Source organism: Gopherus flavomarginatus, chromosome 9 (assembly GCF_025201925.1).
Source record: "Gopherus flavomarginatus isolate rGopFla2 chromosome 9, rGopFla2.mat.asm, whole genome shotgun sequence".
NCBI classification, from domain to species: Eukaryota; Metazoa; Chordata; order Testudines; family Testudinidae; genus Gopherus; species Gopherus flavomarginatus.
The window spans coordinates 32,917,397-33,057,346 of NC_066625.1; the positions used below are offsets into that span (position 1 = coordinate 32,917,397).

Below are 139,950 nucleotides of genomic sequence, written 5' to 3' on the forward strand. Positions count from 1 at the left end.
CTGAAAACATCAAACAACAAAAGTGCCATAGCCGGGGAGTCGGAGAGCTGGGCGCCAGGCCCGATCCAGCCCCACCGCTGTACCTAGGGGCCGCAGGCCAACGCACATTCTGCCAAGTTGGAGTTTTAATAAAAATCAAGTTTCTAGCCCTCGTGGTTGTGATGAACTCTTCCGGGGCCCAAGTGAAGCCAATGCAGTGCTGTCGGCCCACCTGCACTGACAGCTCAGAGTGGGGGCCTGCCCCCTTAATGTCACTGGGGTGTTGCTAGTAGAGAGATTGTGCAAGTTTACATGTTGGCCTTAATTATCGCCTTGCAGATCCTGTTCTCCTTTCCAGACAGCCATCGAAGGCGGCAGCGTGAAGGCAGCTGGACAGGAAATGCCAAGGTAGGGAAAGCTAGGGAAGGGAGAGAAGCAATAGGAGCCCGCATGGGAGCGGCCAGCTTCACAGTGTTTAGGGAGAATAAATCTATCCTCACATTTATTATGGCAGTGACTAGGGACCCGGGCCGTGGTGCTAGGCCCTGTACATGCAGTAGCAGATGGCCATAGCCCTGCAGAGCTTCCAGTCTAACTAGAGCAGAGAGAAGCAGGGTAGGGGTAGGGCCAGGGCCAGACCATAGCTGCAGTGTGAACACTGGGCTGGGACCTGGTGTAGGAGGTGCGGGTTAGGTTGGAGGGGATTAGCTGGCAGGAAAGGAACAAGGAGGAGGGTAAGGTGGCAGCAGGAGTGATATGAAGGTGAAGGGGGGCACTAGAACAGAGGCCAGCAGGGTGGTGGTGAGGCTCCCAGTCAGCACTATGCAGGGAAAGCCCTAAGCACCCTGCGTTAGCTGTCTCTGCAGCGGCTCCTTGTGCCTTGCTGAGTCTCTGGCAGGCTCCTCCTGCAGTTCACATGCCAGGGGAAAGGAGGGGGGGTGTCGCACGGATCCTGCTGGCACATCTTAGGTGGTGGAGGGTGCCGGTCCTGGCACCCTGGGTATGGGGTTGTCCTGGCCAGCGTTCCACAGGGAAGACTGGGCTGAGCCTGGCACCACTGACAACGCCAACCAGATCACCAGCCCCCTAACTACACTGTGCGCAAGGCACAAAGGGCAGCGTTGAGCCAGGGGGGCTGAAATTTGACCCCTTGTAGGATTCCTCTCTAATCACCAGGGAGGCAAACGGGAAGGATGGGACATTGTTTCCCATCGGTTCCAGTTGTACAGTCCAGGTTTGTTTCTCTAGTAGTTAAATGGGCAGTGTTGACAGGGCACTGTCCTTCCTGACCACCAGGGATGGGTGATGCTGTGCCTGGCACAAAGCAAGGACCCTGCAGATTGGCCACAGCCCTTGGCATCACCCAATTGGTTTCCTTGAGGGGGTATCACCAGGATGGGGGGCTCGCTCTACCCAGTGCTCTCCCACTGCCAGCCAGGCCCCAGCAGCTCTGCATGTCCAACTCCCTGGTGCATGTGGCAGTAACAACCTCAGCGCCCATTGACGTGGGACCCGAGGGGCAGCATGATGCTCACCAGCCAGACGCTAGCCCATGTGCGCCCTTCTGGACCCTCTCCACTGGACTCCTCCCTCTTCCTTCCCAGAGACAGGACCATCACTGGCTGCCTTGGCTGGGGCAGGAGGGCTCAGGACAAACAGGTTCCCAGCAGACACGCTTTCAACTCAGCCCCATTGGTCTGGGAGCAGAACTCCAAAGCTGCTTCTCTGCCCTCACCCTCCACCTGTGCGCCCACCTTGCCCAACTGTCTGGACAAGCCCCTGTACACACTAGCGAATGCTGCTCAGCCTGCGTGGCCTTGGCCTTTCGCCCCAACCAATGCTGTAGGGCAAGAGAAAGGAGCTGATGCTGGGATAAAAGTATAAACAGCCTTTATTTCAGCACAAAAATATCTCCAGTGGGTCATCTCCCTATAGAAAATCTCAAGGCTTCCAAAACAGACACTTGGGGTTTGCAACTGCTCCTTTTACAAATTCAGTTACCAAGGTGAGAGGAGAGGCAGAGAATAATCTCTCAGAGCAGGCCACCATCTTATTTGGGTCCCAGAGGGAGGGCATCCATTGCCCTGCGTGCCCCCCTTCAGAGCCCGATCCTGCCCCCGAGATACAGGAACACACTTGCTGGAGCAGCACTAGCTGACTGTGCGAGATCTGCATCTACAACGCGAGCGGGCTTGAGCACTGGGTGTTTAAAGCAGCTCTCCAAGGAGACACTGGAATCCACTCGGCCTGGAGGGGCCAAGTTCTCTTGGTTGGAAAGACTCTGTTTCCAAGGGCTCTGGGGAGGCTGATCTCAGCCCTCTGGTAGACACAAGTGTGTAAAATCTCTAGCCCCAGCCCCCTACACCTGGTGATGACCGAGCCCTTGGCTGTGACCCGCAAGCTACTCATGAACAAACTGCTCCACCCCCGAGTAACTGGGACACTGAGATGCGCACTGGGGCTGGTATTTCAGACTCCAGCGGGAGACACTGGCTGATGAACAGTCTGTACACTACCGGTGATGCACAGCCTGCTGCCAGGGGAGCCCAGCTTTACAACGGCTGCAAGGGGCTGGTCACTACTGCTTGTTTCTAGCAGTGGGTGAAGTCCTAGCTCCAGGACTGTGCCCACAGGGGAGTGGGGCCCATGGAAGCGGACGCAGGAACAAGGCTTGCACTGACCAGAGGCCTCCTCTCCCAAGGCTGCTCTAGGAACCCGTGGGCTGGAGCAATGGCTGACCTGCAGCAGGCAGCCTCTGCCACCTCCAAGCCGGCCAAGATGGGTCCTGGCTGTCCTGTTGTCTCCTCACCTGCAGCCGGCTCTCAGGGCAGTATGATGAGCTGGTGCCCCGGACCTTTCAGCTGTCACGGTCCCTGCCCCTTCTGGGAACTGTCACCAGCAGCATCTTTCACTTACCGCTTGGCTCTGAGCGCAGCTGTGAGTTCAGGCCAGACTTTCACACCCCAACTTGTAAAGGCTTTGCATGAGGCTGAGACCACCATGCGGCAAGCTCAGGTGTGCCGACTGGCCAGCCCCGGCTCCACACGCACCGGCCTGGCCTTTCCCCTCAGCCACGGGGCATCCCTGCTGGGCAGGATCTGAGCTCTGCGAGGTGGAGGTGGGGATGACTTCACTCTAAGCCCCAGTCGTGCAGAGCTGTTTCTTCCTTCCTGAGTCTATCCCCTGGAACCGGACACTGCTCCCTGCCCCGGCCTGACCTCGTTAGATCTCACCAGGCTGCCCAGGAGCGGTGCGACCGGGACGGGGCGCAGATGGAAAAGCAGATCCAGCAGCAGCTGTTTGGTTCCAGTGATTTTATTTCTTACGGTCTCTGTGCATTTCGGCCCCACCCACCTCTCGCCAGGAGCATGAGCTGCACCTCAGGCCTGTGCTGCCAGCACTCAGTGGAGCCCAGGAGAGTGGGCAGAACGGACAGGCACTAGGGACAGAGGCTGCCTGCCTGGGGCGAACCCCCCTCCGGGAGCAGGGGATCGTTTGTAAATGCTCCACTTCAGCGTCCCACATGGCATCACTTCATCCCATAAATATTCACTAGGCAGGTCCCTCTTCCTTTCAGCCCCCTGCCCCATCCCCTAGAGCCCCTCGCCTAAGGGAAGCCAGGCTCAGGATGCCCAGCAACCGGGGAAGGCGGCACAGACTGGACAGAGGGGGCAGCCCTGCTCTGCTGAGACGGCTGCTCTCCAGGAACAGGCCAAGGGGGCCCAGATGCTGCACTTCCCATTACCAGTCGCATGGGTGCCTGGGACTGGCTGCAGCTGAAGGCCACGGCCGTCATTGTATAAGGCCTTTGATAAGCACTGTGCTCTACAGAGAGAAACCTCCTGTCCCCAGCATGGGGTCCAACCCTGCCCAGCCCCACAGCTGGGCAGCACTCGGCACCGGGTACCTTCCTGTGGCGCCAACACCCACTCGGCACATACGCCCCAGGAAGACTTCTTCACCAATCGCCTGCATCCAAACAAGCCCTGGCCCCAGGCCATTCAGCCTCCCCAGGAGTGGCCCAGGGTGATCCCCGCCTGGGAGAGACAAGAGGTCGTGAGGAGGGCGGGGGCTGCGTCGTGTCTGACACACACAGCACAGGCAGTGCCAGGAGGGGCCGTGCCCACAGGCTGGCCCAGGGTCTCAGACAGGCCCAGATATGTCACAGCCAAATAGGGCCTGGCTGCAGCACATGGCAGAGCCAGTCGCACCCAGTCCCTGGCAGCTCGGTCATCTGTGCGTGTCTGTGTCATCGGAGCCCCGCCGAGCTGCAGGGCTGGGGCTGTGGAACTAGGGTATGCTGCTCCCTTCGCAGGCAGGTTTAAAAGCCACCTCAGCTGTGGGCAGCATTAAAGACACTGGTCCCCAGTTGGTGGCCCGTGGATCCAGGGAGGCTTTGCGTGGCAAGGTCCCTGCTAGAAGATACTGGACCAGGCCCTGCCAGCTCCCAGGCCTGTGTCCCAGGTGAAGGCTTTGGTACAGAGGAGGCCCAGGCAGGATGGACATTGGTCAATGGCGGCTGCAGACTGGGTCAGATCCACATGATTCTGGTTCCTGAAGTCTGGAGCACATATTCCAGGAGGCGGTGTGGGGTGCGGAGGCGGCTCTGGCTTGTTATGCGCCGGCCGGGGATTAGCCGGGGTATGTCTGCTGCCCAGCTTTGTAGCATGCTCTCGCTCCCCCAGGGCACTGGGCTCGGCTTCCCCAACCCAGTGCTCTCTAGCCTCAAAGCTGCTCCAAGGGCCCAGCGTGCAGAGGAGGGAAACCAGGAACCTGCCCAGCACCTGGTCCCGCGGGTGACAGGAGAGGAGGCTGCAGCGACGCCCAGCCAACACAGGGACAGGCAGCCAGTAAAAAACGGGAACACGGCGACGGACAAGATGCACAATCAGGGGCTGGGCATTCGTGCTGAATGCACCGGGTGGCGCAGTAGCCTGTGGGGACCAGCTCCCTACCGACGCCTCCAGGGGAACGGGGCTCAACACAGCAAAGCAACCGCCCCAGGAGCGTCATGTCTGCGCCAGGGACAGTTCCTCCAGCCCTTCCTTTCCTAGTCGGTATCTTGCCAGATCCTTCCTGGTCACCAGCCCGACCACCTGCAGGGAGGGAGGCAGAGAGACCAATGAGCGCCCCGCACAGCTCAGCCCAGCATGTGTGTCTGTGGTGACGGGGCTCTGCCACAGATGGCTGCCCCATATGGAACCAGAGGAACTCACCAGGGCGCTACGTTGCCCCAGAGCCACCAGCCACTCACCTCATTGTGATTATCCACCACCACCAAGTGCCGCAGGCCCAGCGCCCGGAACAACTTGAAGACCCTCGGCAGAGATGCCTCCTGCAATCCAGAGCGAGGCCAAGTGGTCAGAGAGCCCTGGAAGCTGCAAGCCGCTGCCCATCATGGGGCCAAGCAGGGAGCACTGCCCTTGTGGTGCCAGCCCCCCAAGAGGGCCTAGGGGACTGAGCAGCCCCTTTGTAACAGGCACTTGTCCCCCCCTTTCGCGGGGTAGGGAGCCCCACTGGACTGAGCCCCACTCGCCCCGGGGGATGGGTGTTTTCTTCCCATTTAGAGTGGGCCCGACTCAGCCCGCCCTCCCCCTGCTGGCTCACTCCCAAAGGCAGATCTGCAGCACCACGCCCTGCCCCCAGCGAGCCATACCTGGGGCACCGTGTAGGGCGACGGGTTCATGAACTCAGTCAGGTCCATCATGCATTCGCGCTCGTCCTGGGAGACGTGAATGGACTGGATGGGGGGGAAGCGGGGGTAGGCATCCCGGAAATCCTTCAGCTTCAGCCGCCTCTGAACAAGGGTCAGGTTGGCTCTTTCCACGAAGACCTAGGAGAGGGGAGACCTTTGGTACCAGTGCCGTGGCTCCAAGCTGGCCAGGAGTCCTGATCTGGCAGATCAGCTGCCTCGCACCCCGACAGATCACACTCTGCTCCTGCAGGCCCACTGGCAGCAGCCAGCAACTGTCCACGGGCAGCAGGAATCCTAGCACTGCGCAGATCCAGTTAGTCTGGGGTAAAACCAGGCAGCTGCCACTTGACAGGGTGAGAACGTAATGGAGCAAACAGAGAAACGTCCTTCGCCCCAGAACATCCCATAGGGCCTGCCCACTTCACTGCATCGCAGCACTCAGCTCTTCTGCCTTGGGGCGCGGCAGGCAGGCCGACAGCCCCTGCGACGGAGGACAGAGGGACTTGCCCCAGAGCTGGCAGAGCCAGGGACAGAGCCCCGATCTCCAGGCTCCCAGTTTGTTTGGCCAGCGGATTGTCTCCCTTGGTGCCCACAAGCACCAGAATGGTGCCCACAAGCATTTCCTAGCGGATGGTGGGTCCACCACATGGCACTGACATGCCCAGCTCACCCTTGGGCAGCGAGTCAGGGGGACCCTTCACCACTTGTAGGAAGAGTAGGCCCCCCCGGCAGACAGCTGGTGACCCACCTAGCTACAGCCTGGCCTGCTCGACAGCAGAGGGGTAGAGGAGCCAGGAGCTGCCGCGGAAGTGGTGGGCATCACGCCCAGTAGTACCTGGGCAGCAAGGACAGTTTAGCCCCTGCAATACGACAGGGAAGGGGAGTCCGGTTCCTGGTTCACTGAACCAGGCTGATGCCACCTCCCTGAGCTAGCCCTGGGCAAAGGACGGGAGAGGGGCTGGGCCGGACGCACCCCACCAGAGGGACAGAGGGGTCACATCCAACGGTGCCCGTCCAGGCCGTTACAGCGAGTTCCCTGGGAGGAGAAAGGCTCCTGATCAACTCATTTACCTTGTGCTTCAGGAGAACAATCAGCTGGGAGCGCAGGATCAGGCCTCGCAGTCCCGCCACCTGCAAGAGAGAATGCTGGGTATGGGCAGGGGCTGAGGAGAGCTCAGCAATCAGCCCAACGGGCCAGAGACAGGCCCTGGCTCCTCATCGCCCTGTGGTTACAAGCAGGCAGGCCTACGGGGATGCAGAGCCGAGAGCCCCAGGGTGGACTGTCGGCCTGCACACGCCACGCAGGGTCCAGCCCCGGGGATGGCAAGAGGCCACCACACAGCAGCAATTCAGCACAAGCAGGGTGGAGGACTTGGTTCGCTGTCCCCAGGGGCTGCACAAAGAGCGTCTGGGTGCCCCAGGAAAGGGCAAAGGGGGAGGTTGGGGAAACCGGGGGCTGGGATCAGCGGGGAATGCTGGTTTCTGATGGAGAGTCAGGGTTTGTTCCCCAATACCAGCTGGTGCAAGATGCTAGCACGCAGGGCCATGCATCACCAAGGCTTTGGCAATGGGACACATGTTGCTGCGCGCACCATGAGGCTAGCTGGGGAGCGGGTTGTTCTCCTGGTGTCTGCCCCACAAGACACATGTGCCGGCCACAGCACCTTTGAACAGTGCTGGCACTTTGGGTCACCCCCATACCACCCCATCGGCTCCTGGCTGCCAGCCAGCAGGTCACACGGCCCATCAGCACAGGAGGCACTGGAGAGTCCTAGCTAGAGATGGAGGAAGTCGTGACCATCCCCCTGGAGACCGCACCAAGCCCCAGCCAGCTCAGCAAGGTCCTGCAGCCCCAGGGAACGGAGCAGCCTCTCCCCCATCACTGCTCACGCTGGGTCGGCTTCACCGGTGGCAGCAGCAATGCTGGGAGCTGCAGGGCAGAGAAGCCTCCAGCCTGAGAGCACCTAGGTGCAGAGAACCATGCCAGGAGCAGCCAGTGCCCATGAACCCAGGGCTTCTAGGGTACCCTGGAGGCTGGGCTGGTGTGCACATGGGATGAGGCTTGGTGAAGGCCCCCTAGTGCCCACAAGGATCAGGGAGACGTCACTGTAGCTGCCAGGTCTCCAGTCGGCTGGGGCCCTGCACTGGCAGCCAAACGTTGGCCCGATTCAGTGGTTCAGGCTGCACCCCAAGCGCTGCAGAGTGCCCCAAACCCCACTCCCATTGTGGGTGTTACTTCAGCTGCCCATGGTCCTGGGGCAGGGCCGGCGGCTGGCCAGCCAGTGGTCTGCCCCACCTGCGTGGGGTCCGGGTTGCTCTCTACCACGGGAAAGCCGTTGTGGTTGGACGATGTGTCGCTGAGGATGTCCACGACCGTCCCCACCTTCTCAATCCTCCTGAGGCAGGTCACGGGCGCGCTCATCACCTCCCTGCAGGGGACAGAGCACCAGGTGACGGCGGGCTGGGACTAACCTCTTCCCCACCGGTGTGGGGGAGTGCGCTGCCCGGCCCAGACAGAGGGCAGTGCCCACCACACCAGCCAAAAGTCAACTCCCCACCCTACCCCAGGCAGGGCCCTGGTCCCCACATTATCACGAGGGCCTTACTTAAACTTGCTAGGCGGGCCAGGTTCTGCCTTTGGGTCTGCAGCTTCTTTCAAGTTCCCGACGTTCTCCCCATGCTACGGCCCAGGACAGCCACTTAGCAGCAGCCTTCCAGAGTGTCCCAGAGTTTAAAGGCCAGACGGGGAATCTAGTCTGCTCTCCTGCACAGCCTGGGCCAGATGCAGGTACCCCTGCGCTGAGCCCAAACACCCTAGCTAGACTGAAGACTAAACTGTCATGTGCACAGGCAGAAAACAGGAGCACCTGAGGTGCCACCAGTGCCCGGGACCCCTGCCAAGGCAGGGAATTTGGTTGGGGAGACATGCCCAGATCCCAACTGGTGCCCCATTCCCCATGCTGCAGAAAAAGATCGCAGCCCATCTGACCACAGCCACAAATAACCCCCAAACAAACACTACGTTAGCTAGCATAACAGGACAAACAGGACAGTGGCCAGAGGGGTCCGTGGCACAGCTGCCATCGCTGTGATCTGCCCTCCCCAGGGCCTGGCAGGCTCTGTGCACAAACCCGTCTCTATGGGTTTGCCTCTGGATGAGAGCAGCTCCAGACGGCTACTTTCCTTTGCCTGTCACTAGGGGGCAGCCTCTAGGACCAGACACTGTCCAGTGAGCGGATGCAGTTCCGGGACCCCTTCTGGAACAGCCCAGGCATCCAATGGGCAGCAGTGACTGAGAACCCAGCTCCACAGAGCACTGTGCGGGCTCTCCCTTTGGGGAGTTTGCCCAGCCCCGGCACCACCTCTCCTCCCCCCGGAGCTTTCTACCCACAGGAACCTCCCAGATCCCATGCAGCGAGTACCACGCAGACGGCCCTGCCTCCTGGGAGAGGACCCGCCCCCATGCCGCTCTTACGCCTGCCGCCAGTCTGAGCTGGGCGCTGGGGAGGGCAGGGAGGCAGACCCCCTCCATGGAGAATACAACCTCCTGCACTGGTGGGCTATTAAGCAATCACTCAGCTACTAAGAATGGGCTGACATCCAGACACCATCAGACCGTCGAGAGCTCTGTCTGTGGGGCCCTGGAGCTGGCAGTGGGGGGCTCTGTATCAGTCCCAATCCCAGGACCCCTTGCCACCCCATCCCCTTCCCTTTTAAATCAAACTGCCTAAGAAGTGGTAAAAGAGCTCAGGGTCATCTTGGTGCCCCCACACTGACGTGGGGTGGGAAGGGACAGACCCACCAGACCCGCTGGCAGACATGTTCAAAGCTCTCAGACCCAGCGGCACTGGGAATTTGAACTGGCAGATGCCTCCTGTGCAGTTTGCTCTTGTTAGCAGCCAGTCTTGGGAGCTCTGCAGCCCAGGGCACAGAGTTCCACCTGCTCTCCCCTGCCAGACTGCAGCCCCACTTGCTGTGGTGCCAAGGGCTGTTCTGTCCAATGCACCCACTAGGGCTCCAAGGAAGGTGGCCAGGGGCCTAGCAGCCCTGCAGAACGGCAGCTCGTTTACCTGGCTGTGAGGGAGTGAGATGTCACTGGAGCCTCCCAGTGCAGGAAAGGAACGCTCTGCAGCTGGATGTGCATGTCATACAGACCCTGCAGCAGGAGGAGAGGCAAAGCAATCAGCCACAGGGCAGGCACGACATGGACACAGGCCGCAAGGGCCCTCCAAATTGCTTGAGCCTGGTCTGCTCCCTCGGCTTCCCACACGCAGCGCTGCCAAAGCCCCTCAGTGCTCAGCTGATAGGTCACTAGCCACAGCCCGTTAAGGAGATGGTAACTCTGCTCCACTCAGGCTAATGGAGCTTGGCAAAGACCCCAACATCCCCACCAATCAAGTGGTCTCCCCAGGCAAGCCCAGCCAGGCTGCGTCAATAGGTAGCAGTGCCGAGTCATGACCAGTCAGCAGGCTCCCAAAGCTCCGCCAGCCCCATGTTCACATCCAGCCCCAAACCAGAGAGCAGCCGCTGGCTCCTGCAGCCGTTGCCTCGCCTGCTGGCCCTCATTCAGAACGGAAACAGCCCAGACTGCTCACCTCCACGAAGTAGTCACCCACGATCTTAGCAGTCATCAGTGCCAACATGATGGGGAATCCGTAGGTGACGTTGCCTGTCGCTTCCATCATGATGACGGTCAGGCTCAGGGTCATTCTCACTATCCCACCTGAGGGAGAGGCACACACATTGGTGGAACCCAGGAAGGAGAGCAAGGGGAGGGTCCCACAAAGGCTCTGAGCCCCTATGCTGGGGAGTTAGCTGCCCCCATGGCTGCTGCATGCACCTGAACTCTGCGGACGACCCTGCCTTGGGGTTTGACCTGGAAAGATGGCTCCACAAAGGGTTTATGGGGTGGGGCAGTGCCTGCGTTGTGTGTGGGCGGGGAATGGAGGCACAGAGTCTAGCAGGAGGGCAGGGTGCCAGCTGGCTCATGTCAGCTGTACCCTGCCTAGCTACCTGCAGCCCAGGATGACTCCATGTTTGCTAAGGCTCTTCAGTGCCTGCGTGGAGAGCTCTGCTTTCTGGGCTGCTGCTGGACCCGTGGTTCGTCCATGCCAGGAGTTAATGTTAGCAGCAGCGAGAGGCAGCGCAGAGTAAGGGGGCAGCACAGAGAAAGGGGCAGCACCTGCAGCCGGTGCTGCTCTGCGGGGAGCCACTCATGGGCCGTGAGGGGACGCAAGGGAGCTCTGTGGTTCCACACCGGACACGGTCAGGCAGCGAACAGACAAGCCTGCACTGCAAAGTCTGACGTGTGTAACCAGGTACTTTGTGCCATGCCGCCAGCTGCCCTCTAACAAGACAGCCCCAGGCTAGTCCTGGGAGACTTGCTCTCCATTAACAGCCCCTCCCTTCACAGCACCCCTCTCCCAGTGGCTGCACTTCAGTCTCCAATTCACAGGACAAGCTGAACACCTGACATGCCAGGTGTACGATTCCCTTCAACGTAAAACGAAAGGTTTTCCCCCACAGCAGTCAGCTGCCGACACACTGCCTGAGGCTGGCCAGCAGCTCTCCGAGCACAGAGAGGCTGCATTTTCTACCAGATGTTCCCAGTGGAGACACATCCAGACACAGCCCAGTCTCCATGGAACGCAACGAACGCCTCCTACCGGGTGTTTCCTAATGGCGAGCCGAACTCACCCAGCTGCGCTGCGGCCCCCATCAGAGCGTACTTCCCAGGGTCGGCCCAGATCTGAACAGGAGAGACAGGAATAGCGAGTTACACGGGGTGAGACAGATCCATCCAACTTGTACCCCCACAGTGGCAGAGGCAGCCACCCTACGTGCCAGCCACAGGCCGAACAACAAAAGCCGCAGCCACTCATCTTCTGGAGCATCCAATACACTGCACAGCAGGAAAGGCCCCTTGACAACAGCCTCACCAAGCTCCAGCAAGCACTGCCCCAGGGACGCTCTGCAGGGAGCCTTAGCCACTTGGCAGGACTTGTACTGCGCTTGCTCAGGAGCTGCTGCTGGGTGAAGTGGCGAAGGGCAGCAAGCAGGATCCACTTCCCTTCTAGCTGGGATTTTGCAGTATCTACGCTCGTCTTTCTTCCTTCACCCACTAACCCAGCTAAAACTCCAGCACGACCTCCGCCCCCTCAGCTGACCTCCAGACATGGGGCACTAATAAATCTGCAAGCAAATCGTGGCTTCACTGTCAGTGCTCCATGTCTGGAGGTCAGGGCTCCCTCCCCGCCCAGGGGGTAACTCACCGCTCCACTGGTCAGGTAGGCCAACGATATGCCAAAGAGTCGCCCCCAGGCAGCTCCAATCAGCAGGGAAGGGATGAAGACACCTGCCGACACGGTGAGCCCATAGGTCCAACAGGCCAGAAAGAAATACATCAGGGTGAACATCCCCAGGGTCATGGGATTGTAAGAACCTGGGGGGGAGGGAGGGAAGAAGAGAGGTCCAGGCGGTTGGATTCACCCCTTCCACACCTCAGAGCTCGTTAGCAGCCCCCCCATTACTGCCACGACATGGGTCTGAGAGGATGGGCGCCTGCAAACGCACACCAGCCTGTCAGACCAGAAGAGCAAGGTGCATCCGTCTGTCATCGCACACCCTAGAGAACAGCATCCCCGAGGGGGCTGAGTAGGGGCAGAACCGATTGTACAACCTTCCCCCATCCCCCGGATCCAGTGAAGCTCCTCACCTCCCTGCTCCAATCCCCCTCTATTAATGGTCATGGCAGCAGGATGGACCCACCTAGCCACTGTAGATGTCTCACAAGTAAAGACTGGTATTTCCCCTCAACAAACGAGATCTTTCTCCCTCTCGTCCCTTGGCTGGTTCCGATCGCCAAGCCCTCCGCAGGCAGGTACTTGGAATGCAGCCCCAGCCTGAGACAGTCTGCCCCGATCCCTGCAGCCAGCTCATGCCCTGGAGCTGGATGGTTCACAGCCCTAAAACCTTTAAAAAATCCTGTAACTGCAGCTGTTCTTGTGGGCCACACAAGGGCCAGGCCTTTCCAAACCCTGCTCTGCTCCTGGCCCCAGTGTTCTCTGGCCAGGGACGCCACAGGTTACTTGTGCTTTCCTTGCAGCTATTTTATACCCGTTGCCTTTCAATAGCACCAAATCCCCTTGCTCTGAACAAAGGGCTCCCATGAATGCTCCCCCACCCCATTCGTTAGCCAGCAGGCCTTTCCCAGACCCGATTCACCTCTTCACAAAACACTGCTCTGCAGGAAAGTCTTCATTGTCCCTCCCTGTGCCCGCCTGTCCCTGCTCGCTGCCCCTTCAGACAGGGCTGAGCAGTTCTGGCACGGTTACGTTGGGGGAGCAGCTCACTCATTCAGGGGGTTCGGTCTCATTCCTAAACTGATCTCTGCTCCCGTGAGCAGAGGTTTGCAGTGAGCTGCCAGGGTTAATTCAGACTGAGACACTTGTAGGAGCAGGTCCAATTCCTCTTCCCACCGGGTTACCCACCAGCTGTCAAGCAGTTCATCCACCTGCATGCTGCTCATTCCCCCTCGCAGGGTCAGGCCCTTCTACGTGTCTCTTAATCGTCCTTACTATGACTCGCCCTCACCACTCACCCCTCTATCCGGGTTGTTAATTTCATACTGAACTCCAGGCCTTGTCCAGGATCTGCCCACCCCCATAGCCTTTGGCCACAATTCAAACCGATTGTTTCATTGGCTTTCTGCTTCTCTGTTTCTACTCCAGGACGATACTCTGACCCTCCCCTTGGAGGACGTACTCTCCTTAACAGCCTCTTGCGAGGGACTTCAAAGACTTTGGAAAGCCCAGATAACCTAGCACTGCCAGTTCTGGAGAAGGCCACAGAATTCTAATCCACTGGAGAGGCCTCGTTTTCCTTTGCGGAAGCCAAGGCAATTCAACCCAGTGTATCGTGTTCCCTACAGTGCTGTGCCATGATTGTTTCCAGGCAGAGCCATGAACCTTCCTGCTCTATATTCACCAGGGACACCCCCTGCTGCTTGTGCATGCTACCTCCCACAGAAGTCTTGCCAGCCATACTGCAGCTGCCTCACTGGACATCACCTGTGTAGAGGCTCTTGTGCAGTGCCCTGAAGTCCCCCCGACCCAGCACTCTCTGGATCTGCATCCTCAGGCAACAGCTGTTTAAAGTGTGTCGAGTAGGTGAGCGCCCCCACCCCGTCCCCGCTGAACATTTCCACAACAGCTGTCAACCAAGGTTTGAGACAGGGGCGGGAATGGTCTGGGGCACCACACAGCTCTCTGGGTCCCATCCTATCTCCATAGGAAAGTCACCATCACCGAGTGCAACCAGTGCTGGAGTTGCCATTTCAGTGCACTCAAGGGACAGCCATCTCTGTGCATCAGCTGTCAGTGAAAGACCAGGCATGAGATTCAAGCAGCTGTTACTGAGGTAGAGGCAGAACTTGTGCCTTTTCAATTAAAGTTACCCAGGCATCACGTCAGCCGAGAAACGCAAACCCAGACAGGACTCTCCGGGGCACTGTGAAATGGGATTTCATTTCTAGACAACCCAAAAAGTAAAATCCACATTCCAAACATGACCAGAAGGGAAAGTCATTCAGAGGAGAGAGACGTTAGCAAACAGGAAGCAGCCAAAGAACATTTCCAGAACAGACTCCAGCTTTCGGAGCGAGTACACGAAGGAGAACGGCTGGAACAGAGACCGAAGGCAATGAATGGAAAATGCTTGGCTGATAGTTAACAGGAGTGCTCATGGGACACTGCAGCCTCCTTGTCAAGGTCCCATCTATACACAATCTAACACACCACAACTCTCATCCTGCCTGTCTGAGCGCACGTGCCCACAGACAGGGTGCTTATCACAGGCTAAGGGAGGGGGAATTTTTGTGGGACCATCAATAAAACATTGATACCTCTTTGCAGATCCAAATCCAGACCTTGACTTTTAAAAGCCCCAAATCAGCCATTGACATAAAAGCACAAGTCTTCTGACACAGGTCTCCTACTCAGACCTGACGTAGTCACCTCCGGCTGGAGACTAGTTCGTTTCAATGCATATTCAAGAGCAGATCACCCAATTCACGCTCGTGAATGGCAGGCGCCTCCCAAACAACTGCATTTTATGAATTAGTGAGCACGAACAAAGCAAAGCTCTGTTCCTCCGACGAGGTCAGGCTGAAAGATTTATGATGTCACACAACAGGGTATTTGTAAACGCTATGAAGCGCTCCTGGTGCCTCTGCTCTTAAAGCTTTGCCGAGAGGTATGGAGGGCACGTCATTGCGAGTGTGAATGGCTCTGCATTAGCACCAGCTGGCCCGGGCTGATTGGTGGATTGCTCCCGTTCCCTGAGATGGGGAGTTGTGCAGGCATAGCCAGGACTGTCCTTGTTCTGTTTGTACAGCACCCGGCACAATGGGCCTTGGTCCACACCCTAGGGCTCCTACGTGACACCACCACCATTAATGTGTTACACACTGCAGAGCCCTGGAGCCTGCACACCCAGCAGGCTCTGCGGAGGGTTGCTATTCGCCAGCAGGGAGGATCTTTTTACAGAGGCTCAGGGTAAATGGTGAATTCTCTGTAACTTGAAGTCTTTAAACCATGATTTGAGGAGTTCAGTAACTCAGCCGGAAGTTAAGGGTCCATTACAGGAGCGGCTGGGTGAGGTTTTGTGGCGTGTGATGTGCAGGAGGTCAGACTAGATTATTGCAATGGTCCCTTGAGTCTATGAGCATTACTGAACAGAGCTCACCCGGCAGGGTGGCAGGGCTGGGCTAACACAAGAACGTCTGACCACAAACCGAGCAACGTGACTTGCTTCCTAAAACTGGGTCTGCTGCCCTGGACCTGCCACTAGCCCCAAGCCCCCCGCCCCGTTTTGCCTGCAGCTCAGCGGCCTGTCAGCCGAGCTGGAACCGACCTGGGGGGTTGTGAAAGAGGCTGACGACACTCTTCTCAGGCGTGTTGAAGAAGGCGGTGGCCATCGAGTTATATTCTCCATCTGCACAGAACAGCTGGGGAGAAAAAACAAAGGCTGGCTTGTGAAAACTGGCAGAATCCACACGACGATCGCTGCTAGGACGTGTGGCACATGGAGACAGAGGAGCCGGCAGAGAGCGAGAAGGCAGGAGTGGAAGAGGCTCCTGGTGAAATACACCCCACTAGCAGAGGCGCAGAGTTTCATGGAGCCACATGCTACAGGCATTGCTAGCAGGGTACATTTGCGTTCAACTAGGTAGACTTTTACGCCCAATATTTTAAAGGTATTTAGATAGTTCTGTATGCATCGGTGCAAAGCCTCACTGATTTAGGAGCCCACATATTTTCAAAAGGGATTTAGGCACTTGGGAATAAGAATGCCTTTTGAAAAGATTTACACTCCAAGATCAGTTAGGTGTTGCAATCGTGGGCACACCAGGCCTAGCCTCTCACTTCAGTACCTGTACAGCGTTACCCACCTCAGAAATGTAGAGTGCCATGATCAAGTTGAAATCTAGTTAAATTTAGCTGAGAATTTGGCACATTTTCCTCTTCCCCTTTATTAGCTGAACGACTGTCACAAATGGGGTACACTTCCTGGCTATACAGGGGAGCAGGGAAAGCAGAAAGGGTGGTGAGACATTTCTCTCCCATCTAGCCGTTCTAGTAATTTTAAGTATCGGTGGGTAGCCGTGTTAGTCTGTATCCGCAAAAACAATGAGGAGTCCGGTGCACCTTAAAGACTAACAGATTTCTAGTAGTTTTAGATGTTCCTTAACAGCAGTCGGCAATACGTTATCAGAGACTGGTGATTTTTAAATCCACAATGGCCCCTTTACCAAGATGGTGCAGTGAAGGCTCATGTTATTTTCAAAGCCTTCACTTCTGCTGGTGCACTAGGATGGATCATTAAATCCCAGCTAGATTCCATTAGACACCTGTGCTGAGGCCAATGAGCTCGCATAGACCTTTAGCTCAGCCTCCTGCCCCAGTCTTGTCCAATCAGCTGATCGCACACTATTCCCTCAAGCATACAGCTCTCTCTGCAACCTTAGATACACACATGCCATCCTGTGCTACTCTGGGCATGCCACCGCACAAGGGGCAGAGTTCAGGCTGCACAGGTGACGTTACCTTTGTCATTCCCCAGCTGAGTGCTTGGTTTGCAGATTGCATTTTCCAGCAACAGTTTGGATGAAGTTACCCACTTCTTTATTGTAGTCCCTTAAACTGTGAGTCTCTGGCCAGACCCTGCCAGGCCCCCCTTGCTGGCCAGGCACTCTGTGAACCATGCCCCCCCATGCTCCCCCAGCAGAGCCTCGCCTCATTCAATGTGCGCTGCGTGACCCTGCCCAGCACTGCTAGACTGTCTATAATGCGAGCTCAGGAAGCTCAGGCCCTGCCTGGGGCAGAGTTCCTCTGCCATGTATGGAGCCCTGTCTCATTCACTGCCCATCTCAGGGGACGGTCCTGCCTCCCTTAGTGCTTGCAGCCCCCTGGCTTGTCAAAAAGCTACAGAGACCTCCCCCCTGCCTGGGCCTAGCCTGGACCCTTTGAGGCCAGCTTCCAAAGCAGGCAACAGAGATCCTGCCTGGAAAATCCCTTAGCTCTGAGCACCTGGCTGTGCTGCGACCCGATCCAGCTCTACGGGGCAGTCAGGAACAGACACTGCAGGGGACAGGGGATTCACAGCCACGTTTCCTACCTGCAATGGATAGGCCACGGAATCTCCTTGGAGGGGTTGGCAGTCGCTAGAGCAGTAGATCATCACAAACCCCACGGCTGCCGTCACAGCTGCCACCAGCATGGCCTCGATCACCTGCAGGCACGGGCGGTGGATGTACCTGCAGAGTCAGACACAAGCCGTGTGAACAGGGAGAAACCTCCTGGCTGTTCTCTGCTTCCCAGACGCACCCCCGGGTCAGCTGGTTCTTCAGACTGGTTGCAACCACTGCTGGTGGCGTGGGGGTATGGAAGTGGCTGGTGCAGGCTGCCACCTTCCAGGGGCGGAAACCAGACAAGCAGCAGGATTTCACAGGCCCAAATGAAGGAGCAAATCACAGACAAGGTCCCTCCCAGCCCAACGTGAGAGCTCATCTAGTCCAGCCCCCTGAGCTGAGGCAGGACCCAGTAAACCTAGACCATCCCCAACAGGTGTTTGCCCAACCTGTTCTTAGCAACCTCCAGTGACGGGGATTCCACAACTTCCCTTGGTCACCTGTCCCAGTGCTTAGCTACCCTTAGAGTTAGTTACAACGTTTTCCCTACCACGCTAACCTGAATCTCCTTTGCTGCAGATTAAGCCCATTATTTCTTGTCCTACCTTCAGTGGACAGAGAACAATTAATCACTGTCCTCTTTATAACAGCCCTTAACATGTTTGAAGACTTATCGGCACCCCTCCTCCCCCCATCAGTTGTCTTTTCTCAAGACTAAACACACCTGCTATTTTTAACCTTTACTCATGGCTCAGGTTTTCTAAACCTTTGATCATTTTTGTTGCTCTCTTCTCTCTTGCTCTCTCCCCCCAAGTTGTCCACAGAAGGTAAACAATCCCCTTCCCCAGCTCTGCTCTTGGATGCTGTCCTGCCCCGCGGAAGGCCATCTGAAGGTTACTGGGGCTGTACGAACGAGGAGATGCACGGAAATCGCCCTTATACTTTTAACAGTCCTGCAGACTTCTGGCTCCACGAACACGTGCACAGAACCATCGAACATGGAACGTACCCTCTGCTCTGAATCCCTCAACTCCCGTCTGTTCCATCTGCAAAAGCTACAAGCACTCCCCCATCCTCCCAGCAGTCACGGGAGGTTATTTGTTTGAACTAATTGCTCTTGAAAGCTGAGCTGTGGTGGATAAATGAGAAGCCAGGTCCCAAGAAGGGGGAGGGAGGTATTCCAACACAGAAAGCTTAGCCATTTTAACTGATTTTTGAAGGAAAGTGACTACTGGGACTGTTTCAAAAGCATCTAGTGATTTATGAGCTCACTGGGACTTGAGCTTTTGAAAATGTTCCCCAATGCATTTATATAGCACGTAACCCAAGTACTGAACAGCAAAGGAATGGATAGAGATGAAAATCGCATTGTCCACATAAATATTTGCATCAGAATAAAGAAATCCATCAGATCACCATCACCTGAACTCTGACTCATGGATTTGTTCTAAAGTCTTTTAGTCGATCCTCAGCCTTCAGAATTTATGTGTTTCTTCAAAAAGATACTGTTAGATGGGAGTTGCATCATCTGTTAATATACTTACAGGTTGTCAGTTGAATCTAAAGAAATCCAATGCGTCTCAAGAAACAGTAGTTATACACAGTTCAATAGGAAAGCATGGAAGAGTTATTGAATTTAGATATGGATTTTAGGTGGATTAGTGTACTGTGAATGGGCACATGTAATAGAAGATTGCTTTCTCAGAAGGGTCTCTGCTTTAGGAGATGATGGAAGCAGGGCCGCTCGGGGGGGAGGGGCAGGTGGGGCAATTTGCCCCAGGCCCTGGAAGGACCCCCACGGGAGTTGTTCGGGGCCCCTGGAGCGGGGTCCTTCACTCACTCCAGGGGCCCTGGAAAAAACTCTCGTGGGGCCTGGGCCCCTGGAGCTTCTTCCGCTCTGGGTCTTCGGTGGCAATTCGGCGGCGGGTCCCGGAGTGGAAGGACCCCCCGCCGTCGAATTGCTGCCAAGGTGGGCGGCCCCCCGCTGCCGAGGCCCCCCAGACCTCCTGAATCCTCTGGACAGCCCTGGATGAAAGGGATAGTTACTTTGGGTCAGAGTTACAGTTGTGATGAAATATGGATTTCTCTGCGATAGTAGCTGTCAATTCTAGTGCATTATAAAGTGATGGCATCCTTAGCTAGCACTTCCTTGCTTTTAAGCACTTGAGTTTTGTGAGTGACCACGTGCTAACACCACACATCACTTACCAGATCTGAAGCTGCAGGGCTACAGAAATGAAAGGAATATCCTTTGGTTCAATTAATCGGCCCCAACCTGAACACAACCCATGATAATACTGGGATTTTGTTTTATTTAGCACCTCTTGGGCTCTTACCTGATTCGGAACATGGTTAACCAGTAATTCAAGGCATTGAATATTGCACCAAGAATTCCACCTGCAAGCAGGAAAGAGGGAAAACAGCTGAAAGCCTCCTGAGTGGATTTGAAAGAATCCAATATTCCTTTATGCCACATTCGGGATTTTCCTACATGCAGAATTAAACACATCTTTAAAAAAAAAAAAAAAAAAAAAGAAAGATTTCTCCTGACTCAGTGTGCCTTTGGACAGTTCTCTGGCCTCGTCAGCAACGTGTTATCACTAACACAACGTTTTTAAGCCATTGACAGCAGCAGCTTCCAGGGAAAAGCAGCAATTTCCTACTGTAATACTTAGTGTCAAACTACAAAAGAGAGCAAGCCGAATGTCACAGAAGAAACTGCACAAGCTGCTGCCATTTCTCCCTAAAGGCACAAATCTCCAGTGTACGGAGACTTCAAAATTGGAAGAGTCAAAATTTAACTCTACTGCTTTGGACGGGGAGAGAAGAATGAGAGTGAACACACATCCTTGAGAAAGATCCATCCACACACCTGGCCTCCCCCTTTATTTCTCGTTTTTTCATTAAAGGAAAAGATCAGCGCCTGAGCCCGATCTTATTTCTCCAACATGAAGGTCATAGATCAGCATGATGCATTAATGCAACATTAGGACTGAGAATTTTAACAGCCCATCAGGCTATTCAGAGGCCCAATGTAGACTATAACTGCCACATTTTCCATTGTATACTGGCATGTGCAACGTGGCTGCATCAGGGTTGCTGTGGTAATGGTTGTTTTCATTGTTCCAGCATGTGTGTTTCAATGCTCAGATACAACGTGGCATTAGGAGAGTTTGTCGCCTTACAGCAGCCAGCCAACTGGAGACCACATTACTCCTGTTTTTGTTCTGAGCAGAGAGTAGTGGGCGGAAGGTCAGAGATCCAACCACCATCCAGACCCCAGGGCAGTGAAAGAAGCAGGAGACATCAGCATCCTGGCTGGGGTCCAGTCCAATCCAAAGGGTAAAGCTTCTACGAGGAAAAGTTATCTACAAGGAAAGTCAGCAGCAATTCCTCGCCAACTTCAGCCTGACGTTTCCCTGCATTTCTGGTCATTTTGTAAAATCCAGTGGTGGATTGTTAGCAGCCACCTGATTGTACAGAGAACTGAGGTAGAGGTAGGCAAGGCTGCCACTGAGACAGATTTCTAGATGTGTGCTGTGCCCAGCGCAGCAGGAGAAGGCTGTACGGAAACAGCGATCAGAAAATAATTCTCACACAGTTCACGTTCCAAACACTCTGTCTACAGACTCACAGCGGGCAGGGAGTTTTGCCTTAAAACACCAGTTTCCTTCCCCCAGCTGCTCAGGGGGCCAGACCTCAGACCAATGTCACCCTGACAGGCTCTGCCACACCCCAACCCTACCCGACAAGGGGGAAGAACAAAGATCAAGATTGGCCAGAGAATCTAGCTGTGGCCCTTGAAAGCATCAAGCAGCAGCAGGCTCCCCGAGGGCCCTCTTTTTTGTGCTTTTTAATGGCTTTCCTGTTCTCCCCAGGAAGTGGGCTAAGGCAGCTTTTCAGGACGGGATTATTCAGAGATGTTAACGATTGAACGAGCAGACTGAGCTTACCAACCACTCCCATAACAATGAAGATCGGAATTTCCTGGAACGTGTAGCCCAGTTTCTGTAAACAAGGAGAAATGGATTTGAAGACCTTTCGGCACAGCAGTTTGCTTGGTGCCAAGTTGCTGCCTCTGCTCAAGGTCTTTACAGCTGGCAGCTGCCTAGAGCAATGGCTGCAGCAGGGCTGCTCACTCCCAGGCCCCACAAAACCCCCGCTCGCAGAACCAGAGCCCAGCAACAGCTGGACAAATGCTTCCAACTGAGGGCTGGACAAATGCTTCCAAGAGGTTGCTCGGCAGGAAGTTTGGATCTAGGTGCATCAGACCTTTGCAGAGTCCCCTGCCCCAGCATGCCACCCTCAGCCTGAGGTGCCTCATACTGTCAAAATATTCAGATGAAGGGCATAAAGGGAACGAATGGCCCCATCTGCTGCCTCCAGGTCCTGCCACTACTTGCGAGGCTGCAGAGCATGCCTGGTACGGGACATGTGCCTGCCCAGTGACGGCACAAACTCAAAGCCGGCAATTTTACCTCGCTGTCGAACCTTCCAAAGTTGATGAGACCTGGGCTGGAGAGGTCCCAGGGGTTCCCGTGGTAAAAGCTCAGGATGGAGTTCAGTGTGAATGTAGAGATCATGGAGGCAAAAAACTGCAGAGAGAAGCAAAAGAGCATCACGGCACGAGACAACCTGCTGCCTCGGCTGCCTGCCGTCACATCCCTCCAAACCCCACTCCATCCACCAGGGGCCTACTTCAGCCCCCACTCATTCCCCGAAGTGTTCTTACAGCAGGGAGGGGCAGGATTTAGTTCACACCCTCAACCAGTGCCTGTGGCCCAAATCGGCATGTCTATTACGCTGCGAGCTCCACAGGCAGGAGCCATAGCTTCCTGGGGGTCATGCAGCACCTTGCGCTCTGTGCTTATACACAAGTGCCTCGCGCCTCTTCTGTGCTGTTCCCTTTACGTCCCATCTCCCTCTTGCCACCTCTCCGGCACAGGCCACTGCAGGACTCCAAGCAGCTTCTTTGGGAGGGGAACCATCAGCATCCTCCATCTTGGCCTCAGACTCTTACATCAGTCAAGACCTAGATTCACTCGACAGTCTCCTTCTGACGGGGGCGTCTCTACCCAGTGCAGGCCCCTCGCTCGTAAAGGCATCCTGCCCTTCCCCGGCCCAAGTCAAACCCCAAGTCAAAGCCCCAGCTGGCAGCTGAGTTTTTCAGAAGCTGGTGCCCAGCCAATTGCCCAGCCTCTGCCTCAGGCTGCTAACACTTACGATTCTCCACGTCAGGAACTGATTCCAGAAGGAAGCACCTTCTTCCAAGCTGAAAAGAACTCCCCCTAAGGACACAAGAGGCCATGGGGCCATTGTAATGGATCAGCTCGGGTAGCTACCACCTCTCTGCCGAGGAGTGGCTGGGCCTTTCAGGGCGAGTTCTGCTCTCCCAGTTACATGGTCTGGAAGGAACCTGCCCCTTGGGTGTGCAGAGACAAGGGACACAGCTTCACAGGGCTGGAGACCTCACACCCACACTAGGGATCGATACCTGGCTGTGGCTGATGACACAGTAGACCCCCACCCCACAGCCTGAGTCCTGGAAGCAGGCCAGCGGCTGGCCAAGCCTTGGGGAGGGTCACAGCTGCAGATGCACGTCTATGCTAGCAGCCCTTGGTCATGCCACCACTGCACTTGGAGCCAGGAGGCTTTGGGGGAGCATCTCACACGGCCACTTTCGGCGAAGAGACAGAAATGCTGGGCGTTCTGACACCTGTCTCCATGGCAGCGGGAAGGCTTTGCTGTGGGGACGAAGCCTGGTGCCCTTTGGTGACCGCGCTCAGCCTACATCCTGCCACTTTCCCAGTCACTCAGAGGAGAGGAACAGCAATGCTGGGCATCGGTTCACCCTGGATATGGGCTGCTGGGGGGGGGGGGGGGGGGCAGGGACGGCTCTCTGGGGGACTAACTCATTCCTTAACACGCAACTTTACGCCTAGATTTCAGGCTTGCATTGGAGGAGGGAACACGCACCGATATCGACACCCCTCCTGGGAGGGCTCCGCAGTCCCTGGGTGGGGCTAACAGCTCTCCCAGCCCTACCCAGCCATGCACGACCCCCTCCGCTTCACTGGCGCTGTCCAGGCTTCTCTTGGCTGGCTCACGGACTCAGCAGTAACAGGGCCAAGTGGTAACCAGGCATTTCTGGCTGTATCTGCATGTCAGGACCCAGTTCCCTCTCTCTGTTCTCCAGGGGCTCCTCCCGGCATCAGAGAAGCCCAGCAGAGCCAGGCAGCCTGTATGCTGCTTGTTTTGTTTGCCACCAAGCTCAATGGGCAGGAGCAGAGGGACAGACGGATGGAGCCGCCGTTGTTCTCTAGTTTGGCCGCGCTACATGGGAACACGGCTCTGAAAGCAGCAGTTTCAAGCACTGCCCGAGAACAAACATGCAGAGCATCCAAAGCTGCCGCTCCAAGCTCTATCCAGCACAGATCACTTCCTCTTTGAGCGTGATTAACTAACCCACCCATCACAAGAGGGCTGGGAAAGTCAAGAGTCTGGGTGACTCATATCTGCCAGCTGCCCCTAGCTGGGGGGTGAGCATCCCACCTGGGGCAGGGTCTGGCCTACAGGGGTACACACAGCATCAGAAGACATCTTACCAACTGGGGCGCCAAAAGCGGCTGAGACGCCAGCAGCCGCTCCAGCCGAGACAAAGTCCCTTTTCTCTGTGTCTCTGCGGAAGTACTCAAAGATCTGAAACAACACGAACACAGCGGCTTTACCGGCTGCCAGCAGCCCGAGAGTGCCCCCGTAATGTCAGCATGATGAAGAAAACAGGCTGACATTGCCTGCTCTCCTCCCATGCAGAGAACGCTGCTCGGAGCTATCCCCGTACACCTGCCCGTGCTGCGTGGAGGGGTGTTATACCCCGGGAATAATTTATTACACTGCCTGGCAGTACGACTCATCGCAGCCAGGACGTGAACCAATAAAAGCAGACACACTGTGCACTCTGCTCCCCTGGGGAGTACAGGGCCGACGAGGGGAGGGCAGGGGAAGCCAGTACAAATTACTGGGCCCAGCGGTTTGGAAGGGGGCCCATGGCCCAGCTTCCCTGGCCCTATTTAGCAGTATGCCCTTGCTGGGGGGTCCCGAACCTGCTCTCGGCGGCCCTGGGGGGGTACCTCACAGAGCTGCCGAGTGTGTGTTTTCCAGCGGAGTGATACAGGCTAGCTTTGCTCATGCCAAGGTGCTAAAAACAGCAGCGTGGCCACAGCCACGCACAGTGGCACCTTGTGCTGCCCACCTGACCTCCTGATGATGCACTCGGGCAGCTAGCCAAACTGCCGCCTGCAATGCCGCAGCTATTTTTAGTGCGTTAGCTTGAGCGGGGCTAGCGTGTATCCGTCCACCTGAGCTGGATTCCTCCCCCAGCCACAGAGCCCACGTCCCCCTCACATACCAATGCGAACAGAGCACACATGGGACCAGTGCCAGGCAGCGGGCCCCTTCGCAAGGGCCACCTAGCCCAGACAGCAGCATCACGGGGTTGCCATCAAGGCTTTGGCTTCCTGATACAGATCAGTGGCAGCGTGTTCAGTCTGCTGAGACCACTTAGACAGTTACATCAGCGGCCAATTGAATTAAGTGTAGCAATGTTGAGAGCCTTTCACTGCCCCCTGCCCTCCTCACTAGCAGTGCCGGACCCAGAGGGGAGGGATGTTCCACCAATCCTCTGTGCTCTCCCCAGCGCACACAACCCTTCTCCCACCACAGCTGCAGTGGGTGCTGTGGGGAGAGAATATATTCATTTCAAGCTCCCCCCAGAATGCACTGCTGCTGGGAACTGTGGGATGGGTACCCAGAGAGCACTGCAACTGGAATAGTTTAGGGCAAATAGGATTGGATGGAGCCACCTTCAGGATAGGCCAGTTTTACTCCTTCCAAGCCACCTGCCGCTGACTGCTCGAGCGGGGTTCCTGGCCCCTGCCACTCTGGGGAGCACAGCAGGCCGAGAGTTTTGTCTGCATGGAAGTCCACAGCACTCGTGCCTGCAGCAGGCCCATCTCCATCTCACCACTTTACCCACCTTTTCAGTAAGGCAGGCTCTTCTGGATTCAGCAGAGCTAGCTGGCTGGCCCTAGATCGCACTAGGAAGGTGAAGGGCACTTCGCTATATTGAGTCTATCCACTGGACCAGAGATCGATTTGTGTCCTCTCAAGATGTCATGAGCCAGTAACCACAGCTCCTTCCCCAGCGTGTGCGGACACGGACACACACAAACATACACACCCCCATCAGACTCCGGGAGCAAGCTAACCAACCTTAAAGTCTCGCTTCAAAGAAGTCGACCTTCCTTGCGAGATCCCAGCTGCAATGACTGCTCCGGAATGAATCATTGGCCCTTCCTGAAGGCAGGAAAGCGGATGTTAGAGGAGAAAGGCAGCTTCACTTTTTGGAGCCTCGCCATGAAGACACGGGCATTCAGAGTGTGAACTCTGTGCATCCCGCCCACCCCCCAGCTCGATTCCAAAGGCACTCTGCACAGCCCGCGAGGGAATGCAGCCACACAGGGATTCTACGGCAGAAGCAGCCCCGGCTCCAGCAGGGGAGGTTTCTTTGCAGGAAGTGGAAACCTCACCTTACTCCCGTACTTCCTAGTTCTAACAAGTGGCTCTAAAGATAACATCCAGCAGGCCTGGACAAACCGCCACGCTGTCTAGAGCCTGGGGTGTGAACTCCTGAAGAGCTGTCTCTATCGATGCAGAGGATCCCCAAGATTGTGTCAGAGTGGACCCAAGTCCCATGCATAACCCCGCACTGTACCAGTGACTGCACCTCTGTCCCAGCACTCTCTGGAAGGCCACCTAACAGTGCAGTGACAGCATTGTAGGATTCAGTCTCTAGATGGCCTCTAATATGATACTGAAAGAACCAGAAAGCCACAGGGCCTGCGACTCCCTTACCCATCTCCTCCAAGTCATGGCAGGTCAGCAGACGTCATTGGGATACATCGCCATTACCCAGGGTCCCCTGATCCCCAGTCCCCCAGGAAAGCACAGCACACTGCTGGTGCTGTACTGCAGCAGTCCTCAACCCAGGGGTCTGGAGCCCCTCGGGGGGGCCGCAAGCAGGTTTTAGGGGGGCTACCAAGCAGGGCTGACAGTCACCAGGGCCCAGGACAGAAAGCTGAAGCCCTGGGCTCTGAGCCCCACCATCCAGGGCTGAAGCCGAAGCCTCAGCAACTTAGTTTTGTGAGGCCACCCTGTGGCATGGGGCCCCAGCCATCTGCCCTGCTTGCTACCCCTCTAGCGCTGGCCCTGCCTTTTATATGTGGAAAAACAGTTGTGGCACAGCTGGGCCATGAAGTTTTATACCATGTTGGGGCGGGGGGAGCGCAGGGGCTCAGAAAGAAAAGGGTTGAGAAGCCCTGCTGTTCTGGGAGGCAACTCAAGGCAGCCCACTGATGAGGGGCATCAGAGCAAAGGGGAAAGTGGCAAAGTCATTGACCCAGGATAAACATGAAACAAACTGCTTAGGATGGAGCCACTCTGAGATGCTAGTGATAACTGAGGCATCAGAAGGGCTCAAGCTAGACACACGAGTGTGACAGCAGCAGCTCCCAGGGCCACAGTGCAGCACAGGGGGTGACTACACACCGACAGCGAGCTTGGGAAGGTGGCTGAATTAGATTCACTTCCTGGGTAAATTACCTTCCCGACAGCCAGGCCTCCGACCACTGACAGAATGACCCCGCAGACTTTGATCATCAAGGTCTGGAAAACAAGGAGAGAGTCCCTGATTAGCACAGGAGAGAGAGCAAGTCATGAGGCAGTCACTCTCAGCGCTGGGCTGGTGGGAGACATGCAGAGAGCTCCAAAACAAACACAGCTGCTCCCTGCAATCCAGGTACTTGGGAGAGAGCAAAGGGGCAGATGGGGTTACAGCCTCTTTCCCCTGGAAATCACACTCACAAGGCAACAGGTGAGGCAGGTAGCTAGCAAGCTAGCAGTGATAGCAGCATGAGCCAGTGATACCAAAGAGTTCTTTGGCTCTTGTCTTTGGCTTGTTATTTCATTGCTGCAGCTGCAACATCTAAACTTCTGCTGCAGCAGCCTCTCTCCAGCGTGGTGCACCAGCTTTCTGGAGGAACAGCAGGGCAGGAGTCACGGTCGTTACAGAGGATTGGGCAGTCCAGTAACTGCCCCCCCTGCATCCAGGGGTCAGCAAGTACTTGCAGCACCAGCTTCCCCCATGCGCCTGCTGGAGCCCTGCTGAGCGCTCAGATCCAACCCAAGGGAATCGTTTTACTTTGCAAAGCTCTGCTGTGTGAGAGACCTCATGGCCAACTCTGAGCCCTCGAGTTGCTCTGAAGGGCCTGCAGACCAGAAAAATGCCTTTAGACAGCACTCTCATTGCCAATGGGTACACGCAATGACTGACTGCCACTGGAAGGGAGCAGGTGGGAGAGCAGCAGCCTATGCTGGGCTGAGAGCACAGGAGGCTACAAGACGCAAGCATGCACACGCACCCCCCTGGTACAGTCAGCACCAGCAGTGATACTGCAGTTACCTATCGCTTCACTCGAGATTGCCCCAATGGGATCTGCACTGGTGTGTTTATTAGACAGAGCCCCAGGGAGGTGAAGGGACTTGCCCAAGATGAGTCACGAAGCTGGGCAGGATGGCGACCGCTAGGGTCATGAGCTGGTGACTCAGGCCAGTTTCCTCCCCGCCAGAAGATGCTATTAGCAGCTGCAGATGGGAGGCCAAGGGACGTCCTGGCAGAGCTGGGACAGGACAAGCACGGGCAGCTGGCAGCACATGGGGGCACTGGCATGGTGTGGAGGCAGACCGGGCTGGTGAATGCCAGAGGGAGAAGTCCTAGTTCCTGCATGCTGCCAGTCTCTTGGTCTGCCTTACCACACTGGTGTGCGGGAGGGATGATGGGGTATAGGACTGCCAAGTGCCTCGCACCAAAACCCAGTGTCTTACCTTGAGGCGGACGACATGAGGAATCTTCACGCCATTGAGGTAGCACTTAATCTGGGGAATCCCGCTGCCGGCAGCTACAGGCTAGAAGCACAGGGAGAGTTTGTTAGCATCAGCCCTTACACAGTGGCTTCTGTCATCCCAGACAGCAGCAAGGGCCAGAGACTACTCCCTGACCATTTCAGCACCCTACCCCCTGCAAGGGGGAAAACATGACAGCTATTTTGGGGCAGTCTGAGCCTTGCTTCCTGTATGGATCATACCCCGTCCCCCCATCCCCTACAGCAGGCCAGGCATGTTCCAGAGGCAAGGCCCCGTCTAGCCAGTCGCTCCTTCCCTGGAGTGGGATTTGCGATTAGCCCCCTGAATCTCAGGGAGAGATTATTCCTCTGGCATCATCTCTGTTGTGCTTTTAGAAGTAACTTTTTAGCTGTCCTCTAGTCTCAGCCAATCGTTTGTCAGATCTGCCAGGAGTACTGAAGCAGGGTGGACTGAATCGATTCATAAGAGATGAGGCGGTTCCCCTCTTTGAGAGCAACTAGGGAACAGACCGTGCCTCAGGAGATGTTTTCCAGAAATCAGTTCCAAGGAGAGGACGACTCAACTGAAGCCAGCTCAGCAGATCCTCTGGTGGAGGGCTGAACGGGAGCAGGGTTGCAGAAGGGTTTATATTTGCCTGGCTTCCTTTAACTCTATAGAAAGAGCCAGGTACTTTGACGGGAAAGCGACGGCTTAGCTGAAAGCGAGAGATGCTGCTAGACCAAGCTGCTGTTCAATGCTACTTGGGAACTAACACTCAGCCGGCAGCCAGACTGCCCCAAGAGCACAGGTCAGCCCACGTCAGCACTGAGTAACAGCCGCAGCACCATGCATAGTCCAGGCTATTCTGGACCTGCTCCAAAAGGGAAGGGTATGACAAAGAGCAAAGCTGGCCGCCTCTTTCAGGGGGCTTACGAGTGCCGTGTGAACCTTTATTTCTGCACCTGTTCTGCCTCATGGCTAAAGGCCCTCCCCCGCCCTCCCTTTAGACAGGGCAGGACGTTTATCTTCAACTTCTTCACTGCAGAACAGGTCTAGAAAACTAGCCAAGTCAGACTCCACTGTGCTTTAAGGTACCGTTACCCCGATTCCCCACTAGAGATACTGCTCATCAGCCCTGTTACTGTGATTTGTTCCCTTCATCTCACAATAGCTCCCCAATTACAGGCCCCCTCTGGATGGGCAGCAGTTTAAGGGGGCTGCTGTGTGCTTGTCTTAGAAGTGCATTGTTCTGCCTAGAGCTTTTCATCCTTAAACATGTGGACATGCAGGCAATGTAAAGACTGGCCAAGACCAGAACTAGTGTAAACGGGTGCAGGTCAACTCATGTCGAGGGAGCTGCACCGTCTCCCCAGCTGAGGATCCGGTCCAGTGGGCAAACCGTTACCGTCAGCGTTCCCAAAAGCTCCCTCCTTTACACCTTACCTCCTTGGGCTCTGACCATTGGCTGTGCTCCTTCTACCTGCCGTGTTGGATGCTGTTACCTATGGTTGTGCGCATGTAGCAAATAAAGGATCACACTGGAAAGAGACAGTGCCTCACTTAAGACTGCTGGCCGAAGGCAGAGCCCTTAAGGAAAAATCCTTGCCTGGCAGTAGTAAAAGAACTCCATCCCTGTGCTAATCCACAGAGGAATTATGGTTATAAATAACATTTGAAATAACAAAACAACCCTGAGCTTTATAATTTTTGCATTTTCTTTCCCTCTTAGAAAAAACACCGGATCTCCAGCCAGCATAATCCTCCTCCAATGTAATCTCATCAAATGCCCATGGCAGCTGTGTGTCTGCTTTACCAGAGATTTGAGCACTACCTGCAGTAAAGAATTTTTGAGGCCCAGATTCATAGATTCATAGACTCTAGGACTGGAAGGGATCTCGAGAGGTCATCGAGTCCAGTCCCCTGCCCTCATGGCAGGACCAAGTACTGTCTAGACCATCCCTGATAGACATTTATCTAACCTACTCTTAAATATCTCCAGAGATGGAGATTCCACAGCCTCCCTAGGCAATTTATTCCAGTGTTTAACTACCCTGACAGTTAGGAACTTTTTCCTAAAGTCCAACCTAAATCTCCCTTGCTGCAGTTTAAGCCTATTGCTTCTTGTTCTATCATTAGAGGCTAAGGTGAACAAGTTTTCTCCCTCCTCCTGATGACACCTTTTTAGATACCTGAAAACTGCTATCATGTCCCCTCTCAGTCTTCTCTTTTCCAAACTAAATAAACCCAATTCTTTCAGCCTTCCTTCATAGGTCATGTTCTCCAGACCTTTAATCATTCCTGTTGCTCTTCTCTGGACCCTCTCCAATTTCTCCACATCTTTCTTGAAATGCGGTGCCCAGAACTGGACACAATACTCCAATTGAGGCCTAACCAGTGCAGAGTAGAGCGGAAGAACGACTTCTCGTGTCTTTTTTACAACACACCTGTTAATGCATCACAGAATCACATTTGCTTTTTCTGCAACAGTATCACACTGTTGACTCATATTTAGCTTGTGATCCACTATGACCCCTAGATCTCTTTCTGCTATACTCCTTCCTAGACAGTCTCTTCCCATTCTGTATGTGTGAAACTGATTGTTTCTTCCTAAGCGCAGCACTTTGAATTTGTCTTTATTGAACTTCATCCTGTTTACCTCAGACCATTTCTCCAATTTGTCCAGATCATTTTGAATTTTGACCCTGTCCTCCAAAGCAGTTGCAATCCCTCCTAGTTTGGTATCGTCTGCAAACTTAATAAGCGTACTTTCTATGCCAACATCTAAATCGTTGAAGATATTGAACAGAGCCGGTCCCAAAACAGACCCCTGCAAAACCTCACTTGTTATACCTTTCCAGCAGGATTGAGTACGGTTATCCAGCCAGTTATGCACCCACCTTATAGTAGCCCCATCTAAATTGTATTTGCCTAGTTTATCGATAAGGATCTCATGCGAGACCATATCAAATGCCTTACTAAAGTCTAGGTATACCACATCCACCGCTTCTCCCTTATCCACAAGACTCGTTATCCTATCAAAGAAAGCTAGCAGATTGGTTTGACATGATTTGTTCTTTACAAATCCATGCTGGCTATTCCCTATCACCTTACCACTTTCCAAGTGTTTGCAGATTATTTCTTTAATTACTTGATGATTTGTGAAGCCACCTGCTCCAGCAAGGGGAGCAGAGCACAGAGAGGCAAATGCAGGAAAAGAAACTGCAAGTGACTTCCCACTCCCCCAAGTAGGGGGACTTTACTAGAAGGTTTAACTGGCTGTTGAGTCTGCATATTTCACTGCAGAACTGATGCAGGGGGAAGTGAGCAAATCAACCTGCCCACAGCTGGTTCTTAACTCTTACCTCTATGAAAGCGACAATAACGGATCCAACCATCACCACGCTCGAGTTCAGAATGGCCCAAAGTAACAGGGAGAAGGACAGCCCCCCCTTCTCGGTGAACTTGTCAATATCTGGGAGGGACAGTCAAGAACCTCAAATATCACCGGTTGGAGAACCCACCTCCTCCCCTCATTGCCACTGCACCATCTCACAGGAGACGGAGCACACTGCAAGGCAAACACATACACACAGAGCAGCACATCTTTCAAGGAAGTGTTTAAACAACTTCCCTGACAAGTGTCATGCAATGCAGCAGTAAATTCTTACCACCTGGTGATTCAGTTTGTGAACACGCTAACACACCTTTAATTTGAACACATCACAAGGGAAAGTGCAGGCTCCAGGCATCAAAGAGTTAAAGGATTTTCACACTGCACCAAGCCTGGTGAAGAAGCTTTTAATACAGAAAGCAGATGACTTGGCTGGTGTGTTTCTGCCGTATTTTCACTAGTGCTAATTCCTGAGCTCTCCCCTCTGCGGGGCATCTTCTCCCCAGCTGAGCGGTGCAGGGAGCCAGATGCTTGAGTTCTGGCATTACAGGGTGTTGCACCAAAAGGGACTGGGATATTTCCGATTCAGCCAGATTTTAGCCCTTCACTTTAAGGCCAAAGCGAGAGACCATGATGCACTGGTACGGGGCTGGGACAACAGCTGAAGTGTAGTGTGACTATGCAGAGTCACTAACAAGGCCATGGTGGGACTCCTTGTTTATGCTCTTAGTGACCCACCAGCCAATTTGTTCTATCTGAATGAAAAGGTTTTCCCTAACTGCCAGGGCCTGCTCTCAAGGGAGTGGAGAATCGAGCTGGGTTCTTGCCTTCTCAAAGTGTTTAGGCCACGTTATACAGCAACTTTCATCCTGAAGAGTCCCAGAGTGGATCTGCCTGCTTCTCCAAGTAGCTGCTACTACAACTCCTGGAGGGCCCAGCTGAGATGGGGCAGCCCACAGTGCTGGGTGCCATAAGGACAGAAAAGAGGCAATCCCTGCCTGGAAGCGCTCACAGCCCGATGAGTAGTCGTGGCCTGTCACGGGGTTAGGTAACTGGGTATTACACTACTCTGTTGAAGATGCGTGAGGTCAGTTAGGCCGCAGTTCTCCCCGCCCCCCTCAACCAGGGACAGAAGACCGTGGGGTGAAGAATGCTGGCACAGGTTTTAAATCGAAATAGCTCTGGTTTTTGGACATCTGAAAGACGTCAGCCAACTCTAAGCTGACATGTATTTCGGTCAATAGCACAGCAGCTCCAGCGCTAAGCATACGGGGCTGGTCTGCAGAGCGAGGGGCTGCCGTTTTGCAGAGCAGAACTGCTCTCTGACCATGAACGCTTTAGTAAGCAGCAAACATGATAGGAATCAATTGTGCAGAACATCTGAAAGGTACCCACGGTAGGCTGGACCATCTATTCTGAGGGACCCATCCTTACTCTCCAGATAGCAGCCAGGAATCAATCACATTATTCCATCAGGCACCTCTCTGCCTTTGACAGAATCCCATCAGAGTTGGGAGCCCCTCAGCAGGCCTGTCTGTTATGGGAAACCTCGTTTCTCGGGAGCTAATGAGACAGGACTCACAGCATGCTGGGCTCCTTGTGGTACCGCCACTGTGAGATCAAACCTCCCCTCCTGACACGGATCACATGTGCACCCACTACTCTTGGCCCAGGGCATTCACAGATCTAACCAAAGACTCAGCTTACTCCAAAGACAGAGTTCTTGCAGGGTTAGTTCACTCAGTGCCAACACACATGCACCCGACACTACACAGACATTTCCTTTGGGAGTTCCCTGATGGGTAAATTCCTCTGCTCACTTCTGTGCTGACGGCCTCTTGTTCCATCACCTGGAGAGCACTGCAATACCCTGTCCGCACCTGCCTCACGTCACTCGCTCCCCCAGCCACGGCACAGCCGAAGGATACTGTCTTTCACCACTCTGAACTTCAGCCCAGCCAGTTTCTCCACCACGATGTCGATGAAGCAGGCAACGAGGCCTGTGAGAATCCCAATCATGGCACAGATGACCCAGCGCTTGATCTCCACCGTTCGGAATGCCTGTGAGAGAGATCAGACTCCTGTACTCCAGGACCTCGGCTGCTCCTGAGCACAGCATGCTCTAGCTATCCAAACGCACCCACAGGGTGAAGAATGGTGTCATGCACCTTAACACCCACACCCCTTCCCCAAGAAATGTGACTTACTCGGCAGTGCCGTACCCATAGTGATTTAGTTCTGCACAAAGTACTCAGGGCAGGGCAGCTCCCAGAGAAAAGCTGATCAGATACATGCCCTCCTTTGATACTGGACAATTACAGTCTGGAAGGGTTTTATTTATTCTTTTGAACATTACAAGCTCTGGTCTGTTCTACTCTTTTTCCTGGCAGTCTGGTGACAGCTGGTAGGATTATACCCGATTCACTGAAGGGGAAAGGATTTTTATTCAGACCGTTGAAAACGGTCTGTGTTCACTAAACTGGTATTAACAAAAGACGTTTTCTCTCCCAAGCGTTCCTTGGATGTTTGAGCTGAAGAGTCGACACTCCAGCCTCTTCGCTTACAGGCTTAGAACTGCGTTCCTGCACAGGATGTTTCTAAGGACGTACCATCGACTCATGGAACAGCATCATCATAGAAATGGAACGGGATGGAAACTATGATGGCCACAAGGTTGAGAGAGGGTCTTCCCTAGGAGTGCGGGCAGGAGCTACTCTGCAGCACTGCGCCCTACTTATCAGTCGGTACCACAGCGCATCCTGTTTTGACACTTATCTCCTCAACATCCTCTGTGGTGGAGGCTGATGCAAAGACATGGTTTTGCCTTTCTGCAGTGCCCTTATCCTTACTCCTGTTACTCCCCAGGGGGCCAGCAGACCCCCGTTCAGTCTGGCAGGTTTCCTTGCTGAAATACTTAAAGACTTTCTTGTTCTTCCCTGTTTGGCTATTTGCTCTTCCAATGCCCTTAGGCCTCCTCACACATCAGCAGCCATGGTACATGCTCCTTCCTGTTCGTTTCAAGGTCTTGTCTGGGAGGAGACCTGGTTTGGATCTTGAGGCATTTAGCCACACTACTTGGCCTTCCTGCTTTCATTTTTTTAGGGGTAGTCACCTTCTGGGACGGCAATGGTAGCATCCCTGTGCAGTGACTGCAAAATTTAATGTCACCACTTTGGATGTTAGGGCCTTTGGATCAGCTTCCTTCCTTAAAATCCCCCTTGCTGACAGAGGGTCCCACACCAGGTCTCCCCCAAGCAAGCTGGCATTAATTAGGCCATGGTCACAGCTAGAAATGGCCCCAAACGTAGCGGAGTGGGCTCATGAGCTAAGTGAGCAGAGTCTCTCCTCTGGGGGGCCTGGGGCTAGCTGTTTACGGAAGCAATGGGTTATGCTGCTGAGAAGCCACATCTCTGACCCTTGGCCCACAGTGACATTTGACCAGTTTCCACACGGGTGGCTGGAGTCTCGGCAGGGCTCAGGCTGGCAGGCCAGTGCTATGGTGTGGCGAATTGGGAATGTTCTTAATGTTTTCGCTGAATACTGTGTTGGTGCCTCAGTGTTCCCTATGAAGTTCTTAAGTATCTACGTGGTGGGATAAGGGTGTATGGGTGCTGCAGAGCAAAGGGCCAGTGTACAGAAATGCCTGACACTATCTCCTAACAACTGATGGCCTGGGCCCCTCCTCTGCAAAGGTGCCAACTGAAGGTGTTGGAGACAAAGAGATCAGGTGACTTCCTGGCTGGGAAAGAGACAAAGGCCAAAAAGGAGGGGCTGGAGGGGTTCTCCATCCGGAGCTGGCTGGAGACGAGGAGTGAAGTGCAGACATGGGTGTCTGGCTCACTGCCCCCCAAAATGGACCCAGCTGAAGGGTCCCAATTGCTGTACCTACAAGTTCTGTTTTAGACCATGTTCCTGTTATCAAATAAACCTCTGTTTTACTGGCTGGCTGAGAGTCACGTCTGACTGCGAAGTGGGGGTGCAGGACCCAGTGGCTTCTCCAGGACCCCACCTGGGTGGACTCGCTGTGGGAAGCGCACAGAGGGGCAGAGGATGCTGAATGCTCCAAGGAGAGACCCAGGAGGTGAAGCCATGTGAGCTTCTTGCCCTGGAGACAGTCTGCTCCAAGCGAGAAGAGGCTCCCCAAAGTCCTGACTGGCTTGGTGAGGAGCAGTTCCAGAGCATCGCCCGGGGACTCCGTGACATATGGGCACAGCCAGACTCACCGTGTGATTGATCCGCCTCTCCTCCTCCAAGAACAGCTGGTTTTCGCAGTTGTCGTAGTCCAGGCTCTAGATTCAGGTAGAGGGAAACGCTTTCACTAGGTAACACAGCAGAGGATTTAGCTCTGCTCCACCCCTTTCCAACGAAACCTACTTCACCCCCACTGTGCTCATGCCCCCAGTCCCAGCACTCTTCTCCGCTGAAACCTCCCCCTGCTGTCTGGAACCCCACAGATTACTCTGGAGACTGGTGTCCTGCTGTCCCGCAGGGACTTTCCTGCTCTGCAGCACCAGAACAGCCTTGGTGCTGAGGTTTTCCATGAACCAGGCTATAACCCCTCAAACCCACTGTCTCCTCCCCCACCCAGCGCCACTCGTTCGCTGACTTGAGTGCCACTAGTTTTCAAATCAGTATGAACCAGAATTTTCTAATCCCAACTAACTAGACATCACCTGGGTGCCTACCTCATATTTGAGCGAGAGCAGCTTCTCGTTGTGAGGAATCTCACTGGGAAACTGGTTAGTGGCCTCCGTTTCCTGGGGGAGGCAAAGATCAGGTGTTAGATCAGCCAAGACACTGCCCCAAAGCAAGGCTTCTGGAGTTTGCCATTTGCAGCAGCTACCCCCAAGTTCCAGCCCCAGCCCCAGCCAATAGCAGGAGCGCCCACCTAGTCTTCCGAGGGACCAGCCAGGGTGCTCACAGCACGCGTGCTTGCTGGCTGCGTCAACAGGTTGCATCGCCCGCTTCCACGCAGCTCCCGCTACAAGTTTCTGTCAGGAAGCTTTTCACAAAGACAACGGGGGGGGTTGTTCACTGCCAGGGGCTTCAGGCAGAGACATGAGTAGGACAGCGTCTACTCCGGCTGTTTGCACCAACATCCGAGATGTCACCATGAAGCAGCCTCTTTACAGCTGTTGACTTTAATGGGCTATAAACAGAGTCTACTTAATGAAGCAGTAAAAGCAGCAAAGAATCCTGTGGCACCTTATAGACTAACAGACGTTTTGGAGCATGAGCTTTCGTGGGTGAATACCCACTTCCTCAGATGCATGTAATGGAAATTTCCAGGGGCAGGTGTATATATATGCTAGCAAGCAAGCTAGAGATAACGAGGTCAGTTCAATCAGGGAGGATGAGGCCCTGTTCTAGCAGTTGAGGTGTGAAAACCAAGAGAGGAGAAATTGGGTCTGTAACTGGCAAGCCATTCACAGTCTTTGTTCAATCCTGAGCTGATGGTGTCAAATTTGCAGATGAACTGAAGCTCAGCAGTTTCTCTTTGAAGTCTGGTCCTGAAGTTTTTTTGCTGCAGGATGGCCACCTTAAGGTCTGCTATAGTGTGGCCAGGGAGGTTGAAGTGCTCTCCTACAGATTTTTGTATATTGCCATTCCTAATGTCTGATTTGTGTCCATTTATCCTTTTCTTGGGTGGCAGGCTAGTCCTTGCCCACAGACAACCTGCCAACCTGAAACATATTCTCACCAGTAACTGCACACCGCACCATAATAACTCTAGCTCAGGAACCAATCCATGCAACAAACCTCGATGCCAACTCTGCCCACATATCTACACCAGCGACACCATCACAGGACCTAACCAGATCAGCCACACCACCACTGGTTCATTCACCTGCACATCCACCAATGTAATATATGCCAACATATGCCAGCAATGCCCCTCTGCTATGTACATCGGCCAAACTGGACAGTCTCTACGGAAAAGGATAAATGGACAGAAATCAGACATTAGGAATGGCAATATACAAAAACCTGTAGGAGAGCACTTCAACCTCCCTGGCCACACCATAGCAGACCTTAAGGTGGCCATCCTGCAGCAAAAAAACTTCAGGACCAGACTTCAAAGAGAAACTGCTGAGCTTCAGTTCATCTGCAAATTTGACACCATCAGCTCAGGATTGAACAAAGACTGTGAATGGCTTGCCAATTACAGAACCAATTTCTCCTCTCTTGGTTTTCACACCTCAACTGCTAGAACAGGGCCTCATCCTCCCTGATTGAACTGACCTCGTTATCTCTAGCTTGCTTGCTAGCATATATATATACCTGCCCCCTGGAAATTTCCATTACATGCATCTGAGGAAGTGGGTATTCACCCACGAAAGCTCATGCTCCAAAACGTCTGTTAGTCTATAAGGTGCCACAGGATTCTTTGCTGCTTTTACAGATCCAGACTAACACAGCTACCCCTCTGATACTTAATGAAGCAGGACACACCACTGCCTCAGGCACACAGAGTCCTGCGCAGAGAGCCAGGAACACAGCACGGATGGTGTCTGATACTGGGGGATTTCCTGCAGAACTAAAGAGGACGGGACTGGCTCAGCACGAGCGTACCAATACCAACACCACTTTGCCCACGGAGCTATGAGAACAGCCTTGACGCCACAGCCAGAAACACCTCCCAGGATGGGTGAGCTGACAGCTTTTATTGCTCAGCTTATCAGGCAGAGGGGGACCCCTGCTGTACCTCCCCTCAGTCGCCCATTAAGTACAGGGGAAATGTGAGTTAAACCCCTCTGTAGCAAGGCAACTCTGTAATGAGACATCCTTAACCCAGGAGGGCAGAGGGGGGAGCTTTTCAAATGCTCAGAACCAAAGCCACCCATGGTGCGGCGAGATTCGAGGCTGGACGCCCTGTGGGGCTCCCTCCTGTGTACATCGCCGCCTGCCCCTCGCCACAGCACGCTGGGAAGGGCGGCACGTTAGATGTGGAGGTGCTACAGCTACTCCAACATGTTCCCTTGCCCAGAATAGGGAGGTGGTAAGGCAGCTGCACTATTATAGCTACATATTCATAGCAATTGATCCTTTAAGACCTCCAGCCTGGTCCCTTGGCAGTGTTTCTTAGGAACAGTTCAAGCCTTTATCGTTGTCATTTGTTCAGGTCTCAGTGACCAAAACCTTTGCCTGAGATACTCATGATCAGCAGCGAGCAAAGGCTGGAGGGGTCACCGGTGATGATTGGCAAAGGGCAGGCACATTCCCAGGGCAAGGAAATTCTCCCTCCACTTCAGAGCAAAGCAGGCTCTCAATTAGAGTGCCCACTGGGAAGGGAAGATCTGCTTTAGCTGGGGGACAAGAGGAAACAGAGCAGCTGGATGATACGCTCCCAAGGCGTCCGAGACACCCCTGGCAAGTTACCAACAGCATGCAAAGCAGTTTTCATGGAAATAGACATTGTTCCCAGGCACTGAGATCTGCGAGGATTCAGGAGCAGATGCTAGCACTCCATTTGCTTCAGAGGGTTTGGAGAAAAAAGTCAGGCAGGAAAGCACCAAGAAGCACCAAGCTCCACAGAAATTTCTGTCCTACTGTCCTCAACTACACTGCCAACCCTGGACATTAAAAATCCAGTGTCAGGCCCCCAAAATTGTGAGATTGGCTTAAGAATCATGAACCATTAAGAAGTGGGAGGGTCTTTTTACTTGCCTTCAGGTGTTAGCTCCTTAAGGGGGGGGGTGTCACATTTTTAAGCTTTTCTTTGAAAGACAATGAGGGCTAAAATTCTTTCTAAAAAGAGAGATGAGAGTTTCATGTATTCATATGACCCAAGGAGCTGGGGCTTGAAGAAAACCACCCAGTACCACAGGAGTTGTGAGAGTCATGACAGTTGGCAACACTGGCTCAAACAGGCTTTGTGAGGTCTTGCCTAGCATGCCAGCGCATGGCCTAGGGGCCTGTGGCACTGCACAGACAGACATCAAGAGGAAAAGAGCTTGAAGAGAACAATCAAGAACTACGATCCAGTCCCAGATGTCGAGAATATCGTCACCCCTCCCCCTTCCCTTCGGGAGCAGGGAGCACAGCCTTCGTTGAGCTAATTGATATAACGACTGCGTGCGCAGGGAAGGGGTGGGGTTCATTTACCAGTGCTCCATTGTTGTCCTGGGCCCTACAAATCCCCGCAGAGCGCACAGCAGGGAGCATGGGGCTGCAGAAAGCAAGAAATTGCTACCTCATAGTGGAACCGTAGCTCTGTTACTCTGATCTTCTGCCTGCCCCATTTGTTACATTCACTTGTATCCTGCCTCTAGAGAGTTTGCAAGCACTGCTGGGCAGGGACTGGTGTTGGTACAGTATCTAGCACAACTGGGCCCTGATGTCAGGTGAAGACCAGCAATACAACCAAGGCCCTGCTACAGGATAAGAGAATGGCTATGAGGCAGCCTTAGTCCCAAGTGAAGACAGAACGTGTGTCCTAGTTCATACCACTGCAGCTAGAAAGACAAAAGGGTTGGAGTGTCAGATCACTGTAGCTCAGCAAACCTGAACACCAGTGAGTCTAGAGGCACTTCAGGCTCCAGTAGCAGGGTGAACACAATCCACCCACTCCTGCTCCCCAGGCCTGCTCACAGCGGCTCCCACTCAGAGGTGCCACGTGAAATGGTGCATAAGGGTTACTCTAGATCAATCCCCCTGAGGGCCAGCCCCACCCTCTGGGGTACGTGAGGTTCCGGAGGAGCTTGGGGGTAGCTTATGAAGGGGTGGAGGATGGGGGACACTTCTCTGGCCCATGGGATCTGACAGGTGAAAGAGAGGGCACAGAACCCAGCTGGAGAATAGAGATTCAGCCACTGGTGACAGGACTTCTCCCACCACATAGGGCTACGCCTGCCAGAAAGGAATGACCGCTCAGCACCCCCTCAGCCTGTCCACTCTTCAGGCAGGGCCCCTGGTCCTGTGGTGTCTGTGAGGGACCTCGTTTGGCGCCACCATAACACAAACAAACAGCAACCCAACGGAAATGGAGGGGGAAGCCCAGGAGCTGAGGGAGGCAAAAGTCAGATACAGGATATGAGAGGGGAAGGGAAACCAGGCGAGCACCCACTGCTCTGAGAGGAGACATAATAACCGTGATCCCAGAGGGGCTTGGACGGACCATGGCCTCTCAGCCAGGGCTCAGATGCCTCTTGTCCCTAGAGGGCTGTTTTCCCATTAGCAGGGTACGTTCTGAACTGGATTTCCACCCCCAGGCCCAAGATCAGCCCTCACAAAGGTGAAGCCGGGGGCAGGAATTTTCCATGAGAATCCAGTCACATAGAGCATCCCCCCAGCACAATGGGCCCAAAGCCCAATCCTGGCACCCCAGTGCCCATCCCCTGCCCTCCACATGGACTCCAGTTTCCGGACTAATAGGTTGATAGGACCAGGTTTGGAGGACAATGCTCAGCAGACAGCTGAACGCCCCCTTCATAGAATATTAGGGTTGGAAGGGATCTCAGGAGGTCATCTAGTCCAGCCCCCTGCTCAAAGCAGGGCCAATCCCCAGATTTTTACCCCAGTTCCCCAAATGGCCCCCTCAAGGATTGAACTCACAACTCTCGGTTTAGCAGGCCAATGCTCAAGCCACTGAGCTATCCCTCCCCCCCAAATGGAGAGTACATGTCGGCGGGGGGGGGGGGCAGATCCACCCTTCTGCATACACACCCGAGGGATGCTCTGAGCCAGAGGATGCGGCTCTTGCTTGGGGTCAGAGCCGCAAGGACACACTGAAGAGAACACAAGACCAGGGCTCAGCAGCGGGGAATGGGGAGGTTAGTGAGTGAGAGGGGAGTGCAGGAAGCTGACCACGTCCGGGGGTGACAGCATGGCACGTGAATGGCCTGTCCAGCAGCAGCTCTACAATCCAGAGATCTGGGTCAGACAGCAAAAGCGAGTTTTCCATGGAGCCGGATTGGAGCTCCAGCCTCGGATGCTCACTGACCAGCCGTGAGCTCCTCTCCCATGCAGCTGTGCTCGCCGTTCAGTCCAACTCCAATGCCACGCATGGGTACCAAGTGCGACTTCCATGCTCTTCTTTGGGACACCCCTTCCCCCATTACGCATACCTGTCGAGTGAGTGCTCCGAGCACAGCCCGGAGCACCGGCTGTGGCCACGTGGGAGCTCAGAGGGGGTATGGGCAGGGAGGGAGTCAAAGACACAGACTAATTTGTCCAAGACACGTCATCCGTTGACTAAGTTTTTCAAGAGGCGTCTCCTGAGTCAGGGGCTCACTCATGATAGTTTCCAGGAAGAAGTAGGCAGCTGGTTTTGGTGGGGAAGAGGAAGAAGTTAGGCAGACTTATAATGGAAAGACAGACCCTTGGCAATGGGTTTGCCTCCCACGGACCATGCTGCTGCTCTGTGAGGAGCATCTGCTGCAGCCTGGCCTTGGTTACCAAGAAGGGGAACGTTTGCTCCTTTCTGTGCCACTCACCAGTTCACGTACATCATCGTTGAGATCCACACTGCTCAGTTTCCCGAGGCGTAGAAAGGGTGAATGGGTGATCTGAGAGGAGAATGGAAAACTAGGTCAATGCACAAATAGTCCGCATGGCCATGGGTCAGCAAGCCCCGACACTAGAAGGGAGACATCTGGGTGCCCCCGCTTTGCCCTCCTGACTCTCACATGCAAAGGGGGCAGAGCAGGGAGGGAAGTGAGGTTGACAGTTGCCTGCCCTCAAGTTCATGCTGCACTCAGCCCAGCTGGGGCATCCCGTGCTCTAGGCCAATGACGGCCAAATGCAGGACCCAGGCCTAATGCAACCCATGGAGTTCTATGTTGACAGGGGCCACTAGTTTGTAATGCAGAAGCCACGCCAGTCAAGATGGAAGTCGGTACACCAGGATCTGGACTTGCCACAAAGTGACCACATGGCAGCTGCAACCTGCTCTGGTTTAGGCAAGTTGGTTGCAACCCTTTGGTGGGCAAAGTTTGGTCGTCCCAGGGCTAGACTCACTTAGCCAGCAATGACAGGCCCAGGAAGCAATTTGAAGCCCTGTCAGCAGTTGTTATTAATACTATTAACAAGAGTCTACCTTGCAAGAGGCTGAATAAATTACTCCCCTCCACAAGTCAAATGCTCCTCGGCTGTGTTTGCTGGAGCCACAACTGAGCTGCTTTTGGATCATTTCCTTGCATCATGGATAAAGCTCTGCAGACGAGCCCGGAGCTGGAAATGGCCCACTTGCTGCAGCAGGGGGGCGTTCAATTTTACACTGCACCGTATCGTGCTGTGAAAGGATCTCTCCGAGGCCCAAGAGCGGTTAGCTCCTGTGCATGCTTCTTGCTAGTGAGCTGTCGGCCTGTCTCATGGAGCAGAAAAGAGCATGCTGCCATTGGCGGCAACCAACCCACCAGCCAGCCGGCGAGGCCCAGAGAGTTAGGGGCCATCTGTCTGGATCTCTCATAGTACCTAGAACCCAGCAAGAAGGGGCTGATCTTAGCTAGGGCCTCTCCCTCCATGCTACCTTTCATTCACCTACTGCAGCCAGTCTCCTACCCCACATCACTACCAGGATGCTGCCCAAGCACAGGGACAGAGGCTGGGAGTTGCTCTTTACTGTGTACGGGGCTGGACACCCCTTGTTCCACTCCCAGCAAGACTGCAAGGCCCTCTGCAGCCAGATTTGGAGACTTCCTGGTTAAATCCCAGGGTAAATCCAGCAGCCCCCCCTAGAGAACAGAGGCAGAAGCAGCACAAGGGAGGGATCCTGGAGCTATGCCACCTCCAGCTCCTTTCCCTGGAGCTCGGGCAAGAGGAGTGGTCACCTGAGGCTTCAGCCAGCTCCAGCCAGGCAGGAGGCACTGCTCTCTGCCTGCTTTGGGGGACACCTCGCATCAGTTGCACCAAAGCAGCTCCCCTGTGCTGCACTGAGCTGGCCCAGTGTACTGGGGCCGGCACACCTGACGCTGCGCAAGACGCTTTTCTCCCCATGCATCACACAACCCCAGGTGCAGCCCTGCCCTGCACATTTCCCTGCTGGGAGGGCTGCTCCAATCATGCACGCCTCACCCCCAGTCACCATGGAGAGACAGGCCTTTCTACCGCGCATTGTTCAGTGCGCTGGGGCTCTCCAATGAGGAAGTGCCACAGCCACGTGAAACCTGCTTGTGCCTCGTGGCTCCGAGTTACTTTGGAGAGACTGGCTGTTAACCGATCGCTCCCCAAATCCACCTTCCCTCCCTCCCAAATGCTGGCACCGATTCCGCAGCTCACGGCTCACCTCGCCCAAAGATTTCCCTAATTCAGTGGCATTACATAGTTCATAACTAAACACATCTGCCTGCCCGGGCAAAATCTGCAGCTGCACTGCAGGGAATACCCTCTGGTCATGATCAGGAAATAGTTATTTCCTGGCCTGGAATAAGGGATCAGTTAACAACAAACAGACAGTTTGTTGTGCATTTTGCTCTGTCCTCTACTCCACATGAGCCACTCCTGGCCAGAGGAAATGAGCACATTAGTCTATTTAATCTCATCCCCACCAAAGCTTTTAGCTAGCTCAGGCCCAGGAGGACATGGTGCTATTTGCAAACAGCAACACAGAGAAGCAAGCAAGCTGGAGGCAGGAGACAGCTCTGAGCCTGCAGCCCAAGAGCAACCGAAGCTGCACAAGGTGTTTCCCAGAGCAGCTACAGAAAGCCAGGTCCAGGGAGCGTTTGCCACAGCCACGCTTTGCTGCCTAGGCACGTCCCAGACAGGGATGAACCACAGTGCGTTCTCCAGCAGACAGAGTGCACTGGGAGGACCGGTTCTTCTGCAGGGCAAGTTCCCAGAACCGAGCACTGTCAGCAGAGTTGCCTAATACAGGAGTTTGAGAGCTATTTCGGGTACTTCTTCCAGTCACACAACATGAGCAAGGGCTGGGCCTATGCCGGATACTTTGTTGGTGAAGAAGTGGGTTTTATACCCACTAAAGCTTGTGCCCAAATAAATCTGTTAGTCTTTAAGGTGCCACCAGACTCCTCGTTGTTTTTGCTTGGGCTGAAAGCATCTGCACTGGCATCTGAAGTGTCCCTGCCCTGCAGAGGGGAGCTCTACCCTGGCAGAAGGGGTGGAGGGGACTAGCCAATCAGACACTGGAGTTATTTTAATTTACATTTAATGGAAATGAGGTTTCCCAGAGCTGACATCTGCCCCTGTCCACACACCACCTCCTCCCTGCAGGGCCAAGAGGCCTATTGTGAGCCACAACATAGGATGGAGCCATCCCTGTGGTCAGGGGACTAGCATGGCCTGGCAAAGACAAAAACTGCAGTCTCCTGTGCCAGCCAGGAGCCTCTGGGAAGCAGGAAGAGAGGCAGCTCCAGGGGCCTGCAGGCACATTGGACTCTTCTCAGTCTTTCCGGCTGGACTGAGAGAACCAGTCACCAGGAACGGGCTAGTACTAGTCATTATGTACACTTCATGCAACTGGCCATTGAAGGGCGGCAGCCACTTCCAACTTGTGTCAAAGGATTCACTGCATTAGCCCAGGCAATCAAGTCATGGGGAACTGAAGGCCCTTCTCCCACTGTAAAATGAGAGGTGTTGGGTGTATAGACCCATTAGCCCTGGTCTACACTATGAGTTTAGGTCGAATTTAGAAGCATTACATCAATTTAACCCTGCACCCGTCCACACGACGAAGCCATTTTTTTCGACTTAAAGAGCTCTTAAAATCGATTTCTGTACTCCTCCCCGATGAAGGGATTAGCTCTGAAATTGACCTTGCCAAGTCAAATTTGGGGTAGTGTGGTAGCAATTCGAAGGTATTGCCTCCAGGAGCTATCCCAGAGTGCTCCATTATGACCGCTCTGGACAGCGCTCTCAACTCAGATGCACTGGCCAGGTAGACAGGAAAAGGCCTGCAAACTTTTCAATCTCATTTCCTGTTTGGCCACCGTGGCAATATGCAGGAGAGTGCAGATCTCATCAGCAAAGGTGACCATGATGGAGTCCCAGAATCGCAAAAGAGCCCCAGCATGGACTGAACGGGAGGTATGGGATCTGATTGCTGTATGGGCAGATGAATCCGTGCTATCAGAACTCCCTTCCAAAAGATGAAATGCCCAAACATTTGAAAAAAAATCTCCAACGGCATGAAGGACACAGGCTATATCAGGGACGTGCAGCAGTGCCGTGTGAAACTTAAGGAGCTGAGGCAAGCCTATCAAAGAAACAGAAAGGCAAACGGCCACTCCAGGTCAGAGCCCCAGACATGCAGCTTCTATGATGAGCAGCATGCCATTCTAGGAGGTGCCCCTACAACTACCCCACCCCTGTGCTTTGACTCCATAAATGGAGTAGCACGCAACAGGCATGTGGGTTTTGGGGACAAGGAAGATGATGAGGAGGAGGCTGAAGATAGCTCACAGAAAGCAAGTGGAGAAATTGTTTTCCCGAACAGCCAGGAACTGTTTCTCATGCTGGACCGGGAGTCAGTACCCCCCAAACCCACCCAAGGCTGCCTCCCAGACCTGCCAGGAAGAGAAGGGACCTCTGGTGAGTGTACCTTAGTAAATATTATAGTTTAAAAGCAAGCGTATTTAATGCTTAATTTGCCCTGGCATTCACAGCCAGTACAGCTACTGGAAAAGTCTGTTAACATGTCTGGGGATAGAGCGGAAATCCTCCAGGGACATCTCCATAAAGCTCTCCTGGACGTACTCCCAAAGCCTTTGCAAAAGGTTTCTGCGGAGGGCAGCCTTATTCTGGCCTCCATGGTAGGACACTTTACCACGCCAGGCCAGTAGCACATAGTCTGGAATCATTGCATAAGACATCCGTTCTTTATCTCTCTGTGTTATCCTCAGGAGAGTGATATCATTCATGGTCACCTGCATGAAATAGGGTGATTTTATTAAGGGGACATTTAGAGGTGCCTGTTCCTGCTGGGCTGTTTGCCTGTGGCTGAACAGAAATGTTCCCCATTGTTAGCCACACGGTGGGGGAAAGGGTGAAGCGATCATCCCAGAGAATTGTGTGCGTGTGCGCGCATGTGGGGGGGAGGGGGGAGAGGAGTTAATTGGGTTTGTGCTGCACGTTAACCCAAAACCGCAGCCCCTCCTCCTTTTAAACTGTCAACCCATTTTAAATGGCCAGCCCAACGGCTGCTTGGTATGGGAAATGAGGGCACTGCTGTTTGAAACCATTCCCACGTTACGAAGGTTAACGAAGCCAAAAGACTCTGTCTTACCATGGCTGCCTGCAAGCCAAATTCTGTTGCTCAGCCCTGCAGGAATGATCTCTCACACCAAAGCAGCATACCCTCAATAAGAGGCAAAATGCAACCTTGTACCGAAAGCACATGTGCTATGTAATGTTAACAGCAAGGTTTGCCATGAAAGAGTCTACCCAGTGTTCTCTAAAATGTGTCTTTTTAACTACCACTCTCCCTTTTTTCCCCTCCACCAGCTACAAATGTTTCAACGCTCACACTATCTTCTCCTTCCCAGAGGCTAGCGAAGATTAGAAAGCGAAAAAAACCGCACTCGTGATGAAATGTTCTGAGCTCATGCAGTCCTCCCACACTGAAAGGGCCCAGCAGAATGCATGGAGGCAATGTCAGAGCCCAGGAGAGCATAATATGAACACAAGGACAGATGGCAGGCTGAAGATAATAAGTGGCATCGGCTTGGTGACAGAAGGCAAGAGGCAACGCTGAGGCTACTGGAGGAACAAACTGATATGCTCTGGTATGTAGAGGTTCAGGAAAGGCAGCTTGAGCACAGACCGCCGCTTCAGCCCCTGTGTAACCAACCGCCCTCCTCCCCAAGTTCCATAGCCTCCTCACCCAGATGCCCAAGAACACGGTGGGCAGGCCTCCGGGCACCCAACCACTCCTCCCCAGAGGACTGCCCAAGCAACAGAAAGCTGGCATTCAATAAGTTTTAAAGTGCAGTGTAGCCTTGTTCTTCCCTCCTCCCGCACCCCTCCCAGGCTACCTTGGCAGTTATCCCCCTATTTGTGTGATGAATTAATAAAGAATGCATGAATGTGAAGCAACATTGACTTTATTCCCTCTGTTAGCAGTGATCGAAGGGGGGAGGGGAGGGTGGTTAGCTTACAAGGAGTAGAGTGAACCAAGATCAGGGGAGGGGCGGGGGGCCTTCATCAAGGAGAAACAAACTGAACTTTCACACTATAGCCTGGCCATTCATGAAACTGGTTTTCAAAGCTTCTGACGCGCACCGCACCCTCCTGTACTCTGCTAACTGCCTTGGTGTCTGGCTGCGTGTAATCAGCGGCCAAGAGATTTTCCTCAACGTCCCAGCTGGCCATAAACGTCTCCCCCTTACTCTCACAGATGCTGTGGAGCACACAGCAAGCAGTAATAACAATGGGAATATTGGTTTCGCTGAGGTCTATCTGAGTCAGTAAACTGCGCCAGCGCACTTTTAAATGTTCAAATGCACATTCTACCACCATTCTGCACTTGCTCAGACTAGAGTTGAACAGCTCCTGACTACTGTCCAGGCTCCCTGTGTATGCCTTCATGAGCCATGACATTAAGGAGTAGGCTGGGTCCCCAAGGATAACTATAGGCATTTCAACATCCCCAATGGTTATTTTCTGGTCTGGTAAGAAAGTTCCCTGCTGCAGCTTTTGAAACAGGCCAGAGTTCCTGAAGATGCGAGCGTCACGTGCCTTTCCCTGACATCTCATGTTGATGTTGGTGAAACGTCCCTTGTGATCCACCAGTGCTTGCTGCACCATTCGAAAGTACCCCTTTTGGTTTATGTACTCGCTGCCTTGATGCTCCGGTGCCAAGATAGGGATATGGGTTCCATCTATCTCCCCACCACACTTAGGGAATCCTGTTGCAGCAAAGCCATCCACTATGACCTGCACATGTCCCAGAGTCACTACCCTTGATATCAGCAGCTCTTTGATTGCGTTGGCTACTTCGATCCCAGCAGCCCCCACAGTAGATTTGCCCACTCCAAATTGATGCCCAACTGATCGGTAGCTGTCTGGTGTTGCAAGCTTCCACAGGGCTATCGCCACTCGATTCTCAACTGTGAGGGCTGCTCTCATTCTTGCGCTTCAGGGCAGGGGAAAGCAAGTCACAAAGTTCCATGAAAGTGCCCTTACGCATGCGAAAGTTTCGCAGCCACTGGGAATCATCACAGACATGCAACACTATGTGGTCCAACCAGTCTGTGCTTGTTTCATGGGCCCAGAATTGGCATTCCATGGCATGAACCTGCCCCATTAACACCATGATGTCCACATTGCCAGGGCCCGTACTTTGAGAGAAGTCTGTGTCCATGTCTATGTCCTCATCACTCGTCACTGAGCTGCCGTTGCCTCTTCACCTGGTTTTGCTTTTGCAGGTTCTGGTTCTGAATATACTGCAAGATAATGTGTGTGGTGTTTGCAGTGCTCATAATTGCTGCGGGGATCTGAGCGGGCTCCATGCTTGCCGTGTTATAGCCTCTGTGCTGAAAAAAGGTACAGAATGATTGTCTACCATTGCTCTGATAGAGGGAGGGGCAACTTGGCTCACAGGGAATTAAAATCAACAAAGGGAATGGGTTTGCATCAAGGAGAAACACACACAACTGTCACACAGAATGGCCCCCTAGAAGGATTGAACTCAAAACCCTGGGTTTAGCAGGCCAATGCTCAAACCACTGAGTTACCCCTCCCACCACTATTCACGGAGGGAGGGAACGGGGAGCAAATGAATACAAATCTGGTCTCTTTCTTGTTTTGATCCATTCCATCTTTCTTATACATCTTAGGCTGGCAGCAGACAGTGCAGTACGACTGCTAGCCATCCTTGTCTCCTGGGTGCTCGCCAGAAGATGGTGCAGTACAACTGCAGGCAGGACTGAATCTCCAGTTTTAAGGACAAAACTTAAAAAGAGAATGACCTGAAGTCAGTCCCATTTATGTCCAGGCACCCCGACCGACCTCGCCGAGGTCAGCTAAAAGAGCACCCAGGAGATGACGATGATGGCTACGAATCGTAATGCACCGTCTGCTGCCAAAAGGCAATGAGCTGCTGCTCTGCAGCAATGCAGTGCCACATCGGCCAGAACCCAGGAGACATACGGTGATGGTGAGCTGAGCGGCCCATCAGGCATTAGGATCTCAACCCAGAATTCCAATGGGGGGCAGAGACTGCGGGAACTGTAGGATAGCTACCACAGTACAATGCTCTAGAAGTCGACGCTAGCCTCGGTACAGTGGACGCACTCTGCCGAGTTAATGGTCTTAAGTGGGGACACACACAATCGACTGTATAAAATTGATTTCTAAAAAAATCTATTTCTATAAATTCAACCTAATTTTGTAGTATAGACATACCCTTATAGACAGCGAGATGTTCACAGACTACAGGAACAAAGGCCTACAAGACACTTTCTTCTTTCTCCGAAGGTCTCAGGCCAAGCTCTCTCTGCCTACATCAGAGGTATTTGAAGAGGAGATGCAAGATCCCATTTTAGAACAGAGGAGGCGATGCCCGTTTTACATCGAGGTCACAGTGAGCGGCTGCAAAAGGAGCAGAGGCAGATGAGGGTCCGAAGGGGGAGAGGCGCCCAGATAAGTGTAACTGGGCCAAAATGGAGCTGGCTCTCAAACAGGACCCAGACTGACTCCTCATCTCCAGATCCCGCAGCCCTGCTGGTTTGGATATGACGCTACAGGGCTAGATGTCAAGTCATCCCTTGTGAGGAGATGAGTCTCCATGGCTAGAAGGAGACAGCGTGAGTAGCTCTTGAGAGGCCATTGGGAAAGTGGCACTGCCTGACTTCACAAACAGCTCTTTATGTACTGGTTTCGTCAGACCCAACTTAGGGCCAGACCTGTCCCACCACTGCTGTACAAGTCTGTCAAATCTTATGCGCATTTAACATGTGCGATTTCAGCTTTACGTGGTCGGCAAAAACAAAAAAACCCAAAAAAATAAAAAATTTTAATACTGTACCTGTAGTGCGGGTGATTCCGCCCACCATTACACTCAATGTAATTTTGACCATACGCGATTTTTGCTTTACGCGCTGACTGCGGAACGTAACCCCAGCGTAAGATGCGACAGACCTGTAATTTACCTTTCCCATAAGAGCCACCCTCGCTTCCCTTCACAGCCCTCCCCAGACTTCTTTAACATTCACACCAACTCCAGGAGGAGCTACCACGAAAGTGATCAGATTCCCAGATCACGAAACTCACTCCTCCCTGCGAGCTTTGGGAGGGGGATGAAGTCGGTTTAGAGTGCTGGCCATGCAACATGCACATTATCAGATAGAAGCAGGTCCCTTCCTTCTCTTCAATCTCCAAGCAACGTGGTCATGTTTGCAAGCAGACAGGAACCAAGATGCAATCAGTTCGTTAGCAGGATCGCAAGACTGTACGCTCAGGCTCCCTTGCCAGCCACTAAGGGCACATCTACACTGCAGCTGGGAGCAAGCTCCCCAACCCAAATCGACAGACTCAAGCTAGCCACCCCACCTGCAAGGTTAGCACGAGTCTCTAACCAAGCCACAGCGTCCACACTGCTATTTTTAGCACATTAGCTTGAATCACGCCCTGCTGCTGTGTAGACTTACCCTACCTTCCCCTCCCCCGCCGAACAGCGCTGCTTGAAATCCTAATACTGACACAGCAAAGCAATTGCCCATCTGGATTGCAGTGGCTCACAAGGCTGGATCTAAACAACCGCTCCAACTGGCACTAGGCCTGGAACGTTAACCTGAAGCAGGAGCGCACTGCTTCACACCAGGAGAGTTTACTCCACAGGCCCTGACTCCTCCAGCCCTGGGCTTGTGCATCTCTAGAATGTAAAGAGGATACATTAAAAATATGTTTTGTGTGTGTGTGTATGTGTACATACACGCACACACCAGCACCACCTAGTCATTGAGCATAGATTTATTTAAGCCTTTGAAACCTTAACAAGAAGCCTGAAGTCACCTCTTCACTACTGATCACAAGCAAAAAGATTTTTAATAAACTTGAGGAGGAAGCCAAGACTAGCCAGTTTTAGCTTATTCCCCTATATCATCTCAAATGATTACTCAATCTAGCGTTCCAAAACACAGGTCATGGGAGGTAGTAGCAACCCCTGTATTCAGTTGCCTAACACTTTCCACCGCAAGAAATGTTTGTTGACCTTTTTACAAAAGTTATCACCTCCATTGCTGGCTGAAGCCTTTGATGACTAGATAAAGGCCAAAAGGGATCATTAGATCATCTAGTCTGACTTCCTGTAAGTCACAGGGCACAGAATTTCACCCAGTTACCCCAGTGTTGAGCCCAAGACCTTGTTTGACCAAAGCCTCTTCCAGAAAGGCATCCAATGTTGATCTGAAGACATCTAAAGATGGAGAATCTGCCACTTCTCTTGGTCATTTCTTCCAATGGTTAATCATCCTGTGTGACAGACCCAGGCCAGTGGGGTACAGGAGTCTGGTAGAGGGCAAATATACTGGTCACTGGATGAGTAGTTTTCTGTTCCCCGAGTGACCAGACCAGGGGCTGCAGTAGAGTAGAGTAATCAGGAACCTGCTAGAACCAATTAAGGCAGATAGGCTGATTAGAACACCTGCAGCCAATCAAGGCAGGCTAATCAGGGCACCTGGGTTTAAAAAGGAGCTCACTTCAGTTTGTGGTGCATGTGTGAGGAGCTGGGAGCAAGAGGCACAAGGAGCTGAGAGTGAGAGGCTGTGCTGCTGGAGGACTGAGGAGTACAAGCATTATCAGACACCAGGAGGAAGGTCCTGTGGTGAGGATAAAGAAGGTGTTTGGAGGAGGCAATGGGGAAGTAGCCCAGGGAGTTGTAGCTGTCATACAGCTGTTACAGGAGGCACTATAGACAGCCGCTATCCACAGGGCCCTGGGCTGGAACCAGGTTCCCCACAAACCTCCCAACTCCCCCTGTGTCTGATCAGGAGTTAACCCGAACTGTGGGTTCCACCAGAGGGGAAGATCTCTGAGGCAAGCAAATCCGCCAATAAGCACAGGACCCACCCAGGCAGAGGAGGAACTTCATCACACCTGTTAAAAATGTGTCCATTATTTCTATCTAAATTTGTCTGGTTTCAGCTTCCAGACATTAGTTCTTGGTAAGTTTTTCTTCACTAGATGCACAAGTCCTTTAATACCTGGTGTTTTCTCCCCAGGAAGGTGCTTCCACACCATCAACCAGCTCCATTTTTTGAGGGTTTTTTGGTAATAAACTATACAGACTGAGCTGTTAGTCACTCACTGTAATACATTTTCTCCTGACCTCAAATCATTTTTGTGGCTCCTTTCTGCACCCTCTGCAATTTTCAAACACCTTTTTAAAAATGCAAACACCAGGACTGTAAGCAATATTCCAGCATTTTTCTGGCCAATGCCATACACAAGTAAAAATCGTGTTCATACTCTTACTCATTATATACCTGCAGGACCAGACTGAGTCAAATCCATTTCAATCATGATTCAGTCTTCAGGGAGGAAATCTGAATTTATACAATCAATTTTAATTTTGTTTTGTTTTGTCCCTAGCCTCATTTGCCAGAAGCTGGGAAGGGCGACAGGGAATGGACCACTTGATGATTACCTCTTTTGTTCATTCCCTCTGGGGCACCTGGCATTGGCCACTGTCAGAAGACAGGACTCTGGGTTAGATGGACCATTGGTCTGACCCAGTATGGCCGTTCTTATGTTATTTGCACTTGGTTAATTTTCCTAAAGGAAGGTGCATTTTTATTGGTGGTTAACCATTAAAACATGCTGAATTGAAACCAAACGTTGTCCTTATTTAAAAGATTGATACTTTTGGTTAACCAGGAGGATACAGTATAGAAATTATATTCCTACCAGGTACCTTGTTCAAAACGTTTTGGTGCTTAAAATAACTTTGAAATATCTGCCCCACGCCCTTCATGTTTTTATGCTTAATAGATCTCACTCATCCTCTCCAACCTGGTTTTATTCATACGTTGAAAGATGAAAACAAGTTTTCCTGCTAGTTCAATTCCCTCTTGTTTTCAGCCAGCTTTGAATGAACTACTAGTCCAAATGAAGCGATCGTTCACTCTCTGCATTTGCTAGCTAAACTGAAATCAAAAGCAATTCAGGCAAAAGTTTTTCTGGGCAACAGAAACTGACAGTCATTTACATTTGGAAAAATGTAAATACCAGAATTTCTCCATTCTACAGACAAATTAATTGACATACATCAGCAGAACGTGACATTGTGACATTTATAAGGCTTGAGTTGACATAAAGAAAGTGAGATGATTTCCCTGGGAACCAGTAAATTAAAAAAGCAGCACCATTTACTAAATTAAAATTTGGGGATTCTTGACTTTAAATGATTTTAACAGATTGAAGTGTAGTCCTTAAAACTAGCTGTCGATTTCAAATTTAATTTTAATCAGGTTATTTAAAAGGAAAAAGATTCAGCGTTTAAGTCAATTTTGATCTACCCCTCCTCCAAGGATCCCCTTAGCCCTTTCTGCCACAGCATCACAATGGGAGCGCCTATTGAGTTGCTTGTCCGCCATGACCCTTAAATCCTTTTCAAGTCCCTGCTTTCCAGGATATAAATTGAACTGTATTTAAACTGCAATTTGGCTGGAAGAAAATCTCCAGGCTACAGAAGTGCTTTTCTTTTCTCTCTTGATTCCATTTGGGTTTGGCTGAGACAGACACTGTGCTCACTGATACAAACTGAAGTCACTCTTTCCTTCTCTCGCTTGCTTCCCAGGGAAATGTTGGCAACCTACCAAAATAACTGAATGTGAACATTCTACAGCCAGGCCCATGCCACCACTATGCTGGAATGACCTGGGAGCTGTAGCAGTGGGAGGGAGATGAGAGAGCTGGGCCTCCCACATGCCTCCCTGGACTTGGCCCTTCTTCCCAGCAGCCCATCCCCTCTTCCCACTAGGGGCATCACATGGGGCAGCAACTCCCCTCCACCTCCCAGAGAGGAGAAAGAATGACGGGCCGGGGGCTCCCCTAGACCCAGCACATGGCACCAGCAGCCCAGCCCAGAGACAGCTGCCAGCAGGAAAAAGTTGCTAATGTAGTCAGTTCTATAGATCAAACCTGCTGCTGATGCATGATGGGGGAGGTTGTTGGTAGTTTAAAACTCTTTTCTTTTAAAGGAACAGAAGTTATGCAAGGTCTACTTTTAACAAAGGTTGCTCGTGTAGCCTTAATTTGACATCCCCCCACGTGTATGGCATTACGATGGTCTTTAATTACATGATCACATACTATTTTGTCTTTAACAGAACTCCTGCCTCACTCAGTGCACAGGCTAGATTTCCCCAAGGAACAGAACTCAGGTTGCAAAGGCAGCCATAAATATGGCATTTTAAGTGCTTGCCTTTGCAACGAACATTTTGCATGTGAGCAGCATTTACATCAATGTCACATCTAGAGGCCCCTGATCTGGATTGAGGCCTTGTTGGGCTAGGTGCTGAACAGAGAGAGGGCAACGCAATCCTTGCCCTAAAGAGCTTACATTGTAAAGTAGAGGGGGCTTTAGTGTAGGGTAGAAAGACTAGATTGGGGTCGGCAACCTTTCAGAAGAGGTGTGTTGAGTCTTCATTTATTCACCCTAATTTAAGGTTTTGCGTGTCAGTAATACATTTTAACATTTTTAGAAGATCTCCTTCTATACATCTATAATATATAACTAAATTATTGTATGTAAAGTAAATAAGGTTTTTAAAACGTTTAAGAAGCTTCATTTAAAATTAAATTAAAATGCAGAGCTCCCCCAGACCGGTGGCCAGGACCCAGGCAGCGTAAGTGCCACTGAAAAACAGCTAACGTGCTGCCTTCGGCGCGCGTGCCATAGGCTGCCTATCCCTGGACTAGACACTCAAGTGCTCTTGATCAGACTGGAAGCACCAAGACGTAACTGTATTTTCTGCAAGGGGCCTCTAACCGAGAAAGGCTGAGCTGGGCTTCCACCTCCAAACTTCATTATGAGGAAAAAAGTTACAAAACACAGGCATTTACCTAAAGTTCTTCATGTGTAAGTGGGACCCTATGCACTAGCTAGTTTTAACTCCCACACTCTGGAGTTCTATCAGGTCGGGTCAATATGAAAGCTGGCACATTGACCAGATTAGGATTGAGAGAAGATCCTTCAGCATTTGGGGTTCCAACCCCAAGACCAAAGGATCCCTCTGAAGAATTCTCCTCTAGGTTAGTCTATGGCAGTGTAATGCTTAGAGTGATGCTAAGCCCAGACTGGACTTTTTCTATCAGCCTGAACAGCATGTGGACAGATGTTTGCAAGAGAGGTAGCGGAGAGCAAATATGACTGACTTGGCTGGTATGATGTCACCACTGGTTGTTACTGCGAAAGACTGACACTGTTCTGTAATATCCTGGGCAAACCTTATGATATTAAGTTGAGGTTTGCTCTGCATGTATTATTGTGGCACTGGATGTGCCTTCTCTACCAGGGATGGGGATACTAATGTAATTTCCCTGCTTACCAGCCCTCTGAAACCACCCCCAGGAAAGGTGCATATACTGGTTCACACTGGATTCTCCATGGACCAATCCGCAAAGGAAGGACTCTTGGATAAATAGCACCAGTCCTTAGGGAAGGGTAGGAAGGACGGGGCCTACTGAGGCCTCATAAAACTGGGCTTGTTCTGAGCTGAAGCTGTGATGAACAGGTAACCTTAAGGAATCTCCCTTCAGTGGGGGTTTGATGGACGGCTCCTATCAGAGCCGGGCTGGGGTTGGGCTGATCCCTGGGAAGGTGATTAGCATGCAGGTAGGCTTTTTAATGTTTTCTCTGTAGCACGTTTAAAATAGGCTTGCACAGGAAGTGTTGGGTGTTACTGTATAACTTTAGCAACTGCACCTGGTAACCATCTCTGAAGAGCTGGGATCGTTTCTGCCACAGCTCAGTGGCACAAAGGCACTCACTACACAAACTTCTGAAGTTGGCCGATTTTGTCAAGTAAGGTGCTGCTAGTTTCTAGCACAGTGGCCAGTTCATTCATTTCTAACTGCAAGTTCTAGAAAGAGCTGACTCAGGTGACATCATTCTGGGACATGCTCCAACGGCTGATTGCTATGAAAACAACCTCTCTGAAAGGGCCTGTAGCAAACCCAGAGTAACAACTTTAATTGGAAAGAAAAGTTTGGCTAAAGTTTATAATATACAGTAAATAGCACTCAAAAATGATTTCCTACCTTATAGGCCGTGCTGCAGGGGTCAGTCTACGATGACATATGAGCAATGACAAAGGGCCCACTATTACAGTACAGTTCAACCAGTGTGGTATTGCTTGGCAAGGAGACCAACACAGCTAGTAGCATCTTGCCCGGCAAGGACTGACTCACCTGGGAGCAGAGCTAGCAAGGCCTATGCCCTGCAGATGGGTTACAACCCCCAACAATGAGAATCCACAAGATTTGATTTAGGCAGAAGTAAATGGCCTATATTCAGCCAAACTATATTATATGCACCATGCATGGTAGGTACCATACCAGTGTTCTATCTTTCAGGCTGACTAGCCATGAAGCAATCCCTGCCTGTGAATAATGGCATGACTTCAATCAAAGCTAATGAACAAAAACATTAACAGAACAAACACTACAACTGTATACACAGCAAACTTTTTATAGGCTCTCAACTTTGCTCTCAAGAACCACAAACAAGAAGCATTTGACTCAACTTCTGTTGTTGATGAGTAAACTAGGCCACTGTCTGGGAAATGTTATTGGAGGGTTTTGTTTTTTTTTATTTCCAGAGAAGGGTCACAGGACATGAATTATTTCCTTTCCTTATCCTCTGCACCATCACATGCCAACAGCCTGGCTCTGGATCATGCAGAACATTAAAAAGAAGCTGTGTCCCCATACACCTCCATGCAGCAATTTGAATGACCACACAGACATCACACAGACTGGCGGATTTGATGAGAGACAAGATAAAGATTCAGTCCTCAGGGCCCTTCCTGTAAACTCAGGCTAAGTTAGAGTTCCTAGTCAGATGCTGAATGGGTATGGCAGGAGAATGGTAACTAGCTTGCAAAGCTGCAGTTATGAAATCGTATGATTTTTGCAGGAAAGCACGTTACCACTGCTGAAATACTAACTGAAGAAGTAACGATGCCCATATTTCATTAGCTAGCGAGCTTCTATCACAGGCAGCACAAAGCTATGGTCCTGACAGGCCCCAAAGTTTGTATTAAATCACAAGGCCATGAGACTTTAGCGGAAACCTACCACCCACATGTGAACATGAAGAGAATATCTGCTCCGGCCCCAGCCTCCATGCACAACATCTTGTGAGATGCCCTGTATTCCTGGCATCTGCGACTGCTGAGAATGGGCCAGGATGCTTAAATTCTTACCAAGGTGCTACCCTGGACCATGCTAGGGGCTTGTATCTTTGGTACCAGGCTCTGGTTATCAAACAGCTGACAAATCCATTCCTGTTCTGGCTGCTGGAAGGTAAGGTCTCGCCCTTTAAAAGGATGACAGCTGTTCAGTGTAGAAAAGGACTAAGTGGGTGGAGGGCAGGATGGGACACGACAGAGGTCTACAAAAAAAATAAATAAATCACAAAATGATGTGAGAAGAGTGACTAGAGAAGTGTCATTTACCCTTTCCCACAATACGAAAGCCAGAAGCCAGCTGATGAAATTAATAGGCATTGGTTTTAATACAGAGAGGAGGAAGTACTTTTTCCACACAATATTAACCTGTGGAACTCCTTGCTATGGGATGTTGTGATGGCCAAAACTTAACCATTCAAATAAAATAACGACATAAGTTCCCAGAGGATGGGTCTATCGATAGCTACTAGACAAAATGGTTAAGGATACACCACCATGCTCGGGCAACCTTAAACCTCTAACTGCCAAAAGCCAGAAGGGGAAGACGGGGTCAATCACTTCAACTGCCCTGTTCTGTACACTCCCCATGAAGTCCTCATACTGGCCACTGCTGGAGACAGGATGCTTGGCTAGATAGACAATTGTTCTGAGCCAGTATGGCAGTTTTTATATTCTTCCTACCCCCCCATCCCACAATCTCCTGGGAACCACCCATGAGGTGAAGAGATCAGTCATCCGAAACTCAACCCCTCCTCCAGTTTTGGGGCCCCTCTCTCTGGAAATGCTCCAGGTTCTGCCTCTGCTGCTCCCCAGAGCGCTCCTCAGCAGAAGCATAAACCTGAAGTGATCCTGGCTGTTTCACTGCTGCCTACAAGGCTGAAGTGAAACTGACCAGAGTCTTGTTGTTTTCACTTTGGGAAATTATGTGTAGCAACCCTGAAACTGTCTGTGGACTCAAGAAGTCAGCATCAAGGCTAAGCGTTCACTCCCAACAGGTGATTAGGCAGGCATATTATCCAGCCCCGCTGACCCCAATGACTAACAGTCCTAGGCATGAACTACTCCAAGACTCGTCAGGAATTTGTTTTCTCTAATACAGGTACAGACTTTTCTTCCTTCCCCCTGGAGGAGACACATCCAGGATGCCTCTAATTATAGCCAGCAGGAAGACCTCTGGTGCTATTCCCTGATTGCAGCATTTTACATCTTGCTATCTGAGCTTCTAAACAAGCATGCAGCTAATCAATATAAGCATACACGGATTACTACAGATGTCAACATCCCACCAGCCTACAGACTCATACAACAACTTTGTATCTGTTGCATGGCAGGCTGAGTATTCGCGACCAAGCGTCCTCCACATCGTTTGACAAATCCCTCTGCCAACCTACCCTTCTCCCCTCCCCAAAAAAGTTACTCTCAAGGAAAGCAAAAAGACAAAATGAAAGGTACAGCAGGCACATGACAAGTCATCACCACCTTAAAGTTTGTTTTTATCCAAGGGGACAGAAGGCAGGCTCTTGATCTGCACTTCTCAGAATATGTAAAACAAGGGTTGGCAACCTTTCAGAAGTGGTGTGCCGAGTCTTCATTCATTCACTCTGATTTAAGGTTTCACGTGCCAGTAATACATTTTAATGTTCTTAGAAGGTTTCTTTCTACAAGTCTATAATATATAATTAAACTATTGTTATATGTAAAGTAAACAAGGTTTTTAAAATGTTTAAGAAACTTCATTTAAAATTAAATAAAATGCAGAGTCCCCTAGACCAATGGCCAGGACCAGGCAGTGCGAGTGCTACTGAAAATCAGCTCACTTGCCACCTTCGGCACCTGTGCCATAGGTTGCCTACCCCGACATAAAACACTGCTTCCTGCCTGGGAATCAGCGTGTTTGAACAGTTAATATTCAATTTGTGAGCTAGCTTGGAAAAAGATCAGAGCCGATCCAGGTGACTGGCAAGGAAGGAGAAACAAGAGGAGTGTTTTATAAAAAGATCCCTTTATCTTAGTATCAAGTGTTAAGCACATCCAGCTGAACTGTCCAAGCACTTCTCAGGTATCTTGAAAACGCCACACTGATGAGATGTGCCCAAGAGTCAAGTGTTTCAGCGTTGTGAGCATATTCATATGATCTGAATTGTGTGCACGTGCTTGGAGATGTAGAACATAGGAACCACCATGCCAGTTCAGACCCCAGGGCCCCTCACCCAGTATCCTCCTGATGGCTGCCAGTACCAGGGCCCTCAAGAGAACGCAAGAAGCTTCATAGAAGATGGTTATGAAATAATCAGCTCACACAGAGTATCTTCCTAACCCTGCCAGTCAGTGAATGGCTCTTGCTCTGAAACAGAAGAGTTTCATCTCCTTTGAATTCAACATGTGCATATTCATTCTATAACTATATGGATAAGCATATCCCTAAACAGCTCATCCCTTTCAATCCCACATAGCTCCTGGCCTCTGGAAGATCTTATGGGAGTTAATTGAGTCTTGAACAAACGACAGTAATTTCTTTACCCCATGTGCTGCATGAAATTAAATGAGTCACCATTTAAAGTGTTCGATTTTCCTGTGCTCAGCTGCTCAAGCCCTTGCCTCACTCTGGAGAACAGGCCCAGAACCAGCCTGCTAGGTCACTCCCACACAAACATATGCTTTTAGGTAAGAACTGGGGTAATCTCCCCAGTTCACTGCTTTTGGCCTGCAGCTGAGAGTGCTGTGGAAAGCTGGCAGGGCCCAACAGAAATGGGGAGGATAAGGAGCCCATTAAAAGAGTCGCACATAACGTACTGGTCCCACTCTCCATTCTTATAGACCAGGGATCGGCAATCTTTGGCACACGGCCGGTCAGAGACATCTGCTGGTGGGCTGGGACAGTTTGTTTACATGTAGCGTCCGCAGGTTCAACCAATTGCAGCTCCCACTGGCCGTGGTTCGCTGTTCCAGGCCAATGGGGGCTGCAGGAAGCAGAGCGGGCCGAGGGACATGCTGACCTCCACTTCCCACAGTCCCCATTAGCCTGGAACGGCGAACCGCGGCCAGTGGGAGCTGCGACTGGGCGAACCTGCGGACGCTGCAGGTAAACAAACCGTCCTGGCCCGCCAGTGGATTTCCCCAATGGGCTGCATGCCAAAGGTTGCCAAACCCTCTTATAGACCCTGCTACTTCTTACTGGTCACACCTTGATCAGCCAAAAGATTCACAAGTTACCCATCCGCAGAGACCATAACTTTGAAATGAAGATTTCCTGTATCCATTATATTTAATAAGGATCATCACTACGAAATGGTTAGTAGCTCCTGAAAGTATTCCTCTTCCACCCACCCCATCTGTTTCATTGCCATGCCATAGCAACCCCTCAGAGCAACACTGCTCCTCTTGGGGGGTTAGCAGCCTGTCTCATCAGCTGTGCTCACCAAATACAGCGATCAGCTAGGCACTTGTCACACTGACACGAGAAACACATTGTATGAATCAGATCCATGTGCTGTGTTTTTCCTTGCTGGTTGTCCTAGTCATCCGTAGCCTGACTACAGCTCTGTTCCAGTATCGCTCTGCAATAGGAAATCTCAGCTTACTATCTGGTGACCTGTAAAGTTCTGCTTTTTAATCCACTTTGGTTGACTCAGACACAAGAAAGACTGACCTGTCCAAAACTGATCAGTGAATAGTGATAGGCACTCAGGACTGTGCTGTAACTGAAGGCATAAAGTTTCTCTTCTCTGAGGAAAGAAGAGAATATCTACCATGATATTTCTAAAATTTCTGCTTGATTTCCCCACCCCCTGCTCAGACCGTCGCTGGCTGAGCACACCTAATGAGAACCTGGATCCAAATCTTAGGCAGCGAGGAATTCCATACCCCCTCTTAAATAATAATCCGAGTACAGTGTCCCAAGGATGACAGAGAGTGACCCTGAAACAGGGGTGGCAAACTACGGCCCGTAGGCTGCATCCAGCCCATTGGACCTCTGGCCCTCGAGCTCCCACTGGGGAGCAGGGTTGGGAGCCTTCCCTAAGCCCCGATCCAGCCAGGGAGCAGGATTGGGGCTTGCCTTGCTCCACTCCACGCATGCAGCAGCTTAGTGTGGCTCCTGGAAGCAGGGGCAGCCAGGGGGCTCCGCATGCTGCCCTCGTCCCAAGTGCCGGCTCTGCATCTCCCAGTGGCCGGCAACCATGGCCAATGGGATCTGCAGGAGCAGTGTCTGAGGATGCGGTAGTACACAGAGCAGCGTGGCCTCACCTCCACGTGGGAGCTGAAGCAGGGACGGGTGGCTGTTTCCAGGAGCCACTTCAGATAAGCGCCACCCAGATCCTGCACCCCAAACCACCTCTGCTCCCCAACCCCCTGCCCCAGCTCTAGCCCTAATTACCCTCCAAACCCTTTGATCCCAACCCAGAGCACCCTCCTGCAGCCCAAACCCCTCATCCCCAGTCCTACCCCAGGGTCTGCATCCCCAGCCAGAGCCTTATCCCCCCATGCACCCCAATTCCCTGCCCCAGCTGAGAGCCCCCTCCCACCCTCCAAACTCCTCCATACCAGCCCAGAGCACCCTTCTGCACCACAAACTCCTCATCCCCAGCCCCATCCCAGAGTCTACACCAACAGCCGGAACCCTCAGCCACCCCCGCGCACCCCAATCCCCTGTCCCAGCTGGCCCTCCATACAATTTCGGTACTGAGATGTGCCCTCAGGCCAAAAAGTTTGCTCGCCTTAAGGAAGCAAAGCTCAGATCCCCACCTGTTTGCAGAGGTCAGTGCACATTCAGGAGCCCTGGAAACCCAAAATGAGGCACCTTGCGTGCCACCAGTAAGCCGGTCCCTCTCCTCAGTTACCCACCAAATCATTTTGACACCTAACTGATGCTGTCCAGTTACTCACTGCTTGCTCCAAGTACTTCCTAGTCTCTCCAATTCCACTGAAGGCTGTGGAGACACGTTCCAAAGCTAAAGGAAAGCTTCAAGCTCCAGGGAGATCACATGAGGTGAAATCCAACAAGACTAAAGGAGGCAGAACCCAATCGCTAACCCTTCCTCCTTCCCCATATGAATTCTCTGCACCCTAAACTCACTCAACACAAAATCCCCTCTTAAGAATGTAAAGCTCCCCCACCCTCAGGGCTGCATAGATCCTGTAGCAACCATCTGTTCTCCAAACAAGCCACCAGGAGAATTTATTTCACCCTGGCCCCTTGTCACTTCACCATCTACGCTGTCTTTGCAATGGTCCAGCATTCATCCAGGCCCTGCCTGTACAGCTCAAGGCCTATCTCAGGGCTCTGCTAGATTTCACCCATTTATAGGTGCTTCCATTCGGTTACACCAGGAAGGATCGGTGCAGGCCCTGGTTGAACTCCAGGGAAGGAAGCACACAGAGCTCCGGCAGGCTCTGCGATGTACAGCAGCTCCCAGAACCGAGGAGAAGGAGCAGCAACAAGTGTGGTTGGGGCAGCAGGGCTAGACCACGGAGGTTTATAAGCCGAGCACAGCTCGGGCAATAGGTTGGGTGAAGCCAATAGGCAAGGATGGGTCGGGGCAAGAGGCAGAGACACAGTTAGGCTTGGAGCTCACGGGACATTCGCTGCTCGCAGGCGAGCTCGGCAGGACGCAGGGCACCAGCTAGAGCGAGCCCAGCCTCCCTAGGGCCGCACTGGATCCGGACTTGCCTGTTCCCCGCCCCTCAGCGAGGCCCCCGGCAGCCCCCCCACAACGCCCGGCCCCTGACACCAGCCCCACAATCCAAAGCCCCCGTTCCCGCTCGCTCACCGGCCGGGAGTGCGGGGGGCCGCCCGCCGCCCCCGGGCTCGCGCCGTTCAGCAGCGGGGTGGCCTCCCCGGCGGCAGAGGGCTCGTCCTCCTCGTCGCGATCCCGGCCGGACCAGGACACCTTCTTGGCGACGTTGGCCATGCGGCCGGGCCCGGGGCGCTCGGCAGGAGCAGCTGCCGCTCGGGGCTCCGCGTCCCGCTAAGCATCGGGCTCCGGGCTGCTCATGTGACCCCGTGGGGCAGGCAGCGCTGCCGTTCACGTGACAGGCGCTACGGCGGCCGCTGAGCCCGTGGGAGCGTTGCATCATGGGGGTTGTAGTCTGGCGGCTTCCCCCTGCTGGCGCGCGCGGAGGGTGCCTGTAGTGTACGTGTCTTATGCAGGTCGGTGTCTCCTGTCTCATGCAATGTAACCTCTATTCGTTGTGTGTGTGCACTCAGGTCAATGGGAGCCGTGCAATGCCTGGTCCAGAGTAGCGCACCTGACACACGGCTGTATAGCAAAGGGCTTCCTGGGGCATATGAAAGGGATATGTTCCCAAGGGAGATCAAGGGGAACACCGCACCTATGGGGGTATGCATGTGCAGTTCTGCAGGCCTTACCCAACCAGGCCTCTAGTTGGAGTTAATGGGAGGTTTGCTTGACTTAGGAGCACAGAATTTCTCCCTTCATGTGTGGCTTGTGTTGCGTGTATACCTGGCGTAATTCCTTCAAATAATCATGGACCAAATTAATTCCTGATGTAATTTCAGTGATGTTAATCACACTACACCAGAAACAAAACTAATGGCATTTCAGTCTCTGAAAGTATGAAAACAAGTTTCAAGACCTTTCAGAAAATCCTACACATAGGGGGCCTGATTCTGACATCTGTTATATTGGTGTAAATCCAAAGTAACACCCCTGGGAGGGGCCGGAAAGTAAAAATGGAGAGATTTCACTGACAGTGGAGTTACTCCAGATTCATATTGGTGTAACAGCACAGAACCAGGTCTACAGTGCTTAAACAACACTACAGTCCCAGTGTTGTGCATGATCCTTTAGTACGGTATGGCAATCCAAGACCAGGTCTTCATTGAATCCAGCAGAAAGTAACTGTTAGGGCATGTCAAGAGCCCAGCAGAACACAGAAAACCAGGGCTAAAGACAATGCTCTTGTCTTGGCTGGAAGAGTTGAGGGCATTTGACGTATTCTCTTTTGCTCTGCCTTACTGTACAAGTCAGATCTCACACAAGCAGCAATGTTATAAATTATCCCAACAGTTTTCTTCTGCATCATCTGTGCAATACAGTTCAATACAACTGTGTTTTGCACAGTATCTTCACTGAGCCCAAACACTTGGCAGAGTTACACGTGATCTTAGCTTAATACACTGTCCAAGAAACCAAACCAACAGCCAAGGAAGAGAAACTGAGAAGTGCAGGCAGATGAGAGAAAACACTGTAACAAACGATGGCCACAGACATTTCAATGATCAGCAGAGATGGAAACCAGGCATCTTTAGCTCCAAAAAAGCCTCTAGCACTCGGTAATAGGCGCAGTTGGAAATTTTCAGAAGAAACTTAGTTTTGTCAGAAAAAAAAAACAGTCTGAGGGGGCGAAATGTTCTGTCAAACTCATTACAGGGTCAACAAACCTTTCACCAAAACACAGTCAGGTTTACAGTTGGTTTCCTAGCAGCCTGCTTTCATTCTGGGTTCCAGAGTCCACAGCTCCAGCTGGGAGCAGCCCTGCTATGAAAATTGACACAGTGCTGGGGAGCCTGTGGCTACCAAGGCTCCCTGCCACATAGAGCCCTGGATGGGTCTCTTTTCTCCATGGCAGGGTCCTAGCCATGGCTCTCAGGGCTGGCAAAGCTCTATCAAGCTCCCTGCCGTGGAACAGGGCACCAGGAAGCCCTGGGAGCCCCAACACTAGCCAAGGCTCGACTCCCAGCTCTGCAGTTCTCCAAGGAGAAGGGAGCCTGGAAGTCTTGGACCAGCTTACAGGGGCCGTGGCTCCAGGGCATCTCCACCATGTGGTGCCAAGAACCCAGGGCTTCAGACTCCCAGATCAGCTGACTCCTAAGATTGCCCATCCGATTCCCATGCAGCCAGCTGGCCCAGAAGTCTGGAAGCCCAAAGGTCACCAGCCCTGGGATATTCCACATGGCAGAGCTCCCCTGGAGCCACAGACCCTGGGAAATCCTGGCAACAGCTCAGTGAAACTGACATTCAGAGAATAACAGCTGTGAAACTAATGCCGGTATGGTCCAATATGGCTGCTTTCACTCGGGGGTACTCTAGGGCCTCCCAGGAATCGAGGTTACAATAGGAGGCCTGGGCCTGTCCCATCAGATAGGGGGCTAGTAGGGTGGCCCAATGTTCTGGGGGCCACCTGGCGGTGGTCACTACCTGTTCGAACGTCACTAAGAATGCCTCTGGGTTGCCTTCCGGCCCCATCTTAGTGAGACATACCAGCAGTTCCCCCAGAGTCTCACTGGGTCCGGTCCCTGCAGGTATGGCGGCTGCGGCTCCTACCGGGCGTAACAGCGTGGCCTTCTGCTGCATCAGGCGCTCTTGTTGCGTCTGCTGCTGGGCCGCTAATTCCCGGAGGAATGGCTGCTGGTGCTCTTAGTGCTTGGTTATCAGCAGCTGCTGCTGGCTGGCCATCTGCTGGAGAATCTGTACCTACTGCTGCTGCTGTTGGGCTGCCTGCTCGTGCTGCTTTTCCAGCATCCACTTTAGGAGCTTCTCCGTCTCCATCGTGAGGCTTGGCGGGGTTCCCCCGGTTTAACTCCTTTACACTGGACCTTTCAACAGGCCTGAATCACTGCCCACATTCTCCACTACATGAGAGGGTTTATGCCCCTCGTTGCAGGGTAGTCTGGCCTAGTGGACAGCGTCTATAGAATCGCCCCTCATTGCAGGGCAGCATGGCCTAGTGGCCAGAGTCCATAGAATTGCCCCTGGTTACAGGGTAGCGTTGCCTAGTGGCCACAGTCCATAGAACTGCCCCCAGTTACAGGGCAGCACGGTCTAGTGGCCAGAGTCCATAGGATTACCCCTGGTTACAGCATCGTAGGACCTTGCCACTGGCTCAGCGGGGAGATCCTACCAAAACACGCTGAGGCTTACCGGGGACAAGGTACCAGTCTGTCACTCACACACACACACACACACACACACACACACACACACACACACACAGGTTGCTTCCTACCATCTTGAGAGTTGGGGTCTCAATATGATGGAGAGACTGCTGAGACTCCTCAAACCCTCGGATCGCTACCCCTTCCTGCTTTTCCACGTAGGCACCAATGATACTGCCAAGAATGACCTTGAGCGGATCACTGCAGACTACATGGCTCTGGGGAAAAGGATAAAGGAGTTTGAGGCGCAAGTGGTGTTCTCGTCCATCCTCCCTGTGCAAGGAAAAGGCTCTGGTAGAGACCATCGAATCTTGGAAGTCAACAAATGGCTATGCAGGTGGTGTTGGAGAGAAGGCTTTGGATTCTTTGACCATGGGATGATGTTCCATGAAGGAGGAGTGCTAGGCAGAGACAGGCTCCACCTAACCAAGAGAGGAAAGAAAGAGCATCTTCGCAAGCAGGCTGGCTAACCTAGTGAGGAGGGCTTTAAACTAGGTTCACCAGGGGAAGGAGACCAAAGCCCTGATGTAAGTGGGGAAGTGGGATACCGGGAGGAAGCACGAGCAGGAGAGTGCAAGAGGGGAGGACTCCTGCCTCAGACTGAGAGAGCAGGATGATCTGTGAGTTATCTTAAGGGTCTATACACAAATGCAAGAAGCCTGGGAAACAAGCAGGGAGAACTGGAAGTCCTGGCACAGTCGTGGAATTATGATGTGGTTGGAATAACAGAGACTTGGTGGATGAGGGGAAAGCAGTGGACGTGTTATTCTTTGACTTTAGCAAAGCTTTTGATACGGTCTCCCACAGTATTCTTGCCAGCATGTTAAAGACGTATAGGCTGGATGAATGGACTAGAAGGTGGATAGAAAGCTGGCTACATTGTCGGGCTCAACAGGTAGTGATCAATGGCTCCATGTCTAGTTGGCAGCCAGTATCAAGCAGAGTGCCTCAAAGGTTGGTCCTGGGGCTGGTTTTGTTCAATATCTTCATTAATGATCTGGAGTATGGCGTGGATTGCACCCTCAGCAAGTTTGCAGATGACACTAAACTGAGAGGAGTGGTAGATATGCTGGAGGGTAGGGATAGGATACAGAGGGACCTACACAAATTAGAGGATTCGGCCAAAAGAAATCTGATGAGGTTCAACAAGGTCTCAAGTTGCAGTGAAGGAGGTTTAGGTTGGATATTAGGAAAAACTTTTTCACTAGGAGGGTGGTGAAGCACTGGAATGGGTTACCTAGGGAGGTGGTGGAATCTCCTTCCTTAAAGGTTTTTAAGTTCAGGCTTGACAAAGCCCTGGCTGGGATGATTTAGCGGGGGATTGGTCCTGCTTTGTGCAGGGGGTTGGACTAGATACCTCCTGAGGTCCCGTCCAACCCTGATATTCTATGATTCCAAAGTGGAGCCCCATGGGAGGTCTGAGGGACAACAGCTCAATGGGGAGGCACGTTCTAGGCACCATAGCTCAGATCACACCGAGGGGATGCAGCAGTGTATGAGGATGCTCCTGTTGCCCAAAAGAAACTGTTCTGGCTTTAGTTTTTTTTACACTCTGGCTCAGCACTGGTGCAGCTGCTCTGCTCTAAGTGCTGGGGAGGCTGGGCTCAGGCACAAAATCTGGGACAAAATCGTCAAAATTGTTCACAAAATGAAATTCAAAACAAAATTCATTTGGGTTCAGTCACAACGGTGCACTTGGACACATTGGTTTTGTTTTGATTTTAAAGTTTTTAATACACTCATCTTGAAACAAAAAGCCATATTTAACATGAAAAGTTGAAACTTTTCATTCCCAAAAGTGTTGAAGCAGGAACTCACCCCTCTGCCCCCCGGCATTTTTTTCTAAACAAAATATAGCCAAAATGCAACAATTTCATGACATTTTAGTTGAAATGAAACAGCATTTTCCAATATGTTGGTGATTTTTTCCCCACCAGTTCTAGTTACTGTTAAGAATCTGTGTATCTGTTTCCCTTCCCTTCGGATGCCCTCCATTGCCCCTGTGCTGTTGGTATAAGATGCTCCAGGGCCCTTCTCTGGTGTGTTCTGCTGTTTGTACCAGTCTCAGAGAACTTGGGCCACATGTGAAGGCCTCATTTATGCATATAAATGGTGCTTCATCATGTGGGTCACTGGGGTGTTATGGGCAGAGAAATCTGAGCTAGCCAGCCCGGTGGGCCTTCACCCCGCTGCTCTGCCATATAGAACATGCCCATGTGTTTCCCCTCTCCACCCACACAACAGAGCTGTGCAGGAGGCTGGCATTACCAATCCAGCCTGCAGAGGGCACAACTCTTGCCCACTTGCTTTCACAATCAGGAGGAGCAAGCTGCCACTCAAAGCTCCCAATCACCCCTAGATCTTCAGTGCATGGGATGGGACCAGCCTCTCCAGAGAAGACCTTTGCCTTGTCTCCTCCAGACACAGATCCATGACAGTGACAGTGACCAGCCCCATGTTGGGCTGCCTGCTCTTGTCTGCCACGGACATGAAAAACAGAACCACCAATCGGCCTCTCTTAGTGGAGACGACCAGGACATAGCAAGCTGGTAAATCCTCAGAGCAGTTCTGGGTATGGCTGCTTGGATGCTATGAATGTAATAGCTTCTGAGGGGGTGTCACTTTCCTACAGCGACAAACACTAGCTGAGGTGTCAGTGACTATTGCAGAACATCAGGGTCACTCCAAGCTGCATTTAAACATGCAGGAGACTCCGACCCGGGCCCGCGAAGTGAGAGAGCTAGGTGTGAGACAGCCGGAGCTGGCCAGCACTAGCCCACTGCATTGCCATGCTCTGCCTTTAAGCAGCAATACCGAGCCAATGGGGGAAATAGAGAGAGCAGACTGTTTAATAAAAGTGTAGGAGAAGGGGCACTGCCTCCAGGCCTGGGCAGGATGTGGGGACCAGAGCAGAATAGCTGTTTTGGGAGCCCAGCTAGTGCCACTGAGGAAAGAGAAATAAAGAGGAGAAAAAGCAGCTGCAGAGCAGGAGCGATGGTGACTAAAGGCCTCAAGTCTTTTGGGTCATTACCAGTCACTGCTGCCTGTTTCCATCCTGATGATCTTCCCCCATTGCTGAGACATCAATGAATCATGTCACTGATGGGCCTTACGGGGCACCTGACAAGCACCTGCCAGTGACACAGCTCAGGGCTTGATTTTGTACAGTGCTGAGAAGTTTCTGGAGGTACCAGGTGCCTTCACTTCCCACTGACATCCACAGGAGTTAGAGGGACCCAGCCAGCACCTTGCAAGACGGAGCCTTTGGCTGGGGAGCTAGCCCATGACCATACATTCTTGGGGTTGGAACCTGCCTCTGACTGGCCCTTTGATTTTAGGAATAAAATGACCTTCAAGCTTGTAAACATGATGGAAAGGGGCAGGGTCAATGTAAAAACAGACATCGCTCCTTGGGCATGTTACTAACAACTTAGATGATTAAAGGGACACGCTCAACTTAAACCCATCACTTTTCTCTTGAATGATATACCTGCTTGCTAGAAGTGGCAGCTAATGGGAGAGATTAGCCAGAAATGAGGCTTTTCTCTATTTTCCCAGTTCTATGTAGTGTCCATTTGACAGCATTCTGTGCATCGTCAATTTCACATTTCCACAATAGTCAGTTTCCTGGACTGCCCGGCTGAGATTTTCATCCAGCGACAGGAGAAAACAATTTCTTTTAAAGCAGAAAATACATGGCTGTAAAACCCGCTGGGTCAGCAGGAGCAGAACCCAAAAGGCTTTCGACAGCATGTTCTGAAACTGACTAAATGTCAAGCTGATGCTGTCCTTTTCAAGTTGAAATAATCTTAAAAATCTCCCCTGCCCATCCCCATTTTTGCTGTTCACTTCGGCAGTATGCGCTTTACACACAGACCCATTTGATTGTTTCCTTCTTTATTTGAAATGTTGCCAGATCCCAGCTGCATGAGACACAGGCCTCGCGTTCACGAGAGAGATGCAGCATTGCTCTAGCCAGCTGCAGTACCACGTACAGGTTATTGTGGAGGCGCCTCATCTAAACCACCAGCCCACACAGAGCCTCCACATTCCCCTTTCAACACACTCCTGTGGCTTCCCAAGGCCATGCTGGATGCAGTGGGTACCTGTTATACTGCAGCAAGTTGGTATCTTATTGGAGCTGTTTGAGGCTGCAACCACAGCAGCCAGACTCTCCAAGGCACTTTAGACTTGAGGCCGTTTCAGAGGAAGAGCTTGGGCCAGGGGAAAGGCACCATTGCTGTTTCTGTCCAGTTTTCACTGTCCAGCTCTCATTCATGATTAGATCAAGGCCATTTGATTTGGGTGTTTGGCACCACAGGGGGATGTAGCCAGGGCTAGGGCTGAACAAAGAGGCAGGGATCGGCTGTTGACCTGCCCTGTTAGCCAGGTTAGAGCCCAGCACGAATTGTTGCTTCACTGCGGCACATTCCGTTTTTGAACTTCATTGGACTCGGAGAGGTGGGGTGGCCCTTTAGGGAGAGGGAACTCGGGGCAGAGCCAGGGAGGTCCTGCAGGTAGCCCTAGGAACAATCTGCCCTGAGGAGAGAGCTTAGGTGGAGGTTTCTACTCTGTTATTGTTCCTTGAGTTAGTCAGAGTCATCAAGCCCAGCCCCAGGGGTAAGCTTGACCCTCTACGACCAGGGTACACACCGTCTGGTACACAGTTCCTGCTGATGTTTCAAAGAGCACTTCACAAACTTAGACTGCACGCCTGGGCAGCGTTACCAGGGCCACCTTCCCCCGACCTCCTCCTTGGGCTCTCCTGGGAAGAATTAAGTGTCGAAGGCAAGTTCCGTCATGGTCATTTCACTGTGTAAACTAACTGCAATAGTCATTTGCGCCTCATGTTGGAAATAGAATCCAAGAGCCTTTCCCCCAGGCTGCTGTGCTTATATGTGGCTACAGCACCTTGGGCTGGGCTGGTGTTAGCTCTGTGGGGTTTGCTTAGGTCAGTATTCGGAGAGGAGCCCTTCCTGGAAAAGTGGGACTTATCAGAAGCAATATTTGCGGGAGACAGCCCGCTTCCCTCCATCTCTGGGCCACCCTATGCCCAGCATGATATTATGGGGCTGTCTCTTGGATGAGATCTAAGACTAAGGTTCGACCATCACTGGGAATTAAAAATTCGGTGACAATTTCCGTAAGTGCAGTGTGCTGTGTTCCAGTTTGAATGTTCGCATTCTATCTAAATCCCACCTGAGGCTTTCATCTCTTGTCCTAATCTGGTGTGTGGTATTGCTGTGCACTGTTAAACAGCTACCATGCCCCTCCCCAATCCTCCCCAGAGCTGGCTGCATTTCACTGGTGAGAGACGTGATTGTTGGGTCTTTGCTAAGGGTCTGGAAAAGCGCTGCAGGAGGAAAAGCAATACAATGCTGAAGTCTGATATGAGCCGACCTTTGGCTGGCTATCCCTTTGGACACAGTCATCTCAGTATAGCTGGACCCTCGACACAGCCGCACTGATTTATGGACTCAATGAGGAGACATGAGCAATCACATGAAGAAGTTTCCATTAAATTGGCATGGGAATAATTGAGTGATGCTTTTATGCCTCTCCGGCTCTCCATGGTGATGGCTGTGTCAGTAGAGCCCCTCGGCTCTCATCCGATGGAGAAAAGGGCTTTGTGCCTTTTTAGCAGAGCAGAGGAAGTGTTCTGGCAAACAGGCACCACAGGCTGATGTCGATAACTGCACAGCATTTGGACTCCGGGCTGCCTACAGTCTGTACTGCTGAGGACAGCCCGGGAGGAGGCGGGCTTGGTTTACAAACAGTGTTCCAAGCAGGTGCAATTCACCTTCTGTATTGATCCATTCAGGGAGGAGACATCAGCCAGCCTCAGGATGGTGCCACGGGGCAGGCCCTTCCCGATCGCTATGCTGGAAACCTCCCCAGGCATCAGAGTGCGGTTCCAGATGGCAAAGCCAGCCAGGCGTCCCACAAAGGCTTCTGAGGGGTCAAACCCACCCCCAACCACATCCTGCTCCTGACCCAGAACAAGCGACCCGCCAGGGGGGATCTCATAGCCCTCCTGGAACTTGGAGCCTGTGGATGCCAGTCTCCTGTCCACATAGAACCAGTACTTGCCTTGGATGGAGGACCAGATGACACACATGTGGTGCCATCTGCCATCCAGGAGCTGCCCCACCGGCAGCTCCTGGAAAGCTGGGTCACCGATGACGAAGTGGATGGAGGCCAGGGCTGCGGTGTTCCGGCCGTGCAGGACGAGCTTGTTATCATTCTCCTCCGTGGCATAGGACAGGATGGTGCCCAGGGAGCGAGCATGGGTGCTCACCCAGCTGCAGACCGACAGCTCGTGCAGGCCAGTCTGGAACCCCTGGCCGAAGGTGGCAAGGTTTTCAGTAGAAGCGTTGGGGAAAAGCAGCATGGAATCCACATTGCAAACTGGAGAGGGGAGAGAGAAAGCCACAGTCACTGCCTGTCCCGAGCACATAGGGCTGCTGCTTATGCATGCATTGTGACAATGGACCAGCCTCCTGTGCCCCCTTTCCCCCCATAAGAACATAAGAATGGCCATAGTGGGTCAGACCAATGGTCTATCTAGCCCAGTATCCTGTCTTCTAACAGTGGCCAACGTCAGGTGCCCCAGAGGGAATGAACAGAACAGATAATCATCAAGTCTTCTATCCCATCAACCATTCCCAGCTTCTAACAAACAGAAGGACACCGTCCCTACCCATCCTGGCTAATAGCCATTGATGGACCTATCCTCCATGAACTTATCTAGTTCTTTTTTGAACCCTGTTACAGTCTTGGCCTTCACAACATCCTCTGGCTAAGAGTTCCATAGACTGACTGTATGTTGTGTAAAGAAATACTTTCTTTTGTTGGTTTTAAACCTGCTGCCTATTAATTTCATTTGGTGACCCCTAGTTCTTGTGCTATAAGAAGGAGTAAATAACACTTCCTTATTTACTTTCTCCACACCAGTCATGATTTTATAGACCTCTTTCATATCCCCCCTTAGTTGTCTCTTTTCCAAGCTGAAAAGTCCCAGTCTTATTAATCTCTCCTCATATGGAAGCTGTTCCATACCCTTAATCATTTTTTTTGTCCTTTTCTGAACTTTTTCCAGTTCCAATGTATGTTTTTTGAAATGGGGCAACCACATCTGCATGCAGTATTCAAGATGTGGGCATACCCTGGATTTATATGGAAGCAATATGATACTTTCTGTCTTATTATCTATCCCTTTCTTAATGATTCCCAACATTCTGTTTGATTTTATGACTGCTGCTGCACATTGAGTGGATGTTTTCAGAGAACTATCCACAATGACGCCAAGATCTCTTTCTTCAGCGGTAACAGCTAATTTAGAGCCCAGCATTTTATATGATAGTCAGGAATATGTTTTCCAATATGCATTACTTTGCATTTATCAACATTGAATTTCACCTGCTATTTTGTTGCTCGGGCACCCAATTTTGAGAGATCCTTTTGTAGTTCTTCACAGTCTGCTTTGGACTTCACTATCTTGAGTAGTTTTGTATCATCTGCAAATTTTGCCACCTCACTGTTTACTCCTTTTTTCAGATCATTTATGAATACGTTGAACAGCACTGGTCCCAGTACAGACCCCTGGGGGACACCACTATTTACCTCTCTCCATTCTGAAAACTGACCATTTATTTCTACCTTTTGTTTCCTATCTTTTAACAAGTTGCCAGTCCATGAGAGGACCTTCCCTCTTATCTCATGACAGCTTACTTTGCTTAAGAGCCTTTGGTGAGGGACCTTGTCAAAGGTTGTCTGAAAATCTAAGTACGCTATGTCCACTGGATCCCCCTTGTCCACATGCTTATTGACCTCCTCAATAATCCTAGCAGATTGCTGAGGCATGATTTCCCTTTATCAAAACCATGTTGACCCTTCCCCAACAAATAACGTTAATCTATGTGTCTGACAATTTTGTTCTTTACTATAGTTTTAACCAGTTTGCCCAGTACTGAAGTCAGGCTTACTGGCCTGTAATTGCTGGGGTCACCTCTGGAGCCCTTTTTAAAAAGTGGTGTCACATTAGCTAACCTCCAGTCATTTGGTGCAGAAGCTGATTTAAATGATAGGTTACAGATGACAGTTAGTAGTTCTGCAATTTCACATTTGAGTTCCTTCAGAACTCTTGAGTGATACCATCTGGTCCTGGTGACTTATTATTGTTTGGTGACCCCGCCGTACCTGAGGGTCAGTCAAGGACAGCTCTTCCTGCCCCCCAGCTGTCTGAGCACAGTGATCATGCAATTAGACACCCTCCCTTTCACCTGGCATAGGAGCTGCCTTGCAGGCAGCCCCATGTATTTCCCCCCCACACCCCATCTAGATAATAATTCCTAGTGCCTCCCTCTGGGAAACCCCAGGTGCTTCATGAACATGACACACAGGGAGGCAAAGGGCCAGGTTTTCAGTGGTACTGAGTCGTTCTGGCTGCTCCACAACTCAGATAAATCAGCTAGCCCCAAGTCACCCATGGAGTCTGTGCCAGAGCTGGGCCTAGCTAGAACCCAGATCCCCCAGGCCACCCTCCCACTCCTAGCAGGCACAATTGCAGGCATGGCAGCACCTTGCATGACACAGAATTTGGGGCCATCAGTCCTTGTCCCAGAATAGCACTGCTGGAGGTGACATGAGTGAGCTGGCTGGGGGGCAGCACCCCCAGCCCCACCCCCTTCCTCAAACCCCACCAGCACAGTGTAGCATGGCCATCACTAACCTCCCCCCTGCCCCGAGTGTCAGCAGGCAGTGAGCTAGGCTGGCTGGTGGAGAAAGGATGCAGCCATGGATATTGTTATTTGCACTATGATTCAGCCAGGAAGAGGCTGCACCCTTCTTGCAAGACCTGTCTGGTTGCCTCCTGCTCAACCTTGCGGGGTCCCAGGTGTCTTGAGCTGTCCTGCAAACCCCTGCTGAGTTGTTACTTCCCCCTGCAGAACTGCAGCATTTCAATGAGGGCCTGTTTTCAGCAGAGCAATCCCCAGAGAGCCATGCCAACAACCCAGAGCAGGCCAGAAGTTCCCTGAGTTTGTACTATGAGAAACCTCACCAGCCCAGGAGAGCATAGGCTCAGGTGGAGATGGACAGCCAGCATGCAGTTTCAGAAAGTCACTCCGGTGGGAATGATGCCTCTGTGTTTGCGTTATAAAATGATGTGGGTGGAACCAGACAATCAAGGTGCCCTGGAATGAACTCGCGCTGCAAACTGATCTAGACAAAAGACCCTGCCCTACCTGGAGGCAAAGTGATCACTCCATGTCTGACCTCTCAGGCCTTGTCCTCAATGGAAACCCGCACCACACCTTCCAAAGACGAGAGCCATACGTGCCAATTCTGTGGGTGCTCCATGGCTGGAGCACCCATGGAAAAAAACAGTGGGTGCTCAGCACACACCGGCAGCCCCACCAATCAGCTCCTCCCACTCCTCTCCAGTGTCTCCCGCCCACCAGTGGCTAGAAGCACCGTGGGGGAAGTGGTGTAGCCAGCTGGAGGGAACAGGGGGAGCGATAAAAAAAAAAGATGCCACCCGCTGCGGCGCTTTTACTCACCCGGCAGTGCTCCAAGTCTTCGGCGGCGGGCCCTTCACTTGCTCTGGGTGTCTTCGGCAGCACTGAAGGACCCGCCGCTGAAATGCCGCTGAAGACCCAGAGTGCAGCCGGGTGAGTAAAATAAAAGCGCTGCAGTGGGTGGTGCCTTTTTTTTTAATCGCTCCCCCAGGTGAGTACAAAGGCACCACGAAATTGATAAGGCACCACTTGTACTCCGTGGGGGAGCGGCCACTTCCCCGCTCCCTCCCTAGCTACGCTACTGTGTGGGGGAGGGGGAGAGCAGGGGCAGGAATAGGCGGAGCGAGGGTGGAAAGAGGTGGGATGGGGTGGGGTCTTGGGAGAAGGGGTGGAGTGGGGGCGGGGCCTGGGATGGAGTAGGGGTCGAACACCTCCCGTGGAAATCAGAAAGTTGGCTCCTGTGCTGGGAACTTCAATTCATAACTTTGCTAGGAACTAAACATCATGGACTTGATAAAGGCATTGGATTTGAGGCTTCTTACAACAACCTGTAACTCACTAATCCGCTTCCTCGCTCCTTCTCTCCCCCCCAACCCGTTTTTATCCTACAACTACAAGGGTGTTAACGGGCCACTTCCCCTAGAATGGTCCCTTGGAATATGTGCTAACTACTTCTGCTAAACTATCTGCTCCACCTTATATTTAGCTGTGACACTGAGTGCCTTTCCCAGCCCGGAGGAAGAGCTCTGTGTGGCTTCAAAGCTTGTCTCTCTCCCGCACAGGAGTGGGCCCAATAACAGATATCCCCTCCCACACCATGTCTCTCTAAGGGCATGGCTACACTTGTGGGTGTAGAGCGCTTTGAGTTAAACCAGCCTTCCTAGAGTGCGGTAGGGAAAGCGCTGCAGTCTTTCCACACTGACAGCTGACAGCACAGTGGCGTGGCCACATTAGCAGCTCTTGCAATGCCACAGAGAGCAGTGCATTGTGGTAGCTATCCCAGCATGCAAGTGGCTGCAACATGCTTTTCAAATGGGGTGGAGGTGGAGTGGAGTGTGACAGGGAGTGTGTTGTGTGTATGTGGGGGGAGAAAGAGTGGGTTTTGGGGGGGCTGAGAGCATGTCAGCATGCTGTCTTGTAAGTTCAGACAGCAGCAGACCTCCCCTTCCCCTCCCCCCCCGGCCTCTCTCTCTCACACACAGGCAGGGCCGGCTCCAGACACCAGCCTACCAAGCACATGCTTGGGGCGGCACCTTGGGACGGGGTGACACTCGGGGTTTGTTTTTGGTTCAGCCGGGCGGTGCTGGGGGGAGGCGGGGCTTGGGAGGCGTGGCACCGTGCTGGGGGGCGGGGACTTGGGCGGCGCTTGACAGAGGCAGGCTTCAGCAGCACGGCGTGATGCTCGGGGGGCAGGGCAACACTCTTTGTTTTCACTTGGGGCGGCAAAAATGTTAGAGCCGGCCCTGCACACAGCATTCCACAGTAATGGTTGCTTTGTCTCGGAGCAGATAAGCAGCTGGCTGTCAAACAGAGCTTTCAAAGGGCATATCCAAAACAATGACAAGAATGGCCACTCGACTTAAGGGGATTATGAGACTTTTCTGGAGGCCAATCAGAGCACAGTAATGCAACACCCCTTTCACACTGGCACTGCAGCACTCCAGCGGGGGCGCAGCAAACGTTATTCCACTCACTGAGGAGAAGTACTAGCCGTGGAGTCAGAGCGCTCTACGTGCCTTGCCAGTGTGGACGGGTAGCGAGCTAGGGCATCCGGGGCTCATTTAATGCGCTGTAACTCAGAAGTGTAGCCAAGCCCTAAGATTCTGGGACCCACATGGCAACACCACCAGTGACCACACCAATGTCGGCCCAGAGCAGGGCAGGGGATGAACCTTTGTGGAGCAACAGTGCCACCCAGTGGCTGCTCTACAATCCCTCGGGCCTGCTCTGTTTCCGACTGACAGTGATGCTGCACTAGTTGGGGCGACAGCGCAGCGCTTTGTCTGAGAGCCTCATGCCAGTGGATCCACCCAGCCTCATGGTTTAACTGACTCAATGAACCCTCCACTCGGCCAGCTGCCCTCCCTTCCTCTGGAAAGCCTCCCTGGTCAGGTCTATGTCACGGTCCTGTTTGATGTTGGAGAGGCCGTGGAGATGGAGGGAACAGGGGTGTAACACCTGTTTGGATGCAAAAGAAGAGACGCAGCTCAGTCATGGCAATAGCTCAGGGGTTTGGGGAGATGGGATGATCTCTCAGCCCCTGCCAAGGCGGACAAAGAAAGATCCCCAAAGGCTGCAGGCATTCTAACAAGAAAGCATCACCAGGAATAGCTACCTCTGAGCTCACCCGTCCACCGGCCCTAGCCCTCCCAGAGGCCAACTGTTTATGGTGGAGCCAAAGGCCTGGACAAGAAGTTTAAACTTGATACAGGAGACAAGGGGGAGGCAGCAAAGGACCCTGAGTATTCAAGGCTGCAGAGAGATCAGGGAGGCTGAGGAAGGAACAGAAGCCCAGAGGTGAAGCAGCGACAGCAAAGACTCTGTTCCAGGAGCTTAGACTACTAGGAGAGACAGGAGTCACAGGCTGGGTGGTTGGGATGGGTTTTTTGGTGGATGGCGCATCCTACCAGGGACTTGTCCATTGAGGGAGAGGAGCCAGGGAAGGGAGGGAGAGCAAGGGCTGAGGGCAAGGGTGACTAGGTATGGGGGTCAGAAGTGGAGATTAACTGAGAGATCTCAGAGTCCATGAGCAGGATCCAGAAGGAGAGGGGTAAGGGGAGAAGTTCACACCATCTCTTGTCCAGTCGACTCTCTTCAGTGCCCACTCCCAGCAGAGCGGGATTCCGAAAGGCCCAGAGAGCAGCTTGCCTGGTGCACTGGAGATCCCCCTTACAGAGCCAGCCTGAGCTTGAGATTCCAGGGATAGTCCCCGTAGCAATGCTGCTGGTGAGACCCCCGAGTGACCCTCTCCAGCAGAGCCTGCGGGCTCCATTGCTACATCCGCTAAGCTCCTCCATTGCTACATCTCCTCCAGGGCTTCCCGCACAGCCCCCCTGAGACTCTTCCCCCTCTGGGCTCTCCACTCCTCGCTCCGTGATGGTGGGGACATGCTGCAGAGTTGCAAAGCAGGACTGAAGCCAGTCAATGCCAGAGGGGAAGAGAACTCAGCAGTCTAAGATCTGTCAGCTTTCCTGGGCACTGAGAGCCCAGTACTACTCAGCTGCCTGTGAAACCCTGTCAGGGCGAGCAGAGAGATCCTGAACAGCACTGTCTGGTGCACATGGGAGCAGAATGGGACTAAGGCTGAGATGGAGCATAAAAACCCAATAGAAAATCCTGCTTCATGCATGTGGGAAAATATCAACGCTCCCAACTTCCAACCCCCCTAGTGCAAACCCAGCACGATCTATAAAAGAAGTCGAGTTGGTCCAGCACATTTTGGGTGATGTGTGGCCAGCCTTTCTGATGGGAACTGATGGGTAAGGTGGTTTATTTATGGTTGGTGTTTTACGAATGACAACACAACTGACCAGCTTGGCTGCTGAAACCTTCCAAAAATCTCTGCACAGTGCATAGGGCCTGAATTCTCACTGACACTACAGCCATCTGGATCACTCTGGCAACATAAAGGGGCCTAAAGGGGCTGGGGGGTTACATTTACCCTTTATGCTGCCAGAATGGTACAAGGGTGCTCTAGCACAACTGAGAATTCAGGCCTGGCCCTGGAAAAGTTCAGCCCCAAAGGAATTTGTTTGTCAAAATTATGAGCAGCTGACAAAGGGGGGGTTAGAATGGAAGTTGTACGTTGCCCCCATCACCTATAGAAAGCGTTCCCAGGCACCTGCTGTAATGCAGCGTATGTGCCCTATATTGCACATGCCACATGCGCACAATTACATATAAAAAGAATGTTAAAAGAACATAAGAACAGCCGTACTGGGTCAGCCCAATGATCCATCCAGCCCAGTATCCTGTCTTCCAATAGTGGCCAGTACCAGGTGCTTCAGAGGGAATGAATAGAACAGGGCAATTTATCCAGTGATCCATCCCCTGTCGCCCAGGCCCAGCTTCTGGCAGTCAGAGGTTTAGGGACACCCAAAGCATGGGGGTTGCGTCCCTGACCAGCTTGGCTAATAGCCAGTGATGGCCCTATCCTCTGTGAGCTTATCTAATTCTTTTTTGAACCCAGTTATACTTTTGGCCTTCACAACATCCCCTTGCAATGAGTTCCACAGGTTGACTGTGCCTGTGCATTGTGTGAAGAAGTATTTCCTTTTGTTTGTTTTAAACATGCTACCTGTTGATTTCCTTGGTTGACGCCTCATTCCTGCCTTGGGCAAAGGGGTAAATAACACTTCTCTATTTACTTTCTTCAGCCCATGCATGATTTTATACCTCTATCATAATGTTCCTCAGGTTGTAAAGCCCAGCACTTGAAAATTAGGAAATATCCGATTTAGAGTTGCTCACACAACCCTAATTTGGCCCCATGTGCGGAAAAATAGGCATGTGGACATATGGCATATGGACAGAGGGGTGAATTAAGTTTGCAAAGGCAACCACAGACCTGACATTTCCTAACTTCCAAGTGCTGGATTTTGCAGCCTAAATAATGTAGGACTTTTAACATTTTCTTTGTATGTAATATCCGAGGTTATTTTTAAAAGGCAAAATAAAGCCAGATTCTATTATGTGCAACTAACACAAGCTCCCCATCATGCATCAGTGTCAACTTTCAGCGCTACACCGCAGCCTGCTACCATTTGACATGCAAGTCTAACTACACTAGATAGCAGCAAGAGAAGGCTGTAATCCTGGGGAGAACGGTTTGTTGACACCATGTGTTGGGTCCAGGGGATGGTCAGGAGGAGTCCAACCTAGCTCTCTCTCTCTTCCCAGGACAAAGAAAAGGCACCTCTCTAGCCTGAGGGGTTTTGGTCTGCTGAAGATCAAAGGCCTGCTGCAAGCAATGGAGGGCTGAGCTTTCCTTCTACAAAAGCACCCCCTAGCATAACATCATGTGGGTATGTGTGCTGGGGGAGACAGAGAGAATGTAAACATCTCAACATACTTGTGCCTGGCTTCTCAGGTGACGGTGACTGCAGCTGCTCTTGTGAGATCTTGGCAACCCTGCAGAGCTGCTGCCTGGCAGCTTGTGGCTCTGACACAGTGAGTGTCTCTGGCTGTCTCTCCTGCCCGGGGGTCTTATTGCCATGGAACAGGCTACTCTGCAGCCTCCTCTTTGCAGCCTGGGCCAGGAGCTGCTGCCTCTTCTCCCCTAGCTTCTTCCTTTGTTTGTGCTTGGCATGCAGCTTCTTCACGCTATGTCCCTGGCTTCCCCCTGCCTCCGGCAGCTTGTCCTGAGGTGTCTGGTTCAGTCGTTGGGCCACAGCCAGCTCATGGTGCCCAGATGCCAGGACCTCCTTGTGCAGCATGTTCTTCAGCTGCTGCTCCAGAGCCTCCAGTTTGGTTCCCTGGCTCCGACTGGTCTCCCGCAGGCTCTCCAGCTCTTTCTGTAGGGTGTTCCTGCTGGCGCGCAGGGCGGTGAGGTCCGCCATGTGGCCTGCAGTCTGCAGGGTTAGGTTGGACAGGAGAGTGCTCTGCTGTAGCCTCTCCACAGAGCTCTGCTTGCTGCTTTCACTCAGGGACTCAGCCAACGACGAGAGTTTAGAAGCCAGCTTTTTGGTTCTTCTCTGCAGCTTCTTCATCCAGGTTTTCAAAGAGCCCAGGTCCTCCCGCAGGGCGGCATGCGACACGTTGAGAGCAGCCGCAACAGTGTCGTACTGATCCGCCAGATACTGGAACCTGGTGTTGATGTTATAGGAAATGTTGTAGTTCCCGGCAATCCCCTGAAGACGCAGCAGTGTCACCTCCTGAAACCGACGAAACTGCAAAACACCCAGAACCCTGAATGATTCCCAGCACTTAGATCAGGGATTGTTTCTGGGCAGGGATGCCGAACACTTGCAAATCAACCCTCCACAACCCCCGGGACTTAAGCAACTCTTGGACCACTGGGGAAAACTGATACACAAGCATTAAGGGTTAAACTTTCACATGGGGCCTCTAATTGTGGTTGCTTTGGTTGTGGTCAGCTCCCACTGACTGCATATTGGAACCACCCCCAAGGGGTCTCACACTGAGCACCTTCACCCAGAGCCACCCCAAATCTGATGCCACTTTTATAACTAAGAGCCAGAATCTAGGGCCGAAGGCCCCCCAGGCAGAGCTGGGCCTGGAATCCGGCCCTTATCTACATAACCAGACCTCTCCAGCTGAAATTCAGCAATTGGGTGAGCCATGTGCCACAGAGTCTAGAGAAACCAGGTATTGCCTTCACACAGGACTGCCGGCTGGAAAATGCAAAATAATATCAAAATGCTCCGTAACTCAGGTCTGCATTGCCCTTTATAGCTCGCAGGCTGCTAACCCAGACACTTCCCAGGAACTCAGCCCACTCTCTGACTGGGGACTCTCATGCCCTCGCTGGAGACTGGATTTGATGACCTAGTCAGTGTTCTCCCATTTCTAGTTTCTGGGACACTACGTACATGTGATCCACAGGGCCGGCTCCAGGCACCAGCGAAGGAAGCAGGTGCTTGGGGCGGCCAATACAAAGGGGGCAGCACTCCATACGGTATCGAGGCGGAACCACCAGGTCTTCAGTGGCGGGTCCCTCAATCCCTCTCTTCCTCTTTGAGCTGCCACCAAAGTGCCACCAAAGAAGAAGAGAGGGAATGAAGGACCTGCTGCCAAACTGCCGCCGAAGAATGGAGCAGCGCAACTGAGCAGCAGCCAAAGTGCTGCCGATCAGCTTTTTTTTTTGGGCCGCTTAGGGAAGCAGAAAAGCTGGAGCCAGCCCTGGTGTTCCATACACACATCGTGGAAACTGGATCATTTACACTTTGGTCACTACAACCCTGACTCTTTGCTCCTGTGACCCCCTGGACTCCCCGACATACCAAGCCCAGGGGGTCCCCCGCCAAATCTTCACAGGACAGAGACATTTCTCCCTGCAGTCCTGTCCTCTGATAACTCACAAAGGGGGCCTGGGTCTGCTGTGCAAATCAGAGAGCCCATGCCCTGTTGTCGGCACTTTCCTCAGTAGAAAGAAACAGCATTCAAAAGCGAACCCCTAAAGCCTGACCCCTCGATCTAAAGTTAAACACCTCAAGAAACAGTCTGATCTGCAGTGGTGCTGAGCAGCCAGCAGCTCCCAGAGATCTAGCTGGGAAAACGCTGGGTGTGTATCTCTAATGGCTATCACAGACTCATATGTCTGCACAGACATTACAGTCTCCTCTAGGGCAACAGAGAGTCAAGACTCAGGCAAACTCCAGGCAAAGGGAGGGAAGTTTGGCTTGAGTAAAAACCATGCAAGTAAACGGTGTTGATGTTCTGTATATTCCAGGGGTGGCCGAGCCATATGTGGCTCTTTTACAGTAAAGTGCAGCTTGCAGAGTCCCCCGTCACACTCCCCCATTCTCCGCCTACCACACTGGCGGTGGTGGTGGGGAGCTCAGGGTTTCTGCCCAGTGGCAGTGGCAGGGTGGTGGAGCTAGGGGCTTCTGCCCTGAAGGGAGGGGCGTCTTGGGTCTTCAGCCCCCAGGAGATGCCTGCTGGGGTTTGGGGCTTCACAGAAGCCCCTAACCCCACCACCCCGCCCCAGGGTAGAAGTCCCAAGCCCCAGCAGGTAGGTCCAGCTCTCAGACGTCTGAAGATTATCCTAAGCAGCTCGGAGGGCCAGTAAGTTTGGCCACCCCGATATAGTACATCCATGTACTTCTAAAGGTAAGTTCCAGTGCTGGGCCAGCTGGTGAGACAGGTACTGTAGGAACACATGGGTAGACACGCTGATATCGGAGGGATACACTGCAGACTCTTTGGAGTAAGTAGGTCTTACTCCTACTGAAGTCAGTAGGATTTGGCCCCATCTGTCCAATAACAAAGAGTCATGAATATTCACCTGCTCCTCGAGTCTCCTAAACCTTTCAAAGAATGGCTTTCTCTGGTCCCTGGTCCCGGCCTCCTGCAGCAGGCTCCCCTGCAGACAAACAGCAGCAAGAAGAAGGCAAACGGGCAGCATTTTCCTCGCCCAGCGCGTTCGGCAGCAGAGAGCCAGGAGTCACAGAGTCTTCTGGTAGCTCCTGAAATGGAAGAATGACTTTGGTTCAGTGTCTGACTTCTGTATTCTCCTCTGCATCTCTATCGCGGGTTTTTGTGGCTGATCTCACTGGTTTCCCCCCCGATGCAAGGGGCTTATGTTCCTCCCACCAGGCAAAAAGGAGCCTGTGGTTTCTCCTCAAAATAGATGAGATCTGCAGACTTCCTTAGCATTCCCCAGGAGCCATGTTTAGCACGGAAGCCAGCGCTTTCTTCAGGAGCAAGCTGGCTGGCGGAGGGGCTTTGCTGATGGTTAGTACTGGGGGAAGGGCAGTGTTTGCACCAGTCCTGTTTATACAAGCACTTGACACCCCCTGGCCCAGAGTCAGCCCTGCTGGTTTATGGCCCCTTGAAAATCTCTGCATGCAGGAGGCCAGATGGGTTTTGCAGAAGTGCGTGGGGCCCTGCTGTCTCCTGCTAGTACTCCCCAGGGTTTGAGTGGAATCAGCAACGTTTACCGATGGCTTCCACTCAGCACAGTTCACCAAGACATTAATAACAGACCCAGCAGCCATTGTCACCAGTAGTTCTTTGTCTACATGCACCAGAGCAGGGCTTTATCCGCACCAACCCTGTTTTCCCTGCAAAGGCCTCCGACCTGCTGGGCCTGCTTGGCCTCCCACCTGCCTAGGATCAAGGCTCTGCTGACCATGTTCTGGGAGCTGGAGGCAGGAGGAGCGGCAGATGCTCAGCAACTCCCAGCACAGGTTCAGCAGGCCTTAAAGCACAAGATTCGCATGTATCTTCAGAGCTGCAGTCTTTTTTGGTGCAGTCAAATTCCCCGGATTGCAATAAAAACCAGCTCCTCTATTGTGAGATGGGGGGGCAGGGTAGGGAAGCCAAGGAGTGGAGCTGCCCTGCTTGGGGATAACAATCATCCGTGCTAGATGATCACCATCTGATGGGCCGGGTAAAAGAAACACAATGATATGAAAGCAGGGAGACTTCCTATACAGTCACATCAGCTGCCGTGGACAATATGGACCCTTGCTGGAGGCCTGTGGCCCAAGATTCTTTGCTCCCTGTTTGCATTGTGAGGAAAGGCCCTGCCTTTGAAACCAAGCCCATGAGAAGTGACTAGGGAATGCGAGCTGAGCTCCTTAACCATTGAGAGGGTAGGGTAGCAATGAGCCAACTCTAGCAGCAAGGGAGAGAAGGGAAATCTGCCACACCAGCCAGAACCAGTGACAAGCAGGCCCAAGGCAGAGCAACCCTTCCACGGACCAAGAGCAAATCAGCTAATGGGTGTAAACCCTGCTTCCTCCTGCTCACAGCACTGGGGACAGGATTGGGCCCAATGCCTATTCCACATGCTGCAGGGGGATGTGCAGAGAGCACTATACTCTGTGTCGGGCTGGTGCCATAGAAACCTGTATTCCTTGCTCCTTGCCTCCTCCTATCTCTGTGCTCTGGGACCAGAAGTCACCAGGTGAGAGCCAAGCGTTCTGCAACTTGGGGGAGTAGGGGAAGAGGGCATGGAACACCTTCATCCCACCAGCAGCCTCCTTGTGGCAGCTGGTGGTCCTGCAGACTGGAGCACATCAGCCCCACTGCAGGACTTGGCCTGTGACCTTTCTCAGCTGAGGTTGTCAAGCGGAGTTTCACTGGGTCTCTCTCAGGAGCCGGGTATTTTAGTGGCCTTAATTCTAGAGTCCATGGGCAGGCAAACTGTCAGCTGACCACCGCAGTGCCTGATGGTCCCAGCTGCCAGTCCCTCTCTGTCCCCTGGGGCATCAGCTGGCTTTTGGTAGCTGGGGATGGGTGGAAGGTCTCTCCTGCGGCAGGTTGTGACATCTCTCTTCCTTGGCCGGGACATGGCTCAGGGGGCAGAGACTCCTCTTCATGGGCAGGGGAATTCAGTGTGCTCGGATGAGGCCCTCCTGGCTCTGCTTTGCCCACTCGTCCTGCAGCCTTCTCTCACAGGGCACGATGACACTGCAATGGCTCCTCAGCCTGCAGCTTGGGTAGACACGCCCATGCCAGCCTCACCCACCTTAGCGCAGCTAAAACCAGTGAGCATTGTGAGTACGTACTCAGGCTCCCCTCCCCAGCATGCTTACACAGCACACAGTGAAGCCCAGGCCCCTGTACAGTAACTCCTCATTTAACGTTGTCCCGGTTAACGTTGTTTCGTTGTTACGTTGCTGATCAATTAGAGAACATGCTCGTTTAAAGTTGCACAGTGCTCCCATATAACTTTGTGTGGCAGGTGCCTTCTTTGTCCACTGCTTGCAGAAAGAGCAGCCCACTGGAGTTGACTGGTGGGAGCTTGGCACCAGGGTGGGCTGACAGCCCCCCATCAGCTCCCCTAAGTTCCCTGTGTGGCAGCCGCCCAGCAGGCTATCAATTGCCACAGTTCAGGTGTCTCTCCCCCCACTGCCATGTGTTGCTCCTGCCCTCTGCCTTGGAGCTGCTCCCTGGAGCCTCCTGCTTGCTGTGCAGAGGGGAAGAGGAATGCTAATGTCAAGGTGTCCCCCTCCCCCCGCTCCCGTACCTCATCTCCACAGAGCAGGTGGGGGGAGAGACAGAGCTCAGGACAGAGGGAGCTTGCTGGCAGCAGATGCTGTCTCAACTTGCTGATCTACTTAAAAAGGCAGTATACTTAAAGTGGGGCCAGTGTACTTAAAGAGGCAATGCATCTCTCTCTCTCTCTCTCTCTCTCTCTCTCTCTCTCTCACACACACACATACACGTCTCTGTCTGTCTCTCTTTCTCACATGCACAGTGTGTCTCTCTGTCTCACTCTCACACACACACGCACCCCCCATCTTCTGCACTTTGGAAAGTGGAGGGAGTGGTGCGCTCCAGTGGGATACTGTGGGCTCATCACCCCTTTCAGTTTCCAATATTTGCAGCCACTGCCATGCTGTGTCTCCTCCCTCCATTTGTGCTGCCTTGTAAAGTGTGAGGCTACATTAATAACAATGTGTTAATCCTTGAGGGCTCAGCCGAGTACTATTCATCATTTAGCAGTAAGGCATTCCTTGGGAAATATCCCACCCTCTGACTCCTCCACCTCAACAAAGCTTCACAGTCATTGCTGTGTACAGTATTAAACTGTTTGTTTAAAGCTTATACTGTGTGTATGTGTGTGTACATAGTCTTTTGTTTGCTGAAAAAAATGTCGCTGGAACCTAACCCGCCATATTTACATTAATTCCTTTGGGGAAATTGGATTCGCTTAACATCATTTTGCTTAAAGTCGCATTTTTCAGGAACATAAGTACAACATTAAGTGAGGAATTATTGTATCTGCATGGCTGTTTTTAGCCATGCTAGCACTGGCATGTCTACCCAGACTGCAGTCATACCTGTTTGCAGCATAGACACACCTACAAAGTATGTCTGTCTGTTTTGCTGTGCAGGACTTCTGATCCCTTCTCCTTAGGGAGACCTGGAATAGGTCCAGCCAGCTGCCTCTCCTTTGCAGCTGACTCCCAGAGCCATCTGATTGGCTTGTCTCTTCTCCCACCGCCACTCCTCCCTCCCCGCCTCATTACACAAGTTCCAGAGGTTCTTTTCTCAAAGGGATGGCAAAGCCAGACATCAAAGAGCCTGTGATCCTTGGCCTGCCCTTTTTCAGCCTGTGATCCCAGTCCCATCATGCCTGGGGGATCAAAGGGCCTTCAGTTGCCATCTCATTTGCAGGTGTTTCCTTGTCAGAGTCTCTGGGTGAGAGAGAAACCGAGACTGCATGTGCAAAACATAAAAACAATTGTTTTCCAGTGTAATATCTAGACTTCAGTAAGGCATTTGATACAGTCTCGCATGATATTCTTATAGATAAGCTAGGAAAGTACAATTTAGATGGGGCTACTATAAGGTGGGTGCATAACTGGCTGGATAACCGTACTCAGAGAGTAGTTGTTAATGGCTCCCAATCCTGCTGGAAAGGTATAACAAGTGGGGTTCCGCAGGGTTCTGTTTTGGGACCGGTTCTGTTCAATATCTTCATCAACGATTTAGATGTTGGCATAGAAAGTACGCTTATTAAGTTTGCAGATGATACCAAACTGGGAGGGATTGCAACTGCTTTGGAGGACAGGGTCAAAATTCAAATGATCTGGACAAGTTGGAGAAATGGTCTGAGGTAAACAGGATGAAGTTCAATAAAGATAAATGCAAAGTGCTCCACTTAGGAAGGAACAATCAGTTTCACACATACAGAATGGGAAGAGACTGTCTAGGAAGGAGTATGGCAGAAAGAGATCTAGGGGTCATAGTGGACCACAAGCTTAATATGAGTCAACAGTGTGATACTGTTGCAAAAAAAGCAAACATGATTCTGGGATGCATTAACAGGTGTGTTGTAAACAAGACACGAGAAGTCATTCTTCCGCTTTACTCTGCGCTGGTTAGGCCTCAACTGGAGTATTGTGTCCAGTTCTGGGCACCGCATTTCAAGAAAGATGTGGAGAAATTGGAGAGGGTCCAGAGAAGAGCAACAAGAATGATTAAAGGTCTTGAGAACATGACCTATGAAGGAAGGCTGAAGGAATTGGGTTTGTTTAGTTTGGAAAAGAGAAGACTGAGAGGGGACATGATAGCAGTTTTCAGGTATCTAAAAGGGTGTCATCAGGAGGAGGGAGAAAACTTGTTCACCTTAGCCTCCAATGATAGAACAAGAAGCAATGGGCTTAAACTGCAGCAAGGGAGATTTAGGTTGGACATTAGGAAAAAGTTCCTAACTGTCAGGGTAGTTAAACACTGGAATAGATTGCCTAGGGAAGTTGTGGAATCTCCATCTCTGGAGATATTTAAGAGTAGGTTAGATAAATGTCTATCAGGGATGGTCTAGACAGTATTTGGTCCTGCCATGAGGGCAGGGGACTGGACTCGATGACCTCTCGAGGTCCCTTCCAGTCCTAGAGTCTATGAGTCTATGAGTCTATGAGTACTCGGTGGTGGATAAGCCACTGGGCAAATGGGACCCGTGCTCAGGGGCCCTGGCCAATTGGGGGCCCCCGGAAAAATGGGCACCCCTGTGCCCCAACCCACTCTGCCTGCCAGAGAGTTGGGTCAGGCTGTGGGACCTTGCCCCTCTCTGCCTGCCCAGCACTCCTCCTGGGAAGCGGGGTGTGGGGTCTTGCCCCATTCCCTCCACTCTACCAGGGAGTAATGTTGGGGCGCGGGGGCTTCCTCCACTCACCAGGTCCTCCTGCTGGGAAGCTGGGGAAGCCTCCATGCCCCGACAGGAGCACCGGGAGGGCGGGGCAGGGCAAGCTCCCACGCCCTGACCCCGCTCCCAGCAAGAGTGCCAAGGGAGGTGGGGGGGACTGCAGGTGGAAGTGGTGGGGTGAGGTCCCCACTTGCTCTAGCCCAGGGCCCCACAAACCCCTAATCCACCTCTGAGTGTAACCAACAGATCATGCGCATGCTGGTCCCTTCCTTCTTGCTGCCCCATCCTACACCCTTCTGCAAGGAATGCAGTGACAGTATAACACCAAGAAGCCAAATCAATGCTTTAGTTTGCCAGAGTATTTTGTGTGTGTGTGTGTTTAATTTTGCAGTCCCATGCCGTTCTTACTAAGTGGGCAGTGACAGCACAGAACCAACGTGTATTTTCAAGGTGCTAAAACAAAATCCCATAAAACACGGCTGATTAAAAAGGAGGAAATTACACTTCCAACACCACCCATTACACTTCCAACACCATTCTTCCATTGACCTGACTGTGTCTATGCTGGGGATTAGGTAAACCGAACTTCACACTCACAAGCAGGGCCATCCCTACCTATACACAAAGAATGCAGCTGCATAGAGCACCAGGAAATTTGGGGCACCACATTTCCTGGTCCCTACGCAGCTGCATGCTGCTCCAGCCTCTGCTCCGCATCTTCCCCATGGGCCCCGCCCCTGCTCCACCCCAGTCCCGCCCCCACTCCACCATTTCCCCAAAGCCCCTGCCGCTGCTTTGCCCCAGCCCCCCCTCCTGCCCCTGCTCTGCCCCACCCCCACCCCCACTTCCCTGAGGACTGTGGTTGGGGTCGGGCCTGCACTCACCAGCATGGTGGTGAGTAAGTGCAGTGACCTGGCCCCAGTCTGCTCCGCGCCACTGGCTCCCAGCTGTGCCACCAGTGAGTGCTAGGGGGCGGTTCCCCTTTGCCCCCCAGTCTCAAGGCTGGGAGCCAGGGGAGCAGAGCGAAGCGGGCTGGGGCAGGGCCAGCTCTAACAATTTTGCCGCCCCAAGCACGGCAGCACGCCGCGGGCGGTGCTCTGCCACTCGCCGGTCCCACGGCTCCGGTGGACGTCCCGCAGGCGTTCCTGCGGAGGGTCCGATGGTCCCACGGCTCCAGTGGAGCCGCCGCAGGCGTGTCTGCGGGAGGTCCACCGGAGCCGCGGGACCAGCGGACCATCCGCAGAAACGCCTGTGGCAGGTCTACCGAAGCCGTGGGACCAGCGGACCCTCCGCAGGCACGCCTGCGGCAGATCCACCGGAGCCGCCTGCTGCCCTCCCAGCAACCGGCAGAGCGCCCCCTGCGGCGTGCCGCCCCAAGCACGCGCTTGGTGTGCTGTGGCCTGGAGCCGGCCCTGGGCTGGGGCCAGGTTGCTGCACTTACCCACTGCTGCGCCAGTTGCAGTCCTCAGGCTTGGGGGACAGGGGAAACCGCACCCCTGCACTCACCGGGCGGCAGGAAGTGGAGTGACCCAGCCCCAACCCCCTCTGCTCTGCTGGCTCGTGCTGGGGAGCAGTTTCTCCCCTACCCCCCGAGCCTGCTCCTGCCCCACCACGGAGGCCTGGGGCCAGCCCCCTCCCCCCGTGGAGGTATGGGGCCCCACACAGCCCCCCAACAGGGGGGCTGCGTAGGGCACCAAAATGGCTAGGAACAACCCTGCTCACAAGCGTAAATGCTTCAGCCCCTGAGTGAAGTAGCTTGCTTGATCTAATTTTTCAGTATAGACAAGGCCATAATCTGAGGCTGATTTCAGTTTAGGGCAATAGGATTCTGGGATATGTAGTCCAAATGAACTACCAGAGCTAGCCAGGAATTTGGGGAAGAGGGACAGCTGTGTATAAGGTCCCTTTCCAGTGTGATCTTGGGAGGGAATTTTTGTCAGGGTCCAAATTTCTTGGTCAAGGATCAAAGGTCAAGACTCCAGAGAAACATTTTTCACACCGCAAATGCCCTATTCAACAAACACATCCAATGCTGTGTAACATACCAAGGGCCTATTGCTTATATTTTGAGTGCATTAAATGAAAAATAAAATCAAGCCACTGTGTAAGCTAAAAATAACCCCTAAGAAAGATGTCATAAATTACATTAGAGACTTTGAGAAAATACATAAATAAAATGTCAAATAGATGCAAATATTGGCATTAAAACACTTTTAGACAACTGCTTTAAGTTTTGGATTTGTTTTGAGTTTACAAAGAGTATGAACTTTGGTTTTGTCAAATAAAATTATTGTAGGTATATAACCCCTGATTAACCGGCACTCAGTTTCCCTCCCCTAACACCCTGATGCTCCCCACCCCCAGTTTAGGGTTACTATAATTCAGGTTCCCCAAAAGAGGACATTGCTGGTAAGGTAGAGTTGCGGGGTGTTGGAGGTGTATTTGAGGGGTGTGTGAAGGGTGTGTATGTACTGGGAGGAAGGTATTTGGGGTTGCTAGAGGGGTGTGTGTGCACTGGGATGGAGTATTGGGGGTGCATGAGTGGTGTGTGTGCATTGGGAGGGAGTATTAGGGGGTGCTGGCTGGTGTATTTGGGTGATATTGAGGGGGTAACTACAGCCTCACACTCGAGGTGGGGGGCAGTGTCACTCCCTGTTATGGTGACAGGGTGGGTGGTGCAGGCCTGGGATGCCGCCAGCCTGTGAGTGAATGCCTCCTTGTGGATCTCTCCTCCTTCCCAGGGCAGGGAGCCGGGGCTTGGCCCTGTCACCCCTCCCAGCCAGGCTCTGAGTCAGGTGGCCCAGCCAAGAGGTGCTTGGCTGCTCCACTTACCTGGTGGGCCCAGCTCCCTCAACTTCCCTCCTCCCCCATTGCCTGACCACCCCACCCAGAGAGGCTCCCACTACCTCACTCACTAAGCCTGGACACCAGTGCCTGCTGGTTCGCCCACATGGCCACTTGCCCTATCCCTGCACTGCTGCCAGCTGGTAGAGGATGGAGCAGGTGGGGCTCCACACACAGGTAGAGGACACACTGCGCCCTGCAGCCAGGCCACCCACCCACACCCTGCTCCATATGGCTCTGTGTGTGTGTCAATGGAGTGTGTGTGTCAGTGTGGGTGTCTGTGGATGTGTGTGTGAGCCTGTGCACGTGTGTGTGCCTATGAAGGGTGTCTGTGCACATATGAGTGTGTGTCAATGGAATATGTGTATGTGTCTGTGAGTGTGTCACTGTGAGTGTGAGAGAGTCTGTGCAGATGTGAGTGTGTCTGTGCAGGTGCATGTGTGTCAATGGAGTGTCTGTATGTAACTGTGCACTTGTGTGTCAATGGAGTGACTGTATGACTGTGCACTTGTGTGTCAATGGAGTGCATGTGTGTCTGTGCACATGTGAGTGTGTCAGTGTGTGTGAGATGGTGTGTATATGAGTTGGTGCATGTGTGTGTGTCAACAGTGTGTCTGCACATGTGAATGTGTCTCTCTGTGTGTGTGTGTCAGTGTCTGTATGTCAATGTCTCTGTGTGTCCGTATGTGTTAGTATATGTGTGCTAATACTTCTGTAAGTATCAGTGCCTCTGTTTATCGCTGGGTGCCAGTATCTGTGGGTGTCAGTGTCTAGGTGTCAGTCACTGTCCCTGGATGTGTTACGGTCTCTGGGTGTGTGTCTGGGTGTCACTCAGTGTCTATGGGTGTCAGTCAGTGTCTATGGGTGTCTCTCAGTGTCTGGGTGTGTCAGTGTCTCTGGGTGTGTGTCTGGGTGTCAGTCAGTGTCTATGGGTGTCAGTCAGTGTCTGGGTGTGTCACTGTCTCTGGGTGTGTGTCTGGGTGTCACTCAGTGTCTGGGTGGGTGTCAGTCAGTGTCTATGGGTGTCTCTCAGTGTCTGGGTGTGTCAGTGTCTCTGGGTGTGTGTCTGGGTGTCACTCAGTGTCTGGGTGGGTGTCAGTCAGTGTCTAGGTGTCAGTCACTGTCCCTGGGTGTGTCACGGTCTCTGGGTGTGTGTCTGGGTGTCACTCAGTGTCTATGGGTGTCAGTCAGTGTCTATGGGTGTCACTCAGTGTCTGGGTGTGTCAGTGTCTCTGGGTGTGTGTCTGGGTGGGTGTCAGTCAGTGTCTAGGTGTCAGTCACTGTGCCTGGGTGTGTTACGGTCTCTGGGTGTGTGTCTGGGTGGCAGTCAGTGTCTATGAGTGTCAGTCAGTGTCTATGGGTGTCACTCAGTGTCTGGGTGTGTCAGTGTCTCTGGGTGTGTGTCTGGGTGTCACTCAGTGTCTGGGTGGGTGTCAGTCAGTGTCTAGGTGTCAGTCACCGTGCCTGGGTGTGTCACGGTCTCTGGGTGTGTGTCTGGGTGTCACCCAGTGTCTATGGGTGTCAGTCAGTGCCTATGGGTGTCTCTCAGTGTCTGGGTGCGTCAGTGTCTCTGGGTGTATGTCTGGGTGTCAGTCAGTATCTATGGGTGTCAGTCAGTGTCTGAGTGTGTCAGTGTCTCTGGGTGTGTGTCTGGGTGTCACCCAGTGTCTATGGGTGTCACTCAGTGTCTGGGTGTGTCAGTGTGTCTGGGTGTCACTCAGTGTCTGGGTGGGTGTCAGTCAGTGTCTATGGGTGTCTCTCAGTGTCTGGGTGTGCCAGTGTCTCTGGGTGGGATTTAGTGTATGTGCGTGTCTGGCTGTGTGTCAGCGTCCGGCGGGGGGGGCGGGGTCAGTGTCTGGGTGTCAGTCAGTGTCTATGGGTGTCACTCAGTGTCTGGGTGTGTCAGTGTCTCTGGGTGTGTGTCTGGGTGTCACTCAGTGTTTGGGTGGGTGTCAGTCAGTGTCTAGGTGTCAGTCACTGTGCCTGGGTGTGTCACGGTCTCTGGGTGTGTGTCTGGGTGTCAGTCAGTGTCTATGGGTGTCATTCAGTGTCTGGGTGTGTCAGTGTCTCTGGGTGGGTTTTAGTGTATGTGCGTGTCTGGCTGTGTGTCAGCGTCCGGCGGGGGGGGGCGGGGTCAGTGTCTATGGGTGTCAGTCAGTGTCTATGGGTGTCACTCAGTGTCTGGGTGTGTCAGTGTCTCTGGGTGGGTTTTAGTGTATGTGCGTGTCTGGCTGTGTGTCAGCGTCCGGCGGGGGGGGGGGCGGGGTCAGTTTCTATGGGTGTCAGTCAGTGTCTATGGGTGTCACTCAGTGTCTGGGTGTGTCAGTGTCTCTGGGTGTGTGTCTGGGTGTCAGTCAGTGTCTATGGGTGTCAGTCAGTGTCTGGGTGTGTCAGTGTCTCTGGGTGGGATTTAGTGTATGTGCGTGTCTGGCTGTGTGTCAGCGTCCGGCGGGGGGGGGGCGGGGTCAGTGTCTGGGGGTCAGTCAGTGTCTATGGGTGTCACTCAGTGTCTGGGTGTGTCACTGTCTCTGGGTGGGATTTAGTGTATGTGCGTGTCTGGGTGTGTGTCAGCGTCCGGCGGGGGGGGGGCGGGGTCAGTGTCTGGGGGTCAGTCAGTGTCTATGGGTGTCAGTCAGTGTCTGGGTGTGTCAGTGTCCCTGGGTGGGTTTTAGTGTATGTGCGTGTCTGGCTGTGTGTCAGCGTCCGGGGGGGGGGGCGGGGTCAGTGTCTGGGGGTCAGTCAGTGTCTATGGGTGTCACTCAGTGTCTGGGTGTGTCAGTGTCTCTGGGTGGGATTTAGTGTATGTGCGTGTCTGGCTGTGTGTCAGCGTCCGGCGGGGGTGGGGTCAGTGTCTGGGGGTCAGTCAGTGTCTCTGGGCGCGTCAGTTCGCCCAGCCCCGCCCCGCCCCGGCGCTAGGCGGCGCTGCAGCGGGCTGGCAGACGGAAGATGGCGGCGGTGGCGGGGACCCTGGTCCGGCGGCTGCTCCGCTCAGGTGCGGCCCGGTCCCGCGCGTGGGGAGCCGCCCGGGCCGTTCCCGGCGTGCGCTGCCCCCGGCCGGGCCCCGCGGCTGACTCGTGTGTGTCTTTCAGGGCCGCGTCCGGGGCTGTGCGGAGCCGGAGGCCGAGAGCCGGGGGCTGCCCCGCGCAGAGCGATCGGGCACGGCCGGGTGGCGGTGGAGCTGGACAGCAGCGCCGGTGAGGGGCGGCCTGTGTGTGTACCGTGTTGTGGGGGGTGTGCAGCGCCTGGTGTGTGTGTGTACAGTGCTCGGGGGGGCAGGGTGTACTGTGTGTGTACGTGTACAGCCTGCTGTGAAAGCTGGCTGACCCCCCTTAATAGATTACAAGCGGCCAGTAGGTGGGGGAGTAAGTACTGTTCATGGACACAGTAGCTTGCATTTTTTCACTATCTCTTTTCCTCTGCCTCAAGGCAGGAAGATCCTGCTCCTAACCAGTTAGTTCTACTTAGATAAGGGAAACATGAGACTTTACACTTACCAATCAAGTATTAACACGCAAGGGTCTTTGTCTGAATGTGTATAAAAGGTTTCTGAAATTTGTATGAGACAGAGTCTTTTGTACCAAGGTACAGGCTCTCCTTTTTCTGCAGAATAAAGCATTTTTCCTTATCCCTGTCAGGCTGTTAATTGGCTCTCAGCTAGGCAGACCCGATATTTCGGTAACACTGCCAATGTGTGTATAGTGTGCTGGGCTGTGTGTGTACATGTATAGCGTACTGTACATGCACAGCCTGCTGGTGTGTGTGTGTGTGTGTACAGTGCACTGGGCTGTGTGTGTATGGCACACCAGGGTGTGTACATGTACGGCACACTGGGATGTGGGTTTTTACGGATAACGGTGCTCTAGGATCTGTCTGTCTGTGTGTACAGTGCGCTGGGCTCTCTGTAACAGTGCTGTGCACAATGTCTGCCGTAAAAAGTGCTGACACTTGGTAATGGGTCCAGAAAAGCTGCTGTGATTGTTTTAACATGCATGTGACTTGTCTCCTGCAGTGACTTAGGCCTATGGGCTTCTGCACATACACGCATTTGGATGAAGGAATAGGCCTTAAGCCCTGCCACAGTTTGCCATTATGATCTTCACAAGCACACCTCAAATAATCTATGTCAGGGGTCGGCAACCTTTCAGAAGTGGTGTGCCGAGTCTTCATTTATTCACTTTAATTTAAGGTTTCGCGTGCCGGTAATACACGTTAATGTTTTTTAGAAGGTCTCGCTCTATGTCTATATATTATATAACTATAAACTATTGTTGTTTCGTAAAGTAAACAAGGTTTTCAGAATGTTTAAGAAGCTTCATTTTAAATTAAATTAAAATGTTGATCTTACGCCACCGGCCCACTCAGCCCACTGCTGATCTGGGGTTCTGTTCACCTAGGCTGACAGCGGGCTGAGCAGAACCCCAGATCGGCTGCAGGCTGAGCGGGGACTGCGGCCGGGACCCCAGACCGACAATGGGCTGAGCGGCTCAGCCCACTGCCGCTCCGGGGTTCCATCCGCCAGCTCCTGCCAGCCGGGATCCCAGCTGCCGGTCTGGGGTCCCAGCCCTGCCCACATACAGTGGGTACCTACCTTCTCCCTGATTCTGGCCCATTCTCTTCTCTCTGCACTCTGACGGTGGGAGTGCACTGAGCACAGGGCTGGGGGTGAAGGGTCTGGCCAGGAGCTAGAATGATGGAGGGGGCTCAGGGTTGGGGCAGGAGGTTTATGTTGTCGATCCCTGATCTATATCTAAAGTACAGAGTGCGTGTCCCTTCTCTATGTGAGCACAGCCAGTCCCACTTGGGTGCTTATCAGGAATGTGACCACAATCAAGAGAACTGCACTGAAGTCAGTGAGTAGTTTCTAGTGGTACAGGAGGAATGTTCAGTAGGTGTTTTGGAGAAAGCCATTGCAAGCTTTACCTGCTAGAAACAATGGGATGTGCTGTTTACTCCTTTTGATGGTAGCTGCCAGAGCTCGAAACATCCTATTTCTCGTTAATGTAATTCCCGTAGAGCTGCATTTCAAGAGGTTCTTCCACAAGATGGGCTGTCAGGAGAACTGGGTTCTGCCACACTGTGACTGTGGCTTTATATCTTTCTGTGCTCCGCTCCTCATCTGCAGATGGGGAACAATGTTTCACAGAGTGTTATGAGGCTAAAACGATATTAGTGGAGTGCACAGATCTTTGCATGGGAGGAGCTAGAGAGACGCCAGATACCCCTAACAGGCATGATACGAGTGGAGAAAATCCGGCAACTTAGTTATGTAAACTGGCATGGCCAGTTACCCATAGACTTTAAAATCAGAAGGGACCATCGTGATCATCTAGTTTGACCTCCTGCACAATGCAGGGCACAGAACCTCACCCAGCCACTCCTGTAATAGACTCCTAACTTCCAGCTGAGTTACAGCAGTCCTTAAATCATCATTTAAAGACTTTAAGTTACAGAGATTTCACAGCTAGTTTAAACCTGTAAGTGACCGGTGCCCCATTGTGCAGAGGAAGGTGCAAACCCCCCAGGATCTCTGCCAATCTGACCTGGAGGAAAATTTCCTAAGCTAGCATCCAGGCCTGATCCAGTCTGGTCTTGGGAACATTCAGAGATCTGGAATGTGCTAATTAGCGGCATGGCAGACATTGCTACGGTCATCTCCAGTGGGTTCTAATTCTTCTATTTGCTGTGGTGCAGGGGTAGCTGTGATGAAGATGGAGAACCTTCCTGTGAACAGCCTGAGCTTGGACTTTCTAACAGAGTTTCTAATAAGCCTGGAGAAACTGGAGAATGACCGAGGCTGCAGAGGGGTCATCCTGACGTCAGTATGTATTGCACTGAAATGAGGATACTCTTTACAGAGCCAGTCTTGGCTGGCCGGTAGTACCAGGTGTTACTATATGCAGGATGTGCGAGTGCCAGACCCCGGTTTGTTCCTTTGCTTCATGCTTAGCCATATTGCTCTCTAGCAACCAGTTCAGGCGATATCAGAGCATGGCATTGGTAGGCTCTGAAGGCTATCATACTGAGCCACCTCTGCCTGAGGGAGGTCATTGCTGCAGGGGCCTTCAAGAATGGAAAGAAATAAAATGGGCTACAACTGGGCTCTGATTTGGGAGGGAAATACTTTGTCCTCTTTCTTTTTTAAACTCACCTGTCATTATCTGGCATCAAATTAGAAATAAGCCACAAGCATTGCTAAGTAAAAATAATTATTCCAAAGAAATGAATTTCCCCTTTATTCGTGTGTTTCTTTGTTGTTTTTCTTGCTGGTACGGTCTCTTGAGGTATCCGTTAATGTAACTCTTAGGAAATTTGCAAAATATTAAAGATATTTGTGTGCTGAGTTTTGTACACATGTGATCAGGTTAGGTTCTACCAGACCATGTTGCTAACAAGTTGAAAGGTCAGTTGCTACATTTGATGTTTTTCTTACATTATTTTAGGGTGCCCCCAAAATCTTCTCAGCTGGCCTGGATATTATGGAGATGTACGGGAAGAGCGCAGAGCACTATGCAGAGTTCTGGAAGGCCGTTCAGGAGATGTGGCTCAGGCTGTACCAATCCAACATGGTGACAATAGCCGCTATCAATGCAAGTCGTCTTTATACCTGACTTCATAGAAGGCTCTCAATTGTTAGTCACTTGCCTTGGTTTCTTGGTACCGTGGGGGCAGGGACAGAAAAGGCAGTAGGCTTTATGTACCAACGTGTGTGTGTGTGTGTGTGTGTGTGTGTGTTTGTGTGTAAAATATACACGTGTATGTTTCACATGCTCCTCCACACAGAAATATGCAGGGTCCCTACAGTTGCAGGTTGGTTCTGTTCCTGATTCTCAGATACAGGCATGAATGAATCAGTTACTCCGAGATGGTTTTGTGTATCGCAGTGGGTGAACGGCCATGCGTTGCACCTCAGAAGTGCTGAGCACTTTAAGCTCCCTCTGGTTCCAGTGGGACTTGCTCAGCACGGCACAGGAAGCCTGAGCTCCTTGGTGCCTCAGACGATTGCACATGCAGCTCGCTAGCCGTCTTAGCAGCCTCTTAAAGTGACAACTCACAACAGGATCTCCTGTAGGCTGCTGGCTCTGATTGAATTCTTTGTTTCTGCTGCACAGACATAGCAAAGAGTGCACCCAGCCCCAGGAAGCCCTGTATAAGAACGGGGTTATCCCAGATGCTGTGTGTGCAGGAGGGCTTGATGGCTAGCTGGGGAGGGCACCATGGAAAAGTGGCTACTCGTGGTGTTATGATTTTTTCCCCCATCCTGAGATCCTCCTTTCTTGGAGTCCATGAGTCCAAGGACTGTAGGGACAGGGGAGGCTGGAACACCATTCGTGGTACTTCTTGCTTTATTGTTGTCATGGTACAATTCCCCACTCTGAACCTTAGCGTCCAAAAGATGGGGTACCAGCATGAATTCCTCTAAGCTTAATTACCAGCTTAGAACCTGTAGCGCTGCCACCAACCAGGAATTCCAGTGCCTGGAACACTCTGGTCCCCTCAAAACCTTGCCCGGGGACCCCCAAGACCCAGACCCTCTGGATCTTAACACAAGGAAAGCAAACCCTTTCCCCCACCGTTACCTCTCCCAGACTTCCCCTCCCTGGGTTATCCTGGAAGATCACTGTGATTCAAACTCCTTGAATCTTAAACAGAGAGGAAAATGCACCTTCCTCCCGCCTTCTCTTTCCCCCTCCCAGACTCTTCCTGAGAGAGAAAGTAATCCTGACACAGAGAGAAATTAGCCTCTCTCTCCCCCTTCCCTCCTTTCTCCCCACCAATTCCCTGGTGAATCCAGACCCAGTCCCCTGGGGTCTCACACCAGAATAAAAAAACAATCAGGTTCTTAAACAAGAAACTTTTAATTAAAGAGAGAAAAACAGTAAAAATGATCTTGTAAATTTAAGATGGAATAGGTACAGGGTCTTTCAGCTATAGACACTGGGAACACCCTCCCAGCCTAAGTATACAAGTACAAATTAAAATCCTTTCAGCCAAATACACATTTGAACTTCTTCCAACCAAATACACATTTGCAAATAAAGAAAACAACCATAAGCCTAACTCGCTTTATCTACCTAGTACTCACTAGTCTGAACTTACAAGAGCCTGTATTGGAGAGATTGGAGAGAAACCTGGTTGCACATCTGATCCCTCTGAGCCCCCAGAGTGAACAACAACCAAAACTAACAGCATAGCACAAAAACTTCCCTCCCTCAAGATTTGAAAGTATCCTGTCCTCTGATTAGTCCTCTGGTCAGGTGACAGCCTGGCTCACTGATCTTGTTAACCCTTTACAGTCAAAGATATATAAAGTACTTCTGTGCTATTAACTTTTCTTATCTATGACAATTGTCCCTGACGCAGCCTACACTTTCAAATGGCAATTTGGTTGGGAAGTCACGCTGCTTGGATTAGCATTAGCTCTGGGCTAGTGCTGCCCATCTACTGAGGGACATGGTAAGCGGTGGTATCACACCCGAAGAAGCCATGTTGCCAGGGTGTGGGAGAAGCTAGCAGACAACTCCATAGATCCTGGGTTTTCCCTCCTTTCCAGCTCCCCTCCATCCCCTCACCTCCCCCAAAGCCCTCCCACTAGAGGAGACGGTTGCCTAGAAACTCCATCAAATGAGCTCTGATTTGTTTCCTGGCCCCTCTGGCTCCTTGCTAGGGTTTCTCTGCATTAGGGGAGACGCCATTCCTATGTTACAGGCGTTGTGGAAGGAAGAGGTGATTGCACTCTGTTGTTACTCCCACAGCAAGGGCAGTTCATATGTCTACTGGCATAAGTTAATATGCAGTAATTGGTTATTGTTTCTTGGGTTACACTGGCCCATCTGGTGATTCTTGGCCAAGGGAGAAATGCATTCTGAATTTGTATATTTAGACATGCAATGTCTGTGTATTGTTTGGTCACTCGCTTTTATTTTTCCGCAAAATAACTGCTGGCACCGGCTGTATCTCTGCGACTAGCAATTCTCTTGACTTTCTCTCTGAGGCTGAATGTATGAGGAAAGGAGGCAGTTAGGACTTTTAAAAAGTGACACCATCAGGTCACGTACGGTCTCAAGTGTAGGTTTCCCAAAGTCCTAGGCCAATGGAAATGTTTACTTGGAGCTTTTAAATATAAATTCCCCTTGGAAAAATATTTTTGGTTTAAAAAAACAAAAGAAAACCCAACCCCACTCCACTGCAGCATTTGCAACCCAAACAAGGCAGCCACCTGCTAGAGCTGGAGAACCTGAGAGTAACACTGACAAGGAATAGAGGTGAAATTGACTAGTTCATTTCCCAGTCTGGGAAAGTTCAAACAGTGAACCACATAAATGGAGGGGGGCGAGGGTTAAAATGGAAATAATATATATATATATATATATATATATATATATATATATATATATATATATATATATATATATATATATATATAGGTCAGGAATTGTTTTAATGCCTTTTTTTACTCTGACCATGTTCCTTTGAAGATTTATAGGGACATGACTTCAAAGCCTTATCCCCAGTGCTGTTCTGAGTACGTCCTGTGTGCGATAGAATGATGATGTTATGGTGAGAGGAGACTGAGTGTTTTAGAACTGGAAGCACGTTGTGGAGATTTAACTAGACCCAGTCTCTTCCTTCCTGCGCCAGGGGTCCAGTCCAGCAGGGGGCTGTCTGATGGCCATGTGCTGTGACTACAGAATCATGGCGGAGAACCCAAAATACAACATTGGCCTGAACGAAACGCAGCTGGGTATTGTTGCACCTTTCTGGTAAGGTTACACTGTAATCAGACAAGTGTATTTATGTAGGGGGACGGGCGCAGTGCTGCTCTGAAATGTGTATTCAGAGGCACCACAGTCATGGACTATGGGGGTAGCGCATAGAGTCCCAGCCCCATTGCGCTGGGTGCAGTACATACATGTAACAGAGAGAGACAGCCCCTGCCTTTTAGAGCTTACAATGAAAGTATAAGACAAGAGTATGGGTGGCTGCAGAGGGGGACTGCAAGGCAACACAGATGATACCAGTCAGTCTGCAAAGCAGCCAGCATGCTTGCCTGACCATTGCTGAGTGGTTTGGAGGCATCCCAGCAGAGGAGAGTTCTAAAGAGGGATTGGAGGGAGGACAGGATGGTTACTTAACATCAGCTCTTTGTCACTGCTTCTCTTTACGCGTTCCCTCACCTTAGAGTTTCCTCTCCTAGGTTTAAGGATACAATGGTGAACACTATTGGAAACCGAGCTACAGAGCGTTCCCTCGAGCTGGGGCTCTTGTACTCCCCGCCTGAGGCCCATAAAATAGGCCTTGTAGATCAGTTAGTACCAGAGGAGAAGATACAGAGCACGGCTGCTTCTGTGATGTCACAGTGGTTAGCTATTCCAGGTAAGAGACTTCCAGCCACAGGAGGCTGCTGCCATTCTCTGCTCCTGTCAAAGCGCAGTGAGCTCCCGGCCGGAGCGTGCTGGTCACCTGGTGTAGCACAGTGAGAGTGATGGAAGGGAATGAGACGCAATCGGAGAGTGAGGCTTAACAGTGCCCAGTTCATCTGCATGTGGTAATGTCAGCAATATTTATCCTAGATTGATTAAAAATGAGGCAGAAGAGTATTGGACCAGATCCACTAGCAAACCTCTGAGAAACCCTGGGCGGGCGAGTCCCAGAGGGAAGGGGAACGGTAGAGAGACCCATGCAATTGGACTATAACGGTTCAGTGCAGCCTCTGGAAACAACTGGAACAGGCCAGGCTGTAAGCATGTATGGGAGAATCCAGTGCCAAATAGCCTGGCATGGCTTGGCTCTAGTGAGCTCAAGGGGCCCAACCCCTTGGCTGTCTTTGGAGAAGTTACCAAGTTCATGGCCAGAGCCAGCTCCCACTGAAATGAGTGGTAAAGCTGCCGTTGGTGAGATCAGAAATGAAGGCAGTGCAATGAGCATATTGGGGTTGAGATGCCATGGATGGCAGGCCGGCCATCTCACCTGGCTAGCGTGAGGTTCAGACACATAGCTTCACACAGCTGCCGCTGCCGTGAGGCCAGTGAGCCACTGCTGGCTAGGACAGTGTGTGGAGGGGGAAGAAATTCGAAGCTCGCTCTGTGGCTCATGTATGAATAGTGGTGGTTTTCAGCTCAGCGTGCAACGAGCCTGTGTGAGGGCACGTGCTGTCCTATGCCTTAAAGCCGTTGCGTGGGGTTTAATACAGATCTGAGCATTAGAAACAGAAGGTGCCCAGCCAATGGGAAATGCGCTCTGCATGTGCCTTCCACTCAGGGAATGAACTGAGAGAGACAAACCAAGTCTGGGCCTTCCCAGCCCCTCCCCACTACATGTAAGAGCTGATTGTAATGTATCATTGGCTCTCACATTCCATTCCCGATTCCTTTGCCTTCTAGAATCTTTGTAATCTGGGACTGACAGGCAGGTGCCCAGGATGCTCCTACACATCCTTGGCTTGGGAGCAGGTCCCCAAGCATCTCTTGGGCCCTGCACTCCGAGGATGGGAAGGGTGTCAGGATGCCCATCAGTCGCTGGCCACTTATCCTAGAGGGGAGCAAGTCACCAGTCCCCTCTTGTCTGGCTTCCTGGAGGCTCCAGTGCAGATCTCACAATCCCCACACTAGGTCCCTGACCTAGTACCAGTCCTTGCAATGCAGTTATATTAACTAGAGTATGTGCTATACAGGGGCCCTGGTGGGTTATCACCTAGAGGAGCCTCCAGTATATGTGTGGGCAGCTGATCTGTTTCTTTCCCAGATTTGCTCTTACACAAATACCTGGAAAATGAAATGTGTGTTGCACTAATGCACTCTCGTGTGTTGCACCAATAAAACGCAAGACAGACCATGCTAGAATGACGGTGCTTGCTCTGTATAATGCTGCTGGCAGAGCTAACTTGCATTTACTGACTTTAACTGAGCGATCAAACCCTCATGAGAATGCTTATTTAATTACTGTCTCATAATCGATGTGCATTATAGTAATCGGACACTGGTGCGGGAAAGGAAAACATTTGGTTAGGAGTATCGAGCACAGCACAAGCGAGTAAATTCTGCTCTGGTGACTGCTCTGGTTTTCGGAGCCAGGTTCACTTCTGCACATCAATTTTTACAAGAGCTCCATACAAATAGGAGAGGATTCAGTGGAGAGGAAATGCTGGAAGAATAGTCGCTCTGAGGAAAGCTTTAAAAGCGTGTGCGGTCTTAGAGGGAAGGTATGAGGCAGAGCAGGGGAGGGCTGGACAGCTTTGGAAACGGAGGTGGTGGGCTGCCATTCGGATCCTGCTGCAGGATTTCATTTATGCAACTGGTGGCAGACAAGCTCTTCGTGTTCTCTAACTTTGGTTGGTCTCTTCCCCACTTGAGAGCTTACTCTTCCCTTTGCCGTGTGCCTGAGCCAGAGATTCCCCACTGGAGGGCTCCTTGGCCATGCTCCCGAGGATCTCGCCTGATGGGGATGTGGCTGGTCATGTCATGGAGAATGTCTGTGGTCTGGGATAGGCTTTAGGAGAGTTTCCAGGCTGTCCTGGAAGTGAGATGCATGGAGAATGTCCATAGTGTGGTGGAGATGGACCTCCTTAACCCATAATGACATTGTCTGTGTTTGGAACTCAGGGCCGCGTCCTCTCGCAGCTGGTGTAAACTGGTGCAGATTCCTTGAAGTCCATGGAGCAATGCTGAGTGTCACCAGCTGGGAAACTGGCTTTATTGTGCTGTTCTGGGAGCTGATTCAGAGGACGTGCCCCAGGGGATGGGGCAGTTAATGTTTGTTCCTGGTGGTATCACTTGTGTCAAACAGTGTTGACAAAGAGCATTGATTTTTAAGGCCAGAAGGGACCACTGTGATCTTCTAGTCTGATCTCCTGTACAGCACAGGCCAGAGAAGTTCACCAGGTCATCCCTTCACTGAGTCCATCACATGTGTTTTGACAGAAGCGTCTTCCAGAAAGGAATCCAGTCTGGCTTCGGGGACACCAGGAGATGGAGTGTCCACCACTTCCCTTGGGAGGTTGCTGTGGTGGTTTATCACCCTCACTATTAAAAATGTGTGCCTTGTTTCCAATTTGCCTTTGTCTGGCTTCAGCTTCCAGCTCTTGGTTCTTGGTCTGTCACTCCGTGTTAGAATCAAGAGTGTGTTAGGACCCAGTATTCTTTTCCGCAGGAAGGTAATTACACCCCGTGGTCCTGCTGAGAGGCGGACCTCTGGTTGTAATGTACACTGACCCTGCGCGGCCAACATGATATCTCTCTCTACTCCACAGACCACGCCCGTCAGATCACCAAATCCATGATGAGGAAGCCGACTGTGGACCGTCTGCTCACCCACCGCGAATCTGACATTCACAACTTTGTCAGCTTCATCACAAAAGACTCCATTCAAAAGTCTCTCCAGATGTACATGGAGATGCTAAAGCAGAGGAGAGGCTGAGGAGGTGGCCTGCCCCCACATGGGGTCACTGGCCTGGAAAACTGAAGAGCCATATGCCAACCTCTGAACACCTGGCAATAGCTTTAGATTTTTAAAAGGAAATATTTTTCAGTGTAATTGATCCGATTTATCCTGGCTGTCACCTTAGCCTCCTGTTTCTAGCCCTCTCACGCTAGTGCCTGGTCTTATGGTGCCTAATACTGATGCCTTTTTCCTGAAGGGCTGCAGGAAATGTTTGATTGGATGGTCCAAATAAATAAATGAGTGGTCAGCCTGTTGCTACTGTGAAACATCATACGCTGGCATGGCTGGGGCCTCCTGGCGCTCAGATGTTTGCCTTCTGAAAAGCGTGAATGTTAAAAATGTGAATTGTCAATAAAATGTCTTGACAGGAGGCCAATTGAGAGAGGGACGATTTGTTTTCCACGTGGGCTGTGTCTGTCCATACTGGGCACTGACTAAACGTTATAGCTCCTCCAGACTGGAGAGTGTGACTGTAACAGCCAGGCAGCTACAGGCAAAGGGGTTGTTTCCCTTCACCTGAGGCCACAAGTTACAGTGTTTACACATACAGTAATTTTGGATAAGGAAACCCTGGGACCAAGTGCATCCTTATAGGCAAGTATTGCTTGGAAGTCAGGCTGCAGTTGGAATCCAGCCCAGGTTCATAGTAGCTGAAGGTCATTGTGCTCTGATAGATGGAGGGTGCTGCCGAGGGCTGAATGGACCTGGTAGATTGAACCCTGCTTACAATTGGACTGCTACAGAGCCAGGCTGCAATGGGTGGCAGATGGGCCTGCCAGCTGCTTGTGCTGGCTGTCCTGTGAGTAAGGACATCAGGCATCAGGGCTGCCACGCTGGCATCTTTTGCTAACGTAGCATTGACTTAAATCCTGGCTGCACGAGGAGGGCTGGTTCGGCCAATGCTGTTGTCTTGAAGGGATGGTAAATGCTGATGTTGAAGGTCCTTTCAGGCTGATAGTTACAGTTGGTGGGGCTGGGCAGCCAGGCTCCACTGCTGCAGAGGGAAGGGATTCTGAGCAGGTGCTGGTGAGGGCAGCCTGGAGCTTCAGTGAGCCTTCAGCGTCACCTCCACGGGGAAATGGTCGCTGACAGCCAGGGCCTGCATGGGAACAGCAAGTGGGGACACAGTGTAACAGCTCTGCCAGCCTAGATCCACCTGGTGACATGCAGAGGGTAACCTTGCCAGGGGCCTTTCCCCTGCCCAACCTCGAGACTGGCAACATCCCCAGCTGGGTCTCAGAAAGGGTGAAGATCTCCCTTAGCCTTACAGAGCTAGAACTATCCCCAAGCTGGAGGTTCCTAGGGCAAGGGCCTGACACCCCTGACTTTCAAGCTGTATGTTTCTAGGGAGTGAAGAGCTTGTTTAGAGAAGCTTTAAATGCACTAGTTATTGTTTTCCTTATCCGTGGTGCCCTGTATAGCTATGGACTCCTGGCCACTAAAGACACCTACCCTGGAAGGGACGAAAAGAATAGTTCTCACCGCCTTTGTGACAACTCTCGGATGCTGCTGGGTAGCATGGAGCGTGCACAGAGTGGGGCGGGGAGCTGTGGTGTACAGAGCTCATCGGTGACCTGTTTGCTTCATCACTTGTGAGTGCTGCAGGCATCCAAAACTCCCTATGATAAAGCCTTGAGCGCTCACCTTTTCCTGGCTGAGTTGCAGACATCCCTGTCATTGTTTCAAAATGTTTTATAAACGAGGATGCTTGGGTCTGGCCAGAGGCCCTGTGTGGTCCTTAAGGATGCCCCTAGTATGACTGTCCCACACAGCCAGGACATCTACCCTGGAATTTAACAGGCAGGAAAAGCTTCACTGTCTAAAGGAATTAAATGTTTGCTCTCTGGGGATCAGTTTCAGCCCACCATACCTCAGCTTCCTCCAGTTTGAAAGCTTGTTGGAAATCATAGACAGCAGCAGACTTGGGCTTGATGGTTTTCTTCAGCTTGGAGCCACACACCACAATCCTGGAACACGACAACAAAGACTCAGGGTTAAACCCTGCGCTTTCCAGGGGCTTTCATTTCAGATTCAAACACAGCAAGGCAAAGCCCCGACTCGGGGGCTCTGGGGTTAGTATCAACGGGGCTGAGAGAGAGCTCGGAGCTGGGCTAGTCCTCAGCCCTTCTTTTTCCAGCGACCAAATGCTGTCTGCCATTGTCTGTGCCTGGCCTCCGACAGCGGCTCTCTGCTGAGAAACAAGAGCTAAGACCTAGGCAAAGAAGCCCCCCACCCAAGGCTTTCACTGGAGCTCTCCTAGTTCAGACATAGGCAGCCAGCAAAGGCAGAGTGCCCTGTGAGTCCTGATCACAGCTGCTCTGTGGATCCACCAGACTGAGGATCCCTGCCAGCAGCTGCATTCACTTGCATGTCCTCTGTGTGCTGTGTTCATATTGCCCACGCAATCGACCTGCTGGCTGCAGCCGACCCTTCCCCCAGCACGCAGGCACACACCCTCCCACACACAGCCATTCTCCTGACAGGCCAAAGCCACTCAGCCTGTTCTGAGACTTGTTAACACCCCACCAGGAAATACAGAGGGAACCCTTGGAAATCTCCCCTGTCTACAGGTGGGTCTCTGTGCCGGGAGCCAGGGTCTCTCTGCAGGGCCGGAGGAATGTTAAGGCCTTAGGGCTGCACCATGCTTGCTAAGAGAAGCCTGCCCATTGCAACGCTCAGAAGGGCGGCGTCTCACCTGTCATAGGCACAGTCTGACTTCCCAACAGTGGTGTCTGCGCTGTCAGGGATGAGCCACTCGAACACCTCGCTGGTGCGCAGGCGGATGGACCCCCAGTCCCCTTTCTTGACGTAGGAGCAGTCGGCATTAAAGTCTCCCAGGAAAATGATATTCTGTGGAAGGAACAGCGTGAATGGGCTGGGTGTTTGGTGCTGGCAGGCACTGGGACCGGGCATGAGAGAGACCGGCATGCGGGCAATAGCTCCATTAGACGTTCAGTGCCTGAGCACGGGCTTTGGGCCCTTTGGACTGCGCTGTGAGGACTGAGTGAAAAGCAGAATTTGCATCCCAGGGAAAGGCTGAAACTTCACTGTTTGGTTTTGTCTTGAATTGGGATGAAAAGTCAAAATATCAAAGTTTTACGTGGAGTGGAAAGTTTTGATTCAGAAAGGTCTACAGCTTTTGTTTTGGGTCAGATGTTAAAAGACATGTGCCGAAGCTGTTGCATTGCCTCATGGGAGTTGTAGTTCAGGGGCCTTATACCCCCATTCCCCAATGGGCCATGTTCCCTGACCAGACTACATCTCCCATGATGGAACACACCATGGCTCAGGCAGAGGGGAGACTGTGGTGTATCATGGGAGATGGAATCCATCCAGAGATCCAATAGGGGAGAATGGGTAATGAGGCGCCTGAACTACCACTCCCATCAGGCCATGTTACAGAGCTGGCAGATGCAGTTCACTGCCAAACCTCCTCAAAATGAAATGTTTTGATGCCGTTCAACAATCCAAAACCCTGTACTTCGGGTCAACATGACCCTACATCAGATGGTTCATTTCCATTTTCCTGCAGAAAAATCAACAATTTTCCATCAACATTTTCCCCGAAGATTTTGCAGAAACTGCATTTTCCATCAAAAAGGCATTTTGCCAGCCACCAACCTCCCAGAGACATGCTACTGATGCAGGACCAGGCACTAGGCACAGAGCTCTGGCACTCTGCCAGCAGAGGCTGTCCATGCAGGAACAGCCTCCTGGAACCAGGGGAGCTCTGAGTCTGTCTATAAACTGCCCGGTCTGTGCCCCACAGAGCCAGGCCTGCAGGAGGTGGTGATGGCACATGGTCTGTGTCAGAGAAACGTGGGCGTTTTTGTGGCATTTAGCCACTGTCCCACAGAGCCGGAGACACAGACGGCTACTTACAGTGGGGGCAAGTAAGCCTGCTGTTAGTAGAACTATGCCATCATCACCCTGGAGCCATCTGGGAGCAGACTCCAGACCATGGAGCATCCCAGCCAGCTCTTCTGGGGATGAGATCTCAGCTGATCGTTTGCACAGCATGGTGGGAGAGGGAGCTGGGTTCTCTGGTCTGGATGATGCAGGAGCTCAGACTGGATGGTCAGAACAGGCCCTTATGGCTTTAACAGCTGTGAATCTAAAGCCCCTTCATATGTTCACATGGGACTGGGTTTGCACCCGGATACATCTGCTTACATCAGTCCCCCACTTGTCGATGACATCTAAGTAGACATCGTAGAGGGCGTCGATCTCTGCCACAGCCTCGCTGGGGGGCGTATGCAGGGGCACCAGCACGAACTCCTGCCCCTCTGCCAGAGACAGAAGTTACAGAGTCATCACACACATGCACAGAGAGCCATCTCGCACACATGCAAAGCTCTCACAGGCACATACAGTCATCACACACATGCGCACACACACAGCCATCTCATGCTTACACACACCCAGCCATCGCACACATGCACACAGAGAGCCATCTTGCACACACGCAGAATTTTCACATACACAGTCATCACACATGCACACACCCAACCAACCATCACACACACACAGCCATTTCGCGCACACACAAGTTTCACATAGAGTCATCACATGTACACTCACTCAGCCATTGCACATATACACACAGAGAGCCATCTCACACACATACGGAGCTTTCACACAGACACCACATGCTCACACACACCCAGCCATCAGACACACATTCAGAGCCATCACGCATGTGTGCACACACTCAGAGCCATCATACACATGCATGCGCACACACCTCACACCATATTACACACACACACACACACACACACACACAGCCACCATACACATGCAGTCCTGTACCGTAAGATTTGTCCATCAGCTTCAGTAACAACCCCAGCAGCGCTGCCCTGGGACTCCCTGACCTAGTGGGGACAAGAGTGCCCTGGCCCAGGGGACATGTTCAGCTCTCTCTCTTCGTCTACATAGGGATGGGAAAACTTTTGGCCCAAGGGCCACATCTGGGTGGGAAAATTACATGCAGGACCATGAATGTAGGGCTGAGGCAGGGGTTTGGGGTGCAGGAGGGAGTGCGGGGTGTGGTGCGCAGGAAGGGGCTCAGGGCAAGGGGTTGGGAGTTGGGGGCTCAGGGCAGAGGGTTGGGGTGCAGGAGGGGTGTGGCAGGGGGCTCAGGGCAGGGGGTTGGGTACAGGACGGGTGCGGCAGGGGAGTTGGTGTGCAGCAGGAGTTCGGGGTGCAGGCTTCTGCCTGGCGCCACTTACCTTGAGTGGCTCGGGGGGGCAGTGGTGCACAGCAGGGCTGGGGCAGTCTCCCTGCCTGCCTTGGCCCTGCGCCGCTCCCGGAGGTGGCCAGCATGTCCAGCAGTGGCTCGTGGGCGTGGGGTAGGGCAGGCAGCTCCGCCATGTGCTGCCCTCGCCTGCAGGTACCATACCCGAAGCTCCCATTGAGTGCAGTTCTCCATTCCTGGCCAATGGGAGCTGTGGGGGTGGGGCCTGCAGGCAAGGGCAGCACACGGAGCCCTCTGTCCCTCCCCCTCCGCCCGGGGCTGCAGAGACGTGGTGCCGGCCGCTTCCGGGAGCAGTACGGGGCCAGGGTAGGCAGGGAGCCTGCCTTAGACCTGCCGTGCCATGGGGCTGGCAGTCCCACGGGCCAGATTGAAAGCCCTGATGGGCCAGATCTAGTCCGTAGGCCGTAGTTTGCCCTCCCCTGGTCTACATCCATGAGTGTCCTGTCCCCTATTAGCCAACATAGCCAAAGCTCCATGCCCCCACTGGGTGGGTGAGAACAGGGAATCCGGAGGTGAGATTTGAGCATCTCGCGACATGACCCCTGTGCAGCTCTCACTATGCACATACACCAGATTGTAGCTGAATGTGACTGCAGGGTTCAGTCCCCTGCATACTGTATTAGCCAGTACCCTCACCTGGGGGGAGTGGACCCCCACAGCCACATTTCCCAGACCTAGCAGTGTCTTCCTGCAGCAGCCCTGAGCCCAGAGCAGAAGGGCCAGGTCCCTCTCTGCTGGAAACAGTGACAATGCATCCATCCTGGGGCCATGAATCTGTCACCCCCTCAGCGCAGCACACGAGCCAGCATGTGTCTCCTGCATCGCTCAGAGCTACCCCTTCCCAGACATTCACCCTACTCAAGGATGCGGCTCGCCAGCCTGCTCCAGCTCAGTGGGGCTCACGGCTACTCTGAGCCTCTGACTGGTGCCTTGAGCTCCAGGATGGTGCAAACCAGGGGCAGGGCCTTGCGTGGCGTTGGGCAGGGATTTGGCAGGGCTGGAGTCACTCCCATCAGTGGGTTCTGCTTACTCGAGTTGGGGGACGAGAACTTCACGATGAAGGGCTCCCGACTGAAGGTGTTGCTTGGGTCTGGGTACTGGTACGTGGCCACTACAGACACCGTCTGCGTCCTGGGGGGAAACAGCAGGAAGGGGAGAGAGTCAGTAAGAGGATGGGAAGGGGGCTCTGGCTGTTCATGCCGAAGGGTTTGGCTTGGTTGGGGCTTCCCATCCCTCAGTCCTAACCCACAGTCCCCTACTGTCCCAGCCCTTGGCTCCCCACCCACAGCTGTGCCAGTGCCCCTCAATTCTGACCCACAGCCTCCTACTGTCCCAGCCCGGGCTCCCCACCCACAGTTCTGCCAGCACCCTTCAGTCCTGACCTGTAGCCCTGGGATCCCCACCAACAGCTCTGCCAGTGCCCCTCAATCCCGGCCTGCTGCACCCTGGTCCCCAGCTATTACAGTGCAGCTCTGCCAGTACATCTCCAGCCTAATGTGTCACCAGAAGGCAGACCTCTCATGCCCAGTGGATCACCTGCTGCTACAGCTCCTCAGTGCTGAGATATTCCTTGTCAACACAGGAGACATTGGTCCTGAGGCAATGGGCCAGATCCTCAGCTGGTGTCAGTTGATATAGCTCCACGGCCCTCAGTGGTGCTGCACTTGTCAACATCAGCTGCAGCTCTGGCCCATTGTTCATTAATTCATTTGTTCAGCCGTTTGAACACAGTGAGATGGCCTGGGACAGCAGGATCCCTTTGGTCCATGTCAGAACCAAGCCAGCCCCAGGGTGCTGAGAGCATCAGGCAGCAATGGTTCACTATACATTTTGTTCATTTTCGTCCATGACTCTTTTCTCTGTTATTTGACTCGGGTTTTAACACATCAGGACTGCTCGGATACAGCCCGATACTCATGTCCTCTAGAGCTATGATTCTCAGCCTCTGGTCTGTGGACCCCTGGGGGTCCACGGACTATGTCTAAGGGGTCCACAAAAGATTTAGCCTGAGACCCAGGTGAATGCCCAAGCTCCTGTGGATGTCCAAGGAGTGACAGAGCTACTGAGAGCCGCATAGGCTGAGGAGCCCAAATACCTTGGAGATGCCAGGACCACTGCACCTGGACAGCATAGGAAGGATCTCAGGGGAATTAGTCAATGTGCTGGATGGTGTCAGTGTGTTTCAGATGGATGCCCTTCTGACAAAGTGGTAAATATACTTGGCACTGAGCTGGGACCTGGTGGAGCAGGGAGGGACAGGGTCCCCCTACCTGCCTGCTACCCACCCTGGGTGGTGGCCCACTCCCTACTGGCCATTAGGCCCACAGGCCTGAAGGAGAGGGCAGATATACTAAATCCGGCCGTTGGGCCAAACAGCCCTGAGGGAGGGCACTCATATTGATTTTTGCCCCTTGGCTACACTGTCCCAAGACAAGGGGTGATCGTACAGACTCACCGGGGTGGAAATAATAAATCTCACCCTGCCCCAAGAGGGGCTGGGGGGTGCTTGTCCCATGACATCCCCCAAGCAAATATCGCCCAGGCAGGAAATGCTGCATGTGAGACATGCTGCCCAACGGATGTGTTTGGAAGCATAGAAATACACAGCTACTGTGACACAAAGGGCCTTAGCTCTGACCCCCAAATCCCAGCCCTCACTCCCCCCAGACTATGAGATCGCCTTGTGCCCAAACACTATGGGTGTCATTCTTGTTTAAACTAAGACCCCTCTATACGACGGTGCCAGCTTAAAGGGACCTGAGAGGAGGTGTGAAGGGACCACTCTGTGTGGGGCCAGGAGCACCACAGACGCCGTGGGTCAGGTTCCCCAGGAATTGCTGCTGATGTACACGGGGAGGCAAGCCAGGCCTGTCTCCAGGCTGGCAGCTGCTGATCCAGCCTCTCCCATGAGCCCTGTTACCTGTAGATGAAGAGGTACATCTCCATGTAGTTCTCCCGACCCAGGGGCTCGCTGATCTCGTAGTTGTATTGATGCTTCGATGCACTGTGGGGGGACACAAAGGAGAACAGCGGTGATGACTTCACAGGCTGGCCTTGGGTCTGTCTCCCTCTCCGATAGTGTCAGTGGGGTGCCCCCAATGTACTCAGCAGAAGTGCCAAGGGAACCAGGCCCTAGGCACGGACCTGACAGATAAACACGTCCAGTCCCCCATGAGCCATTCCCCACTTTACTCTCCCAATGCTCCCCTTTACCCTGCTCTTCGTTTGGGGCAGAGGAGGGTCCTGGCACTAGGCACTTACTTGGCACTCAGGTCTTCTCCCTACAGATACCAGCTAATTAGCCAGCCCACAATGCTCCTGCGCCCTGTGCTCACACCTTTCACAGCTGATCTCCAGCCTGCACTCTTGTGTGGCCCCTCTGTGCGCTCACCAACTGCAGAAGCTGAAGGAGACTCTTTCGCTGTCAGGCCTAGGACACATGGTTACGCGCCATCTGCTGCTGCGCAGGGCACACATCCCCTCCTGACACTGACACAGCCCTATGCATAGATAGGTGGCCCCGTCCAGCTGAGGACCTCATGCTGACAAGGCTGGATTCAGCCTCCCAGACCCTGGAGCATGGAGCCAGCCCCTTTGCCTGGTGGCTGCTCTATGGCCTCGTTTATCACTGTGACATTGTCTAATTAAAATCTGACCATGCAAATCATTGTTGCTACCACTGTTATATAATTGCACCAGACCTTATACAACGTGTGATGTATGGCCAGGAAGCGTTAAGCATCCTTCCAGATAAATGACACAGAGTCAACCATTAGAGATGTGTGAATGGTACTTAGGACCACTCCATCCTAGATAGGCTAGAACTTTGAAATGCAAACCTGTATTGTTAGAGAAATGGAGGGGAGGGTAATTGTATGTGTGTACTTGTATCTTGTAAATGTTAGCCAGGTAAACAGACCGTTCCTGCCTGTCACTATAGCTATTGATTCAGAGATCAAAAGGGAATATTAACATTTAAATGAACTGTGAACATAGGCTATCACTTTGTTTGTCTCTCTCTTTCAAATGTATAGCAAATCACCTGAAAATGATGGAAAATGGGCAATTATTTTATGTTAATCTGTGTGGATAACTACTTGGATCCACTTCAAAGTCTGCCTGAGGGCCTATTGTTTGCCTAAAGGGACTTGAGCTATCACAAGAAGGCCTGAAGCTGTATAAAGGTGCCTTGGGTCCCAATCTTTTGTATCTCTGACGTGCATGATGCTTCATGCAGGGAAAGCTTAAGTTGTAAGGCCGAGATCCCAGTCCTAAGCTGGAACACCCTGAATATAAACATTGAACTATAACATATGAACTAATTCTGAAAGAACACGGCAACTACAAAGCTCATCATCTCTACTCTGAATTTAATCTCAAGAACTGTACTCACGTCTGTATGTATAGATCTTTTAACCAATACCCTCTACTTTTTTAAAATAAATTTTAGTTTAGTTAATAAGAATTGGCTGTAGCATGTATTTGGGTAAGATCTGAAATATTCATTAACCTGGGAGGCAATGTGTCCAATCCTTTGGGATCGATAGCACTTTCTTATATGATGAATAAGACTTTCATCATATCTGACTTGGGTTTCTGGGTAGAGGCCTGAGACGGGGTTGCTTTAAGGGAACTGTGCTATTGACTTCTGGGTAACCAGTGAGGTATTATAGAAGCAGTTTTGCGCTAGTTTGGTAAATCGAAGTATTGGAAAATCCCCCAGCTTTGGGGATTGTCTGCCTCATTCTTTGCAGTTCACCCTAATTGAGTGACCTCAGTTGGCTCCCCTGGGACTCTGGTCACAATCACTAATGGGGACTGAGACATGTCCCTGCCACCCACTCTGGAGGTTACCTGTTGAGCTGGTCCAGGAGGTTGGTCACAGCACTGAGATCGGCATCCCGCACCTCCTGCACCAGGGCAATGTCATACCGTGACAGAATCTGTGGGCGGCACAGGGCAGCTGTCAGCACACAGCTGGGAGCAAACGACAGGGATGGTTGGAGGGGCAGCTCTGTTCCCTGCCCTGACGTGGACCGGCTGTGGACTGGGTGCAGAGCGCTGGGCTCTGTGGTCAGTGGACACCGGCACGGTACAATACACAGCCCCAGAGAGGGACGAAGGCGGCTCCAGCGCCATTTGAATTGTACATGTGCAATGGGCCAGCCTCACTATCGGGGCTGGAGCCCCACTGGGGGATGGACGGAGCCCCCGGACTCTGCAGCCTGGGGAATCAAGATAGTAGCAGGCGCCTGTGTCCTGCCTGTTTCACCAGGGCAGGGATGTCATCCCCGAGAGGGGGAGCCTGGGGCACAGAGAGGGGCAGGGACTTGCCTGGGGTCACACAACAGTGAAGAGCCTGGCCTCTTGACGCACAGCCTCAGCACTCCCTTGGAGCCAAGAGACAAGGAGGGGGCACTGTGCAGCAAAACCCAGGTCCAGCTCCAGGTACTGGTCTGGGTCACAGCAGATCCTGTCTCTGCCTGGGCCTGCTCCACATACCAGAGCCCAGCCGCTGTGTAGGAGCGCACAGCACCAGGAGTCCAGGCTCAGATTTTGGCTCGGTTGGGCCCATCTCTGTGGCTTCCCCCAGAGGTGAGCACAGGAATGGTGATGCCTCTCCTCTGTCTTGAAAGACGCCCCCTTTCCAGAGAGGAGGCAGCTGAGCCTGCCTGTCATGCTACAGGACTGTAAAGAACCCTGGGCAGAGTGCAATTGCAGTGCACCCAGCCAGCCCACAGCCCGGCACCTCCTGGCTCAGTGCTATTTGGTTTCCCTGGTGTTCAGAGCCAGGGATGCCTGGCTGGTGGGTCTCTTTGCTCCTAACAGTATGTGTGTGTGTGTGCTGGGGGTGGGAGGGCAGGGTCAGGGAGGCAGAGGAGCCGTATCTGCAGGCCATACTCTGGGTTCAGCACCAGAGGAATGGCCAGGCCAGCTGACCCTGCAACCGCTGAGCTGGCTGGGCTCCAAGCAAGGGCTCTTGGAAAGGCCTATCCCACTGCCAGGCTAGGGTGGTCCTGGCAACCTCCCAGCCATTTCCCAGGGTGAGGGGGCCTTGTGACTAGCTGAGTGGCATCTGTCCCAGGGTGCAGGAGGATCGGGGAGTGGCACACTGAGCTCAGGGAGGTGCCAATGTACCTGGCTGCTGAGCCTTGGCATCCCTGGCCTTTCTTCCCTGCCACTGGCCCCTCCCGAGGGAGACTATAGAGGGGCTGCCAGTATGGGGCCTGGCTCTCCCCACCACCTGCAATGAAGTTACCCCAGTGATGGATTTGGCCCAGCCTTTCACAGTCGTTTTCTGCCCACAGCCACTTTAAAGGGCTAGAACCAAGCAAGTTCTTGGGATACCAGCTCCCTGCCTGTCTCCAGCAGGAGATCCAGGATCCCAGCAGCCGCTCTGCCTCATCTTCCCTGAATATCCCCCCAGCAGAGCAAGTGTCACCAGTGGAGCCTGCCCGGAGTAACTGGGAGGTCCCCCACTGCCCAGCCCCGGCAGCGAGTGCCCCCCGTTACCTAGCATGACGAGACACGGGGCAGGGACTGTAGGGGCCACCCATCCCAGCCACTAGCCCATCTAATGTGTTCTCCCAGTCCCAGCCGCTCCTCTGCCAGCTGGGAGCTGCTGAGGATCCGCCCCGCCCTCCCCCCAGAGACCATGCCCTGGGTGATTGGGGCGTAGGGTGACCAGGCAGTGAGTGTGAAAAATGCAGGTGGGGGTAATAGGCACCTATATAAGAAAAGCTGCGAATATCAGGACTGTTTCTATAAAATTGGGACATCTGGTCATCCTTGGGCAGGGGGAGCTGAGTCCCAAGGCAGCAGGGTGTGGGGGGTGAGTGTGATCAGCTTGGATCCACTTTCGTTCCCCAGCAGAGAGATCATTAGTTCTGTGACCCCCTGAATGAACCCCCAGTCCTCTGGACAGTAGATACTGATCCCCTTTCCGTCCCCTGGGACTCCCCTGCTGTCATCCCCGAGACGGGGCCCTTTTAAAACCTTGCAAACACAAACCATCCCTGGCTGCTACTGAGTTCCTGAACTGGCCCTAGAGCCAGCACCACCAGTGCTTCAGCCCTTACCCCTGCCAAGCCGTAACCCCAGGCAGCCTGGAGCCTGGCGGCCTGTACTACTCACTTTCACGATGATGCCTGCGGTGGTCTCGTCGGACAGCTTGCTGTCTCCAAAGCTCTTGATGTTGAAAGCGCAGATTTTCAGGGCAGCAGCTGTGCGCAGCAGGTAGGCCAGGGTCAGCAAGGCCAGCGCTGGCCTCATGGCCCCCATCCTGCAGGCAGGAAGGGACACAGCGTCTGTGGGGATCAGCAGAGAGGTTAGTGTATTGGCAAGGAGTAGGAAGCCGCCTAGAGGCGCTAGCTGGGCTGGAATGATGGGGGGCCTTGTGATGGGTGTAGCCTGCTGCCAGAGGATGCATGTACTAAACTAAACTGCACCTGTCACAACACTCCGGGAAGTCAGTCAGTGTCATTATCCCTAATTCGCGTAAGGAAATTAAGGCACAGAAAGGGGAAGGGACTTGCCCAGTGTCACCCAGTGAATCAGCAACAGAGCTGGGAAAAGAACCCAGGAGTCCTGGCTCCCAGTCACCTGTTTTAGCCCACAGACAACAGTCTCTAAAGCTACCACAGGTATGGGGCAGCCTTTCTGCATGTTCCCTTCATTAACCCTGCATGCCTGTATATCTGAAAATGGCCCAGAGCAAGTGATTGCATTGAACAGCGTTAATGTGAACTTGGACACAGAAGGATGAGAGAAGCTGGGACAGGGAACAAGCTGCTAGTCACCTCTGTTGGTTCTCATGTTGGCTACAGATCCACTAATATTCAAAGCTGGGAACCCTCCCACTTCCTCCCCGCTCACACGCATCTTCCCCATTACTTCCCCAAAAGGGGCAGGGACAGTTGCAATTTCTTCCACATTGTAGCAGGTGTGGCTGGTTCAGGAATTGGAGGATCCCTTACCACTAAAGTGACAGATTTGTATGGTGTCTGCATGACACAGACTGTTGGACTGTCTGCCATAGGGTTGCTAAGGTTATACAGCCCTGCATTTGCAGGGTTAATTACTAAAACAGGAGGGTTGACTGCAAAGACAGGGGTGCTCACTCTATAAGTGAAAAAAATGTTCTGCTTTCTTCCCCGACCACTTTGTTTTAGCAAGAAAATTAGTTACAGAAATTTCCCCAAGCTTTTTAGGGTTAATTTATGTATTATATAAATTAAACATTTTCAAATATTTATATACAGCATACATTCTAATATCGAGTACAGTTTTACACATAGAAGAAAGGAAAATAATATAATAATTAAATAAAATATAGCCCTTTGAGTTTATATAAACCCTCTGAGGATAATAAACTTTCACTGCCTGCTTATCCTTGGGAGATACAGGTAGAAACCTTTTGAAAGGTTTTTTTCCTCAGCTTTGACATTTAGCAACGTTGTTTAAGGTTTAACTTAAGTCAGTGAGGTTTGCCCAGGATAGAGCAGGAACTGGCGGATCTGTCTCAAGAGGCAGAGGGTTGGTGCAGACCCAGCTGTAGTAAGGAATTCATGCTTTCAGCTGCATATGATTTGGGTATGGATGTGCTATTGGGTTAGGACCTGGAACAGGAACCATGACAGGCATTCTTCACAGTCATGCTTATATTGAGCAAGGCTGAGGCTCTTGCTTCAACCCCAGGTTGCACAATATCTGGAAAAGGATGAGTTTCATAAAGACAGAGTGTAACAGGCAGGCTTTGGAACTGCTGCAGTGACATGGCAATCAGTTATTGCTACAGGATCATTTCCCAAAGAACAGCCAGTTGCTACACACAGAGATGGTTAGTTAACTCATTAATGCAGCCCTGGTGAACCATACAGTCAGACCCCAGCATATTCCATGGTTCCGATAAACACGTTAGCACAAAGCAGTGGAGCCAAATCACCATGATCTCGGGGAACAGTTCAGAAAGAACAGAGGAAACAGGGTTACTTACAAAAGTTTCAGAAGTGAAATGTTTTCTAGAGGAGTTGGGGAGAAATGAGGGTTGTCTTCATGGAGCATAAAAATAACAACTCCTGTATCTATTAACTTATTAAACCAACAACATTTAACTAATAGCCCCCATGACAATAAGCAAGCAACAAAGCGTTCTCTACAAATGCTTAATACTTCGATTTACCTCCTTTTACTTTTTCTCCCACCCTTCGCCTCCCCCGCCCCCGCAATTTTTTGCAGGTTAGAAGGGTGGTGAGTAGGGTTTTGTTTTCCCCCATTTGCATTTACTAATTTCATTTTGACATTTGCATCAGATATCACCTTGTTTAAAGGGGCATCTATTTCAAAGGCTTGGTGTCATTGCTACAACAAAGCCAGTTGAAATGAGTTACTTGTGTTTGGCTTCAGAGTCCAAGATCCATTGTTTAAATATAAAACGAAGGTTTGAAGACTTCAAAAATTAATTGCTTTGTTGGACATTTGTCATGTTTTAGGACCAGAGTCCATGGGCAACAATTCTTAATACCCATTAAACCAAATCCTTGGTTAAAAGCAATTCTGCTTGTCTAGTTAGTTTTTCACAGACAAAACCATTTAACAGTGCCTGCCAGGAAAGGCAATTCCTCTCTTTCTTTGTACAGCAATGTGATGGCTGCTAGCCTCAGAGTCCAAGTGATGTTGCTGCCTTTTGTTTTTCAGGATCCTCTGTCAGCTTTTTGACTTGGAACCCAAAATCGTAACTTAAAGGCACGGCAACAATTGAGGACCTAATACCTTTAACTTTAAATTATCCCAGGAAGTACTTGAATAATACTTTTACTTTAACAAGGCTAACTTGTCTCACCTTTACCATTTCATGTTCAAAATAAAAAATTTTAGCTCTTTAATTATTGAAGCAAATGGATTTTTAGCGGAATCCTTTGAAAGCCAGTTTATTTGACACATACGTTTCACATACCCCTTCCCTTTTAAATAGGGTTGTATTGACAGGGAGGGTTCATTTAGGTCCTTTAAACCTTTCACAATCACACAACTTTATTGCATCTCCTGTTAAGTACCTTTTGCTTAAAATTTGAATTAATTTTAATTAATGGATGGAGCCATTTTTTCCATTCCCTTAATTCAGGCTCATGTGATTTCATGGACACGCACACCCATGCTCCCAGGAAGTGGGCTGAGTGGCGTGAATCACACCAAGATGCCAATTTCCAAATTTTTTATGGCACATTCAAATTTCCAAATCATCCAGTCATGCAGCAGGAATTTTAACTGCTTTGTAGCCAATAGCCAACTATATATTTTGGGATCAATCTAAAATGTGTTAAAATCGTAGTGCTTTCCTTTTTAAACTAGTCATTTTGGTTGCTTTAGGATTAACATTACAATTTCCTTTTAGGAGTGTGGTCTGGATCTACCATCAGGCTGATTTGATCTTTATTCCAAGATGGTTGTTTCCCCATATAATCTCTCTCATCAGATTATTCACCCACGAAAGTTTATGCTCCAATACATCTGTTAGTCTTAAAGGTGCCACAGGACTCTCTGTTGCTTCTCTCATTTAGGTTATTCTCAGTTTCTCCTTCAAGACAACCACTGGTGTTTCTTGGACCTGCGTAGCTGCATTCTTTCTTTCATCTAATGAGCACCTGAGTCTGTTTGAGTCTGTGATTAATTTTCTGCATAGTTTCCTTCCCTTGCTCATTTAATGTTCTTAGCTTTCTGTACTCCTCAACTCTCTCACTCAACGCTGCAATTTGTCCCCTTCACTCACGAACCTGTTCTCTCAAGTCCTCCTGTTCCTTCCAGCACTGAACACGATTCCCCGGGACACTCTGCTTTGCCACAATGAATTGCTCTTGTGCCACCCGGGGAGCACTTCTCAACTCCTTAGGTTCTTTGTGCCAACTTAACTTCCTTACCCTCATCTCACCACAATCGATCTGACTTTCCTTGAGCTTTCCTCATGGCCATACTGAGCCAGAGCCGCATTTACACTATTCATATTCATATTCTCAAGCAGCAATTTTAGCTCCCCATTTTGCTCCCTCTCTTAACTCCTTAACCTTAGGTGTCTTCTCAGCTTTTAACATAAGCCATGAACACACGTGACCCCACGGATCAGCCTTAGATTGGATTAGGCACACTGCGGTGTGCTAGACCAGGGGTGGGCAAAACTGGGTATGGAAATTGTATGGCAGGCCATGAATGCTCACAAAATTGGGGATTGGGAGGGGGTGAGGGGTCTGGGGGTGTGGGCTCTGGGGTGGGGCTGGGCATGAGGGGTTGGGGATGCAGTAGGGTGCTCTGGGGTGGGACCAAGGTGTTCAGAGGGCAGGAGGGGGATCAGGGCTGGGGAAGGGAGTTGGGGCATGGGGGGGTCAGGAGTGCAGGCTCCGGGTGGTGCTTACTTCAAGCAGTTCCTGGAAGCAGCGGCACGTCCCCCCTCCGGCTCCTACATGGAAGTGTGGCCAGGTATCTCTGCGCTCTGCCCCATCCACAGTCGCTTCCCTTGCAGCTCCCATTGGCAGCAGTTCCTTACCAATGGAATTTACGGGGATGTGCTTAGGGCAGGGGCAGTGTGTGGAGCCCCCTGGCTGCCCCTACACATAGGGACTGGAGCAGGGACATGCTGCTGCTTGCGGGAGTCGTGCAGAGCGGGGCAAGCCCTCGACACTGCTTGCCGGCTGGAGCACTGGAGTGGGGCAAGCCCCAGACCCCACTCTCCAGGGGAAGCTCGAGGGCCAGATTAAAACATCTCAAGGGCTGGATGAGGCTCCTGGGCTGTAGTTTGCCCACACCTCTGCTGAGCTCTCCACTGGCACTATACTAGGCCGAGCATTCCTGTCTGATACGCTCTCAAACACTACTGCCTATCAAGGTGCCCATCTGGGCCACCAATTCGTTACCAACAATGGTTTTAGTAAGGTTTGAATTTATTCAGTGATTAAAGAGACCTCCACATCAGTCAGCTTGATTGGGATTAAATAATTAATTAACTAGACAGCACAAAGACTAAGAGTATAGTTACCACAGTCCGTGAGCCTGATTCTGCAGCTGGCGACAGGTACCTCGCTCAGTTTGGTTCTGCAATTTGCTTATACCTGGTTGGTACTTATAGGCAGGTTGTTAACAAATCCATTAGTTCATCTTACCATAGGCTAGAGGAAAACACATCTTGTTTCTGGTACGTTTCCTAGTTCCGTTTCCCTGATTTGGACATCTGCCCCTTCCTGTCAGCCTATGGTATTTACAGTGTAGAGGGTACTGCTGATTGTGGTGAAACCTTGCTTGTGAAATCAGAATGACAGAGCGGAATGTTAAGGGTTATGGCATCTTTCTCCTCTTTTCAGTCAGCTGGTCTTTTTTCCCTTCGCAGCATGATGCTTGAGGTGGCAGGGGGAGGGTGGCCTCACAGCCCAGCAATCAGCCTGGACGAGCCTGGTTCACAGGTCAGAGCGCGGGAGTGTTTGTGTGAACTTGCCCCCAGAACGATGAGAGAAGCTGGGACAGGGAGCAAAGCTGCCCAGTTTCAGGCAGGCTCCATGCAGGCCCCTGGAACAAATGCTTCATAGCTGAGCTTTGCAGTCTGGACTCATCTCTGCTGACTAGCCTGGACCAGCCAGTCACCTTTGCTGGTGCTCATGTTGCCTACAGGTCTCCTTGGTCCCCTCCCACTTCCTCCCCTCTCCCACACACGTTTCCTCCTTGGCCTCTCCACAGTCAGGGGCAGCTCTAGGGATTTTGCCGCCCCAAGCACGGCAGGCAGGCTGCCTCCGGCGGTTTGCCTGCACAGGGTCCCCTGGTCCTGTGGCTTTGGCGGGCCTCCCGAGCCTGCCTGCCACCCTCATGGCCCCGGCAGAGTGCTCCCCGCGGCTTGCCAGCCCAAGCACGCGCTTGGCGTGCTGGGGCCTGGGGCCGCCCCTGCCCACAGTCACCTCCCAGAGCTCTGCACCAGGCAACTCTGCAACCTGGGGAAGGCTGGGCCTGGTTCCCTCCCTCCTGGAGCACTGTGCAGAGCATGGCTAGCACAGTAATGCCAGGCACACCTGAGGGCTCCACGCAGCTCTCCTTCCCTCCAGTGGGCAGCCAGGCAGCGCCCCACTGGCACTGTCTGATAGCTCTCAAGCTAAGTGCTGCTGTGGACAGTTTCCCTGAAAAGATCAGGGTCTGCACTGCTTAGCTTGAGCCTCTGGAACCATTTGCAAAGGTCCTTGTGGCCCATAAGACTCAATCATCTCCAGGATAGCACAACCAAGGACAATGTCCTGGCTTCTCCTAAGGTGTTAGATAGCCCCACTTGTTAGCAATCTGCAGTGGGGTCTGTAAGGAACCCACAGGGGGAAGGAGACTGTAGGGTCTAGGTGCTGACCCCTCCATCTCCACTGTAATGCCGGTCTCCAGAAGGGCCTCCTGTGTGCTAATGGGCAGCACTAAGGGATGGCTCTGCTTGAAGGTAGGCAGTCATCACTCTCTGGGAGTATCTCTGGGTAGCGTCCCTGGCACGTGGTGTCTGCTTACAGGAGAACTGGGAGACCTCTGCCTCTTGGCTGTCACCTGCAGTTGAGAGTGTGAATCTAATCACCAAATTCCTCCTGGTGTTTCGTGCTCAGATTCTCCTGATGGGTGACAAGACAGCCCACAACATGCCGCTGATTATCTGCCCATAGAGCAGTGGCACTCAACCTTTCCAGACTACTGTGCCCCTTTCAGGCAGCTGATTTGTCCTGCATATCCCAGGTTTCACCTGACTTAAAAACAACTTGCTTACACAATCAGACATAATAATACAGAAGTGTCCCAGCACACTATTACTGACAAATTGCCGATTTTCTCATTTTTACCATGTAATTATAAAATAAATCAACTGGAATACAAATATTGTACTTACATTTCAGTGTGTAGTATATAGAGCAGTACGAACAAGCCATAGTGTGAATGAAATTTTAGTTTGTACTGACTTCGTTAGTGCTTTTTATGTAGCCTGTTATAAAACTAGACAAATATCTAGATGAGTTGATGTACTTCCTGGAAGACCTCTGTGTACCCCCAGGGTACACATCCCCCTGGTTGAGCAGCACTGTCATAAAGCACCTCCTGCAAAACACTCCTGGAACCCATAGGCAGGGTTCTTGCTATAACTAATGGTGCAGCCACGAGCTTTCTCTGCACCCAGCAAGATCCAAGGCGAGCTGTCCCTTTGCTCTCGAGTTTTACTCTCAGCCAGTCTGTCGGTAGCAGGGACACTGGATGGGGATCTCTGGGCAGCCTCCACCTTCTCTCTTGCAAATGTCTCCAGCTGAATCTGCATTATCCCTCAACGCCTTCTCTGCATTTTTAATTTCTGATCCCACCTCCCTATTGTGGGTTGGATTTGGGTTTTTTTTTGAGTGTCTATCACAAATCCCAATGCTCAGGTCTCAGCCTTGATCCACAGTAATTCTGCCTTGCTTGTGTCTCCCCCCCAACTTTCATCCCATTTGACTCCAAATCTTCCAGGACTTTCATAGCTGATCCCACCTGGTCATCCTGATCTCTGCTAATAACAATACATCTCACGTTCAAGAGTGCAGACAAACCTCTGCCTTCGTTAACAGCCAGTCCAAAGCTACAAAGATCACGTTGCCTGTGAAAAATAAAATGAGGCATGCTTTAAAAAGAGAGGCTAGCTCTTACTCTGTAAGCAGCTCCCAGTCATGGGTCTGGAGGGAGAATTTGCAGGAAGCCGCCCTGCTCTCCTGGCTGATAACGCATGGCCCACAATTCTGCTGCTCAGACTGCCCCGGCAGGAGCACAGACAGGAGGCCAGAGGCAGGCGGAATGAGATGGACCCTTCGATGCACGTTTTGGCTCTGGACTGATGCTTCTCTGTAGACAGGGAAGCAAACACTCATCCCTGGGAAGGGTGAGTCTGCTTTAATGAGTTCTCTCTTACACTAGAATTAAATAAAAAAATGCTCAAGGGGAAAACCGATACATTGCCTAATCAGAAGCAGCTAATTTGGTTTGGGAGTGGCACAGAACCCTGAGAACAATGCAAGACAAGAGCAGCAGGATGATCCCTAGCTAGGCAGAGTGGAGAGACCTGCTTGCTCATGGTGTTTGTCATAGTATCATGGGAACTAACTCCGTGCAAGTTAAGCAGAGTAGAGAGAGCTGCTTGCTCATGGTGTTTGTCATAGTATTGTGGGAACGCAAGCTCCATGCGTGGCCATCCTTTCCGGATCAAAGGGAAGGGGCATCAGCCTGCTGGCTTCCAGCTGGCCAGTGGTCCCTGGTGGGCTGCAAACCAGACAATCAAGGAGGAGAAGGGAAGCTGTGGCTTAAAAGGGGAAAATTATAAAGGTCTTACTCAGCTTTTACTCAGCCCTTAGACAGCAAAGTCACCCTGGCATCATAAGGCCAGAGTGACACTTGGGCAGAGGCTTTGGGCATTGGCTTTTGGGGCAAATGAACTTCCCTAACAAAGCAGGAGACGGTATCGTTCTGAGACACCAGATGGAGGAGGATTGATGTATTGACGCACCTAAGCACTGTGGCCAGGAATTGGGGACATGGAGGGGGACCTGGAAGAGACACTGTGAACTGGGGAGTCCAGTGAAAGCCGAGGTGATTCTCATCACTACGGCATCAGTGGGGTCTGATCACTATAGGAGAGAAGGAGAGTGTAACAGGATGGCTTGTCAGGGGATGGAGACCTGGGACTAAGCCAGCCCTGATTCCAGGGCAAGTCATGCCTGTGTTGATCCCAGGGCAAAAGGCAGCGGGAAGCTGCCGGGAGGGGCTCTTGCAGTGGTCCCCGAATGGTCCTCCTCAGGGAGGAGGGGCGGTGCTCAGCTTAAGCCTGGGTGGACAATGGTCTTTTGTGTTTGTTTTCAGAGCTTTGGTAAGTTAATTAAAAACCCAGCCCCAAGACAGGCTGTGATTGGCAGAGGGACTGTGCAGAGTATGCAGAGGAGGCTGGTGAAGGGGGAAATAGGGGCAGGGTGCTGCAGAGGGGCATCTTTGGCCACGAGGGGGCACTGGGGTGGTGGCCGGCCCTGTAACCGACAGGAAATAAGAGATGGTACTGGGCTGGCTGTGCCAGAGCTTTGGCATGGCAATGAAGTGTGTGGCAGAGGTGCCGAGTTTGTGATTTCCCCGAGAGTGCTCAACCCCAACTCTGCCCCAGGCCCCACTCCCATGCCACCCCTTCCCCCAAGGTCCCGACCCCACTCCACCCCACCTCTTCCCATTCCATTCCACCCCGTCCCCTGCCCTGCATTTCTCACATGCTGCTGAACAGCTGATCACTGGCGGGTGGGAGGCACTGGAGGGGAAGGAGCTGATTGGCAGGTCTGCCAGTGGGTGCTGAGCACCCACTTTTTTTTTTCTGTGGGTGCTCCAGTCCCAGACCGCCCCTGGAGTCAGCACCTTTGGAGTGGTGCTGTGGTGAAATTATCTGAATGAAGATACAGAGAGTGGAAAACAAAGAGGACCACAGGCCCAGAGCAGAGAAAAGCAAGAAAGAAACATTCCTGTGGCCAATCTGGGGGTGGCCCAAACCACAAGAACCTACTGTGGGGGTATCAGCTACCCGACAATCTGCTGGGAACAAGTCCATAAGCACGGGTCACCAGGGCAGTCCTGAAGCTGCAGAGAGGATAACAAGCCACTCCTTGACACAGTACTTCCATAGCTCTCCTCTCAGTAAGGAGATGCAGTCATTCTGGCTCACTGCAGCACTCAACTGGGTTGTGTTGACCCCTCAGAGCGGTTTTCCAAAAGTCACCCCCAATGTGTGTTTCTTCCTCCTTCATCCTGACCTCTTACAAGGGTCAGGCTGGAAATCATTATGACTTGGTTTGTCTTTGACAGTTTCAAAGCCAGGAAAAGAATTCCCCAGCTTTGCAAGGGCCACTCAGCCAATGGCAAAGCATCAAAAGGCAGTGAGCTTCTTAAAGGTGATTCAGCCCTGAAAGCTCTCTTTCAAAGCCCAGGGAGATGGGCAAGGAAGTGAAGCCATATGGGGCATGTCTCCTTCCTCAGTATTAGTCAGGCTGAGTGTCTGTGTTGTTGGTACCCCCTCTCAGAAACGACTCATCATAATCCAACTAAAAAGCCCCCAAACACTTGCTGTGCTCACACCCTGTTACCCAGGGTTCTTTTACCCAAAGCTCTTGGTAACTTTTACTCTATGCAACGTGGTGTCAGGAAATAAATCAGGGGAGACATGGCTGTCCAACCGATAGATGGCTGGCACAAACAGGACAACACAAGAGTGCTTTCACTTAAAGCTAAACTTTACTTAGTCTCAAGCACTTACACACATCCGCAACAGGTTAGTAAAACACCCCCAACCCTCGGTAATTACCAAAGCTGAGTGTGGCTCTCGAGTGGCACAGCAGCAGCCTGTCTGCCCCTGGGGACTGCAAGATGTATCCAGAGGGAGAGTCCAGAAGAGTCCAACTACCTCAAACTTTTCCCCCTTATTTATACATTAGTAATAGAATGACATGTCCCTTAAAGAAACCTTGTCAAGCAAACAGTTTCAATGGTCAAGCAAGAGGTTCCTTCTGATTATTGATTAACCAGATGTGGGTTTTTCCAGAGTTTGCAGCCTTGAGACCCTGTTAGACACATTCCAGAGGGCACGTCCTGCTCTTCTAAAATGCATGTATTAGCAGCTTCAACACAGTTCTTAGCAGGAAAGATGCGGGGTCAAGCTGCCTTTTCTGTGGCACCTCAAACCTTCTCCCCTCCTGACTTGGTCAAGCTGAGGCTGCGACATGGCCAGTTTACAGCCTGCTGACTTGGCTGCTTTTAGCCATAGTGGTTTCAGGCACTTCACTGGTTTGCCAAAAATATCTCCGTACAACTCTGCCTGCACCAGCTCTGCCTGGCAGGCAAGTCTCACCCACCCTGAGCCATGCTCCCTGCCCAGCACATGACAATGCTTACACCAAAATTCATCTCCTCGTTCGAGATCTCTGTAATGTTCTGGTAAGTCCATGTTCTTTAAAGGAGATATACCAAGGCCTCAGGGCTCCATCAGTGTTCGGACAGGATCGTGAGTCTCGTATTTTTTGATGGTTTTCTTGAAGTCCCAGCTCCTAGAATCAGGATATTACATGAGAATCTCAGCTTGCGTTCAAAACAAAACAAAGTCTGTTTCTAGCCCTCACAGATGCAGAGAAAAACTTGAAGACGTGATTCATGTGTGACATAAAGGCTACGAAACCAGAATGCAAAAAAAAGAAGAAAAAAAAAGAGCCCCCAAAATGTTTTAAAAAGAAAATCTTATGATTTTGGGGGCCTGGTTTAAGATTTTTAAATGCTTGGGGTTGGCACCATTGCTCCGTCCCAGCCACAAAGAACTGTGAGAAGGGAAAAACTATCCTCCTCAGACAAAGTCCTAGATGCTGAGCCCTACTACATCGCACTGGAGCGACAGAGAGGAAAATGCTTTTTTCTTCTTTCAAAGGCTAATGCTCATTGTTATTTTGCTCAGTACCACAGTAGGTGCTATATAAAATCATAAACTGGACACTCAGATGGCTGGATAGATAAATGGATAGGTGTGTAGCAGGGTGGACCCCGGCTCCTGCCATGAAGGGGTAAAAACAGCCCTGGGAGGGGGCTGTGGCTGGAGAAAGCAGCTTTTAGGCAGGGCTGATTAGGGGAAGTGGCTGCAGCTGGGGCCACGCCCCAATCAGGCCCAGCTGACCCCTATAAGAGGCTGTGAGCCAGAAGCCCAAACAGTCTCCCTCTGCCTGTAGAAGGAGAATGGCCTGGCTGCAGAGAGCTAGAGACAGGGTTCCTGAGTGGAGCAGGGCTGGGGAAAGGCAAAGGAGCTGGGGAGCTCTAGCCTCAAAAGCCCCAGGCTATGGCCTAGCATTGGGCTAAAAGGTACTGGGGGTTGCAGAGGGCAGCCCAGGGCTAGGCCAAGGCAGCAGGTCCAAACCCCACCTTGCCAGTGATGAGCAGGCTGATACTGCAGTCTGCCCCAGGGCATGGGGCTAGACAATGACTGGCAGTAGCTGTATGGTGAGGTGAGGTGAGGAGGTGGAGGGGAGGGGAGACCCTAAGACTGAGGGTATGTCTACATCTACAATTTTGCAGCGCTGGTTGTTACAGCTGTATTAGTACAGCTGTATAGGGCCAGCGCTGCAGAGTGGCCACACTTACAGCAACCAGCGCTGCAAGTGGTGTTAGATGTGGCCACACTGCAGCGCTGTTGGGCGGCTTCAAGGGGGGTTCGGGGAACGCGAGAGCAAACCGGGAAAGGAGACCAGCTTCGCTGTGGTTTGCTCTCGCGTTCCCTGAACCACCCTGCAAACCGCAGGGAAGGAGACCTGCTTGCTCGGGGGTTCGGGGAACGCGAGAGCAAACCGGGAAAGGAGACCTGCTTGCTCGGGTTCGGGGAACGCGAGAGCAAACCGGGAAAGGAGACCAGCTTCGCCGCGGTTTGCTCTCGCGTTCCCCGAACCACCCTGCAAACCGCAGGGAAGGAGACCTGCTTGCTCGGGGGTTCGGGGAACGAGAGAGCAAACCGGGAAAGGAGACCAGCTTCGCCGCGGTTTGCTCTCGCGTTCCCGGAACCACCCAGCAAACCGCAGGGAAGGAGACCTGCTTGTTCGGGGAACGCGAGAGCAAACCGGGGAAGGAGACCAGCTTGATTACCAGAGGCTTCCTCAGGTATGCTGGGATACCTGCTTATTCCACGGAGGTCAAGAAAAGCGCTGGTAAGTGTCTACACTTGATTACCAGTGCTGGATCCTCTACACCCGAGACAAAACGGGAGTACGGCCAGTGCTGCAAACAGGGAGTTGCAGTGCTGGTGGTGCCCTGCAGATGTGTACACCTCCTAAGTTGCAGCGCTGTAACCCCCTCACCAGCGCTGCAACTTTGTGATGTAGACAAGCCCTCAGGTGTTACTGCCTGGGGCAGTACCCCAGGTAAAAGGGCACCAGGTCCAGGGAGAGACATGAGGGCCAGAGGACAGGTGGATCACTGGCCTGCAGAGGGTGCTCCAGAACTGGAATGGAGCTAATTCCCAGGAGTCACCAGCTGGAGGCGCCACAGGGCTGAGTCTGCTCATCTACAACGTGGATGCATGGATTAATAGGAGGTAGAGGTAGAGGTGAGATGAGATTGGATGGTAATGCTGGCAGACCAGCTCTGATTTGGTGTGAGATCTAAGGTGCAATTCATCAGCCCTGTGGGACTGAGAATAAGCTGAATAATGCTGTGAATCTGTGTTAGGGACCATCTATTACAAATGTAGGCTTACCTGTGAGGTGAGAGACATCGGAGGACCTAATGGGACTGTCCGTGACTCCAGGTTAAGGCTGTTATAATGCCTGAGGGGTTTATACTTGATAACTGGTGGGTGAAATCTAAGCATGGAACTCACAGCCGATTGAGCATTGTGTCCTGCTTCTTCCCAGTCTGCCCTGAAGTTGGTCTTCACCCTTGTGAGCCACTGCAGGGCAACTTCACATGGACCCCATCCTAGATCTGTGTCACCCTGAGCTGCAGCTGCTGTCCTATGTATCCGACTCACCCCCCAGAGCAAGGCCCCCACCATGTCCCACTTTTGCAAAGTGCTATGCATCCTAAAGTGTTCTAGCAATGACACATCATCAGCATGGCAGCAGAGTTTTTAAAGCTCAAATGTTTCTCCTGGCAGCCTGCCCTTCCCATCTACCCCAGGGCTTTCCCGAGTCCCAGGAGATGCCAGCAGAGATGTCACAACCCAGCTCAGAACTCTACAGAGAGACACTCTGTGACCTCCGGAACAGCTCGCGCCCCCACAGGAGCGGTGGGCAGGGTCCTACAGATGCTACTGACACAGCTCAAGGATCAGGGAATGGAGGGGAGAACACACTTTCTATTTTAGACAGTGTGCCCTTGGCTAAGAATGGGAGAGAGAGTGAAGGCACAGGAATGGATGGGGCCAGGTGTTTCCCACTGTTGCTCAGAGCATCTCAACCTTGCCTGCTCTCCTGTGCTGTCTCCTGGCTGTGTGATGAAGGAGCCTCTTGTACTGGCTCAGGGTAACAGACCCCTGCAGACGAAGCTGCAGCAGGTAGGAGCCCAGAAGGAATAGGAAATTAACCACAGACTTCAGGATGCTGCAGCTCACCAAGATGTCAGACATGCCTGCGAGAGATAGCAGCATGCACCAGCTTAGGATGATGGTGGAGGGGCTACTGTGTCTGAGAGAGGAGGAGGAACACACCAGAGGGAGCCAGAAAAAGCCCATCTAATCTTATTCCTCTTTGCAAACCTCTTCCTTTCCTGGGCGAGGCAGGGACGAAGGGACACTGGGGTTCCACACAGGGGCAGGCCCCCTAGCCCAGTGTCCTGGCCTAGCTGTGACCAGTTCCAGAGGAACACAGGCATTGCCAGACTGGATCGGATCCCAGGTCTGTCTTGTCTAGTAGCCTGTCTCTGATAGTGGCCAGCACCAGATGCTGCAGAGGAAGGTATAAGAATCCCAGATGTGGGATTATCTGCCCGCATACTAGGTTTCATCCTGCTCTGTAACAGTACAGATTATCTTAATATCCTTTCCAGCATCTGCTGTCGTTAATGATGCTCAGTCTGGATATTCGCATTGTTCACAGGATTGTCCAATCTCTCTTTGAATATTGCCACATTCTTGGGCCTCAACTACTTCCTGTAGCAGGGAGTTCCACTGTCTAATTATATAACATTGTGTGAAAAAGCATTTTCCTTTCCCAGTTTTGAATTTCCCACCTTTCTCACTGGGGGGGGCGGAAATGGTCAAGGCCTAAACTTTAGTTAAGCAGTCTGTATAGTATGGCCTGAAGGTAGAAAAAGGAGGGTGAAGGGAGGTAGAAAAAGACGGGTAAAGATAAATCATAAAAGCAGAACTAACTGTAGAACCTATAGAAGCAGAACTAACTGTGCCCAGATCTAATCACTAGCCACCCTGGCCACCATTGGTTGTACTCTGAGAGCAAATTAAGGGCAAAACTCGGTGCCCCCTGGGGCTCTGACCCAGCCTTGGGATGGACACGGCTCCAGGCACAGGCTGACTTCTGCATCAAAAGATTGTCTTTCATGGCACTTTAAATGGGAGGGTTTAGCGAGGTGGTTACCCGCTCCTGCCCTCAGAGATTTAAAAACAACCCAGGAGAGGGCTGTGGCCGGAGCAAGAAGGGCTGATTGGGGAAAGTAGGCTCAGCTGTGGCTATGCCCCAATCAGGCCCAGCTGGCCCCTATAAGAGGCAATGAGCCAGGACCCAGTCAGTCTCCTTCTGCCTGTAGAGGGAGAAGGGCCTGGCTGCAAGGTGCCAAAAAGGGAACCTAGATTGGAGTAGGACTCAGAAAGGGCCGGAGGAGCTGGGAGCTCTGGCCTAGGAAAGCCCCAGGCTGCAGGCCTGATAAGATCTATTAGGTACTTGGTTGTAGGGGGCAGCCCATGGGTAGGCAGAGGCAGCAGGTCTGAACCCCCTTTCACTATGATGAGTGGCTTACAATGCAGTCCACCCCCATGAGTGGGGGCTAGATGGAGACTGGCCTAGCACTGAGGTGAAGTGGGGATAGTGGGTGGGGGTTCCCATGGGAGGGGGAAACCTGAGGCTGTGAGGGGTTACTGCCAAAGGGGCACTGTGTCCTGGGAGGGACATGGGCCAGCGGTAAGGTGGATCACTGGCAGGCAGAGGGCGCTCCTGGCTGGAAAAAGCTAAATCCCAGGAACAACCAGCAGGAGGCTCCGCAGGGGTGGGTCTGCATCCCTACAGAGGGAAATGCTTCTAACCAGCAGCGTGTCACCTTCTGTCCTGAGAGACGGATTGTCACTCCGCACCGTTGCTTATTATTATTAAATCTGATGGTGGCTGTATGTGTATGATCGTGGTGCTGAGAGAGCCCAGCTGAGGTCAGGGCCCCATTGTGCCAGGCATGGCACCCTCATAGGGCGAGTAGCTGCCCCAAGGAGCTGAACAGATACAAGAGCCAGGGGAGGGAGGACTAGAACATACCCTTGTCCACTGAGCACCTCTTTTCTTACTCATCTGCTAATGAAGCAGCCCAGCAGGTGTGGTAACACCTGTAGGTGTGGGTGCTTCCCCAGGCAACACTCGCACAGCAGGGTTCAATTATCATTGCCAAATACAGCTGACAAGGCGCTGACACATCTCTGGGAAGGGAGGGGTGGCAGACGGCTGTCAGTCTGGCACTGCGTAGTGCTGGCTGGCCATCTAGTACAGGCCCAGACGACATCTGGGACCAAGGTTCCCGGAGGAGGTTCCTGACCGGTGCCTGCTGTGGGTGCTTCCAGAGTGTGGGGCAGCCTACGTACATACAACACCCCAAGGAAGGATGGGCTGGTGCTTAGAGGATAGGGCTGTGAGTCAGATCCTGCCTCCCAGCTCAGCTACAGACCTTGGGCAAGCCAATTCCTCTCTATGCATGGCGACCTCATCTGTAACTGGGGCAGATAATAATACCCACCCGCCTGAGCGAAGGTCCTGGCTGGGCACAGCCAGAGTCCTGGGTCATCAGATGGGGTGTGGCTTCTGTGCCCACCTTGCTCTGCCAGCTACTGATGCCAGCCGGGCACAGTGGTGGATGCAGTAGGAATAACAGAGAGGAACAGGTTAGATTTGATTACAGTGAGTCTAGGAGCCATTGTGAGTAAAGACTGTGGCTCACATTGACACTGGCCAGGCATCCCCCCACAACTGCTTGTCAACAGGTGTCAGCGTCCCCTGCCAATCAACCTCTCTGCTACCCCCCCCAGGAGAAGCTCCTCTCCGCCAGCTTGCCTCCAGGCCCCAGTAGGGGAGAGAAGTGGGGGAGACCTGTGCCAGCTCCACCTGGGGCTGGTGCTAGGGTGGAGCTGGGTATCATCAGGCTGATGGTGACACTGGAGCCTCACCCTTCTTCCCAGCTCCGCTCCTGGCTTCACAGAGCTGCTGAGCAGAGGAGGGAACAGAGCTGAGAAATGTCACAGGGACAGAACAACCGCCCATGCTGCAGAGCGCGGGAATTCCTGCCCATCTGCTGAGGCCTGCAGGTACGTCAGCAGCACCAGAGAACTCAGCATTCCTAGCCATGCCCAGCATCCGGAGAGGACCCTCCTCCCCATTGGCACTAGTGCTGCTCCTGTCCTGTGGGCCCTCTGACCCTGCCACAGCTGGCCCGCCACAGCCAGCCCTAAGATCCCTCCCTGCCAGAGGTGGCTGGGGCTCAAACAGGGCAGTCACAGCCCAAGGCTGGGGTTTTTGCACCTCTAAGCAAACCAAACCAGCCAGACAAAAATGACTTCGGTTTCACCCTACTGGCTAACCACAAGTCACACAAGCAATTTCCTTAGACACTCCAGTCTCCCAGTATCACCACCAGTGCCACTCATCCTGGGGATGAATGATTGTGAAAACCAACACCCCAGTAAAAGAAAAATGTTCTCTCGATCCCAAAGGACCAAGCCCCAGACCCAGGTCAATATACACATCAGATCTTACCCACAAATCACGCTGTTGCCAATCCTTTAGAATCTAAAATCTAAAGGTTTATTCATAAAGGGAAAAAGGTAGAAATGAGAGCTAGACTTGGTTAAATGGAATCAATTACATACAGTAATGGCAAAGTTCTTAGTTCAGGCTTGTAGCAGTGATGGAGTAAACTGCAGGTTCAAATCAAGTCTCTGGAGAACATCCCCCGCTGGGATGGGTCAGTCCTTTGTGTAGAGCTTCAGTATGTAGCAAAGTCCCTCCAGAGGTAAGAAGCAGGATTGAAGACAAGATGGAGATGAGGCATCAGCCTTATATAGGCACTTCCAGGTGCAAGAACACTTTGTTCTTACTGTGGAAAATTACAGCAAAATGGAGTTTGCAGTCACGTGGGCCAGTTCCTGCCACACCCTGCTGAGTTACAAGGCGTATCTGCCTCCTCTCAATGGGTCAATTGTGTAGCTGATGGTCCTTAATGGGCCATCAAGCAGGCTAAGCAGAGCTAACACCAACTTGTCTGGGGTGTTTTCCAGAACTGTAGCACCAATTTGAAATACAGACAGTATACAGCCAATACTTATAACTTCAACTACATAATGATACAGACATATAGACAGCATAATCATAACCAGTAACCCATAACCTGGTCTTAGACACCTTATATGACCCCCTTTACATAGGATTTGGTGCCACTACAGGACCTTGGTTGCAAACCATGTTCTATATGGTCCCAGTTTATATCAATGTCACAGCTCTTTTGGTTTAAAATTCACTTTAGCTTTGAACACAGGAGTGAGGAAATGTTGTTATCCTGATTGCGTGAATAAGAAGTAGCAGAACTGTATTTATCATGCCTTGACTGAGGTGGTCACCCGGACCTAAGCAGGGGGTTGTGATGCTAAATGTAAGTGAAAGGCAGAAGGAGATGGGAACAGATGCTATTAGGTGGTAGTAGGGATTTTGTGTAGGTAGTTTAAACACTGGAGAAAGAGGTCAAATGTGATCTAAAGACAGAGCTGATCCGAATGAATTGAGAGTCTTTGTTTCTGCTGAGTGATCGCCAGGGGGCTGAAACTTAGACCTGGTGTGAAAGGCAGCACAGAGGCTGCAGCAGCAGTCAGGTCCCCTACCGCCTGGTGAAATCACTCAGAACTGGGCTAAGTGGTGGAAACTCTGAACGTGGCATCGCAGATAGAGACGGGGCAATAGTGAGTGGCAGGCAGCAGGAGAGGCATTGCTTGACCCCCCACCTCCATCAGGGTGGGTGGTGAATTCAGGCAAATGTTCCCCTGAATTCTGGAACTACACTGACCTGGGACAACCAGTTGTGAATGGGGTACAGCAGAGGGAAATGGAGTGCTGTGTTAAAGGGATATTCGTCTGTTGGACTTCCACACGGCAAGGTAGAAAACAGAGGCAAAGGATATGGCGGGGTGGGAGGTTATTTAATGTCTGCACGCTTTTGACTCATTGGTGCATGGTTTCCCCAAATTCATGCAGAGTTCCCTGTCCCTATTAATGAACCTTTGCTTTGCCTCTTTACAGGCCCGGGAGTGGGAGAATTTGGGGTGGAGGTAGTTTTCCCAGATTTCTAAATAGGGGCTTGAGCCGGATCTGGTTTTGTAATGTTAAGAGGAACCCCTAGATATAGAACCCAGCCCTTGGTGCTGCTGATACCCCCTGGCACAGGGGTTATATGCAGGTGTCCAACTCTGCTGTAGCCAGATGCAAACAGTCTCCACTGCCACCTAGAGGACAAGGGAGATGTAGCAGGAAACTCGTTCCAGTAACACAGATCATGAACATGGGAGAGAAGAAATGACTAGTTTTTCCCCATTTTTTCCTGTCACAGGTAATAAAGAACCTAAGAACGGTCACACTGGGTCAGAGCAATGGTCCAGCTAACCTGGTATCCTGTCTTCTGACAGTGGCCAATCCAGATGCTTCAGAGGGAATGAACAGAACAGGCAGTCATGGAGTGATCCATCCCCTGTTGTCTACTCCCAGCTTTTGGCAAATAGAAGCTGGGGACACTTAGAGCATGGGGTTGCATCCCTGCCCATCCTGGCTCAGTGGGATATTTTGGTGCCTTATTTAATAAATTAGAAGAATCATTAGTCATGGTTTAATTTGTTCTAAAATAAAACATTTTGTAACACGGCAGGTGTGCGGTCTCTCTCACACACACACTGACTGCACTAATGAACTCCAGCTCCCCCAGCACCCCGACAGCTCTCTGAGAGGCTAGGTACCCCCCGAATAAACAGGATGCTCTCCGCAGCCTAGACGGAGGTTGGTTTCATTCACTCAGGGCCACCACTGAGCTGTTCTGAGGGCTTTCCATGTATTGTGGGAGCTGAGAGACTCTCTGCAATAGACAGAGGCATTCCCACTACATGCCCAGTGAGCCACATGCCTCCCCCATCCCAAATCCTGTCGTGTTCCCACAGCCACAGTCTAATCCAGTGGTTCCCAATGCAGGAGCGGCGCCAGGGTTTTTGGTGTCCTAGGCAGGGGTCCTTCCGCGCTCCCGGTCATTGGCTGAAATTCTGTGGTGGGGGGGTCCTTCTGCATTCCCGGTCTTCAGGGTACTTCAGCGGCAGGTCCCAGAGAGAGTGAAGGACCCGCCGCAGAATTGTAGCCGACGACCCAGAGCGCGGAAGGACCCCCCACCACCAAATTGCCACCGCGGGCTGCAAAATGCCGCTCTCCCAAATCCTGGTGCTCTAGGCGGCCGCCTAGGTCGCCTAAATGGAAGCGCCGGCCCTGCCCCAACACAGTGCCTGTGGGCACCTTGGCGCCTGCCAGGGCATTTATGTGCGCCCACCTAGTGTCCAGCAGGGGAGAGAAGCTGCGGCCCAGGGCTTGCCAGGGACAGAGAACTCCAGGGCTGTGGGTGTCGGTGTTCTCGGTTCCCGGCAGGCACAGGGCTGCGGCTTCTCTCTGGCTTCTCTGGGGCTGCAGACTGCGGGCGCCAGTGTTCTCGGTTCCTGGTAGGCACGGGGGCCGTGGCTTAAGCTGGAGAGAAGTTGCGGCCCCATGCCTGCCAGAGACAGAGCACTACGGGGTTGCAGGATGCGGGTTGTGGGTGCCGGTGTTCTCTGTCCCTGGCAGGTGCAGGACCCGCCTAGTGCCCAGCAGGGGAGAGAAGATGGGGCCCCATGTGTGCTGGGGACAGAACTCTGGGGCTGCAGGCTCCGGGCGCCGGTGTTCTTGGTCTCTGGCAGGTGTGGGGCCGTGACTTAAGCCGGAGAGAAGCCATGGCCCTGCGCCTACTGGGGACAGAGAACTCTGGGGCTGCAGCCTGCGGGCGCCAGCGTTCTTTGTCCTCTCGGCTTCTCTCCACACTGCCCAGAACGGGTGCCAAAAAAAATACAAAAATACTCTGACTCTGCAGAATGGACGGAATGCCGCCCCGTAGCATGTACTGCCCCAGGCACGTGCTTACTCCACTGGTGCCTGGAGCCAGCCCTGTATGTGAGTAATTGTTGGCACCCGCCACACTCTTCTGAAAAGATGAATGTGCTACTGGCCACAAAAAGGTTGGGGACCACTGTGTTGCAGGGGGTGCAACAGTTGGGGGTTCGTTTGCCCGGTGTGCGTATCCCCAATGACCACACCGGAGTGGAGAAGCAAGTATCTTTATTTGAGTCAAATAAGGTGCAAGGAGATATAGAATCTCAGATCATGCACACATCACTATCCTTTTCCCCAGCTTATATACCCCACTTGTTTACACAGATGCTTACAGGTACCATAATTCATCATTTACAATTCATTGAGTACCGGATCCTTTAATTAAACTATATCCTTTACCCACTCTACAAAGCCCCCCCTTTGCTCGATTGCATTTAATACCATAAACAAAAGAACAAAAGAAAATGATAAATGATTGCATGTACTCTTGCTAGCTTTAAAGAAACATATTGATTAATCTAAGGAGTACTTCGAGGGCAATGGCAGGCCTGAGAATATAAACTTTTAACCCCGTGTCTTATTATTAATTATTCGGGGCCTGGCCCCCCCCAACAATCCCCCCCTTTGAGAATACTCAAAGGCCTTTCGTTGAGTTTTCTCATATTCATTACTTAAAACAAGGTTGAAGGGTAGGCCACCCGATGTTGGTAGCGAGACTGCCCTAAGGGGGTACATTTCTGTTGGCTGACGGAGGACAGACAGACAACTTTTACAACAAGGCACTCCTAACTGCAGACCACAGCAGAAGAGCAAACC

At 52.2% G+C, this 139,950-nt stretch overlaps 5 protein-coding genes across 10 annotated transcripts; 1 reads left to right on the forward strand and 4 right to left on the reverse strand.

Annotated features, from left to right (window-relative positions):
- Positions 1-3,418: 3,418 nt before the first annotated feature.
- Positions 3,419-64,023, reverse strand: CLCN7 (chloride voltage-gated channel 7). 3 transcript variants are annotated; one of them, XM_050968160.1, is made up of 25 exons: positions 63,791-64,023; positions 42,150-42,221; positions 36,399-36,470; positions 35,937-36,002; positions 33,642-33,774; positions 31,685-31,794; positions 28,305-28,385; positions 27,024-27,086; positions 25,635-25,718; positions 23,969-24,062; positions 22,587-22,651; positions 21,842-21,958; positions 21,317-21,371; positions 19,700-19,760; positions 17,351-17,489; positions 15,587-15,680; positions 11,947-12,116; positions 11,372-11,423; positions 10,270-10,397; positions 9,745-9,830; positions 7,911-8,103; positions 6,746-6,805; positions 5,636-5,812; positions 5,234-5,314; positions 3,419-5,075 (listed from the first exon to the last, which is right to left on the reverse strand). In XM_050968160.1, the coding sequence occupies exons 1-25, from the start codon at positions 63,929-63,931 to the stop codon at positions 4,989-4,991; spliced, it is 2,481 nt and encodes an 826-aa protein (XP_050824117.1). In that variant the 5' UTR covers positions 63,932-64,023; the 3' UTR covers positions 3,419-4,988. The 3 variants fall into 3 exon arrangements, with proteins under 3 accessions (XP_050824117.1, XP_050824116.1, XP_050824118.1); XM_050968159.1 differs by having other exon boundaries at positions 7,971-8,103; positions 63,791-63,989; XM_050968161.1 differs by lacking the exon at positions 42,150-42,221.
- On the reverse strand, positions 47,722-50,068 carry LOC127058397 (uncharacterized). The gene is made up of 2 exons (XM_050968432.1): positions 50,014-50,068; positions 47,722-49,142 (listed from the first exon to the last, which is right to left on the reverse strand). The coding sequence occupies exon 2, from the start codon at positions 48,733-48,735 to the stop codon at positions 47,812-47,814; it is 924 nt and encodes a 307-aa protein (XP_050824389.1). The 5' UTR covers positions 48,736-49,142; positions 50,014-50,068; the 3' UTR covers positions 47,722-47,811.
- An 8,662-nt stretch (positions 64,024-72,685) lies between the features above and the next one.
- PTX4 (pentraxin 4) lies at positions 72,686-89,784 on the reverse strand. Its single transcript, XM_050968694.1, has 4 exons — positions 89,749-89,784; positions 84,403-84,480; positions 81,508-82,324; positions 72,686-73,356 (listed from the first exon to the last, which is right to left on the reverse strand). The coding sequence occupies exons 1-4, from the start codon at positions 89,782-89,784 to the stop codon at positions 72,686-72,688; spliced, it is 1,602 nt and encodes a 533-aa protein (XP_050824651.1).
- Positions 89,785-93,407: 3,623 nt separating this feature from the next.
- ECI1 (enoyl-CoA delta isomerase 1) lies at positions 93,408-106,375 on the forward strand. Of its 3 annotated transcripts, none has more exons than XM_050968423.1 (7): positions 93,408-93,462; positions 95,652-95,756; positions 98,254-98,381; positions 99,003-99,149; positions 102,202-102,323; positions 102,758-102,936; positions 105,809-106,375. In XM_050968423.1, the coding sequence occupies exons 1-7, from the start codon at positions 93,423-93,425 to the stop codon at positions 105,973-105,975; spliced, it is 888 nt and encodes a 295-aa protein (XP_050824380.1). In that variant the 5' UTR covers positions 93,408-93,422; the 3' UTR covers positions 105,976-106,375. The 3 variants fall into 3 exon arrangements, with proteins under 3 accessions (XP_050824380.1, XP_050824378.1, XP_050824379.1); XM_050968421.1 differs by lacking the exon at positions 93,408-93,462 and adding an exon at positions 93,566-93,620; XM_050968422.1 differs by lacking the exon at positions 93,408-93,462 and adding an exon at positions 95,464-95,554.
- A 6-nt stretch (positions 106,376-106,381) lies between these two features.
- On the reverse strand, positions 106,382-125,964 carry DNASE1L2 (deoxyribonuclease 1 like 2). 2 transcript variants are annotated; one of them, XM_050968439.1, is made up of 9 exons: positions 125,927-125,964; positions 118,391-118,563; positions 116,111-116,199; positions 114,177-114,260; positions 112,287-112,387; positions 110,173-110,285; positions 108,695-108,849; positions 107,870-107,966; positions 106,382-107,098 (listed from the first exon to the last, which is right to left on the reverse strand). In XM_050968439.1, exons 1-9 carry the CDS (start codon positions 125,946-125,948, stop codon positions 107,045-107,047), a joined length of 888 nt encoding a protein of 295 aa, XP_050824396.1. In that variant the 5' UTR covers positions 125,949-125,964; the 3' UTR covers positions 106,382-107,044. The 2 variants fall into 2 exon arrangements, with proteins under 2 accessions (XP_050824396.1, XP_050824397.1); XM_050968440.1 differs by lacking the exon at positions 125,927-125,964 and adding an exon at positions 123,282-123,320.
- Between the last annotated feature and the right edge of the window lie 13,986 nt (positions 125,965-139,950).

Excerpts from the sequence above, each read along its gene's own strand:
- LOC127058397 (XM_050968432.1), bottom strand. The coding sequence starts at position 48,735 with ATGAGAGCAGCCCTCACAGTTGAGAATCGAGTGGCGATAGCCCTGTGG.
- CLCN7 (XM_050968160.1), bottom strand. The coding sequence starts at position 63,931 with ATGGCCAACGTCGCCAAGAAGGTGTCCTGGTCCGGCCGGGATCGCGAC. Across the intron at positions 25,719-27,023 it reads GAGGCCTGGCTGTCGGGAAG|GAAGGGCCAATGATTCATTC; the intron begins GTAATTTACCCA and ends TCCTGCCTTCAG. Across the intron at positions 19,761-21,316 it reads CATTGTTATGGGAGTGGTTG|GTGGAATTCTTGGTGCAATA; the intron begins GTAAGCTCAGTC and ends TCCTGCTTGCAG.
- PTX4 (XM_050968694.1), bottom strand. The coding sequence starts at position 89,784 with ATGGAGGCTTCCCCAGCTTCCCAGCAGGAGGACCTG. Across the intron at positions 84,481-89,748 it reads CTTCCCAGCAGGAGGACCTG|GGGAGCCTGCTGCAGGAGGC; the intron begins GTGAGTGGAGGA and ends GTTTGTCTGCAG. Across the intron at positions 82,325-84,402 it reads TTAGGAGACTCGAGGAGCAG|TTTCGTCGGTTTCAGGAGGT; the intron begins GTGAATATTCAT and ends GGTGTTTTGCAG.
- ECI1 (XM_050968422.1), top strand. The coding sequence starts at position 95,509 with ATGGCGGCGGTGGCGGGGACCCTGGTCCGGCGGCTGCTCCGCTCAG. Across the intron at positions 95,555-95,651 it reads CCGGCGGCTGCTCCGCTCAG|GGCCGCGTCCGGGGCTGTGC; the intron begins GTGCGGCCCGGT and ends TGTGTCTTTCAG. Across the intron at positions 95,757-98,253 it reads GGAGCTGGACAGCAGCGCCG|GGGTAGCTGTGATGAAGATG; the intron begins GTGAGGGGCGGC and ends GCTGTGGTGCAG.
- DNASE1L2 (XM_050968439.1), bottom strand. The coding sequence starts at position 125,948 with ATGACTGGGAGCTGCTTACAGA. Across the intron at positions 114,261-116,110 it reads CTCCTGGACCAGCTCAACAG|TGCATCGAAGCATCAATACA; the intron begins GTAACCTCCAGA and ends GTCCCCCCACAG. Across the intron at positions 107,099-107,869 it reads TCAAACTGGAGGAAGCTGAG|GCCCTGGCTGTCAGCGACCA; the intron begins GTATGGTGGGCT and ends GTTCCCATGCAG.